This window comes from Saccoglossus kowalevskii, chromosome 18, assembly GCF_978046115.1.
Source record: "Saccoglossus kowalevskii chromosome 18, keSacKowa6.1, whole genome shotgun sequence".
Taxonomy (NCBI): Eukaryota; Metazoa; Hemichordata; class Enteropneusta; family Harrimaniidae; genus Saccoglossus; species Saccoglossus kowalevskii.
The window spans coordinates 7,531,925-7,676,103 of NC_140658.1; the positions used below are offsets into that span (position 1 = coordinate 7,531,925).

General features: G+C 35.5%; 5 protein-coding genes across 6 annotated transcripts; 2 read left to right on the top strand and 3 right to left on the bottom strand.

The window, feature by feature from the left end:
* The first annotated feature begins 19,674 nt into the window (after positions 1 to 19,674).
* LOC100367891 (uncharacterized) lies at positions 19,675 to 57,654 on the top strand. The gene is made up of 28 exons (XM_085493310.1): positions 19,675 to 19,684; positions 20,439 to 20,548; positions 23,291 to 23,380; positions 24,473 to 24,607; positions 25,649 to 25,829; positions 27,606 to 27,935; positions 35,724 to 36,053; positions 36,602 to 36,910; positions 38,277 to 38,582; positions 42,015 to 42,073; positions 43,665 to 43,844; positions 45,233 to 45,283; positions 45,952 to 46,060; positions 46,209 to 46,370; positions 47,260 to 47,335; positions 47,669 to 47,792; positions 48,352 to 48,467; positions 48,785 to 48,902; positions 49,296 to 49,399; positions 49,837 to 49,939; positions 51,012 to 51,232; positions 51,769 to 51,921; positions 52,697 to 52,865; positions 53,693 to 53,770; positions 54,151 to 54,280; positions 54,374 to 54,450; positions 55,700 to 55,759; positions 56,093 to 57,654. Exons 1-28 carry the CDS (start codon positions 19,675 to 19,677, stop codon positions 56,111 to 56,113), a joined length of 3,912 nt encoding a protein of 1,303 aa, XP_085349436.1. The 3' UTR covers positions 56,114 to 57,654.
* Positions 57,655 to 58,706: 1,052 nt separating this feature from the next.
* Positions 58,707 to 76,566, bottom strand: LOC100368042 (uncharacterized). Of its 2 annotated transcripts, none has more exons than XM_085492684.1 (14): positions 76,385 to 76,566; positions 74,884 to 74,977; positions 72,667 to 72,761; positions 71,643 to 71,776; positions 70,772 to 70,870; positions 68,165 to 68,317; positions 67,724 to 67,882; positions 67,197 to 67,310; positions 64,744 to 64,977; positions 63,439 to 63,597; positions 62,588 to 62,686; positions 60,693 to 61,188; positions 59,481 to 59,782; positions 58,707 to 59,059 (listed from the first exon to the last, which is right to left on the bottom strand). In XM_085492684.1, exons 1-14 carry the CDS (start codon positions 76,449 to 76,451, stop codon positions 58,904 to 58,906), a joined length of 2,361 nt encoding a protein of 786 aa, XP_085348810.1. In that variant the 5' UTR covers positions 76,452 to 76,566; the 3' UTR covers positions 58,707 to 58,903. The 2 variants fall into 2 exon arrangements, with proteins under 2 accessions (XP_085348810.1, XP_085348809.1); XM_085492683.1 differs by having other exon boundaries at positions 59,481 to 59,785.
* Positions 76,567 to 76,758: 192 nt separating this feature from the next.
* Positions 76,759 to 79,734, top strand: LOC100367737 (centromere protein W-like). The gene is made up of 3 exons (XM_002738532.4): positions 76,759 to 76,966; positions 77,660 to 77,773; positions 78,929 to 79,734. Exons 1-3 carry the CDS (start codon positions 76,853 to 76,855, stop codon positions 78,953 to 78,955), a joined length of 255 nt encoding a protein of 84 aa, XP_002738578.1. The 5' UTR covers positions 76,759 to 76,852; the 3' UTR covers positions 78,956 to 79,734.
* A 3,665-nt stretch (positions 79,735 to 83,399) lies between these two features.
* On the bottom strand, positions 83,400 to 94,177 carry LOC100368197 (peroxisomal biogenesis factor 3-like). The gene is made up of 13 exons (XM_085493084.1): positions 94,093 to 94,177; positions 92,743 to 92,927; positions 91,733 to 91,864; positions 91,444 to 91,525; positions 90,620 to 90,663; positions 89,561 to 89,679; positions 88,667 to 88,745; positions 88,187 to 88,241; positions 86,965 to 87,059; positions 85,942 to 86,050; positions 85,298 to 85,405; positions 84,424 to 84,520; positions 83,400 to 83,636 (listed from the first exon to the last, which is right to left on the bottom strand). Exons 2-13 carry the CDS (start codon positions 92,813 to 92,815, stop codon positions 83,547 to 83,549), a joined length of 1,083 nt encoding a protein of 360 aa, XP_085349210.1. The 5' UTR covers positions 92,816 to 92,927; positions 94,093 to 94,177; the 3' UTR covers positions 83,400 to 83,546.
* A 20,246-nt stretch (positions 94,178 to 114,423) lies between these two features.
* LOC146731514 (G protein-coupled receptor 52-like) lies at positions 114,424 to 115,467 on the bottom strand. The gene has a single exon (XM_085493311.1). The coding sequence runs from the start codon at positions 115,465 to 115,467 to the stop codon at positions 114,424 to 114,426; it is 1,044 nt and encodes a 347-aa protein (XP_085349437.1).
* Between the last annotated feature and the right edge of the window lie 28,712 nt (positions 115,468 to 144,179).

Consider the following 144,179-nt stretch of genomic DNA (forward strand, 5'->3'; position numbering starts at 1 on the left):
TGTCCAAATGTAGTGATCACCTTATCAGAATGTCGAAATGTACTCATCACCTTATCAGAATGTCGAAATGTACTGATCACCTTATCAGAATATCCAAATGTAGTGACCACCTTACCAGAATGTCCAAATGTACTGATCACCTTACCAGAATGTCCAAATGTAGTGATCACCTTTCCAGAATTTCCAAATGTAGTGATCACCTTACCAGAATGTCTAAATGTAGTGATCACCTTATCAGAATGTTTAAATGTACTGATCACCTTACCAGAATATCCAAATGTACTGATCACCTTACCAGAATGTCCAAATGTACTGATCACCTTACCAGAATGTCCAAATGTACTGATCACCTTATCAGAATGTCCAAATGTACTGATCACCTTATCAGAATATCCAAATGTAGTGATCACCTTACCGGAATGTCTAATTGTAGTGATCACCTTACCAGAATGTCCAAATGTAGTGATCACCTTACCAGAAGGTCCAAATGTAGTGATCACCTTACCAGAATGTCCAAATGTAGTGATCACCTTATCAGAATGTCCAAATGTACTGATCACCTTATCAGAATGTCCAAATGTAGTGATCACCTTACCAGAATGTTCAAATGTAGTGATCACCTTATCAGAATGTCCAAATGTAGTGATCACCTTATCAGAATGTCCAAATGTAGTGACCACCTTACCAGAATGTCCAAATGTACTGATCACCTTACCAGAATGTCCAAATGTAGTGATCACCTTTTCAGAAGGTCCAAATGTAGTGATCACCTTACCAGAATGTCTAAATGTAGTGATCACCTTATCAGAATGTCTAAATGTACTGATCAGCTTACCAGAATGTCCAAATGTACTGATCACCTTACCAGAATGTCCAAATGTACTAATCACCTGACCAGAATGTCCAAATGTACTGATCACCTCACCAGAATGTCCAAATGTACGGATCACCTTATCAGAATGTCCAAATGTACTGATCACCTTACCAGAATGTCAAAATGTAGTGATCACCTTACCAGAATGTTCAAATGTAGTGATCACCTTATCAGAATGTCCAAATGTAGTGATCACCTTATCAGAATGTCCAAATGTAGTGATCACCTTACCAGAATGTCCAAATGTAGTGATCACCTTATCAGAATGTCGAAATGTACTGATCACCTTATCAGAATATCCAAATGTAGTGACCACCTTACCAGAATGTCCAAATGTACTGATCACCTTACCAGAATGTCTAAATGTAGTGATCACCTTTCCAGAAGGTCCAAATGTAGTGATCACCTTACCAGAATGTCCAAATGTAGTGATCACCTTATCAGAATGTCCAAATGTAGTGACCACCTTACCAGAATGTCCAAATGTACTGATCACCTTACCAGAATGTCCAAATGTAGTGATCACCTTTTCAGAAGGTCCAAATGTACTGATCACCTCACCAGAATGTCCAAATGTACTGATCAGCTTACCAGAATGTCCAAATGTACTTATCACCTTACCAGAATGTCCAAATGTACTGATCGCCTTACCAGAATGTCCAAATGTACTGATCACCTCACCAGAATGTCCAAATGTACTGATCACCTTATCAGAATGTCCAAATGTACTGATCACCTTACCAGAATGTCAAAATGTAGTGATCACCTTACCAGAATGTTCAAATGTAGTGATCACCTTATCAGAATGTCCAAATGTAGTGATCACCTTACCAGAATGTCCAAATGTAGTGATCACCTTATCAGAATGTCGAAATGTACTGATCACCTTATCAGAATATCCAAATGTAGTTAGTGACCACCTTACCAGAATGTCCAAATGTACTGATCACCTTACCAGAATGTCTAAATGTAGTGATCACCTTTCCAGAAGGTCCAAATGTAGTGATCACCTTACCAGAATGTCTAAATGTACTGATCACCTTACCAGAATGTCCAAATGTACTGATCACCTTACCAGAATGTCCAAATGTAGTGATCACCTTATCAGAATGTCCAAATGTACTGATCACCTTATCAGAATGTCCAAATGTATTGATCACCTTATCTGAATATCCAAATGTAGTGATCACCTTACCAGAATGTTCAAATGTACTGATCACCTTACCAGAATGTCCAAATGTAGTGATCACCTTATCAGAATGTCCAAATGTAGTGACCACCTTACCAGAATGTCCAAATGTACTGATCACCTTACCAGAATGTCCAAATGTAGTGATCACCTTTTCAGAAGGTCCAAATGTAGTGATCACCTTACCAGAATGTCTAAATGTAGTGATCACCTTATCAGAATGTCTAAATGTACTGATCAGCTTACCAGAATGTCCAAATGTACTGATCACCTTACCAGAATGTCCAAATGTACTAATCACCTGACCAGAATGTCCAAATGTACTGATCACCTCACCAGAATGTCCAAATGTACGGATCACCTTATCAGAATGTCCAAATGTACTGATCACCTTACCAGAATGTCAAAATGTAGTGATCACCTTACCAGAATGTTCAAATGTAGTGATCACCTTATCAGAATGTCCAAATGTAGTGATCACCTTATCAGAATGTCCAAATGTAGTGATCACCTTACCAGAATGTCCAAATGTAGTGATCACCTTATCAGAATGTCGAAATGTACTGATCACCTTATCAGAATATCCAAATGTAGTGACCACCTTACCAGAATGTCCAAATGTACTGATCACCTTACCAGAATGTCTAAATGTAGTGATCACCTTTCCAGAAGGTCCAAATGTAGTGATCACCTTACCAGAATGTCCAAATGTAGTGATCACCTTATCGGAATGTCCAAATGTAGTGACCACCTTACCAGAATGTCCAAATGTACTGATCACCTTACCAGAATGTCCAAATGTAGTGATCACCTTTTCAGAAGGTCCAAATGTACTGATCACCTCACCAGAATGTCCAAATGTACTGATCAGCTTACCAGAATGTCCAAATGTACTTATCACCTTACCAGAATGTCCAAATGTACTGATCGCCTTACCAGAATGTCCAAATGTACTGATCACCTCACCAGAATGTCCAAATGTACTGATCACCTTATCAGAATGTCCAAATGTACTGATCACCTTACCAGAATGTCAAAATGTAGTGATCACCTTACCAGAATGTTCAAATGTAGTGATCACCTATCAGAATGTCCAAATGTAGTGATCACCTTACCAGAATGTCCAAATGTAGTGATCACCTTATCAGAATGTCGAAATGTACTGATCACCTTATCAGAATATCCAAATGTAGTGACCACCTTACCAGAATGTCCAAATGTACTGATCACCTTACCAGAATGTCTAAATGTAGTGATCACCTTTCCAGAAGGTCCAAATGTAGTGATCACCTTACCAGAATGTCTAAATGTACTGATCACCTTACCAGAATGTCCAAATGTACTAATCACCTGACCAGAATGTCCAAATGTACTGATCACCTCACCAGAATGTCCAAATGTACGGATCACCTTATCAGAATGTCCAAATGTACTGATCACCTTACCAGAATGTCAAAATGTAGTGATCACCTTACCAGAATGTTCAAATGTAGTGATCACCTTATCAGAATGTCCAAATGTAGTGATCACCTTATCAGAATGTCCAAATGTAGTGATCACCTTACCAGAATGTCCAAATGTAGTGATCACCTTATCAGAATGTCGAAATGTACTGATCACCTTATCAGAATATCCAAATGTAGTGACCACCTTACCAGAATGTCCAAATGTACTGATCACCTTACCAGAATGTCTAAATGTAGTGATCACCTTTCCAGAAGGTCCAAATGTAGTGATCACCTTACCAGAATGTCCAAATGTAGTGATCACCTTATCAGAATGTCCAAATGTAGTGACCACCTTACCAGAATGTCCAAATGTACTGATCACCTTACCAGAATGTCCAAATGTAGTGATCACCTTTTCAGAAGGTCCAAATGTACTGATCACCTCACCAGAATGTCCAAATGTACTGATCAGCTTACCAGAATGTCCAAATGTACTTATCACCTTACCAGAATGTCCAAATGTACTGATCGCCTTACCAGAATGTCCAAATGTACTGATCACCTCACCAGAATGTCCAAATGTACTGATCACCTTATCAGAATGTCCAAATGTACTGATCACCTTACCAGAATGTCAAAATGTAGTGATCACCTTACCAGAATGTTCAAATGTAGTGATCACCTATCAGAATGTCCAAATGTAGTGATCACCTTACCAGAATGTCCAAATGTAGTGATCACCTTATCAGAATGTCGAAATGTACTGATCACCTTATCAGAATATCCAAATGTAGTGACCACCTTACCAGAATGTCCAAATGTACTGATCACCTTACCAGAATGTCTAAATGTAGTGATCACCTTTCCAGAAGGTCCAAATGTAGTGATCACCTTACCAGAATGTCTAAATGTACTGATCACCTTACCAGAATGTCCAAATGTACTGATCACCTTACCAGAATGTCCAAATGTAGTGATCACCTTATCAGAATGTCCAAATGTACTGATCACCTTATCAGAATGTCCAAATGTATTGATCACCTTATCTGAATATCCAAATGTAGTGATCACCTTACCAGAATGTTCAAATGTACTGATCACCTTACCAGAATGTCCAAATGTAGTGATCACCTTATCAGAATGTCCAAATGTACTGATCACCTTATCAGAATGTCTAAATGTAGTGATCACCTTACCAGAATGTCCAAATGTACTGATCACCTTACCAGAATGTCCAAATGTAGTGATCACCTTATCAGAATGTCTAAATGTACTGATCACCTTACCAGAATGTCCAAATGTACTGATCACCTTACCAGAATGTCCAAATGTAGTGATCACCTTATCAGAATGTCCAAATGTACTGATCACCTTATCAGAATGTCCAAATGTATTGATCACCTTATCAGAATATCCAAATGTAGTGATCACCTTACCAGAATGTCCAAATGTAGTGATCACCTTACCAGAAGGTCCAAATGTAGTGATCACCTTACCAGAATGTTCAAATGTAGTGATCACCTTATCAGAATGTCCAAATGTAGTGATCATCTTACCAGAATGTTCAAATGTAGTGATCACCTTACCAGAATGTCTAAATGTACTGATCACCTTACCAGAAGGTCCAAATGTAGTGATCACCTTACCAGAATGTCCAAATGTAGTGATCAGCTTATCAGAATGTCCAAATGTACTGATCACCTTATCAGAATGTCCAAATGTAGTGATCACCTTACCAGAATGTCTAAATGTAGTGATCACCTTACCAGAATGTCAAAATGTACTGATCACCTTACCAGAATGTTCAAATGTAGTGATTACCTTACCAGCATGTCCAAATGTACTGATCACCTACCAGAATGTCAAAATGTAGTGATTATCTTATCAGAATGTCCAAATGTAGTGATCACCTTACCAGAATGTCCAAATGTAGCGATCAACTTACCTTCTGTGAATAAAAGTATACATTGTGCTCACTTGGACCCAGCTGAAAGGAACGTTAAACTATCAGACCATTGTGCTGTTCTAGTTTTCATGCATCTAACTGCTACTTTCTTTCAACTCAACTTGGAATACTTGAGGGCTTCACAGTGTAAATACACTTTAAAGCGGGAGGGTCGTCACCTGCGCATGCATCGAATGGCCATAGCGTGTCATCGTTAATAAACAAGCATCTCCCCATGAGCCTTTGCGTTTTTACCATGTGTTGTGTTGCTATCCCACAAAATTACTATCTGAGATTTGTACTTTTATATCCAAGGCGGTAAAAATTAAAAGTTACATGCCCGGTGGTCTGGTAAAAATTTTTTCTGGTCTGGTTCAATAACAAATTTGAAAATGTAATTTTACAAAATAATATAATTATTGGATAAAGTTGAACGTCCTCTGATGGCTGATACAAAAAATTGAAAATGGGAAATTCATGTTAATGTCTGCTCAGGGTCAAAAAAACGTTTCATTATCATAAATCATAATAATCTATAAGTGACAAAAATTTTAAAATGACACAAACATCCGTGACAATTGTGGCAAATTTTCTCCATTGATGTCCCCGCCTGTTTTCCCAATTATTATTAAAATCTTTGAAAAACTCTTTTTGATAACAAATTTACATAGAAATTAGGCACGAGTTAAATTACATCTGAAATATGATCATGACATTATTGTTGATACACCCAGTCTGACAGAAAAAGAGTTGAAATTATGAAGGCCAATTTCTTAATCTAAAAGTGAGACATAAATAAGAGCAGAAAACAGGTTTTTATTGCATTCAATTTTCTTCCCATTTTCAAGAATTTGTAATCCTGAATACCGGTACCTGTGGATAATTTGCATATAGATTGCAGCTTAACACTCCTTGATGGAATAGACCTTTTGAATTTTATTGTAACTACAAAAAAACAGATTTGATTGAAATGTAACAGCATCTTCGCAGACATCAACTTGTCACAGAAATTAATGTTGTATAAAGTATGAAATGCTGTCTTAAATTCAAATGCAGCAGTTTATTTTTGTTTACTACTGTAAAAGGATTAATTATTCACTGGGTTTTAATTTTGCTTATTTCGCTAACTGGAAAATGCGCTAAATTAAAACCCAGTGAATATGTAAAATTTAGCATAGAACACATTATCTAAATGATAAAACCGTGAATTTAAAACCCACTGAATATGCCTGAAATGATAAATCAGTAAAATTTAAACCCAGTGAAAATTAGTCATTTTACAGTATTTTTAGCACATTTTTCTTTTTTAATTTTGAAACAAATTGACTTTCTCTCAGTTTTAAAACACTTCAAAGTAAATACTGTATTTGTTCAGTTAATAGCAAATCTCCATGGAAATGAAAGTGCATATCAACCAACAGTCAAATGGGTTGTATTACTGAATCAATAAAATAAATATGGCCATCTTGACATAACTGTCATTTATGCTTGTGAAATGTGACAAAAATTGTTTTTTTTCATTCAGAAGGTTAATATTAAAAGCCCTTTAATGATAGACATTTTTCTCGCTATCAATTATGCGAATAAAAACACAGAGGCAGTAATGGAACAAAAATAGAATTTAAAAAAATTTTACTAACTGGTCACTTGTAGTATAGTGATTATTGCAGCGGACTAATGGTTGATACCAAACCCCCAAAAGAGGTTGACCCCTACGTACCCTGGGTGAGTATGCTACAGACTCAATTGAAAGGGCAAATCCACTGGCTAAGATTCATTCACTAACAAATCCGACTTTTGGGGAACTATGGTATAAGGTTAAACCCAGGATAGAGCATTTATAAATTCATTTATTTATTTGATAGAGAGATGACCACACAGCCCTGTCATTTGTTTCTAATTGAATATTTTTATTTTACTATATGAGCATGTACTTGACACTGCATATATACTTTGACACAATTGGGTGAGAATGAACGCACTTGATCTAATGGAGTATTTTCCGATGAATCTAAAACCCTATTTTCGATATAACAGTCTGATAGGGACCCCGATCATGTGATCAAAGCATTTAGTCAAATACAGTAACTGACACTGCAATTTTATTGGAAATGTACCTTGAAGTGTTAATTCTGTTTTTGAACAATTATCTTCACAACATTTGATCAATATCTATCAGTAAGAGTATCGATAAATCAGTGTTTCATTTTGGTTTGATTTGATTTGATCGTGGCAAAAAAAAACTCATTTTGAACACAATATAAATGAAATGATGAAATCTACATACCACTTATATGTACTCTTTATATTTTATTGAGTGCTATGAGAAATTAGGATTCTCATGTCTGTTGCCATGGAAATGTTTCTCGTATATGTGTTCATGTATTATAAAGGGAATATAAGTGTTTAGAAAGAAATTTACAAATAACAAACAGTTAAATGTTTTATTTAATTTAGCAATAATTTCAGGTTTATTATTTGAAGAAAAAAAAAGTTTAATTTTTTCGATATATATTTTTGTCGGAGATGATATTTTCTGGCACCCTGATTGGTGCTGACAATTAACAATTGTTATATTGCTGATCACCGTTACACATTTTCTGGCTTTCTCTACTTTTGTGAAATTAAAATGGTTTATACAATTTTGTAAATTTTTGGATATTGTCGTATATGACAGAAGTATGTTCAGAATAAGTCATATTTTCATACATAAGTAGAGGTGAAAACAAAATTGAAATTATCCTGCAAGCCCTATATACTTTTGCATTGACTTTACAAATTAAAAAACTATGATGAGGTGCCTTGGTCAAACACGGTCTAGGATTTCCTGCAGAACTAAAATTAAGGGCTGTGACCATGAAAATGATAGACTCTGAAATGGGGAGGCGGCAAAATAAAATATCCTAATAACTGTGTCATGTGACAGAAGGAGACATAGAAGGAAACTATGAATCATGGGTAAATAAAGAAATTGAGAGCCTCAGGTCAAAAGTGACTGTTAAACTAAACTGCATGAAGCACAGTGTAAAACAAAAATTGATTTGTAACTTCTCAAAACCTGCCTTAACATTTGGGGATACAATAAATGTATTTTACATGTATCGCTTGATGTGCTTCTATTGGAAATATATAATCAAGACAATTTGCTATTGATACTTTTAACGTTTTATGACAAAAATCGTTTTGATTTAATTTTATTAATTATCAATATAATTTTTCAATATAAGCCATGATGGTAAAATTGAATATAATTAAGTCAACATATGTTGCATTTATGAAAATCTTGAATTAAAAAAACATGTATGTATTTTGCAATATTAAAGCGTGGGAGTCGTTATCTACGCATGCGTCAGATGGCGATAGCGTGTCATTGTTTACAAACAAGCGTCTACCCATGAGCCATTGCGTTTTTAGCGTGTATTGTTATCGTCGCTTGGGACTCAATTCTTGCGTGAGCGCAGGTGACGAATTCTCCGCTTTAATATCATATCAAAGCCTAATATTGTATTAATTTTATTGAAAAAATATGAAACAAAAACTGTCAAAAATGCTCATGTTATTTTGAATGTGCTAAGCTATTCATTTATTTCCAGTAACCAACAAAAATAATTTTTTGTAGACATTGAAAGAAAGCAGGTTCTCACCAAAAAAAAATGAATATTATACTTTAGAATTAAACAATTTTCTACCATATTTGATCACAACTGCAGTGATTCCCCTCATGTGTTTTATTGTGTTAAATTGAAACAATTGCATAAAACAGGCTTATTATATCCATCTTTTTAATGTGTGTAAATACTGGGGTATATCAAATATTCCATTTTAGATAACATTGTCACTCAATTTTGAAATAATGTTATCAACACCTTAGCAGCTAGTCACATGACTTTTGTGTAATCTGTATATGTCAACTTTTATCTTGTTTTCTGTGTGATGATAATTTATGGAAACGTAGAACATACAGAGTATTTCATGATTTAGCATTCTATATTCCTACATTCAAACCTTACCTATTTTTTTTTGTTTTTACACAGTGCAAATAGACATGTACATGAAGCTTGATGGCTAGAATGACCAGAATTTAAAAGATATTTACAGAGCAGACCTTTAATGTTTATAATGCCTGTCATAATAATCACTACTAGTGATATTTTTTATACTGTGCATGATAGCAATCATATATTTAGCAAAGTTTTTTAATCCGTTGTTTTGACTATTAGTCAGTGTTACAATTACTTGCAGTGTATGGATAATAGTTTGATAGACAAATCATTACAATTCTACTTCTCACAATAGATTTATAATGGTACCCCATTTGGTTGCCTAGCAACACCAGGCATCATGGGAAGTATCAATATGCAAATTCAGGTTACTCCTCTTTGCACTGGACCAGCTTCAGCATATATAATTTAGTGAAATTGTGTTCGGTTATAAAAAACAGAACTTTACATAAACTTGACAACTGAATATTGGTTGCCAACTCAAAGATGGTGGACCACAAAGGATGATGGAAAATAAGCTACCCAAATTACAAATATAAGGGGTCTTTCCCTCTCTCATTTGGTGTCCACTGGTATAACAAAGAGATCAATGGACGGTCCTGGCCAGAGATGGAAGAGCATGGTGTTGATCCTTGCTGGTGAGATCTGCCGAACTATGCCATTGAAGCTGGTCTGAGTCCAAGAAAGTGTGTTGGATATCAACACATCAAAGGCTTGTCATTACAGACCATAACTTAATTGTCTGAATTACGTCCCGTTCCCGTCTTCCAGCCAGAATAGTATAAGCCCACCAGGCAGCAAAACATGATCCGTAATGAATGTATACAAATTTTGAAAATATTATATCACAGTTACAAAAAAATTATTTCAGATTTACAAAAACTTTCTTTCTTGCTTTTAAGTATTTGTGAAATTAAATTAGTTTTTGGTACTTTCTTTGAAAATCTGTTACATTTACTACATAGCAACAATACACAACTAATATGGTAAGACGTTCCTCAGATATTAACCTAATTCCAATAGTTATTTTCTCTCATAAAATTCCTTTTCCCCAGACTTACGTACACTGCGTTCCTGTAAGAAATGGAATTGAATTCCATTTTAAAAGTGCGCCATAGTGAAAGTATACATTAAAAAAAAGATTTGAATTCTATTCTCATCATGTAACTCACATTTAAGAGCTGATTATTTATTTAATTAAATTATTTAAGACTTCCATGTCAGGCATTTGTAGTAATATGTAATTCTATGGGTTTTTTTATCTGAAAATTAAATGCTGTCCCTGGACACAAGAATTGAATGAAAAAACTTACCATACGCCGACACAAGATTCACTAGGGCAGACTTGCTGAAATTGAAATCGAGTTTTGTCTGTATGTAATGGATAGTTCCTCTGAGAATATGGATTGTGAGATACATGTAGCTGTAAATCCATGCATTTTCCCACAATGCACTATTCATCAATTTTTCTACTGCTTCAAATTGTGCCCAAATCTCTTGATTTTGAAATTAAGAAGTGATTTCTCTTGATCATAATTGTTAGACAGCTGAATACATACTACATGCATGACTTGAAGATGCAAACATCCAGTGTTGAGTCTTCAATTTTCTATAATATGAGGTTATTACGAGGCTACGTCAAAATATGCACGAAGACAGTACGGCTGAAGAATCAACTGATGTGCAGCGGAGGTTGATGCAACAGTGTACTGTCTGAGTGCATACTTTGAGGTATCCTCATAATAACCATATTTTTATACATCTTTTCCTTTTAAGGATACATATCATGGGAATGTCGAAATCCAAAATTTAGAAAAGAGTCCGGTCAAACCCTGGTGGCAGCCATGTTTGTTTTTATTATTAGAGAACACTTACATGTGTAATCATTCCATATTTGGAGTTTGCATTTCCTAATATAGTAGATGAAAATACCCAGTGCAGTATTGCAAAATTACGGCACGCTGTAACTTATGGTGTTATGGTGATAGATGTATAATAATAGACATTATTAACTCCAAAATGATTGTCAAATCTTAAGTAAATTCAGGACAAGCAGCCTAAGCATTGCGGCTGATTACGTTATACATGGTATAGACACATGGAAGTACATTATATCACATGATCACAAAGTGATGTTTTTATGCATTAAATCTAGATGCAGTTACTATGGTTACTAAAATCACAATAATACAAAGATGCAGTTATGTGATTCACTAATCAAATATTCATGTAAAATTATGATCCTGGTTTTCCATTCTTAGATTTCCATCTTGTATATATTTTATTTCTGAACAAAATCATAAAAATAGTTAACATTTTGTTTTCTCTCTTCCTTATAAAATTTATAAAATCGATCATGATGAAATTTTCAATGTTGTTTTATGCTAATGATTACAACCACCGCTAGACAAATTTAATGTATTCTGATCTCAGTTTTAATTTCCCAAGAGACAATTTTTTTCACTGGCGCAGTGTTAAAATTTTGTACTATGATGTTTATTACGAGAATAACCAAAGTATATTGCACAAAGGCAGTATGACAATCATGTCGACTGACCATGGAGATTTATGCTATCCTGTACCGCCTGAGTGCATACTTTCCTTCTTGTAGTCATAATTTAGAGAGATATATCAGCTTGAAATGCCAGCAAAAATTATTTTTCTGTGAAATTGTTAGTGGTCATTCCCATGTTACATTGTTACATCCGATGTAAACAAAAAGAAAGTGTTGAAATGTGATGTAAATAATATATGTTACACATTTTCCAAATATCAGGAAGAATTGAAAGTCAATTGCAAGACTTTTGAATGCATTCATATGCAGTTTTTGAAAGGACGAATAGCATTGATCAAAATTACATTATTATTTCGTTATCATGGTCGATTTGGATGAACAGATAAGTAGTCAAACAATATTAAAGTGACAAACATAATTATAAGTGTAGTGGTATTGAAATAATGTTGCAATGTTCAACTACTAAACTTCCTTGCGAATCATAACAAAATCAATTAAAGCGGGGGAGTCGTCACCTGCGCATGCGTCAGATGGCCATAGTGTGTCACTGTTTATAAACAAGCGTCTACCCATGAGCCTTTGCATTTTTAGCGTGTATTGTTATCGTCGCTTGGGACTCAATTCCCACGCGTGCCCAGGTGACGATCCTCTCGCTTTAAAAGCCACACAAGGTTTTCTCAGTTGGGGCTGAAAAGACCTTTATCATCTGCACATGTTGTCCGTTTTTTATTCGTTACCTGCGTTAAACGACATCTATGTTCTATTTTTAGTAATATTTCGTGACCGTTTATGTTATCGTTTTATGCCTGACTAAAGAATTACAACTGACACTTAAAATTTGAGATGTTCTCATCATAAATAGCATAATTTAATTCTTTGTTGAAAAATTGAGATTTTATAATTTATGGTTTATGTCATTGACTGTGAATATTTCTACCAACTGTTGTCCAAAAAATGTGCTGCAGCTAAAAGTAAATCTTCATTCCCCTATAACACCACAAGATCTATTAATATGTGATAACAAATTTAGTGAGTGAAAAACATGTGATATTTCGGCATTTTACTCGACATGCTCAACATTTTAATGCACTGAAATAGCGAAATAACTCGTAAATATAACTTGATATTGAAGGGATTTTGGGGTGATAACTTCTAAGTAGTATTATAATGTTAATAGGTTCTCCATTAGATGCTACACGTTAAAAAATACAAACAGCATGGATCTTTTCACCTTGTAAGTGTCACTATGCATCTATAACTAGAAATATTGATTTAATTCTGTATCTATGAAGTACCGTTTTTATATTATGCAAACCACTAAATTGTTGGAATATGATGGTGTGTGTATGGATTAAATTTTACCAAACTCAATCTGTGTCTGAATTAATTTTGAAAAATTCAATGATGTTCGGTAAAAGTTATATATATGAGCCGGTTATATTCATTTAATTCAAGTTAATTCATGGAAGTAAAATAAATTACTTATTCTAACTATGTCTGTGGATTAGTTTTGGCACTTTTCAAAGACAATTAATGCTGAGGTAATGTGGTACGGGATAGTTATAATGTGATTTAAATCTCTCTGTGTATGTGTTCTCAACATTAGGCTTAGTAGGAAAAATATCATTTTCATTAGATTTTTGATTTTTATGTTAATTACAGGTACTCTCAATAATTGCAAAACAAGTGCGGCTTCAGGATCTGTAAACATTGTGCTTTATTCTCAGTAAATAACTGAAATTTATACCCATTGAGATAAAATAAATATTTTTTTTTGTGTGAAATAAACAAACAAGCTAAAATTAAAAAAAAATTTAAATAAATAAATAAATAAATAACATTGCATTGTGCCAAATAAATAAAAAATTTAGGTGTACTTCATTGTGAAATCATAGGGAAAAAAGCAGCTTACAAAAAAAAATAATATGGAAATTTTGTCCAACAGTTTTCCATTTACTAAATAAACACAGACAGGCAGGTTTCAGCATAAACACAGTCAAAGAAAGCTGTATGAACTATTGAAAAAGAGAGATTTGCGTTTAATAGAACAGTAAACGTGAATGGTGTATGTATTAAACTGAATATTATTAAATCTTATTTAATATTCTTGTCATGAATCTGAAAATCTCCTGCAAAGGTTTGTAATTATATCAAGTAATTATTTTTTTTATCTGTCTGTACTTCATAAAAAAAACAATTCTTGAATAACAATAGCTTTGTTACACTGTATTGGCTCACAGAATATGCTGTCATTAGTTTTTTATTTAGTTCATAACACAAAACCACAATTTTCTGTCAGATTACTTTTTTTGCAATGTATTCTTTATTTTCAATATCAGTTTTGTAGCAAACAGACACAAATATTGCTCAGAAATTTGTATCATTTATAAAAAAATGACTGAAATTGAAGAGTTTACACGATAAAGAATAACAGAGAGCTGAAAATCATAAAAATTATTATTGATCAATATTTTTAGATTTTCAGCCCTCATTCATAAGTGACTGTGATGTCAAAGTAAGCTTTGTTGTAGTTTAATACATAAACATATACCTGCATAATTTTTTCCATATTTTTTCTCAAAATTTTATATAAAAAATTAACAGAATAAATATAGAAAATGTGTGAAAACATTTTGCACTAAAATTTTGATGAGAAAAATAGCTTTCAAGTATTATCATATACCTTGTTTTGCTCACCCTTGTGACGCTATAAGAAACCAGATAAGTGAGCTGTGCAATAATTTTGCATATCATGCCCCCCTTGTTTGACCATATTTGGACATACATATTGCTTTTATAGATTCAGAGCATCTGGTTTTATAAAGTTATCGGTACATTGAGTTGCCGGAGAAGACTTGGTAGTTAGTCTGTATTGATCTTGAAAGTACAGAATTTTGTTGTTATGTTTTGGGACTTGCCTTTATAAAATATCACAGTGTCTCAACTATAGCCGCCAATATGGGAAGATCGTTTGGGCTGAAATATAACCACGTTCAAAGGATTACATGTTCTGGTTGGGATTCTAGCGACAGTTCTAGTTTCGTAGAGTTGTAAGTGTGACAAAATGTTAGAACACTCATGCGTCTTGTTGATGTTAATTGTTACGTCAGGCACAGAAATATCAATCCTCACTGTGAACGTTTGAATAAATGTTAAAAATATAATTAATAATCAAAATGAATGAAAAACCAATAATTCAAAACAATGACAGTTATTTTTAATGGGCCCTATGAGATATACGATATAAACTTTATGGATACGACTATTGCGGCTCTTGGTTATACGACTGTACCCTTGCAAGCTTGGGTGCTTCCGTCATACAACCTTGGGCCGAAAAAGCTGTATCCATTCTATATAGGATATTATATATCACTTTTAAAATTTATCGATAAAGTAAAATGTAAATTTGTCATGATGTTGGCAGATTTTACCATGACAAAATTTATTGAAGTAGATTGTGTATATATTTTATAATACGCATGTACTGGCTTCTCCGTTACTGCCAAATTGTAATGGCTACAAAAAAAAAACGGATCAAACATTTTTTCTATTTCCCGATCTGAAACTATGCTATAAAAAACCCACCTCATAATGTAGATTTCTTTCATCAGGGGATAGAGGGCGCTTTGTTTCAAAACCCTAATTGTATTATGGTAGTGCATAAACTGTTTTAATTATCTTTTTGTGAAACCCATAAACTGGTTCAAACGGATCATTAATGGAACAGCTGCTGCGGTTAATTTTATACAACATGAATGATGTCATCCCTTGGGAGTGCAAGATCTCATAATGTACCTACTTTGATGGCTATACTTTATGTACATATACCTTTAGGGAGCTAGTGATAAAATAATCAACTTTCTCAATATCCTGAGGAATAGTATGAATGAAAAGAATATATTTTAGTTTCTTATTCACAAACAAATTTTCATATAATTTGATGGAATTTTGTTGAAATATTTCATAGAATATGGAATTCAATTGCTTTCCTTGTAAATATGTGGAACACGGTAGACGTCTATTAAAACCCATAAAACTATTGTGGAATACTTTATTTCTGCTTGGAATTTATTTTCGCTGAAGGGATGATTCAGTGAAAATAAAATCCAGCGAATACACGTTTTTTTCCTATATTTCACATTCAACTCATCAAAAATCAGTTAAAATAAATTCCATACAAAACACCCAAAAAAGCTTTTCAGCGAAAATTAATTCCAGCGAAAATAAAGTATTCTACAGTATTTTATAGAAGCTAATATAATCCAAAATCTTGACTTGTTATGTAGGAACTGTGTCTTAAAACTGAGGCAATGTATGTTTTTCCGTTGCATATCCTTGGTGTACCAAGGAATGAGGATGTCTAGCTGCATCATGTGAAATCTAAGAGAGCACATTGTACACTGTATAGACAATCAAAGACAAACACTACACAGTTCTCTCACAGAATAACTTGCTGCATTAATCTACGAGTAGATAGTACTGTTTGGGTATAACTTTTTAAGCGTGCTCAAAGCTTGCATAGCTTATATTTAAAACTGCAATAATTGTGTAATCAACCTATGAATAAATTGTCTCATATTAGAAGCATATTAAGGAACAACGTCAAAAGATCGATGTCGAATAAAAAACTTAATTCCTTTAGTTTTTTTGAAAACTCCCCCACCCCCCACTGAAACTTAATTGATAAATATTGGTCATGGCATCAGACTACATTCACCATTAAATACAAATTGATAATCGGACAGTAGTATTGCATAGCAGTTGGTTGTCGGGTGGGTGTAAATAGACTTTACAAATGACGCACATATTTATACTCGGACCAAACCATTTTCTCGTCTTGGATGTGTTTTTTTTCATTTTCTGTTATTTCTGTCCATGATTGGATAGAAAAAAAACGAACTACAAATACTCCAATTTTTTTTGATTTCATTGAAAAATAAAATCATTTTCGTGGCATGGAATCTTTTTGACTATTTTGACAGACTATTGTCTGTGGGAATTACTGTAAACATGCATTCAGTTGACTAACTTTTTAAAACTGTCACCCGAATACCGTCTGTCATGTAATTTCACCTTTAATTTGACAGCGATTACTGTGAATGCTTTTCTAAAGAACACCACTGACCTTTCACGATTGTCTGTGACTTGTGCAATTCAGGAAAATGAGTCTCCCGCAAAACGAAACTCTGCATGCAGTTATTATCTGCATTGCTATTGGTTACAGCAAAATTTCACCAAATATTGCAATCTGGATTTTGTATTGAAAATTAATTCCGGTGTGTTTGTACAGCATCAACTTAACCATTGTAGTAAAACGACTGTAAATTGTTACTGGGAGGAAGTAGAAGATTCCTGGCTAAGAAGCCTGTATTCAGGAAACTGAAAACATAATCTCAGCATGAAAAATGAAACATACAAGCTTACAGTCATTGTCAAATGTTAGCACACCACAAATCGTTAATGTTCCTTGTTACCATGGTAACTATAAGTGCATCATTACCTCATGTGTTGTCATGGCAACTACTTATTCAAAATCACCAGTAATAAAGATGTGCGTTGAGTTAAATTTTTGTACCATTAATATTGAAGAGTTCATGAAAAGTGGACTACAAACTGTTAATGTTTTGTCATTAATGTTTTTGACAGTGCTTTACCAACATATTTTCACCGGTGCAGGGTACATTATTGTGCATTTTTTGATTTGCCATTTGTATAATTTTCTGTTTCTCATCCTTAATTAAAAAAACACCTCGCAGGTCTGATTACTTACTGACTATAACGAACACCGCACTGAAATCTCACCCGCTATTGTCCTTTAGACAGTCTGTTTAAATTAAGCGTTGCCTCAAGGGTTGTATTCTATTCGCTATAATGAGCTTTCCTTGTTGCTATGGTAACAACATACTCTATACTTAGAAAAGCTGAAAATTACTTTGAAGTCATTCGAATATTGGCTTGGTGTGAATATATTGTGTGGATTACTAATTTAAAGTTGTTGAAATGTTGACTTGCATGGTGAAACTGCCCCCTCTAGTGGTGGAATGTAGAATACTGCATAAATGTGGAGATAGTTCTCTTACAATCAAAAGACTAATATTTAATCTTGGTCCAGTTTCTCAACAACATTTTCAAGAAAGTGTGAACAGATTTTGTGGAATTTTATGAAACATCTACAGTATATTTATCTTTGAAGAGGAGGACTTTTGTGGTGCTTTCAAATTATTTGGTATAGAACCTAGCCTTTCGTAACATAAGCCATGAGTCTGTGTGTCTTTCCCTGCATGAGGAGTACATGCGACACCTTAAAGAAGAAGATTTTCCAAGCCAAAATAAAACATTTTTTTTTAATTGATTACTGTGGAATACTTTACTTTCGCTGGAATTAATTTTCACTGAAAAGGCTTTTTGGGCATTTTGTATGGAATTTATTTTCACTGATTTTTGATGAGTTTAATGTGAAATATAGGAAAAAAAGTATATTCGCTGGATTTTATTTTCACGGAATCATCCCTTCAGCGAAAATCACGAAAATAAATTCCAAGCGAAAATAAAATATTCTACAGTATTTATGGATGAGACAAAAGTGACAATCACTTTAAAAAATTTTAAAAAAAATAACAGACTGCACTGCTGTTGTAACTAAAGTAAACAAAGTAAAACTATTCATAGATTGTCAACTTGTCAACTTTTGGATTTTTAACTTCTTTTGAGACTTCAGTCTTTGATATTTTCAGGAAGGTAAATCTGGGGTGTTCTTTATTTATTTCATGATGATAAGAATCAGTACACTGGAAATCAATGTAAACTGTCAAATGATACGAAAAGAGTTCTCACATGTTGGTGAAGGAATTAACTTTAATATTGAAAAAAAAAAAATTGCAATCACTTTCAAGTATCATACCCGATTCAGTATTCTAAGTGGCAACCGAGTTGTTGAATGCTCAATTTAGAAATCACTGTCAGTAGAATGGCTGGAGGCAATAGAGAATGAAACTGTCATTTGGCTGCTCTGATAGTAAGGTTTTTAGTTTCCTTGAGATGAATATTGAATGCTTTACTGGACATGCCTCCAGAGATTCATTTAAAAGGTGTTGTAATGGGTTATCTTTGTGGCCGTACTCAATCAACCTGTCATCTTTGATCTCTGTGGAATAGATTGTGTGAATAGACTGATGTCAGCTTGTCCTCTCAATTAAAAACGATGGCACAACGATGTACATTGTTGACCTATTAGATACTCGAATAGAAGTGAGGTTGTTATATATATATATATATATATATATATATATAAATAACATTTTTGAGTGAGAAAACCAACATCATACTGAAAAGAAAAATTTAGTCTAATTAAAGGAAAAGTCAAGCCAAACAACATAATGCTCCCTAAAGTAAGAGCTCCACAAATGTAGAAGAATGCAATTTACAGTTTTTTTTATATCACTTTCCATTCTTTAGATATTTAACTTCAGTATTATTATTGATTATTGTGTAGTCCTCCATCTTGATTCTCCTGCAAAGGATTGTGGGTAAAGTGTGACATCATATCTACTGTTGTGAAAAATTGAGAAATTGCTTTGAAATGAATGAATGAACTTGAAATGATTGCCATATGGTGTTCTTTTTTCTTGTTATATAAACTTGTAATTAACGTTTTTTTATTTTTTCTGTTGCTTACTAGGTTTTGTCTTTTTTCCAAGCACGCATGACAGAAGGTAAGCTTTATGTCAAAAAATTAACATTGTACCCAAAATTAATTAAATTATCTGTAATGTGCTAACCGCTTTTTATAATCTTGTGAGACAACAATTTTTAGTCAGGAAAAGACGTGAAATGTTGTGCCTATTGCTTCCAATTTGTCAAAGTATTCCCTCCTAGCTTGAAAGAAAGTATTATGGTTGTGGAGTGAGGGTGTTTTTATGCTGTCAGTGAAGGTGTGTTTTTTCGACTGCTACATGAAATAAGTTTTTTAGCCAACAAGTGATAACACTCCTTTACCCCTCCCCCTTCACCAAAAAGTTTTTGCTTCTCTTCCCAGGTAAAATAAGGAAATTATCCAGGCATAATTTTTCATTCATATGAAGATGAACCTCAAAAACACGATCTAAGTTCAAGAATTATGAAATAAATATTTTTATTTACATATATTAAAGAAATAACTTTTATATCCCAATTGAGTTGACACAAGCATTGTCTGTAACTGGAAAACAAGGCATCCAAATATGCAATAAATAATCGCCCACTTCACCAACATTTGTATGCGGAATTCTTTATGTACACTATGATAAGAAGCAAATCCTTTTTTAATTTTTGCCTTTTTTCTTTTATTGGCAAAATTACAACATTTGTAGTGACAAAAATGTAATGGTTTTGATTGATTACCTACACATTATTCTTAGCTGTAATAACTTTTCAATTACATGAGCTCTATCATCGTACTTTTGTTATAATTTTGGTGTTGTCTTTCAGGTGTGGATTGCGGGGGAGCTCAGTTCCCGCTTGGAATGAGTAATCAGTTTATTATGGATTCACAAATCAGGGCATCCTCCACCTGTAACTGTACAACACATCCACCTGAGGTAAAAAGGATTACTGCCCTCAGTGGCACACTTTGAAATTGTTTTCATTTTTGTTAAAAGTTGTTACCTTCATAGCATCATCCATCCAACTTGTAAAATAAATGTGAATCTTAGTGGCTCTATTAGAAGAGTGTGAACAACAGTTAATTAATTAATTACTAAATTATTCACTTGGTTTCATTCTCGCTTATTCTCGGGGCAAATATCTGGGCATTTTCACCGCATGACAACCATCACGGTGAAAACAAAGGCCGAAAATCTCAGAAAACGGTACTTTGGGATGGTTGTTGAGACTCCCCTGAGCAGTGTAACAAGATTACCCCTACGTTGTTCAGGATTACTTCAAAGTTTAGTTCATGTTGTTTTCTTGAATTTTCACTGGCTCTTCGCTCAGCATTTCGTGTTCCACAGCAGCTCGCACAGAGCCTATAGAAATACATAATCAAGTGGTGCCTGGCAACCATTGCGGTGAAAACAAAAGCTAAAAACTAGCAGAAAACGGTCCTTTGGGATGGTTGTTGAGACTCCCCTGAACAGTGTAACAAGATTACCCCTGCATGTGTAACATATATGAATTTGCTTGTTCATGATTACTTCAAAGTTGAGTTCCTGTTATTTTCTCGATTTTCACCGGCTCTTCGCTCAGCGTTCTGCATTCCTCAGCAGCGTGCACAAAGCCCATAGAAATACATTGTACAGTGATGCGCGTCTTAGCAACGTGAAACGTCTTGTGACGTAGCTCCGCCCCCGAGGATTGCGTTGATAGCAAAATGTGCTAAACTGAACCAGAGAATAAATCAAATCTACAGTAAATATTTTCTCTTCTACATTACTTACAAAATATGATTGGTTTGGCCGAGGACATGTTCCTGTCATTCAAAGTGCTCCTATTTTTTAAATCATGACAGTTAGTAACAGCACCCTCTGTGTCATATGTTGCATATCTTTTGTTTTTGTCATGTGCTTGGTTATCTTCTTACATTGGTGATCCGCTCCTCTAGGATTGCCCTTATAATCACTTTTGTCGTTTTGTGTGTGTGTGTGTCTGTGTGTGTACATTTCCAGTGTTTTCACGTATGATTTCTTCTGTGATTTTTTTGGCTTGGCCGATTTCTTTCAAACTTGGCAGGTAGGTCACACCTTCACCCTAGTTATAAGGAAAAATCTGAAAAAATTTTTTGGCTCACCGTTGCCATAGCAACAGCCAAAAAACTGGTTTTTGCATAGCTTTGCGCCAAATGTATCTCTTCCTACAAATTTGGGATAAAACACTTCAGACATAGCTCATTCTACTCAGCTTGAGTGTGGGCACAAAGTTACCATTTGAATTTTTGATATCTGTTGGGGTAACTTTTCACCAGCAATGGCTCGGCTGGTTTTGTTCATACTTCACAGGTAGGTCGTGCCGTCACTAATTGTAAAAAAATCCTGGCCCACCACTGCCATTGCAACATCCAAAAACTGATTTTTGAATACTTTCGCCCCAAATGTATTACCTCCTACCAGTTTTGTACACAGTCAGCTGGCATCGGTGTCGCTGGGTGTATATGATAAAGGGAAGTTGTGCAACCAAATTTGCCGAGTTCGCAGTTTTTCGCCAATAAAAAAATAACTAAGGCAACAACCCACGGTTTTTCAGCATTTTTGTAATAAAGACATTATTCTCTATCAATAATCCGCCCAAAACAGGAACATTTCTACTAATTCTTGTGTTTTTTCGACGTTTTTCGAAAAACGTGCGATTAGGCTGCGAAAGTAGAACATTCCGGAGGGGGCGAAACGGAAGAGCCAAATTTAAGGCGTAAAAATAGAACGCGTATTTTGACCTCTATGCGGTCGTTGCCAAAGAGCCTCGCGTCCATCGCCTGGCGATGCTCTTCTGTTTCACCAGTTGCGTTTTTTTTTACTAAAATTTGGGCAGTACTGTCAGTCACGAAAATTGATGAATAAATTAATACACATAAAATATGAATCACGGGCTTATTCAATGGTCACCGAACACTCCACTCCTAAACAATCTGTGGCAAGATAGTAGCGTACTGTATATTTGACGCACATTTGACAAGCGTGGTACAGTTTTTTGCGCGTGTCCGTAATAACACGCACAAAGGATTGTGGGACAGAGTTCTTTATTTGCTGGCATTCTTGACTTTTGACTGCAGTTATTTTTTTAGATTTTAGAGTAAATGCTTCTGATATGTTTTTAGGTTGCTTAATATACGTCTGAAATTCTGGACTGTGGTCATATTTTTCGATTAGGAGTCGTATATTTAAATAACTCACTGTGACTAGTGTTTTGCATTATGAAGTATATTGTTATGAAGGTCAAAACACTGCAATTTAGGGAAATATTCACCATTTCGTTATTTCGCTTTCCAGCATTTACAGGAAACGCTTCATTCTAGAAAATGCTATCGCAAAACGGTTGGAAATAATAAATGTAACAGCAGAATACGTCCTAACACAGTCACTCGACTAGGAGAGTGATTGTGGTCCTAGTAATAAACTAAGTGACTTCTAAAGACTGAATGGTGTTTGCGAACTTCGTATTAGTTATAAACCGACGTTAGCTTCACGTTTATGTCACACAATGGAAACAGCCAAAAACATGTTGCTTGTTTTTGAGCGGAGCGGATCGCCAACCAGCCTACCGGCTTGTCAATATATGAGTCAATATGCATATTTATAATTAAAGACAACAATACTGAGTTGAAGCAATTTAAATATTAATTTTGTTATTAGGATGCTAGATATGGTCTTGATGGATCTTGGACTTCCGCAATAGCAGATGAAATGCAGTTTTTACAGATTGATTTAGAAATACCACATGTTGTAAGTATCATCTGTTCAAGAGAATAATTAATTTATTAATTAATTAATCAATTAATAGTGCTGTGATACAAATGATTACCGCTATGTCTAATTAGGAAATAGACATGTAATTTATTCCACTGAACTATTTACATGGTCCCTGTTACAACCTTCATTTTTACAGTTCAGAGAAATATTTAACTATCATCATTTTAGTAATATTTTGTAGACAAGGTAATTTTTGGACTAATGTGAGTCCCTGAATAATATAAAATCAAACCTGTGTTAGGGCCTACAGTTTTATAAAGACTACACGCCCATAGTGGTGATTATTAATTTAATCAAGACTTGGATAAAACGCATATTATTTATTTCCTCTCTTCAAATTTGACAAATTAAAAAACAGTTGTCCTATGTTGACTTACTAATTAATTATTCATTTTTTACCTTCTTCTGTCTATAAAGGACTATTTCTCTAAGTATCGTTTTCTCTGAGGAGAGGTTTGACTGTAATTTGAGTGGTCAGCTCACACAGGTTTGGCTGTACCTTGAGTGGTCACCTTACACAGGTTTGGCTGTACCTTGAAGGGTCACTTTACACAGGTTTGGCTGTACCTTGAGTGGTCACCTTACACAGGTTTGGCTGTACCTTGAGTGGTCACCTTACACAGGTTTGGCTGTACCTTGAAGGGTCACTTTACACAGGTTTGACTGCCTTGGGTGGTCACTTTACACAAGTTTGACTACCTTGAGTGGTCATTATACACAGGTGTGACTGTAACTTGAGTGGTCACTATACACAGGTTTAATTGTCTTGGGTGGTCACTTTACACATGTTTGACTGTACCTTAAGTGGTCACTATACACAGGTTTGACTGTACCTTGAGTGGTCATCTTACATAGGTTTGATTGTAATTTGAGTGGTCACCTTACACAGGTTTGGCTGTACCTTGAAGGGTCACTATATACAGGTTTGACAGCACTGTGGGTGTTCACTATACAAATATTTGACTACATGTACCTTAAGTGGTCGCTATACACAGGTGTAACTGTAACTTGAGTGGTCACTATACACAGGTTTGACTGCATATTGATGTTCAATCTATCTTATAGGTAACTAGTTTGAAAATTCAAGGTCGTCCTGATTACCCACAGTTTGTGCGATACTACAATTTGGAGTTCAGTAATGATGCGGATGGATATAATTTTGACTACGTTCCTGATGAAAACAATCCAAATATTGCCAAGGTATGATTCTCAACATTTTTTTATTTAATTCAGTGTATTATCAAAATGTCATTGCTCTATTTTAGAATGAATGAACACTTACTGCTCAACTTTCAGTCTTTGCACTAATAATTGTGAATAGGTCTTTCATGCAGATCTCTGTTTGTCTTTTATGACAACAAATAATAAACCATTTTTTGTTCCCTGTGAGGTCCCGAATTTATATGTGAAATTGAACATAAAAAATTAACAAACAAAGGTCATAGTGTCGTAGTGGCATCACGACATAGTGTGGGATTCAACAAAGGTGAAACTGTATCTATGGTTAATAATGTGCTGTACATATGTAATGATGGTAATTTTTGATGAAGTAAGGGTATCTCCACACCATATTTCACTTTGAAAGATCAGAATTTTGACATTGAATGAACAAAAACTCGTAGTCGAATCATTAAATTTTTACGACAGACACACACAGCATCTCACAGTGAATGAAAAAACAATCAAATAATAGATTTACGCAGTCTAGAATAAAAATGAATATTAAAATACAAAATACTGATTGTGATAATAACAATATGAATTGTTGACTTCACTGGGGTTTTTTGACCTCAGATTTTCTACATATTACATTTTTCCAAAGCTTTCAGGAAATTCAAACTTAATTAAAGATTATATGCCCCCTTCTTCATGCTTTCATTATTGTGAGTAAACAATAACCACTAAGATTACAAAAATGAAAATAAAGTTGGGGTCCCCAGACCATTATTTCGAATTTTTGTATTCAAAATTCCATGGAAAAATTGCAAAAATTCATGCACTGGTGTCTATAATGAAATTATTTCATATCCCAAACTTGACAAGTGATGAACAAGTTGTATTTTATTTTTATGAATTATAATATTGTGAAAACATTTTTCCATTTATACCAATATTCAATAGAATGTTTTCTCCCATGATTCATTGCATATATGTGTGCAGTTATGGTATATGGGGCACAAAGTTATTACAACTTTACAGTTTTAATTCAAATTTTTTAAAGATAGGGATTTTATTCCGCAGGATATTCCTGGTATCACTTTGGATGATGATATAGATTACGCTACGTATGTGGCTTCACATAGCAATGAAGAACATGAAGAAACCGTTAATATTGGACCTCTACGTTTTGTTCGAATCTACCCAACCAATTGGACACATCATATTGCAATGAGAGTCGAGTTGTTTGGTTGTGCTGATGTAGGTGAGTAATGTGAGTTGAGTTGTATGGTTGCTCTGATAAGGTGAGTTATGTGAGTTGAGTTGTATGGCTGCTCTGATAAGGTGAGTAATGTGAGTTGAGTTGTATGATTGCTCTGATGCAGGTGAGTAATGTGAGTTGAGTTGTATGATTGCTTTGATATAGGTGAGTAATGTGAGTTGAGTTGTATGGTTGCTCTGATAAGGTGAGTAATGTGAGTTGAGTTATATTGTTGCTCCGATAAGGTGAGTAATGTGAGTTGAGTTGTATGATTGCTCTGATGCAGGTGAGTAATGTGAGTTGAGTTGTATGGTTGCTCTGATATGGTGAGTAAAGTGAGTTGCGTTTTATGATTGCTCTGATAAGGTGAATAATGTGAGTTGAGTTGAGTTGAGTTGTATGATTGCTCTGATGCAGGTGAGTAATGTGAGTTGAGTTGTATGATTGCTCTGATGAAGGTGAGTAATGTGAGTTGAGTTGTATGATTGCTCTGATGCAGGTGAGTAATGTGAGTTGAGTTTTATCATTGCTCTGATAAGTTGAGTAATGTGAGTTGAGTTGTATGATTGCTCTGATGCAGGTGAGTAATGTGAGTTGAGTTTTATCATTGCTCTGATAAGTTGAGTAATGCGAGTTGAGTTATATGATTGCTTAGATGCAGGTGAGTAATGTGAGTTGAGTTGTATGGTTGCTCTGATATAGGTGAGTAATAAGAGTTGAGTTGTATGATTGCTCTGATATAGGTGAGTAATGTGAGTTGAGTTGTATGATTGCTCGGATGTAGGTGAGCACCGGTAATGTGAGTTGAGTTTATGATTGCTCTGATAAGGTGAGTAATGTGAGTTGAATTATATATGGTTGGTCTGATATAGGTGAGTAATGTGAGTTGAGTTGTATGATTGATCTGATGCAGGTGAGTAATGTGAGTTGAGTTTTATGATTGCTCTGATAAGGTGAGTAATGTGAGTTGTGTTGTATGATTGCTCTGATGCAGGTGAGTAATGTGAGTCAAGCTGTATGGTTTCCCTGATATGGTGAATAATGTGAGTTGAGTTACATGGTTGCTTAGATGTAGGTGAGTGATGTGAGTTGAGTTACATGGTTGCTTAGATGTAGGTGAATAATGTGAGTTGAGTTACATGGTTGCTTAGATGTAGGTGAGTGATGTGAGTTGAGTTATATGGTTGCTTAGATGTAGGTGAGTAATGTGAGTTGAGTTATATGGTTGCTTAGATGTAGGTGAGTAATGTGAGTTGAGTTATATGGTTGCTTGGATGTGGGTGAATAATGTGAGTTGAGTTACATGGTTGCTTAGATGTAGGTGAGTGATGTGAGTTGAGTTATATGGTTGCTGAGATGTAGGTGAGTAATGTGAGTTGAGTTATATGGTTGCTTAGATGTAGGTGAGTAATGTGAGTTGAGTTATATGTTTGCTTATATGTAGGTGAATAATGTGAGTTGAGTTACATGGTTGCTTAGATGTAGGTGAGTGATGTGAGTTGAGTTATATGGTTGCTTAGATGTAGGTGAGTGATGTGAGTTGAGTTATATGATTGCTTAGATGTAGGTGAGTAATGTGAGTTGAGTTATATGGTTGCTTGGATGTGGGTGAGTGATGTGAGTTGAGTTCAGTAATGTCACGAAGGTTTGTTTTCCGAAAGATAACAAAATTGAATTTTGTGGTCATAAGGCAGAGTTGCATATTATCCTGTTGAGAAATATTGAGATCTCTATCTGTCATATACTTTACAACTGATCTGAAAATTTGATTTTTTTTAGATACAACCCTTGTTGTTGATCCAGTCACAGAACTAACCCCATCACCTGCTACATATGGAGAAACTGTTCAACTGAGGTGTGTTGCCCATGGTTACAGGGCTCCCACCATCACATGGGAACACGTCTCCTCTGCATCTCAAATAACAAACTCCCCCAGGATTCAAATTACACAAGACGATCCAGTGGACTTCATGCATGTGACTTCAACGTTAACAATTAATTACTATCAAGAACATGATAATTCTGATTATAAATGCACAGCGTCACATGACCAGTATTTGACTAATGCCCTGATAAGTGCTGAAGATACTATATCTAGACCAGATTCAGGTGAGTGTTAGATGACCCTCTATATAGTTCAGCTTATTTAATAATGGGCTTATTTTTGCTAGGATATCAAAATCAACCTCTACAACCAAAGTGTCTTCTTATATATGTCTTCTTAAATCTCTTCTTTTGGCTTAAAAAAACAGACAGACATTCACATATTAACAAAGGATTTTCATTTTGCTTTTTCAGGACTTTTGATCATGAAGTTCTGGTACACTGTAACTTCATACCAAAACTACTTTATCCCAAGTCACCCCCATCCTATGTTACTATATTCCAAGTCACCCCCATCCTATGTCACTTTATCCCAAGTCTTCCCCATCCTACGTCCTTTTATCTCAAGTCAAACCCATCCTATGTCACTTTATCCCAAGTTATCCCCATCCTACGTCACTTTATCTCAAGTCACTCCCATCCTATGTCACTTTATTTCAAGTCACTCTCATCTTATGTCACTTTGTACCAAGTCACCCCATCCTATGTCACTTTGTACCAAGTCACTCCCATCCTATGTCACTTTGTACCAAGTCACCTCCATCCTATGTCACTTTGTACCAAGTCACCCCATCCTATGTCACTTTGTACCAAGTCACCCCATCCTATGTCACTTTGTACCAAGTCACCTCCATCCTATGTCACTTTGTACCAAGTCACCTCCATCCTATGTCACTTTGTACCAAGTCACTCCCATCCTATGTCACTTTGTACCAAGTCACTCCCATCTTATGTCACTTTGTACCAAGTCACCTCCATCCTATGTCACTTTGTACCAAGTCACTCCCATCCTATGTCACTTTGTACCAAATCACCTCTATCCTATGTCACTTTGTACCAAATCACCTCTATCCTATGTCACTTTGTACCAAGTCACCCCATCCTATGTCACTTTATCTCAAGTCACTCTCATCTTATGTCACTTTGTACCAAGTCACCTCCATCCTATGTCACTTTGTACCAAGTCACTCCCATCCTATGTCACTTTGTACCAAGTCACCCCATCCTATGTCACTTTGTACCAAGTCACCTCCATCCTATGTCACTTTGTACCAAGTCACCTCCATCCTATGTCACTTTGTACCAAGTCACCTCCATCCTATGTCACTTTGTACCAAGTCACTCCCATCCTATGTCACTTTGTACCAAGTCACCCCATCCTATGTCACTTTGTACCAAGTCACCTCCATCCTATGTCACTTTGTACCAAGTCACCTCCATCCTATGTCACTTTGTACCAAGTCACCTCCATCCTATGTCACTTTGTACCATGTCACCTCTATCCTATGTCACTTTGTACCAAGTCACTCCCATCCTATGTCACTTTGTACCAAGTCACTCCCATCTTATGTCACTTTGTACCAAGTCACCTCCATCCTATGTCACTTTGTACCAAGTCACTCCCATCCTATGTCACTTTGTACCAAATCACCTCTATCCTATGTCACTTTGTACCAAATCACCTCTATCCTATGTCACTTTGTACCAAGTCACCCCATCCTATGTCACTTTATCTCAAGTCACTCTCATCTTATGTCACTTTGTACCAAGTCACCTCCATCCTATGTCACTTTGTACCAAGTCACTCCCATCCTATGTCACTTTGTACCAAGTCACCCCATCCTATGTCACTTTGTACCAAGTCACCTCCATCCTATGTCACTTTGTACCAAGTCACCTCCATCCTATGTCACTTTGTACCAAGTCACCTCCATCCTATGTCACTTTGTACCAAGTCACCCCATCCTATGTCACTTTGTACCAAGTCACTCCCATCCTATGTCACTTTATCTCAAGTCACTCTCATCTTATGTCACTTTGTACCAAGTCACCTCCATCCTATGTCACTTTGTACCAAGTCACTCCCATCCTATGTCACTTTGTACCAAGTCACTCCCATCCTATGTCACTTTGTACCAAGTCACCCCATCCTGTGTCACTTTGTACCAAGTCACCTCCATCCTATGTCACTTTGTACCAAGTCACCTCCATCCTATGTCACTTTGTACCAAGTCACCTCCATCCTATGTCACTTTGTACCAAGTCACTCCCATCCTATGTCACTTTGTACCAAGTCACTCCCATCCTATGTCACTTTATCTCAAGTCACTCTCATCTTATGTCACTTTGTACCAAGTCACCTCCATCCTATGTCACTTTGTACCAAGTCACTCCCATCCTATGTCACTTTGTACCAAGTCACCTCCATCCTATGTCAATTTGTACCAAGTCACCTCCATCCTATGTCACTTTGTACCAAGTCACTCCCATCCTATGTCACTTTGTACCAAGTCACTCCCATCCTATGTCACTTTATCTCAAGTCACTCTCATCTTATGTCACTTTGTACCAAGTCACCTCCATCCTATGTCACTTTGTACCAAGTCACTCCCATCCTATGTCACTTTGTACCAAGTCACCTCCATCCTATGTCAATTTGTACCAAGTCACCTCCATCCTATGTCACTTTGTACCAAGTCACCTCCATCCTATGTCACTTTGTACCAAGTCACCCCATCCTATGTCACTTTGTACCAAGTCACTCCCATCCTATGTCACTTTATCTCAAGTCACTCTCATCTTATGCCACTTTGTACCAATCACCCCATCCTATGTCACTTTGTACCAAGTCACCCCATCCTATGTCACTTTGTACCAAGTCACTCCCATCCTATGTCACTTTGTACCAAGTCACACCCATCCTATGTCACTTTATCTCAAGTCACTCTTATCTTATGTCACTTTGTACCAAGTCACCCCATCTTATGTCACTTTGTACCAAGTCACCCCATCTTATGTCACTTTGTACCAAGTCACCCCATCCTATGTCACTTTGTACCAAGTCACCTCCATCCTATGTCACTTTGTACCAAGTCACCCCATCCTATGTCACTTTGTACCAAGTCACCTCCATCCTATGTCACTTTGTACCAAGTCACCTCCATCCTATGTCACTTTGTACCAAGTCACTCCCATCCTATGTCACTTTGTACCAAGTCACCCCATCCTATGTCACTTTGTACCAAGTCACCTCCATCATATGTCACTTTGTACCAAGTCACCCCATCCTATGTCACTTTGTACCAAGTCACCTCCATCATATGTCACTTTGTACCAAGTCACCCCATCCTATGTCACTTTGTACCAAGTCACTCCCATTCTATGTCACTTTGTACCAAGTCACTCCCATCCTATGTCACTTTATCTCAAGTCACTCTCATCTTATGTCACTTTGTACCAAGTCACCCCATCCTATGTCACTTTGTACCAAGTCACCCCATCCTATGTCACTTTGTACCAAGCCACTCCCATCCTATGTCACTTTGTACCAAGTCACCCCATCCTATGTCACTTTGTACCAAGTCACCTCCATCCTATGTCACTTTGTACCAAGTCACCCCATCCTATGTCACTTTGTACCAAGTCACCTCCATCCTATGTCACTTTGTACCAAGTCACCTCCATCCTATGTCACTTTGTACCAAGTCACTCCCATCCTATGTCACTTTGTACCAAGTCACCCCATCCTATGTCACTTTGTACCAAGTCACCTCCATCATATGTCACTTTGTACCAAGTCACCCCATCCTATGTCACTTTGTACCAAGTCACTCCCATTCTATGTCACTTTGTACCAAGTCACTCCCATCCTATGTCACTTTATCTCAAGTCACTCTCATCTTATGTCACTTTGTACCAAGTCACCCCATCCTATGTCACTTTGTACCAAGTCACCCCATCCTATGTCACTTTGTACCAAGTCACTCCCATCCTATGTCACTTTGTACCAAGTCACTCCCATCCTATGTCACTTTATCTCAAGTCACTCTCATCTTATGTCACTTTGTACCAAGTCACCCATCCTATGTCACTTTGTACCAAGTCACTCCCATTCTATGTCACTTTATCTCAAGTCACTCTTATCTTATGTCACTTTGTACCAAGTCACTCCCATTCTATGTCACTTTGTACCAAGTCACTCCCATCCTATGTCACTTTATCTCAAGTCACTCTCATCTTATGTCACTTTGTACCAAGTCACCCCATCCTATGTCACTTTGTACCAAGTCACCCCATCCTATGTCACTTTGTACCAAGTCACTCCCATCCTATGTCACTTTGTACCAAGTCACTCCCATCCTATGTCACTTTATCTCAAGTCACTCTCATCTTATGTCACTTTGTACCAAGTCACCCATCCTATGTCACTTTGTACCAAGTCACTCCCATTCTATGTCACTTTATCTCAAGTCACTCTTATCTTATGTCACTTTGTACCAAGTCACCCCATCCTATGTCACTTTGTACCAAGTCACTCCCATTCTATGTCACTTTATCTCAAGTCACTCTTATCTTATGTCACTTTGTACCAAGTCACCCCATCCTATGTCACTTTGTACCAAGTCACCCCATCTTATGTCACTTTGTACCAAGTCACCCCATCCTATGTCACTTTGTACCAAGTCACCTCCATCCTATGTCACTTTGTACCAAGTCACCCCATCCTATGTCACTTTGTACCAAGTCACCCCATCCTATGTCACTTTGTACCAAGTCACCTCCATCCTATGTCATTTTGTACCAAGTCACCCCATCCTATGTCACTTTGTACCAAGTCACCTCCATCCTATGTCACTTTGTACCAAGTCACCTCCATCCTATGTCACTTTGTACCAAGTCACTCCCATCCTATGTCACTTTGTACCAAGTCACTCCCATCCTATGTCACTTTATCTCAAGTCACTCTCATCTTATGTCACTTTGTACCAAGTCACCCCATCCTATGTCACTTTGTACCAAGTCACCTCCATCCTATGTCACTTTGTACCATGTCACCCCATCCTATGTAACTTTGTACCAAGTCACTCCCATCCTATGTCACTTTATCTCAAGTCACTCTCATCTTATGTCACTTTGTACCAAGTCACCCCATCCTATGTCACTTTGTACCAAGTCACCCCATCCTATGTCACTTTGTACCAAGTCACTCCCATCCTATGTCACTTTATCTCAAGTCACTCTCATCTTATGTCACTTTGTACCAAGTCACCTCCATCCTATGTCACTTTGTACCAAGTCACTCCCATCCTATGTCACTTTGTACCAAGTCACCTCCATCCTATGTCAATTTGTACCAAGTCACCTCCATCCTATGTCACTTTGTACCAAGTCACTCCCATCCTATGTCACTTTGTACCAAGTCACTCCCATCCTATGTCACTTTATCTCAAGTCACTCTCATCTTATGTCACTTTGTACCAAGTCACCTCCATCCTATGTCACTTTGTACCAAGTCACTCCCATCCTATGTCACTTTGTACCAAGTCACCTCCATCCTATGTCAATTTGTACCAAGTCACCTCCGTCCTATGTCACTTTGTACCAAGTCACCTCCATCCTATGTCACTTTGTACCAAGTCACCCCATCCTATGTCACTTTGTACCAAGTCACTCCCATCCTATGTCACTTTATCTCAAGTCACTCTCATCTTATGTCACTTTGTACCAATCACCCCATCCTATGTCACTTTGTACCAAGTCACCCCATCCTATGTCACTTTGTACCAAGTCACTCCCATCCTATGTCACTTTGTACCAAGTCACACCCATCCTATGTCACTTTATCTCAAGTCACTCTTATCTTATGTCACTTTGTACCAAGTCACCCCATCCTATGTCACTTTGTACCAAGTCACCCCATCCCATGTCACTTTGTACCAAGTCACTCCCATTCTATGTCACTTTGTACCAAGTCACTCCCATCCTATGTCACTTTATCTCAAGTCACTCTCATCTTATGTCACTTTGTACCAAGTCACCCATCCTATGTCACTTTGTACCAAGTCACTCCCATTCTATGTCACTTTATCTCAAGTCACTCTCATCTTATGTCACTTTGTACCAAGTCACCTCCATCCTATGTCACTTTGTACCAAGTCGCTCCCATCCTATGTCACTTTGTACCAAGTCACCCCATTCTATGTCACTTTGTACCAAGTCACCTCCATCCTATGTCACTTTGTACCAAGTCACCTCCATCCTATGTCACTTTGTACCAAGTCACCTCCATCCTATGTCACTTTGTACCAAGTCACTCCCATCCTATGTCACTTTGTACCAAGTCACTCCCATCCTATGTCACTTTATCTCAAGTCACTCTCATCTTATGTCACTTTGTACCAAGTCACCTCCATCCTATGTCACTTTGTACCAAGTCACTCCCATCCTATGCCACTTTGTACCAAGTCACCTCCATCCTATGTCACTTTGTACCAAGTCACCTCCATCCTATGTCACTTTGTACCAAGTCACCTCCATCCTATGTCACTTTGTACCAAGTCACCCCATCCTATGTCACTTTGTACCAAGTCACTCCCATCCTATGTCACTTTATCTCAAGTCACTCTCATCTTATGTCACTTTGTACCAAGTCACCCCATCCTATGTCACTTTGTACCAAGTCACCCCATCCTATGTCACTTTGTACCAAGTCACCTCCATCCTATGTCACTATGTACCAAGTCACCTCCATCCTATGTCACTTTGTACCAAGTCACTCCCATCCTATGTCACTTTGTACCAAGTCACCCCATCCTATGTCACTTTGTACCAAGTCACCTCCATCATATGTCACTTTGTACCAAGTCACCCCATCCTATGTCACTTTGTACCAAGTCACCTCCATCCTATGTCACTTTGTACCAAGTCACCTCCATCCTATGTCACTTTGTACCAAGTCACTCCCATCCTATGTCACTTTGTACCAAGTCACCTCCATCGTATGTCACTTTGTACCAAGTCACCTCCATCCTATGTCACTTTGTACCAAGTCACCCCATCCTATGTCACTTTGTACCAAGTTACTCCCATCTTATGTCACTTTGTACCAAGTCACCCCATCCTATCTCACTTTGTACCAAGTCACTCCCATCTTATGTCACTTTGTACCAAGTCACCTCCATCCTATGTCACTTTGTACCAAGTCACTCCCATCCTATGTCACTTTGTACCAAGTCACCTCCATCCTATGTCACTTTGTACCAAGTCACCTCCATCCTATGTCACTTTGTACCAAGTCACCTCCATCCTATGTCACTTTGTACCAAGTCACCCCATCTTATGTCACTTTGTACCAAGTCACCTCCATCCTATGTCACTTTGTACCAAGTCACCTCCATCCTATGTCACTTTGTACCAAGTCACCCCATCATATGTCACTTTGTACCAAGTCACTCCCATCCTATGTCACTTTGTACCAAGTCACCTTCATCCTATGTCACTTTGTACCACGTCACTCCCATCCTATGTCACTTTGTACCAAGTCACCTCCATCCTATGTCACTTTGTACCAAGTCACCCCATCCTATGTCACTTTGTACCATATCACTCCCATCCTACATGTATGTCACTTTGTACCAAGTCACCCCATCCTATGTCACTTTGTACCAAGTCACTCCCATCTTATGTCACTTTGTACCAAGTCACCTCCATCCTATGTCACTTTGTACCAAGTCACTCCCATCCTATGTCACTTTGTACCAAGTCACTCCCATCCTATGTCACTTTGTACCAAGTCACCTCCATCCTATGTCACTTTGTACCAAGTTAGTTCACACTACACAGTCACTTCACACATGCATATACCCGTCCCAGTTCTTTATTTCACAAAGTCAATTCCTGTCCCAGGTCACTTCATACCTCATCCTAGGTCATGTGACATGATTAATGTCATGAGGTAAACCTGCAAATAAACCTTAGGAACAAGTATTTTTATTTTTTGACATTTTGTTACAGGTGCTCTTCCTACATTAACTGGTGTGACTGGTGATGTCAAATTTTTTGGAAACTATTTTTATGAATTCAGTACTGGGACAGCAGATCTTGCTACTGCTCGGCAACACTGTATCGACAATGATGGATATCTTGCTCCTGCTAATACCGTGGAAGAACGCAAATTTATTCATGCATTTATCACTAATCCTGACGTGGATCCAATTGTCAAATACTGGGTAGAGACCAGCACTAGTTCGAATGCCGTTCATGGGCTATATAGTGGTAGTGACCTTACCTTTTCGTCTGTTACCGACACTGATCTACTGAGATACGTGTGCAAGTATGGAGAAAGTGAGTATAAAAATTTACCCTGTGTACATTGTTCACAGATCCCAGATATAAAAAAAATTATGGTTTAGTTAAAATCTACTAAAAACAAAAATGAACCAAACATCTCCAAAAAAGTTTCTGGAAACATACGTTTTTTAAAACATGTTGAATGATCTACATGCAATCTAAGCCACTTTACTTAAATGCATAAATTAACAAAATGTTAATTTACCTAGAGTGCTAATATTCTCACTATGAAAATATGCTTTATTTAAAGTCTTGAATTAGCAAAATTACCGACTAGCTAAATTAGCTAAAATAGCTAAAAAGACAATCATATTTTAAAGTAGCAGGGTGAGGGTAGGGTAATAAGGGTAGTATGGTACATTTTGTATGTCATGAAATTTTTATTTTAATTTTAAATGATGTAATAATGCCTTAGAATGGATTTAATGAGAAATATCCGACATACTCTCTTTAAAAAATATTTTTTACTGGATGAAAAACATCATTGAAGATTTGAGTCCATATGGAAGTGACTGATAGTTTTTTTGTTCTTTATTTCTAAGTTGTCGTAACACACGTTGAGTTAGATGCTTTTCCGCTATGGTCGGAATTGTCATTTTCCCTGCTCTGCACGGTATCTGGGAATCCCACTCCAGAAGTTAAGTGGTATAAGAATGATATTGAGATGACTTGGGACAATGCCAACCCTCCGGCAACGTTATTGTCAGATCATCGATTTGAGTGGGAGGTCAACGGTAAAGACCACACTCTTGTTATCAACTCTCCTTATCAGCTGGATGATTTAACAACTTATAAATGCCAGGCTGATAATGGATATTTCATCGATTTCAAGGAGTTTATTCTACCACAAGGTAAAGTATTTTCTTGCACATATTTTTATTTTTTTTTTCTCATAACCTATTGTATAGTTTTTTTCATATGTTTGTGAATATTTTAATCTCTTGACAAAAATTTAAGAATGAAAATTACGAAATTCTCATGTTAATTAATCATATCTTGACCTTTTTTGTGTACTTTCATGTGTCTCAATTTAGCAGAAGAAAAACAATTTAATACTCAGTAATCATCGTCCGCCTGCACGGTGTTGCTCCGTTCGAACATTCCTCCCTCCACAACACCGTGCGGTAATTCTATTCATAACCGTGTATGTCACGTAGTTGCGCGATATAAAGTTTACCGACCAATAGAAAGCTTTGTTACAATGACTACCAAAAAGCGCTTGGGGCTTTGCATTTCTGATGTCTTCATCTTCGGCTTCATTTCTGTCAATATATGTTGCAGTGACACCATGAGCTTTGAGGTATAACACCTACTCTTCTATAATACTCAACAGTGGCTCAACACTATTACCACGCTCGATGGTCGCAAGGCTGGTAAAGCATAATAACATAATGATTTACCATTTCCACTGCTACTAAAAACGAACACATCAGACTCGGAACTAAGTACCCTGAACGGCTTTTGTCCGAATATTGTATTGCCTCGACATCCACTGCAAGCCAACACAGCTTCCACTGTGCGAGCATTTTCTCTGCCTGGCAACCATCATGGTGAAAACAAAGGCCAAAAACTCTCCGAAAACAATACTTAGGGATGGTTGTTGACACCCCCTGAACCGTGTGACAAGATTACCCTGCATATGCAACATATTTAAATTTGGTTGTTTAGGATTTCTTTAAAGTTAAGTTTGTGCTGTTCGACCGGCGTTCCACAGCAGCTCGCGCAGAGCCCATAAAAATACATGGTAGAGTGGTGCGCGTCTTTAAAGCGTCTTGTGACTTAGCTCCGGCCGACAATGTTGATAGCTTGGCCAGGCGCGTTGACGAAAGAAGCAATATGATTGGCTGTTGGAAAACTGATTCCAAACTGTGAGGGCATTGTCACATACACATATTCCTAATGAAATACTTCAAGGTGCTCAGTAATATGCCCTTTAAGTTTCAAGATGTTATTATTAAAATATTGAGGTAATCCTATGTGTTAGTTTTATAATGTAGTAAAAATCATATCTTTCACCAAACAAGTACTTTTCTCACTAAAATCATTCAGATTTATTAAAACTTTTTATGATAATGAAACTTTTGCATATGGTTCTTACCAAACCATAGTTGTTCAATGCCCCAGAAGAAAAATTTAAGATTGATCAATTTTGGAAAACTAAAATTAATAATAATAATTTAGTTATTGAATTTTATAACATTTTTTTTTTTTTGGTAGGAGCTCTGCCTCATCTCTATATTCGACATTCTGGTGTCTTTGAGTTCAGTGCTGGCAGAGATGTGGTGCTAGAATGTGAAGCCGAGTGCTATCCGCATCCACAGCTGGCATGGAGGAAAGGAGGTGTAGACTTAGTCGATGACTTACCACATATACAGATAGTGGAGACAATGGAGAATGCCACTTCTAATGTCATCATCAATTATTTGAAAATCTTTGATTTGGTTCCCGAGGATGTTGGCAACTACTCATGCTATGTAGTCAACCAGCTTGGTCAAAGCGCGATAGGATTTGAGATTCCAGAAGGTAAAACTTGCATTTGTGATTTATAAAATCTTCTTCATGCATTGTGTATTTTAAGAGTCAATCCATCTCATAAAAAAATTAAGTTTCTGGTCATTGTATTTGCCCTTGTTTGGACAGAATGAACTGAATGTCAACCATTTTTTTTTAAATTCAAGTATTTTTGCCATTCTAGAACTATATCATGTTTAGATGGATTATGTTCACTCTAAGTACATACATGAGACATTTTTTATCTTTCTCACATCTCCCACAAAAAGTATAAAGATTAATAAACAAGTAATAATAATTAAAAAAAAATAATGTTGAAATTGCCAAATAATATATTCCCACACAACAGTTCAATAAGTTATCTAATTGATCAATTCCAATAAAAAACAAACAAAATGTCAGTGCCAGTACCAACTGGCTATTTTGTTTTAACAAACTTTTCCTGAGCCATATCTCATGACATGTTTTAACCATTCATATTCAAACTTTGAATATAAATTTTTGGCATTTATTTTTAATGTTTTTTTTGACTCCCATGTGCGAAGCACAAAATGGGAGTCTTTGCGGTTTAATAGTGTGTCTCTATGTGCGTGTGTGTGTGTGCGTGTGTGTGTGTGTGTGTGTGTGTGTGTCCGTTCGTCTGTTCCACTGATATCTCAAAAACCATACATCAGTTTTTGATGAAACTTGGTGCATAGATGCTCTGGGCCAATGCGCAGATTTGGTTAGGTTTTGGTAATTACCTAATTTGCATGATAATAAGCTAATTTTTAGCTGTTCCATGACTGTTCCACTGATATCTAAACAACCACTCATTGGATTTTGATGAAACTTGGTACATGGATGCTCTGAACTAATGCTAGGTTTTGATTAGTTTTTGGTAAAAATTACCTAATTACTAAATACCTAATTTGCATAATGATTAGTCAATTTTCCGTTTTTCCACTGATATCTCAAGTACTAATCATCACATTTCAATGAGCTTGGTACATAGATGTCATAGGACACTGCACAGACCTGATAGTTTTTATGGTAATATCAGTGCATATTAATTACCTAATTTGCATAATTAAATAATTTTCAGCTTTTGATGTTTCAAGTAGTAAACATTACATTTCAATAAAACTTGGTACTGATCCAGAGACCTGATTAGTTTTAGGGTAAATAATTGTGCATATTAATTACCTAATTTGCATAATTAAATTTTCAGCTTTCACACTGATTTCTCAAGTACTAATCATCACATTTCAATGAAACTTTGTACATGGATGCTGAAGGACAATAGACAGACCTGGATAATTGTGGGTTAAAATCTGTACGTATTAATTACTAATTTACATAATTAACCACTTTTAAGCTATCACACTGATATCTGAAGTACTAATTATTCCATCTAATGAAACTTAGTACAAAGATGCTCTAGGACAATGTACAAACCTGATTAGTTTGGGGTTAAAATCTGTTTATATTAATTCCCTAACTAGCATAATAATTCATAATTTGTTTTGGTTCCAATGACATTTCAATAAAACTTGCTACATAGATGGTCTGTTACATTGCACAGACCTCATTAGTTTTCCATTAAAATCTGTTCATATTAATTTTTGACTCCCGTGTGCGAAGCACAAAAGGGAGTCTTTGCAGTTACCCTGTCTGTATGTCTGTATGTATGTATGTATGTATGTCACTTTTTTTGTTCCACCGTTATCTCAAGAACCACTAATCACATTTTGGTGAAACTTGGTACATAGATGCTCTGGGATAATGCGCAGAGTTGATTAGGTTTTGGTAAAAACCTATGAATATTAATTACCTAATTTGCATGATACTTTGCTGATTTTTAGCTGTTCCAAGACTGTTCCACTGATATCTGAAGAACCACTCATTGGATTTTGATGAAATGTGGCACATGGATGCTCTGAACTAGTGCGCAGATTTGATTAGTTTTGGGTAAAATTTATGAATATTAATTACCTAATTTGCATGATAATTAACTGATTTTAAGCTGTTCTATGACTGTTCCACTGATTTTTGAAGAACCACTCATTGGATTTCAATGAAACTTGGCACATGGATGCTCTGAACGAATGCGCAGATTTGATTAGTTTTGGGTAAAAATCTGTTAATATTATTAATTACCTAATTTACATAATGATTAATCAATTTTCGGCTTTTCCACTGATATATCAAGTACTAATCATAACATTTCAATAAAACTTAGTACATAGGTGTCATATGACACTGCACAGACCTGATAGTTTTTAGGGTAATATCAGTACATATTAATTACCTAATTTGCATAATTAATTAATTTTCAGCTTTTGATATTTCGAGTAGTAATGATCATGTTTCAATGAAACTTGGTACATAGTTATTTGAGGACTGTGCAGAGACCTAATTAGTTTTTGGGTAAATATTTGTGCATATTAATCATCTTATTAGCATAATTAGTTGATTTTCAGCTTTTCACCTGATATCTCAAGTACTAATCATCACATTTCAATGAGACTTGCGACATAGATATTCTAGGACTATGCAGAGACCTGATTAATTTTGGGATAAATAATTGTGCCTATTAATTACCTACTTTGCATAATTAGTTATTTTTTTTGCTGTTCTATGGCTGTTGCACTGATGTCTAAAAACCACTCATTGGATTTCAATGAAACTTTTAAAGAGTACCCATCACATTTCAATGAACCTAAGACTATGCACCATATTAGTTTTTGGTAAATATTTATGCTTCTTAATCACCTAATTAACATAATTAATTAATACTGATATATCAAGTATTGATCATCACATTTGAATAAAACTTGGTCCATAAATGCTCTAGGACATTTGACAGCCTGATTAATTTTGGGTTAAAATCTGTTCATATTCTCTAATTAGCATAATAACTAATATTCTTTTGGTTCTAATCACATTTCAATAAAACTTGGTACATTGTGCAGACCTTATTAGTTTTACACTTAAGTCTGTTCATATTAGTTACCTTATTTGCATAATTAGTTTTCAGCTATTCCATCAATATCTCAAGTATAAGTAATTTTGAATTAATTTTTAATGTGTCTCCAAAACTCTCAGCACACGGGAGTTCTTTCTAAGCTTTCTTTGATCTGATTTGCATAATTAGTTTTCAGCTATTCCATCAATATCTCAAGTATAAGTAATTTTGAATTAATTTTTAATGTGTCTCCAAAACTCTCAGCACACGGGAGTTCTTTCTAAGCTTTCTTTGATCTGATTTGCATTATTAGTTTTCAGCTATCCCATCACTATCTCAATCAAGTACAAGTAATTTTGAATTATATTTAATGTGTCTCCAAAACTCTCAGCACATGGGAGTTCTTTCTAAGCTTTCTTTGATTTAATTAAGACTTGTGAATCAAATAATTATATTATATATTTAGTATTTTAATTTATTAAAATATTTCTTTTAAGATGGTGATGTGAGTGATGACAGAGACCTGACTCAAGATTGGTACTCCTTGGATAAACTGGTGAGATTATCACTTCCCCTTCCTGCTCCTTCTCATCCATCACCTATTACTCCTCTCACTTATCTTTCTCTCTTCCTAGCCTCCTCTCCCCCTCCTCTGTTTTCTGTTCTCTGTTCTCTGTCTAATTATTCTATGGCTGCTTAAATTTCTCATCATATCTCGCTCTGTTCCTTCTCTTTACAGCTGAAAATGTATATAATGTATAGTCTACTCTATTTTGAAACAACTTTTCACAAGGAATGGCGTCCAGGTTATATTTCAAACTTTTTAGACAGTCACTAGCACTATTTAATATTAGGTTAAAACTATTGACTATAATAGTCAAATATGGGTTAATTATCTGCTCCTGACCCAGGAATTTGACCTGGGGTACCCTGTGTGACCTTGTGGTGCAGTGCATGATGGGTAAATCATCAGGGGATATTCGATTTCTCAAATTCTCATCTGGACAAGAGGTGAAGTTGATGCTAGTTAAGAAGAGCCTTGTCAGGCACTTTTGTATCACTTCATTCATTGGTTTACTGAACTGTAACTGTAGAACTGTAAATCGTTTAGCACTAACGTAGTGTGATTTCAAGGTGTCTTGTGCTATCAGGTATGGTAGGCATCCTGATCTGTTTGGTTCTTATACAGCCACACAAAGCCAAACAAAATCATGTAATTTTCCATGCGACTTGTCAACAGAAACCTTCCACGTATAACTGTTCCCACTGCCTCTATCAAATTTCTATTGACTTATGCTTACAGGTATGCACAGCTCAGTAGCCATATTTGCATTCTCAGTCAAAGAATGCAGACATCGCATTTCTCTTTTTTGTACATCACACCTATAATAATAGCAGTATCATTTAGTTGATTGCCTCAGGGACCTGACAAATGTGAGAACAATTCACCTGGAGATAGCATATTTGCTACTCAAGGGAACAATATGTACTTTCGTCCAGTCTCTGGTCCACAGGTGTTTATGCAGGTGTGCATGGCACTTGTCAACTACATTGTACATGTGCAATATGTGTACATAGGTTCCTCTACAATGCATCAATAGGTAAAGCCCTGTTGAGGGAAAACACTTCCTCTAGTTGCCTAATTGCAGTCAGATAGTTGATGCATCCAGTTGCAGGCACTTACACTTACATGTTTTAGCTCATGTGTCCTGTATGTACACTCTGCCACTATCACGGATGCGTGCACGACCTGGGGGGGACAGTCTTCAGTTTCCATTTGTCATGCTAAACGTAGACACACTCCAGTTGCACAACACTCTCAAGGTGCATCTTTGAGATGATTTGATATGCATATTCTAATACAAATGTATACCAGTAAAGATATGTATACTACTTCTTGTTGTTGAAGGGGAGGGTATGGCTTATGTGAACTCATAGAATAATTTATTTAATGAATATTCTACCACTTAATTGAATAAGTACTATATATATTCTTAACAAGAACTAAACTTCTTTCTTTATGGGTGCGCTGTATTTTGTTTCAAGAGATGCATAGCCTAATCCAGAAACAAACTTAAAATCTCAATGAAAATGTTCTATGGGAGTACGACATACTTATAAAGTGAGTTATCTACTGTATTCTATAGGATGTCATTGTTGATAACCAGAACGCAGTTTTGGAACAAGCTAGTATCACCATGGATATAGATGAAGAAAGATCCTTGACAGATGATGAGATAACAGTGGGAGAAGACTTTTTGCATAAAGTGGAATCATTTCCTGCAGTGACTGGAAGTGACAGTGAGGTTTTACATTTGAACCTAAGAGTAAGTAATATAAATAGACAAGTTTTGAGTTTTCTGGTTGCTAATGTTGCTAGGTGTGTCTGCAGTGTTTATTCAATGACAGAAGGGGGGGGGTAATTGTTTGTGAGTCTGTTTGCTGCATTTCCAGGTCCTAGTTTCAGAACACAAAGGGAGGTTAATATTGTACTGATGTGTGGATGAATAGATCTACAAGTACCAGTACGCCAGGCCTGACTAGATTTTAGGATAAATCTGTACATATGAATTAGCTAATTTGCATACTAATTACTGTAAAATGCTTTATTTTCATTTGGAATTAATTTTCGCTATTTTCGCTGAAGGAATGTTTCAGCGAAAATTAATTCCAGCTAAAATAAAATAATTCACAGTAACTACTTTTAGCATGTTGAGTTGATAGCCCAAATAGTTTGCTCAAACACGTTAACCTTTTCACCTCCAGTTCTCTCTTTTCATCACAAATTTACAAAATAGTCCCGTTTATAGTCTCCATTTTCCTTCAGAAATTGGGACAAAAATGACCAAGATTTTTGAATAAAAACTGAAAATTAACTCAAATTTGATCTGTTGGCTCCAAAATTAGGGTTCATTTCCAGAAGAAAAAAGTACAGAAAATTTGGGCGAGAAAATCTCATGGATGTCATTTTATAGTTGACAGTATAATAATACATAATTCTGTAAAATATGTTGAAATAGCTACATTTTAGCAAATTTGACTCCATACATTAATTTCATTGTGAGAATGTACTTACCGGTAATTCTAAATTAGCGACATCTAGAAATAGCAAAATTACTGATTAGCTAACATAAGATGCTAGCCATAAAGACATGTTTTACAGTCTTTAATCTGCCTATTTTAACTAGCTAACTTCTTTCAGTATGTTTTGTTGATATCCAGTCTGCCAAATGAGTTAAAATGTGGTATATGCACACTGTTTTTGTAGTTGGTAATGGTAATTAGCTTATTTGCAATTAACTAGATTTGAACCGGTCTAATGGCTGGCAATAATGGATATTAAATTCACACAACTTGGCACCAATGTTCTAGCATCTGTTTACTAGTTTTTCTCTGACAGTTTAAATTCCCATCAGAGATACATACCTTGTGATCTAGGGATAGATACAAAGACACTGATTATCACAATGAATTTGACAATGAATTGCATTTGTTCTGTTTTGTCGCCTGGGTTTATAATAGCAATGACTAAAATCAAGCTTGTTAAATAATGTATTTTGATTTGCTTAGAATCTTTGTTGAGTTTATGTCTTGAGTTTATCAAAGTTATTTGAAATCCCTCAATTTGTCCAATCAGATTTCACATAAACAAGATTAATTACTTTTATATGCATTTAGCTAATTGATATTTTTTGAATTCTATTTATTTTTACAGAATGTTCTGAATTTTGCCAGAGGTCTTATTGGAAACCATCAGGAGCTGCAGGTGAGGTGATGATATCAGCGAAAAAAATATTTGTGTTTTGGTCATCATACCCCTCAAAATATGCGCTTCAGATTTTTAGCATCCATTTAGGCATAGTCCAAAAACCGAGGACTTTAAGTTTTGAACTCTCTGCATCCATGTATGCATTTGCATCTTGGACTAGCCTAGACTGATTACGTTCACACTTAACGTAATGCATCCAGAGATACAGCATGTCTATTTGTTTGGATATCTGTGTCAAGATGGCTGAATGGTGGCCATTTTTGTGCTGAAAATTCATCAAAATGCTTTTTTATGTATTTTGTAGAATTTTTGTTTTGTCAGTTTATTTTGAACTTGATTTTTTTATTTTTATAGTTTATAATGTTTAAATACTTTCTTTCAACAAAAATTGATGCTCATCAAATATACTTTAAAAACACTTCCAGCTTTTTTCCAATTTGATGCAATGTTTTGACACCAGTATGACACTATGACCCTTATTTCACCTGTTTTTATGTTTGATTTCATGCGTCTACCATGTAAAAATCAACATATTATTGTGTAGTTGCATTTGTCTTTTGTTTAATCAATCTGCGTTTGAAAAGAATTCATTGAATTCTCTAGGCAGTAAATCAATCTATTTCCTACCGGGTACTTACTCTTTTGAGTTTTGATTATACTGCTAGACTCAGCCACGGTGTATAGATATCATTGGCCAAGTTGAGAATATATACATGAAAGCTTCCGTTGCCATGGAAATTGAGAGCGGCGTCAATATTCATCTCCCCACAGCTGGTATGTATTTATTCCCATATCATGCACACATGACATGTACTGTGAATTCACCTTTTCACCACCTAGATAAAATGCTACTTGCAACATTTGGTCAAATATGGTAAATATATACTTTTTATAACTTTTAAAAAAAAACTCTTGATTACAGATGCTAAGATCATATCAACCGTTGTGAATGAAGATACTGAGTTAGTAGCAGAGTTTGAAAACTACTCAACCATGGACAATGAATCAGAAGGGGATCAGACGTTGAGCTACGCAGATGGCAGACTTAACAAGATAGCTGCTAAGGGTGTGGGGCACTACTTAGGTAAAATCTTATTTTGGGTTTTTATACTGATGATTAGCCAGTCAAAACTTTGGTGCAGTATTTTGTACTGTTCAGCTACATGTATGTTGTCATCGAAGATGACTGAGTTGAGCTGTCACATAGGTATAATTGTCCCTCATCTGTTTCCGTGTCCTGCATTTGCTTCATGAGGTAAAAAATATCAATAACAAAAACTCAATGAAATTCAAAATAAATTTTTTTTACTTCAACCATGTCAGTGCTTATCACTTTAGTAAAGCATGTGATCATTATGGAAAAATACAATGAAAGTGATTTTCAAACTATCGCCAAAGAATCAACATTTAAAAGTGAAATGAGCGAGGTGACGTCTTTAATATTTTAGAATGCTCTGTGGCAACAATTTTGTTAGATATTCTATTTTCTCTTGTAGATATTTTATGTTATGTGCATATTCAAAAATTACACAGTACTCTTCAAAATTTACAAAATATATAACATTTGCACATTTGATTTTGATTCAGTAATTTGTTGATCCAACTCATGATGTTCAACAGTAATCCCCTCATCAAATATTAGTGTATTCCACAATATTAGCGATAATACCTGAAATATGCACACAGCCTTCCTCCTTGCTGCAGTTTAGCAGCTCTTATTGGCCGCTTAAGCTATTTTGATATTACGTTGCAGCCATAGATGGTCGCCCTGCAACGTATACCACGACCAAGAGAGCTGCATAAACTGCAGCAACCTTCCTCCACTCAGCGGCATCAACATGCTCATGGTCAGTTTTGAAGACTTTTTTTGTTGGTAATACAGTATGATGAAGTCATTAATGTTATATTAATAATTGCTTGAATCTGTATTGGTATATTTTCAACTATATCTTGAACTTGATTTCACATTCCAGGTCGAAAAGTAACATTTTCTGCGATATTCTTTGCTGAGTTACGAGTTGCTATGATTACAAACAGAAGACGAAGAAGGTAGGTATATATGTAAAAATTACAGAAAACTAAAATTCAAATGATCTTACAATATGGTATTTTAAAGCGAGAGGGTCGCCACCTGCTCACACGCTGAGTTCCAAGTGACGATAACAACACACGCTAAAAATGCAAAGGCTCATGGATAGACGCTTGTTTGTAAACAATTACGTGCTATGGCCATCTGACGCATGCACAGGCGACGTCACCCCAGTTTTAACACTACATTAGGACGCTGTCACACAAGGGAGGTCTTTTTTTTTAAAAGGACTTTACATGAACTGTCCTGTTATATAAATGTTCATTTGTTGCTTTGATATATTTGGTATGCAGTACGTCTGTAGTGGAGCCAACGGTGTCAACAGAATTAAATACTGGTGTGATGTCATGTGTGATGACATCTGAAGGTGACAGGATATCAGATTTGCCGGTGGAATACAGTCTGGCTAACAATGAGGTAAGCATGGTTAACTACACACACATGTCACTGGATTTCAAAATGTTTTTTACCTCATCTCAATAGATTGTTAATATCTCACAATAATATACAGTGAATTTCATGAAGGCATGAATTTGTTCATAGAAATTTATAAAATATTTATAAAATAGTTACCGTGGAAGACATTCAAGTTGCATTCAGATCAAAAATCCATGATTTCTTTGGTTGCATGGTAACATCCATTACCCATATGAGTCTTTTCAAGTTCCCTTCAATCATTGGCTGTTTTATATCTGTTAATGCATGGTGATTGGTCAAATTGTCTTCAACCATCATTTGAATTTTATAGAATATTTGTATTATATAAAAAACATTCATGCCTCATGTTTTGCCATTCACCTGATTTCTGCGTGGAATGTTTTTATAAATATATACTCCATGTTCATATGGGTCTCATAGTGACGTATTTAATGCATGTAAAATACATTTTTTTGTTTATACAAAAATACTAATACTCGCTGCGCAATGATCACTGCCTGCCACAGAACCAATACCAATAATTTGTTATCTTTTCCAGGATGTCATTGCTGAAGATATTGAACTGACACAAGATGTTGGTAAGCGATTAATACACACCAATAAGATCACTACATCTAAGGAGGCAATGTGTAGATACTGGAATTATGTTGATGTGTAAGTTTTATTATTAGTACTTAAACTAGTCTGTTGTAAACACATTTTCTTCAACAAGTTTACAAAAACAAGTATTATTATTAAACTACTGAAAAATCGGACATACAACAGTTGTGGAATTATGTAACTCTAGAATGATGAAAAGTTTAAAATCTCTTAAAATTTTGTTCAGTATTCAAATCAAATTCAAAGATACTTGATATTTGCATGTCTGGGTATATCTTATTTTATTTTATTGGGTCATCCTTGTTACAAACGATTTTTTTATCTGGTGTTTGGCTTGCTAAATCTTTGATATGATTGTTTGTTTCCTCCAGTGACTGGGACCATCATGGTCTATCTTTAGTAGAAGAGGAAACTACAGAACTGATTACAACATGTTACTCAACACATACCACTAACTTTGCTGTTCTAATGCAAGTCACAGAAATAGAGGTAACAATTTCTACAAATTAAACTTCACTTGCCCGTACATAAATTGATATTTTGAATACCAATAAAAAAAAATTTTTGTGTCAGACAGCAAACATTTTTAGACATTACAGTCAATGTTTTCTGTCATGACAATTTGTAATTGCAAGTACATGTATGCACCTGTCTCCCAAATCAAATACCACCTGTTTGGAAAGCATGGCAGCAACAGGAATTGCAGCCACTACCTTCCTCCGCGATGTGAGATAAACACCAAAACCACTGTACCATTTCACTATGAAATTCATGCTGCATTGTTGCTACATTTGTTCCTTCAAACCTAAGAGAAATGAGCTGGATGTTTTCTTGTTTTAGGGGGAGGATTCATAATGTGAATCTTTTTTTTTTATTTTTCAGATCTCATCAACCAATACCAAAGCTTTGGAAATCATCAGCTACATTGGATGTGGTATTTCCATAGCAACACTGCTCTTCACCATCATTCTCTTCCAGTGGTTGGAGTAAGTTCTTTTGAACTTTGTTAGGTTAAATATTCATTTTTAATTTTGTCACTAGTATCTTTGTTTTTATGAGCCAGTTTTGTTTTTATCACTAATACTTTAATTTGTTTTTCATGAATGTTTATTTTACGTGCCAGTTCGTTTGTGTTTATAAGTCATTACTTTTGTTTTTATCAAATACATTTGTTTTCACGGGCCAGTTCTTTTGTTTTTATTACTAATACATGGATTTTGCAGATCAGTTCTTTTGTTTTTATTCATTTTGAATAAAATGTTCTAATTATGTCTGTATTTTTTATTTTTATTGTAAAATTATGTAATTATGTTTAATTATGTCTGTATTTTTTATTTTTGTTGTAAAATTATGTAATCTTTGTTTCCACATTTTCATTTGCATAGTTATGTCAAACTTCTAAACCTGTATTTATTTTTCTCAGCACGTTGAGATCAGAACGAACCACAATTCATAAAAATCTCATCGTTGCTATTATCATGGCACAGATTGTCTTCCTCGCAGGCATCAACGCCACACACAACTGGGTGAGTGCAAACCTTATATGGTAATTTGAACTTTGACCCTATATTCTACCCATCTATATGTTGATACACATTTTAGTTTTTGAAATAACATTAACTTAATCATATATCTACTTGTTTATAACATATGGTGGTAAAGAAATCTCCAAAAATTTGTTTTAGAAATAAACTTTTGGTGAATTTAAATTAATAATAGATAAAACAGTAAGATGATTTATCAAATACATTTACATGGGAGTAACTTTTTTAATAATATGAGGTTATTACAAATATACCAAGGTTGATGCAACGGCGTACTGTCTGAGTGCATATATTGCGGTATCCTCGTAATAAATTATTATTATACACCTTTTCTTCCCAATAATACATCATGGAAATGCCAAAATCCAAAAAGTTTAGAACAGAATCAGCGAACTTCTTTGTGTGGAGTCTAGTCAAACTCTGGGGGCTGCTATATTTGTTTTTTATTATTAGAGGATGTTTACTTGTGTAATCGCTCCATATTTGGAATTTACATTTCTTAATATTGTAGGATGAAAATAACCAGTACAATACCACAAAATTCTGGCACGCCTTAACTTGTAGTGTTACGGTGATAGATTTATAATAATAACTATTAAATACAACACTTAAACTTGATGCCTATTGTTGGTTTAAACAATGCCACAGTTTTAACACATGATGAGAATATTAGTTTTTGTTAGCTGTCTAATGAATAAATAGCATTTATCCAGTGCTTATCTAAGGTAGGCGATGAGATAATGTAATCTGGTAAAGAGTTACAATTATTAAAGGGCGGTGGTCGTCCCACAATGTGTGTTCGAATTTCATGTAAACAAACAATGTATTTTACACTCATTATGTAGTCCCATATCAAATATGGTGTGGCGCACTGACCACTGCTCTTTAACAATTCAGAAGGTGAAGCAGGGTCGCTTAAGTTTATTTCTTTAACTTTAAACTACAGTATGTCCTCTAATGGCTTATGGAAATCAAGCTGTGACCAATAGTGTTAGATATAAATGAAATCTTTCATATTTATTGACTTGTATACATATGTATTATGTTTCTACAGGGTGCCTGTATGTGCGTTGCTATATTGCTTCACTTCTGCTATCTGGCTGTGTTTGCATGGATGCTGGTAGAAGGGATTCATCTCTACAGCAAGGTCGTTCAGGTGTTCGGTAGTGAGTCAAGCAAATTGAAATATTACTTCCTGATAGGCTGGGGGTTGCCATTCATCATTGTTGGCATATCAGCCGCAGCCAATCACAACGGATATGGAACAGAGAAACAGTGAGTATCATATGACCAATAAGTTCATGGTGCATCACTGAATTGATGAAATAAAGTCAAAATTACAGATCTCATAGGAGCCTTGATTTTTTATACTAGAACTTTTCAAGTGTTTCGCATGAAATGGCTGCCATGTCAACTGTAGACTTATTAATTTTTATTATTTATTTATTATTTATTAAACTTTATGTAATGAGGGTAGCCTGGTAAGCTTCAACAAAGATGCTTATCTACCCCAGGGCCCTCTAAATACCAAATCGATAATACAATAGACATGTTAATTAAAGGCTGTGGAGGAAACATCACATGACATACATTACCAACATACATGCTAGCTGCACCTCTAATATAGGAGTCGACTGTCAACAGTTATCTCACATTGGTGAATTAAGGTTTGAAACATGACAGAATTACATAACTTTCGAATGATCTCTTACATAAGGTACACGAGTGCATAGGCATAGGCTAGGCAAGCCAACTGTCAATGGGGGATGGGACAATGGAAAAATATCACCATTATTGTTTCTGTATTACAGTTGTTGGTTGGACATTGCTAGTGGGCAGATTTGGGCTTTTGTTGGGCCAGCATTACTGATCATTTTGATTAATCTGGTTGTGCTTGGTATGGTGGTCAGGATTGTTATCAACTCAGCAAAGATGCAGAAAGAAAAAGAATATGATCACATCAAGTAAGAAGTGTATTCTTGTTTGAAGCACAAACACTGAAAAGATGCAAGGATTTTTTTTGTGAACATAATTTCGAAGATAGCATATCATCTATGAACGCTTGCAAATAGTCATATTGTTTGACAACTTTTTCCAGAAACAAATTTACATAAGTACATATGCTGATATGTAACCATTGCTGGCAGTCTTAATCATTATTCAGGAACTGACCAAGTAATAATGTATATCATTATTCAGGAACTGACCAAGTAATAATGTATATCATTATTCAGGACCTGACCAAGTAATAATGTATATCATTTAATCACTGAATTAAATTCAATTAATCAAGAAAATCTGTTTTGCAATTTGTGTGAAGACAATGTGTATAATGACTTCCTAAAGTGTCATGTAGAGCTTACAATGAAGCTTCTTTCAAGTCCAGCTGTAAATAACACACTTTAGTTCAAATTGTTTTCTGTATGTGTGGAGATTTCATCCAAAAAAGGTCAGGTCACCTGACATAGGTCATCTTCTCACCTGATACAGCATGTTCATCATGTATGGCTTACATTTTACCCTTTAACAGGGTTAACTTTGTAGCAATCTTGAGTCAAAATAAAATACCAAAAATAAAGTTTGGTCAGCTTAGTGATTGCTGGGGAAAGTGGTATTCGATAACAAATGTTGCTTTGGGGAGCACATTTATAAAATATGAATATAAGTTTTTTTTAAGATAATACTATATCAATGTATGATTTACAATTGTATAGATAACACACTTTATTATTTTTCTAGGGCTGGTGTTAAAGGTGCCTTGGTTTTGTTACCATTGCTTGGTCTCACATGGGTGTTTGGATTATTTGCCGTGGATGAAGGCTCCTTAGTTTTCCAGTATCTGTTTGCCATCTTCAATTCTCTGCAAGGATTTTTCATTTTCCTTTTCCAGTGTGCTTTCAACTCTGAGGTATGAATTCATCTATGCCATTAAGCATAACTCCAGAACATAGGTTTTACACATGCCATCCGCTTGGGAAAAGAACTCCATCCTGCCCCCCATTACAGGGTTCGACGGCCATCTGCATGGCCACCTCCCTACATTTCGACCGTGGCAGTGTGTCCTTGACCCCAACTTTGACAGTGATCTGATCAAAGGGGCCCCTTGCCCAATTTTTATTTTAGGTACTTATTGTTTATATTTACAAGCCTTATTTTGACTTGTTTTCAATTTTGTAGTTAATTAATAGATTGATTTTACAGAGTGGTTTATTTTACATGTATTTGTATTTATTATTTGTTTTTTCATTTATTTGATCTCAATAAATTGCTTGTTTTTTATCCCTTATCTTGGTTGTGATGTGCATTTACGATCACATTTATATTGCACATATTATAAATTTTTATAAACGATTTAAGTTTTTGATCAACGACACAAACACTTCAAATTACAGTTTAAAATACTTTACAAGAAAAACAACAAATAACATGACATGAAACAGTAGGATACACACAAAGTGAACTAAATATCTAACTGAAATTACAGCATTAAAAAAAAATACTACCGGTATACTTGGTATATAATTGTTAATGATTCCCGCTTTTAGAATATTACTGTATGTAAATGTTGAGATTCAAAAGTAGTGTTAGCATTTGTTAACTTTGAGACTTGATAGACTCATGCATCTTGAATAAAGCACAGATTATTTATGGTCAGTTTTAAATAGTATTATGGTATTAATACCATAGGCAAAATATCCAGCAAAATTAATGATATTTTGTCAATATTGACCTCAGGTACGTGCAGCATATCAGAGAAAGAAGGAGAAGAGAGCATTAGCAAGAGGAGAATTTGTCACTTCTACATCAGGAACTGTAAGTTTGTTTTTACAAAAATTGGAATGGGTCAAAGGTCATCAGCAAGAGAGGTCAACTGTGAGATGCATCACAGGTCATTGGCAGAATGGGTTATATGTCACTAGATAATTTACCAGTGGGACAGCAAGATAGGTCACCATTAGGTTGGGTCACAGGTCACGAGGAGGCTGAATTACAGGTTTATGTGCAATGAATTAATGTTAGGCTGTGTGCATGTACCAGGAAAAGATTGGCTATAATAAAAAAGACTGACAACATATGATTTTGAAAGTATACAAAGTGAATTAAGTCTGCAAAATAATATACATTGAGATAGAAAAGTATACTCTGATTTTGGAATACTGAATCATCTTTGACCACAATGTTGTATTTTTCAGCACGGTGGCTATGAGACTGCTAATAGAACAACAAAGACCGCACTGACGACTTTCAGCTCATCAGATACTTCGGATTACGGCCGTGGATCACCAGCTGGTTTGGCACTTAGTCGTAAGAGTAGTCAATCTTGTAAGTTCTATTATTATGTTATATACAAACCGATTATTCAAACAAAAATATTAATTATATGTATATAAATTACATTATTTTGTTTTATTTCAGCAGCTGAAACATTAATAAAAGATGATGATAGCGTGATCAGTACGTCAAAAGTGAAGCTAAAGGACAAGCACATGGATGTAAGTCACATTCCATCACTGTAGAAGAAATTTTGACTTGTGGTTTTTGCTACTTTGTATGTCGTCCTAACCACCATGTGTCAGTTTGTCATATTCAAGTGTTCAACCTTGGAGGAGAATCCAATACCCCTCAACACAAGTGGAGCCGATTATGCAACAGATTAACTCGAGTGCCATAATATTTACCGCCAAATTGTTGGTCTCCCCATTTGGAAAAAGTCACAGAATTAGGATTCACCAGTGTATGTGTGCATGCTTGATTCCAAATCGTTTGCATGGAAACATAACTTACTTTTATACATACCTGGACATACATGCACATCCAATTCAAGATGGCTGAATAGAGGTCATTTTAAAGTAAAAATGTATAAAATTCAAGCATGTCTATCTGCCATTCCGTAACCAAATATCAGTTGTGCATAGATAGATTTACTAATATGTGGGATTAATGCACATCATCTTAATTTTCATATCACATTCAAAATGGCCGGCCGATTGGCAGCCATCTTGTTTTAATGGAAGGTTGTCCCAGAACCATATCCCTGATTTGCCTTGACTGATTGCAGTTATACACATACATTGTACATAATGTCACACATGCATTCATTTGAATGTCTGACTCGTATTACACTGTTTTGTGAAACTAGATTTCAGGCTTCCATGGGCTGATTTGGTTCAAATATGGTACATATAACGGTACTTTAAGACTTGCCAGATCTACACTTGAATTACTGCATTCAGCTCTTGTTAATATGTACACATGGGACATGTATGTACTCCTACATGTATAAGATCTTTAAAAAAAAGAACAGAGACTGTATCATGACATGCAACTCTTGATGAGGAAATTATGTAGATTTCTGTTGTGAAGGATGAAAAGTTGCATCTTACTGATGTCTTTATTGAAATACAGCGAACCATTGCTGAATTGCAGGTGTCAGATCCAAGCAAAAAAAATAACTTATCAAGTGTGGCACAATTCTTTGATAATTAAATACAAGATGCAATGAATTGTTCAGACTAGAATTTTTTTGGAGCCATTCAATTACCCCAGACTTAGCTGATAATGAGGCATCACTGTATTTACACAGTGGTGGGTGGGGTCACACCTAAACATATGTACTTGAAGTCTCGACTCAAATTCAGTAACTGGTATGTGTATACAAGTACATGCAAACTGTTTTTATTAGAAGAACCAAGTGTCCACACTTTTATGACGGACTTTTAACCACCTCTGTTTTGTTTTCAGACTGCTTCCTATAAAGCTCCGTCTTCACCTCTGCCTGGAACTGTTGAGGAAGATGACGATGTAAGTGCTAACACTAGAGGGCGCTGTATATGTACTGCCAAATTTTTGCAAGTCAATGAACATTTTACTCGAACCCTGCAAATAAATCATGAAATTGTTAACAGTAATTGAAACAAAATTTCATTTTCCTCTCAAACTTGGTATAAAATCTGTTTAAATTTCTATCTACCACGTACAAAGATGGAATCCGTCTGACTTTGCATCTACTTCGTAAGACAAAGCACCATAGTATTCATGGCACATACAATGTATTTCACATGGTACCAATATTGAAAATAGAGTGTTGCTTTATCTCTAACAGGATTGCTTTTATATGTTTTTGTTTCATTTCAGGTTGAGATTGTACATTGTTGAATTCACATCATTGATATGTATCGTCTACAGCAAAGAAGAACGTTCATATTGCGATATATCAGATGTTCGTTTCCTAGTTGCACCAAAATGCATTCCATTGAAAACAATGTGTTGCCAAACTAGACAGACTTATCAGATTACTGCATATTTTAAACAAAAATAGCAACCTCATTTGTTTGAATTTTGTCTAGATCCAATTCACAGCTGTTATAAATTTAGGAGGATAAATAATATATGTTTACTGTTTCCGGCTTACACAAGGTTCAGTTTAACTGTACCTATCTTTGAACATATTATATTTCTATGTATTCTTTTCACAGAGTGGTAGGACTCAATTAGTCCAAATTATTAATTATGTTCAGAGAAATTATTGCAGACTGTGAAATATTTGTGCATGTGCAGAGCATTTGTATCAGTAGCGGTTTCAGACCCTTGTTTTTAATTTACCCTTGGTATCAGTCATTGTAAGAATTGAAATTTTTTGAATCATTTTACAATTACCAATTCCTGTTTTATCCTAAATATATTTAATTATTACTACTTATGAGCTAAATATTTGTTAATTATTAACTCAAGATATTTACATACACTTCACACTGACATAAGGCTGACAGTCAGGTGACTAATCACATGACCAACTCATCTGCTCTTGAAAGACATCCAGATTATTCCAAACATTTTTTGAAAGTAAATTATAATTCTATTAAATACTAAAAGTTGTTGGTGGAAAAATGCCTGTCAATAAGATTAAAATTCTCCACATGCATTTTAAGAAAGTTTATTCACACTTGTTTGTGATTTTGGGTATAAAATTGATGAAAATAAAACACATTTGATATTAAAAGTTGAGTCAGTTTTGTTGCGATTGCTGTCAGCCTCAACACAAAGTGCACTACAGTACATGTAATGTTATTATTGTAACATTTTAGTGAAACTTTGTCGTTAATGTTTTGAAATTTTAATATGTACAGCATTTTTAGGTTATTTTCACAACTAAATTGGTTCAAAAACCGTTTGTAAATAGAATTGTATCAATAAATCTTCTCACACATGTCTGCCTAAATCTGAATTTTCCGTCCATATCTTTGATTCGTCACAAATCTACTTTATATTGTGCACCTAGAGGATGCCATGTTGAGGCTATGCTTCATTTGCATATTCATAAATAACATCTCGCATGCGATTTTAATTTGCATGCCACACTATAAAAGTAGCTTTCAATTTTGTCATCCAGTAAAGAACCTTCTGTTTTAGTATCGCTATGGATACCGTCCATTTTACCTGATTAACAGAAGCAGAGTTGTCTTTCTTCAAATAATAGCATGATAATCTGTTGATTGGACTTTACAGCACCAGTGTCATTGCAATATGTCAAAATATGGTTCAGTGCCACACCACCATCTTGTTTTAATCAGGGTGCCGTCCAACGAGTGCAGTTATATTGCCAAATTTTATTTTTAGTTAATTAATGAAGTTGATCTCTGTAATTAGAAATTTTAATATTATGTCAAATAAAGTTTGTGGACTGTTGTATTAGGTAATGAATGTGTCGTGTTATTTCTTTCAATATTTTATCAATATCTTCTTTTTGAATCCAATTAGAGAAGGTTGCATACAATACTAACAAGTTGATGACATAGCAAACAAAACTATGCTGTGTGTGGAAGTTACATATTCAGTTATGTATTGGAAGAATTTTGACATTATAGTGGGCTCAAATAGGATACGCTTGAGTAACTTGCAACTTCCATGGGAATGTCAGTATCAATAACTCGCCAACTTCCCCCGAATGGATGAAGCGACCACAAATAAGATTCATATGGATAAATTCTGTCAATGCAGATTTGGTTACGCAATGACAAAAACGTATGTATGTTTTTAGCACAAGAATGGCCACAATTCGGTCATTTTGAATCAGATCATGAAATAAAAATATATGTATAGCATGATGTACATTTGAAGTTTGACCAGATTAAACATGTCCGATATATATTAGACCTGCAGAGGTGAATCTGAAAGTCACTGTCTTATGAATTCATCCCAACAGGCAACTAGTTAATATTATTGACCAATATTTTCATTAAAAAAAACTTGAATTGACAAAATGTTTTCAAAGGAAGGGGTTCCCCAAATCCCCCACCGAATTACAAGTAAGACACAGGTAACTGGGCAGGTTCAAGTGGGCCGGCATTCAAGCCCTGGATTCACATGACTAGATGACAATTTTGAAATATTCTAAGTTCCTTTCTATGTAAACCAGTCTTTAATACTGCAACATCTTTGTTCATTCATTCTGCCTGCTTGGACTTCATACTTGAGATAGTTCTATCCTTTTTTGCTATTTTGCAAATATGCAAAGTTATAACAAAGGAAACCTCTGCTTACCAGATAGAACAAGCATAAGCACTGACTTCAGGTAACCAAGGAAACAAAAATGAGGATGTTGATGGACAAATCAGAATGCCATAACCATAACTAGTTACCAGCCTCTTGCTGCTTGGTGAGGAGGGAACCAGCCAAAAGAAAATAAAGCTAGATCAATTCAAACACTACCATACACAAAGATAATCATAAACACTTCAAATGAGGAAAATTGCATTGATACAAATAAATTTATTAGTGTTATTTATTTTGGTAACTTTCCATTTGGAAATGTTGTTTGCAGTTTGACTTTCACACACTTCTATGATGGTGATATGGTATTTTCAACTTTCCACAAAGTTGTTAATATTCTAAAATAAATGATAACATTGTTCATTTCATGTTCATTGTCTTTAAAATAATATTATTCTAATTTCTAGAGCTGCCTTTCCTCTTTTTTGACTTGGTGTGTTTTTCTGAAGTTGTTCCACGTTTGGGGTAATTTTTATTTTTCACATTTACAGTGTCATAGTATCGTGATCCAGTTTTCTGTCTCATTCTCTTTTTATGCTCTCGTCTTAATTCCTACAGAAAGAAACACAAAGTGAATACTTGGTTAGTACAAGTTTGAAATAAAGTACAGACACACCTCTGTTGTTTACATATATCTAATCCATTTTTCAATCAGAGTTCAAAAAACTCTTCCCTTGTTGAATGTTGCCAAAATCAAAATCATGGGCAGAAATAAGCGCTGCCATTTTGTGAGCCACAGAAATGTATGACAAGGAATCTACATGAGGCTCTGAAGGAGTATTTTACAAAGCAAAATGGGATGGGAAATATAGAAGATTCAGAGAAATGATGATAAAGCAGACTAAAGACAATTCCAAAATTCTCTAGCAGAATTTTGACAGTACAAAAGTTCCATGGTTTTCTGCAGAAATTGTTACTGACACAAATCTTTATCTTTTTTCTACTTGTAACTTTTTGAAATTGAAAATCCCACCTTTTTAGACGGCCTTTCTTCCTCCTCTTCTTCCTGATAACACCGTTTTCTTTTCTTTGATCCTTTCTTAACAGGCATGTGTTTCTGTTTAGGAGATGGCATCATCTCTACCATGGTAACATACTCTGTATCTTTTATCTGTACCCCACCATCATTATTATCATCATCATCATCATCATCATCACTTTCCTCAAGTTGTGGATTGTCTTCATCAGCATCATTTAAAAGTTCCTCATTTTCAGATTCATCCTCATAGATAACATCTATTATTTTTCCTGTTTCTATTTTCTCATTATCTTCCTCTGCTATAAAATACAGAATTATGATGAATATTTATTCATTGAGGTTGCTTATGGGACTCCCTAACTAATTTCTAAAATTCTTCCCAAATCAGAAGCCAAAATCTGGGAGTTCAAGACAACCACAGACTAATAATCAGGGTTATTTTTCAAAAGTTGGGTTAAACACAAATACATTTTTTGGCAACTACAAATTTATGTGGACAACCAGTTTCCAGAGTGGTTGTCTTGTCTTGGTTGACTTCTGCAAATGAAAAACAACTGACAATGGTGATTTCATATTATTATAATTTAGTTGCCTGGGTGGTAATTTTTTGCTGTGGTGGAAAACAATAAAATGTTTTTTTAGACATACGTTTGTATTATATTTAGGGAATAAAGGACAATGCACTGTCCATCACTGCAAGATAACAAGGCATAGACTGGGTTGTGTGCATAAATAGGGGGGACCATAGTCAAGCAAACATCTCCATCAAAGCCCAGTTATCACGCAATAGTTCTTTATTTCAATTAGGCCAAATCAAGATTGAAATCAAATATACAATAGGTAGGTATGAATAACTTGTTATTTTATCAAAACTTTTTAGTTTATAATATGAAAATTAATTTATTATTCTAATGAGAGTATTTTTCAATAATACACCAAGTCTTTCATGTACATTTGGCCTTGTAATACCATTGACTGTTGAAAAATGTACCTGAGGTGTTAACTTGATCAGAAAACAAAAAACAGTGTTGGTTTGCATGTTGTGGACATTTTGTGAGCAGACAACATATGCACGTAGGTAAATTTTCAGATGAAAATGACCAGGGCTGTATGTGGTACTGATTGTCTAATGAGATTTTGGTGTTTTAATAATGGGCAGCGCACAATATTATAACTTACTTGTATCATACCATGTCAATAACTCACCATTTGAACTCTGAATATTATCAGACTGTTTTTGTTCTGTTATTTCATTCCTGGTCTTCTTGAATTTTTGTTGTTTGATTTTAAATCCTGCAAGTTTCTGCTGATTTGTTTTTTTCCCCCCAAGAAAGGTCAATGCACTTTTCAAAACACCACTGTCTTTGTTTATAACTAGTCCAGATTCCTCTTTTCCATCTTCCTGGTTTCTATGGCGACTAGTATCATCTTCTTTTTCTTCCTCCTCTTCATCATCATCATCACTGATTGCATCATCATCAACAGTAGTTTCCATAGGAACAATATCCTGAATATCCTCTCCAACAAATTCTGGTTCAACGCTGATTTTAGTAAGATCCTGAGAAACAGCAAACTGGACTTCATCTGTTGTTGACTCAATTTCTTTTTCATTGGATGACTCCATCTTTTCATCATTCGCTGTTTTTGCTTCAGCCATCTTCTCTTTCTCTTTCTTTTCATTATGTATCCTCTCTCTTACTTCCTGCAAAAAAACAAAACAAAACAAGCCATGCATGGCACAGTCCCAGTTAGTTATCAAATTCAAGGTACATAGTTTTGTTTATAGTAATATAGCTGGAATATAACCATGTCAGGAATATGATTATGATTGTTTAACATTAAAATGATTGACATTTGTATCTGATCAAGTACTTGTCCACATGTTAGAGATATGGCTCTAGAAGCAAATTCATTAAAACACAAGTTTGAACGAAATCCATCCATAAATGCTTGATATTTGATGATTTTTTAGCACAAAAATGGCCACCATATGGCCATTTTGAATAGGATCGTCAAACCAATATATCTGTCTATCTATGACATGATGTATAATGAATATTTAAAATTTGAACATAATCAGTGAAAGCAAGTCAGAGATAAGGCACGAGAACCACATTCATTAAAACAAAATGGCCGCCAGTCAGCCATTTTTAATCTTATCTGAAAAACAAAATTATTTGCATCAAGGTCCCATAATGTCTAATGTATATACCAAGTTTGAACAAAATCCATCTGTAAACAGCCGAGAAATGGTTGATTTTTAGAATTTTTTAGCACAAAAATGGCCGCCTTTTGGCCATCTTGAATCAGATCGTAAAACAAAATGATGTGCATCAAGGTCCTACAATGTCTAATGTATATACCAAGTTTGAACAAAATCCATCTGTAAACAGCCGAGAAATGCTTGATTTTGATGATTTTTAGCACAAAAATGAATGCCATTCGGCCATCTTGAATCAGATTGTAAAACAAAATGATGTGCATCAAGGTCCTATAATGTCTAATGTATATACCAAGTTTGAACAAAATCCATCTGTAAACAGTCGAGAAATGCTTGATTTTGATGATTTTTAGCACAAAAATGACCGCCATTCGGCCATCTTGAATCAGATCAAGAAACAAGTTGACGTGCATATGTATAATATCATGTATGATGTATGTGTGAAGTTTGATTGTGATTTGTCCAGGCATTTCTAAGATAAAGGTCCGAACGCATGCACAGACGCACGCACGCATGGACACACAAAGGTCAAAACATAAGTCCCCGTTTTCGAACTGCGTCCGAAAGGGGACTAATTAAAGTAGAATAATCCAATCTTGACCAAAGCTGTAATTGTATTAATTATACTTTTTTTTTTGACAAGTAAACTCTGACATGTTTCACACAACATTGGATGAAATGATCATTTACAGTGTGCAGACAATTTAAACATGTGTTCGATGGGGGGGGGGGGGTGATTTCAATTACTGTTCAGAATTGTTACATTTATTACATTTATTTCACACTTGCAAAATTTCATTTACTGAAGGGAGGAGAGGAGGAGGGTGAATTTTAACAAAGTGATTACATTTGCATATGTGAAATATCCACAGTCACTTACCTGGTCTGTTTCTGGTGGCTTAACAAAGTAGGGGACTTTTCCTCTCTGCCAATCATTCAGAACCATCTTGGCTACAGTATTTATAGCAGGCTCTCCACCCTAATAAAATAAACAATTATTAAATATATATCACATTTGTATTGTGATAGAACTTGAATGTGTGTTATGAAGACACAGAACAAAATTCTCACTGCTCCCTTATTATTTATTATTTTCTTATTTATTCCTGAACTCCACAATGTTTTCAATCACATTTTTGATGCTACATTTTGCACATTTTAATGTTCATAATTTCTTTTGTTAGTTTTGAACTAGATGAAAATAATTTACCACTGACTGAATATTGTTGAAAAATTGTGGTGATTTATATTGTGTTCAAATACATTTTAGTGAATAAGAATACAACCAATGTTACCATTGTCTCTGCTATGTTTTATTCATAGTTGTGTAGATGTTATATGAATTTCAACAGAAATCACATATTTGAGACTCCTGTATATGGCTTAATTATTTTCGTTATTTTTACTTATATCATTGACAATGACTTTTTGTCTTATTTCTGCCACAGTCGTGTTGTTAATTAAATTGAGTTGGTTTGTATTGTTTCATGACGTGTCTGTTTCAGTACACCCACAGCTATTTGGACTGTTGAGAAGATAGAACCTTTCTTTCAACACTGTTTAGCAGTTAAAATTATTGAATGGTCAACTTTGAATAATAGTCACTGACACCCTGAACAGTGCCAGTTTTTTTCATATAAATGGATAACTGGTGTGCCCAAGATAAAAACGCTATTAAAACAATCCATTTGTCAAGCAATGAAAAGAACAAGATGACGTTAGTTCAATTACCTTCAATAATTTTCCAGTTTTCCTCGCCATCTGTTCTAAGAAATCTTCATCATCCTTCCACTGTGCAATATTATACGTTCTCTGAATGTATTCCGGTTTGACTCGCTCCAGTACGGCACCAACATAGTCCTCTGGGTTCTTCACGTTCTCAACCCTTACCTGATATGCATGAAAGAACTATTAATTGAAGTCTATCTATCTTTTACTTCACGTTCTGGAAACATTGTGCCTTTATACTAGTCTAAGATTAATATTAACATAAACTACGGCCACCAGTCGGCTATTTTGAGTGGGCTCAAATAGTATTCATGTACGCCATCAAGGTATGATTTTGTGCCAATTTTTAATGAAATAAGTAAAGTAGGTTTGAGTCTGGAAATAATCTTCTCAGATGTTATCCAAGTGGACCTTCACATTCACATTGTTTAACCTTTTCACCACCAGACTTTCTCACTCAAATTTTTTGGTACTTTTTTTCTTATACATGCATTCTTCAATATTTCTGGAAATGAACCCTAATTTTGGAGCCAACAGACAAAATTTGAGTCGATTTTCAGTTTTTACTCAAAAAATTTGGCTATTTTTGTCACCATCTTCTGAAGTACTAAAAACAGAACTACGGTATTTTGTGAATTTGTGCTGAAAAGTGGGAACTGGTAGTGAAAAGGATATTATTAATATTTAATTCATTCAAACTGTCCTACTGTTTTAGATGCAGTAGTATTTTGCGGTATTCAATCCATACCACACAATATCTTTTAAACCAGTGTTAATTTTTTACTTGGATGTTATTATTTTTGGTCAAAAAATAACAACCAAACACAGAGAGCAACTACAAACGCACATACATGTACAATGTTCCTGCAATCTTTACCAGTGTTAACTACATTGTAGTAACACACATGATTATTATCAACAATGACAATGTTTCAGCTTTTCCACAAAAATAACACAACAAGTACATGTCTTGAATCATGCACACTGTGCTTATCACCACTGTCACAGGTCGCAACTCTATACCTTTCTAGATTGTCTACATTAGTGATTTGCTTGCTTGCTCATATAGTTATATTTTATAATAAAGAGGTCAAATGTGACAAATATCAGAGACATGTGGTTTTACGCAACACAGTATTGCCTTTTTTCTTTTGTGCTACAAGCTAAAAAACATATCACCACTGCCTTCCTACAATATCAAGCTTTATCTCTGATATTATCCGTGAATCTATAAATATCTTTTTATGTTATTTTCTTCTCAGTGAATGTAAATATGTATTATAAATACACATGTACACAAAAACTCACCACGCCTTTCAAAACAAGCTCGGTCTCCGTCTCCCCTGTTGGGTACACCACACCGGGACAATCTATTAAAAATATTCGTCTCATCAAGGTAATATACTGCCAGACTTTGGTCTCTCCAGCAATGGGGGCTACTTTGCAGACTTTCTTTGCACGCAATGTATTAATGACGGAACTCTTACCGACATTTGGATAACCAATGAAACCAACACTGATCTGTTTCTTGTCCAGATGTAGCTGTGAGAAAATTAATTGGAATCATGGGATATGTAATCTCTAATCTAGCTGGATTATTAATTCATCCAATGAATGATGTACTATGAGATGACATTATTTATTGTTGGCACATTCCATTTAGCAATCAGTATAGGGGTGTACCCCCTCTCCCCCACCCAAAGTAGAATGTACTGTAAAACATGTTGAAACAGCTCAATCTTAGCAAATTTTCTGTAATATGTGAATTATCAGAATCTTAAAATGAAAACAATCTTATTGACTACTGTATAAAGGCCATTTATTTTTACTGGCATTTATTTTCACTGTTTTGATGTTTTGAGTAATATTACTGGGTTTTAAGTTCAAGAACTTGTCAGGGAAACAATGAGTTCTATTGTTATTCTATATGATCACATAGATTTAATTTAGCAGATATTCCCTTATAGACAAAATACCGAAATTAAAAAGTCATTGTCAATGACACGTCCCCGTTCCGTTCATATTTGAGTGACATATACATTCAAAGCAGATCATGACCGAAATGCACCTGCATATGTACAACACATTGTGCTAAATCTGAACAAAATCCATCCATGCATGACTGAGATCCGGTTCTGGAATTGTGAAAATACGTGATTTTGATGCATTTTCGGCCTTAAAATGGCCATCATTTCGCTATTGTTAAGCAGATCATGAAACAAAGGCACATATCTATTTGTGACATGATGTACCATGTGTGTGTGAAGTTTGAACTTGATCAATCCAGACATGTCTTGGATACGGATCCAGAACTGAATTCTTTAACAAAATGGCCGCCAGTCGGCCATTTCAAACTTGATCCGAAAAAAAAATGACGTGCATCAAGGTCCTATTATGTTTAATGTATGTACCAAATTTGAACAAAATCCATCCATGCATAACTGAGATACGGGTCCGGAATGGTGAAAATGTGCGATTTCAATGCATTTTCGGCCTTAAAGCGGCCTCCATTTGGCTATCGTTAATGAGATCATGAAACAAATGCACATACATATTTGTGACATGATGTACCTTGTGTGTGTGAAGTTTGAACTCGATCAATCCAAGCATGTCTCGGATACGGATCCAGAACTGAATTCTTTAAAACAAAATGGCCGCCAGTCGGCTATTTCGAACTTGATCCGGAAAAAAAAATGACGTGCATCAAGGTCCTATTATGTTTAATGTATGTACCAAATTTGAATGAAATCCATCCATGCATAACTGAGATCCGTGTCCGGAATGGTGAAAATGTGCGATTTCAATGCATTTTCGGCCTTAAAGTGGCCGCCATTTGGCTATAGTTAATGAGATCATGAAACAAATGCACATACATATTTGTGACATGATGTACCTTGTGTGTGTGAAGTTTGAACTTGATCAATCCAGACATGTCTCGGATACGGATCCAGAACTGAATTCTTTAAAACAAAATGGCCGCCAGTCGGCCATTTCGAACTTGATCCGAAAAAAAAGATTACGTGCATCAAGGTCCTATTATGTTTAATGTATGTACCAAACTTGAATGAAATCTGTCCATGCATAACTGAGATCCGGGTCCGGAATGGTGAAAATGTGCGATTTCAATGCATTTTCGACCTTAAAGCGGCCGCCATTTGGCTATCGTTAATGAGATCATGAAACAAATGCACATACATATTTGTGACATGATGTACCTTGTGTGTGTGAAGTTTGAACTCGATCAATCCAAGCATGTCTCAGATACGGATCCAGAACTGAATTCTTTAAAACAAAATGGCCGCCAGTCGGCTATTTCGAACCCGATCCCAAAAAAAAAAGACGTGCATCAAGGTCCTATTATGTTTAATGTATGTACCAAATTTAAACAAAATCTGTCCATGCATAACTGAGATCCGGGTCCGGAATGGTGAAAATGTGCGATTTTGATGCATTTTCGGCCTTAAAATGGCCGCTATTCGGCTATCGTTAATCGGATCATGAAAAAAATGCATGTGCATATGTCCCATATAATGTGTGATGTATGAGTGAAGTTTGAACTTAATCGGTCCATGCATGTTCGAGATACAGGTGATCACGGACGGACGGACGCACGGACGGACGGACGCACACAGGGCAAACCATAAGTCCCCGTTTTCGGACTACGTCCGAACGGGGACTAAAAACCAGTGAGCAATTAATACAGTATCCTTAATTTAAAATTAACGACATCTTTAAAAAGATAAGACACACAAAAAACTTACTTTTGCAAACTGCCTGAGTAGCTGTATTAGTGCTCCTTTACCAAAAGGATTATTGACGCTAGCATGAAACGCTAAAGTAGGATAGTCATGTGATAAGATGGCCACCCATTTTTGCTGCAAGAAATATGTAAATAATAATGTTATTAGTTTTTTAATGAAAACTTTGATAATGAATCTAATAACAAAATCCCGACCATCCTTTGCATGATTATCAAATGAGTTATTTTATTGTAATTATTTTTCATGTTATGTAACATACATTTGCTTTTCACGTCATAGACTACTGTATTTACTCTAATACATATACATGTAGTAGCTCTGGTGTAAATTACAGATGTGTTTTTATGGTAAAGATAAGTTCCCGGTAGTATTTCGCATAATTTTATCCGACTTCAAAACAGATACAAATTTACATCATTTTCAGTTTTCAATTAAAATTATTGATAAGGAAAACAAGATATAAACAGAATCGTTCAGTGGTATTTGACACCGACACAAAATGACAAAGAACGAGATGATCAACTTACCGTGACCCATGTAGGAACTAAGTCTACTTTGTTGAGTATGAATATAAGATGTTTATACTGTTTTTCCCTTTTAAGATAGTTTTCAATGTGTTTAGATCTAGTACCTTGTGGGTCCCTGGCATCCAGTACTTGTACTACTACATCAGATGAGTCAATCACCTAAATAGAAGGGAATATTAAATGAAGAAGGTTTAATTTTATAAATGGGGATAAACGTTTAAAAGTTAAAGATCTAAAAGCAATGCATTCTAGTCATTTTTGTTATACATTACCTGGAATGACAAAATTCATAGAGGCAGATTTCATTTCGTTACAAAACACAAATGTCACAAAAGTTACCAGACAATACAATATGGCACCCTGACATCATGTAAAATAATTAAAAATAATGCTGTACTGTTAACTTTTGATACAGACATTCTAGTAATCATTTTATCTCACCTTATACAGCTCTCCCCAAATCCTAGTAGATGTTCCCTTGCTAAAAATCGGTTCTCTGGCTTCTTTGCGCATACCATCGTCATCACGCACTAAATCTCGGTCCTTCTCACTATCATACTTTTCAACCAAATCATCTGCACTTTTTACCAAACTCTGCAAAATAAGTCATTGTTAATGACATAGTCCCTGTTTGTAATATAGATGCAAGAGATATGACCTAATGTGTGGTGTATTCACATTGTTATATAAGTTTGAACTTGATCGGTCCAGACACTTGGGAAAATGTATTTCTTACACATTTAGAAATAATGTTTAAGCCCCGTTATTTAATTATAAAATACTCATGTTAAAATAATACATGTAACATCTGCAAACAATTGAATTAATATGTACTATATGTAAGTACAACTCATCATAAAGTGATTTCCCTTAATCTGATAACTGAAAACTTTCATTGACCCGGGTCCAAAATCTCAGAGTACACAAGTGCAACCAAACTATGTCTCGTACATGCTCAAGAAACTGCATTCATAAATCTGAGTAAACCTTGATGTACTTTTAATAACAAATTGACTTCTTTGTTAATTCAGGTCTTTGTATATTACCAGGACCTGGGTTTGTTTCAGTATCACACTATAAAATCAAAATGTAGCCCTGACACCCCTCTACTGTTTCCACTGAGATTGGTAATGGTAAGACCCATCTGTCACTGCAGGGTTCTCCACAAGGGGTTTTTACAGGGCGCCGCGCCCTGTTATCTGAAATTGGCGCCCTGTTTAAATTGTCAGCGCCCTGTTATATTTCCTGTGCGCCCTGCATGGTCCCAGACAAAGAATTGTTTACAAAACAGGCCAACACTCATTGTCTTTCGAAGATGATTCATCGTGCTCAGGGTAACTGGTTCATTGTTTTAAGGTGCAACTGTGAAAATTCCGGTTTGTTATCGTAGCAGGTCACCGTGAGGTGATAACACCTCCATGCACCACCAAACAAAAAGTTACAAGTTTTTTCAACACGATTAAAAATGAACATGTGTCCCAGAAAAGTGCATTACCGTACCCATATTTTTACTACCAGGGTGACGTCAAATATATAAAATCGTTATCGGTAAAACCATTCGTTAAACATAAGGTCTATGGTTAAAACCAAGTTCACGCCGTGACTAGGTAGCGGCAACATCGTCACCGCCGAGTGGAACAAAGGCAGCAACCAGGCAGCTATGCACTTGCAGGATCGGTAAACGACCAGCGCAGCCGACGTACCATCACAGACATTGCTGATCACCAAGAAGTCCACACGAATGCTTGCTTGAACATGTAAATGTTTACATTTAAATGTCACTATTTAAAAAGTTGAATTTTCTTTAAATCACGATTTAAAAACCCCGATAAAACGGCCATGCTTCATAAGTGGAGGAAATAAATTTACTTGTGTTCTTTTGGAACAAATATTCTGATTGGTTGTTTTTCGCGTCAATGCGTGGCTTTGGCCAATCAAAAGCATCGTTACATAGTATCAGGGAACTCACAGTAAAATGAACTGCTTCCGGGTCATAGCTGTTTTCAACGAAGCAGACATCAACAAACTTTCGATTTGAATGAAAGTTATTCTTTTAAGTATGTATTTTGTTTTTTTATACCTAATTCTATTATTTTTGATAGTAACTGCAGATTGAAAATCTTCTATTGTGTACATTTTATTTCGTTTGATCACCTTGGTTTTTGGTGCCATTCATGCAAGTTTTTTAATGAACCAATTACGAACGTTTGTGCGACATATATTTTATTTTGCTTCGTCCAAATAAATATAAATCATAAATATAAATTTTTGCTAAAAATTAAATAAAGCATGTATGTATCTATTTGGGAAAATAATTTAACAAACTTGTTATGTCTTTTTCTGGACACGATCATTACTTGTAAACAACTGATGTCGCCGCTTGAGGAATCGTGCAGCTAAAATCAGCTGATTGTACGTGTTGACGTTTACTTAATAATAGCTCTTCAAAATTCCTATTCATTTTGTAATAATAAATATATATTATGCATATGTAATAATATGTAGATTAATAGATTTTTTGGTTTCCATTTTTCAACATCCATGCCAATGATGCACGTTACAAATGTGCCACGCTCACTTCACATTGGCGCGCCCTGTTTAATTTTCAAACCGTGGAGAACCCTGCACTGATTCAGATCAAGGTCATGACCAGGTCAGACAGCACTGAAAACCCTAGCATTACAATATAAGCTAATTATTTATTCTGAACATGCTCAATTGTTCCATCAGTGGTGTTGGGAGATGTAGTTTTAGATGAAAATCATGACCCATTTATGATTTTCAGATCTGTAAAAAAAAATTTACATGCATATTTGGCAGAGACTTGTTCATCAACTAGCCAAATGTTGGAGACGTCACAGACAGAAATTGAAAATAAGAAGTAATAGTCCGCCTTTCGGGCTGCGTCTGAAACGGGGACTAATTAATTGTGGCTTTAGCCATCCTCCAGAAACAAAAAATGGGAGGGGGGTGGGGTGTTGTTAATCTTTTATCTAATCAGACTCTGAATAGAAAAATTAGAGGGGATTGATAGTTCTATTTTCTTACCTCCACATCTGCTGCTTTCAATGTCGGTCTCTTTCTCTGTTTCTTCTTACCAAATGTACTTTCAAAACTTTCAGTTTCCAAAACATGCACCCTGGCATGCTGTGATAAAAAAAAAAAAATGATATCATTCAAAATTGGCATGTAAACCTGACATATGACATTTGTTATGCAAGGCGACTGTGCCCGACACTGAGGTTCACTTTGATTTGTCTCTCGATATACATGTACGTGCTATACATAGGGTATTTTATCACAAACTGTATCAATATTTGAGACTACATACATGTACCATCTGTCTATCAAATGGCGATATCTTGCCATGTTTCAACTAGACCTGCTAGAATTAAAGCACCTGCAGACCTTATCAGAGGTTTCACCAATTCAATCTGATTAAAATAAGATCTAGTTTGGGTTTTGTTTTTTTTAATATAATATAATACCATTCATATTTTTTTCCATATATTTTATTTATTTTTTTTCAATTTATTTGCTGGTATTTTCTCTAAGTAATCGCAAAAGCCCACAAAAAATAACATATAAAAATATATATTAATAAAAAAAAAAAAAAAAAAAAAAAAAAAAAAAAAAAAAAAAAAAAAAGCCCAAACAAGGATCTTATTTTAATCAGATTGTCACCAATGCAGCATTCAAATAAATCTCACCCAATGAGACAATCAATTTGTTGTGAATGATTTGAACATACACTTTGCTAAAGGTATTCAGACAATGTACTTCATTTAATTTTAGGTGACCCCCCTCCCGACTATTGGCAAATTCATTTAAATTCCCATCTGCACATTTTTGTTTCTCTCAACTCAAATCATGTCCATTTCACATCATCATACAATCACAAATTCAATTTAACACTCACCTTTGCCCTTTCCTGTAACAATGTGATTGGTAGTTTAGATTGCCTCATCACGACTTGGTACGGATCTCGTATAACTTTACCAAGTTCATTTTGAAATGTCTGTAGCGAGGACTGACTAACAACGCGAGTGTTACCTGAAAAATTAAGATGACTGAGTTTAGGAAACCTTTACTTAATTGTGTCTTTTAGAAATCGTTTATATTTGAACAAGAACAAATATTTCTTTCTGAGTCTGTAGTGTTTAAGGCATGTGACTTATTATATAAATTTTTTGAATTTTTAAGAATATGTGGTATAGTGTAAAATACTTTATTTTTGCATGGAATTAATTTTCACTATTTTCGCTGAAGGAATGATTCAGTGAAAATAACATTCCGCAAATATACCTTTTTTCCTACATTTTACATTCAACTTCTCAAAAATCAGTGAAAATAAATTGTATACAAAACACTTAAGTCTTTTGAGCGAAAATTAATTCTAGCTAAAATAAAGTATTTTATACTATTATGTACATTTTTTAAAACATGTGGTAAATTCTGTTGCTGTTTGCAGATTCACATCAGTTTAGTCAAAATCAAAACTAAGAATGACTCAATGGCAATTAACTGGGATTGAAAAAGGAAGTATTACCAGCATACAGAATAAATATTTAATGCAAGTATTTAATGGCCCTACAGTAAATCACAAACTTGTGTCAATAATTTGAAAAAAACACACAAAAAAAACCCAGAATTAATCAGTGAAAACCTTATTAACCTTACATCTTTCTTCTAAAAAAATATGCATCCACTCATATATAGTGCACTGAATCATTAAAATATGACTTATTTTGAACATCTTTGTAACTCACATAAGTGCACACACTACTAATAGAGCAAATATGGTACTATGTAATCTGATAATTTTATTCTATGTCTGGAAACAATTCAAGACAATTTTGTAGTTTAATAATGGTGCATGTACAGTTTGAATATGACACATATTCCAGATCTCTCCCACGAGATGTGTTGAGAATATCACTCACCAAACCATCTTCTGTTGGGTTCTACCCTTGCCACTGTTCCTAAAGGAAGCCAGTCTTGAAATGGAGCGGCTTTGACTATTTTGCCTTCTTTATTTCTGAAAAATGTAGTTTAGAAATACATGTACATGAGCAGTCACCAAAATGCTGTAAATTATCCAATTGTCACCACCACTAATATTTACCATCTGTTGCCTTCTCAGAATCATCATTTTTTCCTGCCAACATTTTGCTAATTTTTATGTATATTTTTACAATTATTTTGATAATTTTCAAAACAAATAGACATAATATCCTATTGGCTACAGGTTTTGATCACCAAAAAAAATGTGAAAAAATAATGCAAATTTTATCTTATCAAATTTTATCAAATTTTAACAAAAGTACACTTTGGTGCTAAAGCAATTTAATAACTTGAAGGCAGTGAAATCTTCAAATTCTTCACTGTGCATGTCATTTAAAAATATTTTGATACAGTACAGTGAACATACATAACATGATGGGGTGACACGACAGAATTCCTTATGACTGTGAGACAGAATTCCTTATGACAGTGAGACAGAATTCCTTATGACAGTGAGACAGAATTCCTTATGACAGTGAGACAGAATTCCTTATGACTGTAAGACAGAATTCCTTATGACAGTGAGACAGAATTCCTTATGACAGTGAGACAGAATTCCTTATGACAGTGAGACAGAATTCCTTATGACAGTGAGACAGAATTCCTTATGACTGTGAGACAGAATTCCTTATGACAGTGAGACAGAATTCCTTATGACAGTGAGACAGAATTCCTTATGACAGTGAGACAGAATTCCTTATGACAGTGAGACAGAATTCCTTATGACAGTGAGACAGAATTCCTTATGACAGTGAGACAGAATTCCTTATGACAGTGAGACAGAATTCCTTATGACAGTGAGACAGAATTCCTTATGACAGTGAGACAGAATTCCTTATGACAGTGAGACAGAATTCCTTATGACAGTGAGACAGAATTCCTTATGACAGTGAGACAGAATTCCTTATGACAGTGAGACAGAATTCCTTATGACAGTGAGACAGAATTCCTTATGACAGTGAGACAGAATTCCTTATGACAGTGAGACAGAATTCCTTATGACAGTGAGACAGAATTCCTTATGACAGTGAGACAGAATTCCTTATGACAGTGAGATAGAATTCCTTATGACTGTGAGACAGAATTCCTTATGACAGTGAGATAGAATTCCTTATGACAGTGAGACAGAATTCCTTATGACAGTGAGACAGAATTCCTTATGACAGTGAGACAGAATTCCTTATGACAGTGAGACAGAATTCCTTATGACTGTGAGACAGAATTCCTTATGACAGTGAGACAGAATTCCTTATGACAGTGAGACAGAATTCCTTATGACAGTGAGACAGAATTCCTTATGACTGTGAGACAGAACTCCTTATGACTGTGAGACAGAATTCCTTATGACAGTGAGACAGAATTCCTTATGACAGTGAGACAGAATTCCTTATGACAGTGAGATAGAATTCCTTATGACAGTGAGACAGAATTCCTTATGACAGTGAGACAGAATTCCTTATGACAGTGAGACAGAATTCCTTATGACAGTGAGACAGAATTCCTTATGACAGTGAGATAGAATTCCTTATGACTGTGAGACAGAATTCCTTATGACAGTGAGATAGAATTCCTTATGACAGTGAGACAGAATTCCTTATGACAGTGAGATAGAATTCCTTATGACAGTGAGACAGAATTCCTTATGACAGTGAGACAGAATTCCTTATGACAGTGAGACAGAATTCCTTATGACTGTGAGACAGAATTCCTTATGACAGTCAGACAGAATTCCTTATGACAGTGAGACAGAATTCCTTATGACTGTGAGACAGAATTCCTTATGACTGTGAGACAGAATTCCTTATGACTGTGAGACAGAATTCCTTATGACAGTGAGACAGAATTCCTTATGACAGTGAGACAGAATTCCTTATGACAGTGAGACAGAATTCCTTATGACAGTGAGACAGAATTCCTTATGACTGTGAGACAGAATTCCTTATGACTGCGAGACAGAATTCCTTATGACAGTGAGACAGAATTCCTTATGACAGTGAGACAGAATTCCTTATGACAGTGAAGAAATAATGTAGAAAATAACAATTTACACTTCTAATTCTAAGGAAAACATTGCAGTAGAAGATACATGTACAAACCTGATTGGTTTACCCCCTTTATACATCTTGATTCTTTTGACCGTGGCTTTGTCCCTCATGTTGTTGCCCGTTCCTTTTTCAGTTTTTGGTCGATCTGAGATTTAAAAACATAATTAATCAATAAGGCAATATTAAATTTTACATTTTGACCTACACTTATTCAGAGCAGACTCTGGCTCCATCTCAACCCAAATTTTTCATAAAGAAAAGCTTATGTGAATGAAATTATACCAAGTTGTTAATAGCTTCAAAATTATTACATTGCGACTGCATTTTTCTTTTCAAAGAAAATTTTTGTTGATTGAGAAATTTGTTTTATTTACAGCTCCAGGTAGCCAACTGTTTATTCCATATTTACAACAATAACAACAGTAACCCAGTTTTGTACCAAGTGTACATTTGTTGTTAACTGCATGACCTGCAGATCTGGCTATGTTTTCTGTGTTACTTGAAAGTAGTTTGATATCCCTGCGTTTCATGTTTTTCATCATGCTTACTGAATATATTTTATATGCATCAAGCATGATTGTCTTGTTACCAAGGTATAAAGAAAGTTTCCCTGCACTAGGTCGTAAGGCTAACCACAGGGAGCCCAGGAACTATAATCAACTGTCTGCAGTCTCAATGAGCTGGGGGCGGGGGTTACGAACCACTGCGAGTTTACAACACAGTTGGCTTCGCTCAACCAGTTTTGTGATTGGATACATTCTGAATAGGCCACACCTCCAACTGTGTTGAGCCTTCTGTTCATTAGAATATTCGTAAATGTACTCAATTTGTGTAGTTTTCTTGATTTATTCTGCAGATACCAGTAAATTATAGGTAAGGCTTTGGCGAAATTTGTAAGAGCAATTAATATTCTTCAATATAATATAATATTCTTTATTTTTCATTTTTTTCGTCTGTTTTTTCCAGTTTAAAAAATGTGAGCTGGCTGGAGCCTCCATCCCTAGTCTATTTTCTTACACTGGATACCAGCCAATAACCCAGCTCATTGAGACTGCGTATAGTTGATTATAGTTCCTGGGCTCCCTGTGACTATACACTAAGCTCGATCTGCTGACATAGGCGATGGGATGTTGTTCAATAAAGAAAACATACTATAAAATAAACCCATGGTGCATATATGTGCTTTTTATCTATTTTCAATAAGCCACCTCGGTAAGTCGCGACCCCCAATAAGTCACGGTTTTTGCTTGGATCCCGACAACCGCAACTCAGTTTAGAGATTCAGCTCAAGATACAGGAATGCTACAATGATGTTCTGAGTGGTGACAGTAAATTTAAATACAGTGGACATCAGTTCATCTAGCCCTGAGTACAGTCCTGCAGGTTGGCCTTCTTCCGCTGATCATTCGGCCCCATGATCACCCGAATGATCAGCGGAAGGAGGCCAACTTACAGGACTGTACTCAGGGCTACAGTTCATCATGATCATGGGTGCATGGGACCATGCAGTCTGTGCACTACTACCGGTATTGTAGTCATACCGGGTACTTACCTGCGTTCAAACTATGTTTCCCCTTGCTTATCCGACTCATACGAGCGGGTCCCTTTGGCTTGACCATGGTGGAAGATCACAATAACACAAAATGAAGCAATAATCAGTAGTATCTGCTGGATAGTTCCCCCAATTAATTCAACTTCCTATATCCATGCACGTCCATGTGATTGCAACATCAATCTCCCTTATTAGTAGATTATAGGTTCGATAATTTTAGTATATTGAATCAAACAATACAAATGTTACTCAAAATAACACCGACATATTCAAATACACCTTTGTTAATTGGCCTTTAAAACGAAGTATCTTCTTAACGTAGATTAGTAAAATCATTTTCTGAATTGTGAGCTGCAAATACAATAATAGTTTCTACTCCCATATTGCTTTGCTGCTTCCGCTGTTGACGTCGGGCTCGAAAATCAAATTGTATTTTTCTTCGCTCAGTAATTGTACGAAAGAAGTGTTATGAAAACCCTGAAAAGAAAGTTTCCACGAACGACAGTCAGGACGTCCATGCGTAAAATGATGTCAGAGAAAGCCGGCGCTCCCATACATTTGAACAAGAATGTTGAATTATTGGTAAGGACAGTGCCGTTTAGAAGAACGTAAATTATAAACAACGTTCCGATAGTGTCGAATCCCCGGTCTATGCGACTTCTCAGGACTGTGGGGGCCGAATGATCAACGGAAGGAGGCCAACCTACAGGACTGTACTCAGGGCTAGGTAGTGGCAAAATCTATACGCATATTTATACCAAAGTACCATTTCATCACTGTTTATTCCAAATAAAACAGTTACCGTATTTGCTCTATTAGAAGAGCATCTCCAGTAGAAGCACATGTAAGCCAATTCACTGATGAATGTACACCCTCTTCTATTCTGTGTTAAATCTTTGTTTAAATGTTGATTGCCTTGTTTAATTGCCAGGCTGATATATGTATGGATCTGACTGTGGTGGAGATATTCGCTCATAAGTATACCAAATCGGAAAAATATTACCGATATTTATACCTATCTTGACCAGAAATAAGACAATACTTATACCTAAAACCCAAAAAACGAGACCCATTTCAGGGGCACATCCCCATTAGGCAAGTTCTATGAAAATTCATTGTCTATTCTTGTTTGTGATTGATCCTGGGGATCGTGACGTAGCTCTGTCTTTTGGAATAGGTTGTACTTAGGTTGTAGTGAGAATTGCATCTTATGACATCAGTTTACAGTATAGGTACAGGTATTTAGAAGCTAACCTGACAAAATATTTCTCCTAGACATACCTCATGTACATGAAATTTATACAGAGGCTGGCAGAAAAGACAGACGAGGTTGCGCGTGAGAATAAAGAGACTGTTATTACAGAAGAACATGTGAACAAAGTCATGAAGGTATGTATGCATAACAGTTTCAGTGGATTATTTGTGGGAAAGTGTAAAGATATTGAATTAGATGTTCTTGACTTGATTACCCCTGTTTCCCTTCTACTGAAAATAGACTACAGTGCATTTGGTATAGGATTTCTGTTCCACCCACTATAAATTTGGCATAAATCGACCTTTATTTTTTGACAAATAACCAATCATGTAAGACATGATGTTAGTCACTTGAATAATTGATAAATTACATGCCCATATTTGTCTATTGAATGATTCAAACGCCATAGAATCATGTAGGCATTTGGTCTTGTTGTTACATTTTCTAAGTCGCAGTGAATAAATATACAATTACTGTAGCTGTGTTGAGATTGTTGTCAGTAGATACGGTAGATAAAACTCTTTTAAACCAGAATCTTGTGAGTAAATATTATTCATTGGCTCCTTATCAGTGATAGGATGTTTTCTAATCAGCAGACGAATGAACTTCCCCCAGATGGCAAAACATACATTTCTAGAATACCCGACAGACATTCAAAATGAAAACGAACTTTCCACCCTGCTAATATTAAACTTTCCGCTCATTGTGTGGTACATGTATGTATATATGCGTTTGAATGAGTGACGTAAATATATAATTTACTCTTGAAAAATGTGACCAATCAACGTGCCATGTTCAATTTCACAGCACAGATTAATCATATACTAGAGTCTATTTCCAGTAGCGAAGCAGAAAAAAGTAGAGGAAGCTGGTGTATGACTTGATGTTCAATGACAAGGAATTACAAATTTATATATACAATGTAGTAAAATCTGTGTGTGTGTGATGTGTTGACTCAGGAACACACAAAACATCAAAGAAACAAGAGAGCTTTCAAGTTTAACTTCTTGTTTATTCCGCCATTCTCAGTTACACCAACGACGCACTTTTTACATATCAACACACTTGATCAGGTGATCAGGTGACATATCACACCATTACAAAAGTATGTATTCTGACGCATGCAATAAAGTAGTCCCAAAAATGTCAGTGTGTTTACCAAGGTAATGAATTGTCCCACATAGAACTGTATGTGGACATGAATTCTTTCAAGTACTCTAAAATCATTTATTTTCACTGAATTTCAGTGAAATTAAAAACTATTGAATAATTGTTCTTTATCCTCACAGGGAGTCCTGAAGAGTTGTCAAGGATGAGTGACACATGAGACAGGCTGTCAGGAATCCAACAGAACATTGTACATATGGGTCAGGCTGTCAAGAATCCAACAGAACATTGTACATATGGACTTTTCCAAAACAATTCAAGATGTAAAACAATAAGCCACACTCTCTACTGCCTTTGTTGTGGTTGAAGGATTATATTTTTTCATTTACAGTTTTAAACTTTACTTCTTTGAGTACTGAACATAAAGATTTGTTTTTATTAAGTTTTATCATTCAGTGATGTAGATTTGTTTTCACGGAACTGGAAAAAATGGAAATGTAGGTGATCCCTTAAAAGTACCCAGTATTCTTAGTAGGTGGTTGTTTTGACTAGCTACCAACTCTTTTTAACATCATTGAGCATAGCAAACACTAAAATAATACTGTAAATCTTTTATGTCATTGATTTGAATACCTTGTGACTCTTGTGTCTTTAAAGTGTGGTGGTCGTCGCGCCGCACCGCGCATATATGACATTTGTGTTGATAAACATTGATTTTCTCGTGATTCAATGATTCTTGTAATGAAAACTTGACCCAAGTGTAACATGCACTAATTAGCACCTGTGACTTCTTCGATACCATCCATTCACCAAAGAAATTACCTAGTTAAAGCATGTTAATGTCTCAGTTTTTACTCGTTGGTCTGCACTAGTCGAAATCTCCGTCTTTGTTCATGTGAGTACCATATCTCAAGCATGCGTGGTGCCTTTTAAGTTCCCTGTAGAATATTCATTTACATGAAATTAAAGCAATTTACCATAATTGAAATATTGTCTTTCTTAGTATAATACTTCATTTTCCCCATTCATGTGATTTTAAAAACATAAGTACCGGTAGAATATTCATTAAATGCAGAAAATTGGAGATTATCTCACAAAATGCAAAAAACTGAGTGAGACAGCCATTTTAGCGATATTTTGGTAAACGTATGTGACCAATTTAAAATGTTATGGTGCTTGATCAATGTTTTTAGAGAATTGTTGATTTACATTGCAGCACGTTTATAGAGTTTTATCAAAGGGGAGTGGCTGAGAAGTATGTATACGACTTCATGCCCCTGTCGATACCTCAAGTCAGACCGAAAAAACACAATAGAATTTTTGGGAGCTATCCAACAACCTGTGACTGTACCATGGTTACATATTTAAGTTGGGAGAGAAAAACAGAGAAATGTTGACAGCGTTTTGCATCTCTGGTTTACTTCCCGCTATCTGACATTGCTGGGTCCTTGTGCAATTTACTTAATTATGACCAAAAGTGTATTTATATTCAGCAATTGGTTATGTTGCCAATGCACAGTGCTGAAAGAAAGTTCATAAATACAAAAGATGTAATTTACACTTCATAATTTGCTCATGAATAATTTAATGCTTAACATTGATACTTCCCCCCCCCCAGAAACCTCCATCATAATACAATAGCCCACTCGATAAAGGCTCAAGCTGCTGTGGTAATGGGAGTCTTTGCAGTTACCCTGCCTGTATGTATGTGTGTGTCCTCCGTTCCACTGATATCTCAAGAACCGTATTTTGGTTTTTAATGAAACTTGGTGTATACCGTAGATGCTCTGGGCTAATGCGCAGATTTGATTAGGTTTTGGTTGAATTCCATGCATATTAATTACCTGATTTGCATGATAATTAGCTAATCTTTAGCTGTTCCTTGACTCTTCCACTGATATCTAAAGAGCAATTCATTAGATTTTGATGAAACTTTGCACACAGATGCTCCAAACTAATGCGCAGATTTGATTAGTTTTGGGTAAAAATCCATGCTTATAATTAACCTAATTTGCATAATTAATAAATTTTCAGCTTTTGATATTTCAAGTACTATTACTTTTCAATGAAACTTGTTACATAGATGCTCTGGAACAATCCAAAGACCTGATTAATTTTAAGTAAAAATGTATATTAATCAACTAATTTGCATAATTAGTTAATTTTTGGCGTTTACACTGATATCGCAAGTACTAATTATCCCATTTCAATGAATCTTGGTACATAGATTTTCTAGGACTATACACAGACCTGATTAGTTTTGGGTTAAAATCAGTGCATATTAATTACCTAATTTGCATAATTAACCAATTTTCAGCTTTTATACTAATATCACATGTACCGGTACTAATTATTCCATTTCAATGAAACTTGGTACATTGATGTCCCAGAACAATGCACAGACCTACTCAGTTTTGATTTATAATCAGATCATATTAATTACCTAATTTGCATAATAAATCATAATTTTGGTTATCACATTTAAATGAAACTTCGTACATGATCTAATTAGTTTTAGGTTTATATACATCTATAATAATTACCTAATAATTTATTTTCCACTAATTTAATCATCACATTATAATGAAACTTTGTAAATGTGCACCCTGAAACAATATAAATCTATGCATAGTAATTGCTTAATTTGTATAATAATTCATTTGGTTCATTGAGGTAATCCAGACATGATTAGTTTAATGTTTATAAACATGCATATTGATTATCTATTATTAGCCCATTTAAAAAAAATCAGATTTAAATTGAATTCATCACAGAGGTGCTCTGGAATAAATTATACTAAAGACCATGGATGAAAAATCAAATGTATTTACTGTATGTATTATAAATCTTGATAATGGAATCACATTTTTCTCATGTTATGCATCTCAAATAGCAGACAAAAATTAGTTGCCAAGCTTCTCGTTTGAAAAGCAAATCTTAAATTTTGAATTAATTTGAATGCGTCTCCAATATTAATATTCTCAGCACACGGGAGTTCTTTCTAGGCTTTCTTTGATTTTAATATATGGAGAAGAACTCTATCTTTTCAACTCCAAATGTTTTGTAACGAAAGCTGCTCAGTCCAAACCAAGATGCAAGGTCTGATTTACATTAGTGATTAACAGTTACAGTGACCCCTCGCTAATTCACAGGTGTCGGGATCCAAGCAAAAACTGCAACTCACCTGGGGTCAAGACTTACGGAGGGACATCGTGAAATGGGATTCAATAGAGAAAAAGCACATTTACACACATGGGTTTATTTATAGTATGTTTTCTTCATGAAAACATCACAGCTTTATTGATGTCATTATTGTCAGATTTTACACAGTTTCTGTTCAATCTCCTCTTGGTCAACTTCGAAAAATAAATTTTCTCAGCTATTCATTCTTTACCCATGAATAGTGGACTCTCCAATTGCTAGATCACCTGTAACCCTTGACTTGCTTTTATTTTTTGTGACAGTCAAATGCTGCGAGTTTTTATTGTACGAACAGACTCGGTAGTTTTCTCAATGCTGCTCAGTTGACAACTAGAGATCAGAGTGATGATTCATCTTGATGTAGCGAGCTATATGGAGCTATATCAAGGGGGGGGGGGGGTATGCAAATATGTTCCTGTTGACTCATTCACTCAGGCCGCTGTCACCCTTTGTATCTTAGTAATTGATGGACAGTAGGTGTTAAGTTGGCCTCCAGCCCTTTAATGGCCGAATAAATACACGATGCAATGAAACATTAGTTATTTCACTTTGAACCTGTCAGCAATTTATTTGGGAGCCATTCAACTACCCGCAACTTTGCTGAAACAATGTAGATAAGACAATGTCGGTTTAAAAAATATATGTCAGTTATCTGAAGCAATTGCACTTGGCGTATGAATACACTGTGGCCAGTTTGCAATTAGCGTAAAAACAAAAATAAACTAATAGCAAGAACAATAAGTCACATGATCAAATGTGGTATAAATATTTATGGACAAGACAACGTATAATTTTTAGTTTGGAAATCCCAGACAAAGTTACCAATTCTCGCCAGATGGCATCAACATTCATTTGAGAGAATTACTCTGAATGCTTTTTCTCATCACAATTCGATGTTAATTGAAATTGCAACATAATAAAATGGCAGCCATTTCTACAAAGAACTTTGTTATGAAAATGTATAAACTCAGAAAGTAAAAGTAAGTTTGTATTTATTCCTTAAATACATGTACAAACAATCTCTGGTATCTCAAATAGTGTCTACGTTTTGCTGGAAAAGAAGGGTTGCAAAAATACAGAAAAGATGATGAGGCAAAGTATAAGTATAACCATTTTTCTGTCAACTCGCCAAATTATGAAAATAAATTTGCCCAATTGACACCAGTGTACCCGGTTATTATATTAATTTGCATAATTATATAATTGTCTATAGTTCAGTTAAAAGTCAATACATTACAAACGACTGAAAACATTTTTTCAAATATACATATTTGTAGTGTAGCCTCCCTGTGCAATCAAATTCACCGATGGTAATCAACAATAACCCCCCCCCCCCCAAAAAAAAACTGCTTTTGTTGCAATGATGCATGTACATTTTTTGTGAAAGGTGACATAAGGCTCAAAGGATTTATCTTCAATTGTTTTATGAAGAACAATCCAATTCTTGACACTAAGCTTGGTTGTTTAAGCTGATAAATCTCTCTATGAATATTACAGTTTAGTAATCTATATGTATACCAATACATAGTTACCTAAAAAAAATACACTGGAGTAGGTCACATGACCAAGAATAATTTTAAAAACAAAATGTGATGGTTTTTATGGGGCTATTGATGCAGACGCTGATTGGCTGAATGCTTCGTAGATATTAGCAGCAAAGTCTTTCACTGGCTGTAGCAGCAAGAGTTCCTGAAAAAAAAAAAATGTTCTGAAGTGATTCATGGTTATGGGATTTAAATTAAAATATTGTAAAATACGCTGCTGAAAGAAATTTTTGGGTGTTTTGTATGGAATTTATTTTCACTGATTTTTGATGAGTTGAATGTAAAATATAGAAAAAAAAGGTATATTCGCTGGATTTTATTTTCACTGAATCATCCCTTCAACAAAAATAAAGTATTTTACAGTACATGATTATTACATATGATCTGTAAATGTTTTATCATGTTCATGATATTATTGAACACCAAGCTATACGTCTGTCTGCAAGACTCAAAATTGAGACAGGCCATGAAGGCTAGTAGATGCCCCAGCTAGTGCTCTTAAAAACAGACATTTCAGTCACAATGACAGTTTTAAAATTTTTATCATGACATTTTTTGATCATGAAATTTATTGTGTGTGTTCTGAACACTAAAAGTTCAAGCCCAGCTGTGCTTGTTTACAATGCACTGGTTAATATTCAACATGTTAAATGTAACGAATCTCATGGTTGGTCAAGACTATGTAACACATCTTGTATTTACCGGTAGTCAAAAATCATAGATGGCGCCCTCTGTGACATATGTATGTTATACTATTTGTTTTTCACCAGAAGTACAAATATTACTAATGATTTACTGTTTGAGGTGCAAACAATATTATTTGTTTGCTGGAATTTTATGCATACTAACTCATACTGTGGTTTATTAATGCTAATTATTTTACGTGAGAAAAAAAGGTTTTATTAAGTTGTTGACGCCAACAGTATCCTTACCTGTACAAAATGGTTTGGTGTGTCACTGCATATGGAATGTATCTGTCCATTCATCACTGGAATTATTTTAGCTAACGGTATATTCAAGTATTGGAGGCTGAATAGAGAAAAAAGATGCATTTATCTTTTTCATTCTATGAATATTTGAAGGATTGTGGTCTTTGTGCTATGCATATGCAAGATTTATCTTACAATTCAATGCACTCTCACAGTGGCAAACATGGATGTGAATATTGATCAGAACACAACATGCACTGAATACAGACTTTGGCATCCTAGAGACTTTTGCTGCTTTCCAAGTTAAAACTTAGTAGTCTGACCTCGTCTTTTGAAAATAGCCTGGAAGCTAAATATGACTTGAACGCATTAGCGTCAGTGATTAGGTAAAATTGTATGGATTGGGAGAGTGATAGCTCTTCTAGGTCATGATTTGGGTGAGTGATAGGTGAGTGGTGTGATCACTGTTTTTAGAATGTAAGATCTGGGTAGTGTCTCATTTTTTGTATCTATTAATCTGCATAACAATTGAGCATGCACAGCGTGATGACCACTGCCCTCACAGTCTAAAGTATGTCAATCAAGATACTGCAAATGCAAAAGTGGGTGTTAATTAAAATTAGTTCTCAGTGTAATTTAATATGATCTTATTGTTGACATGATCTATATCCACTATGAGCACATGGAAAAAACACCCCATTTTGAAAACTTTGCTTTTACAACCCAGTAAACAAGTCTATGATTGGCTGGCTAGTTAGCTGTCAAGCATGGGTAACCAATCAGGAATGATCTTCTTTCTAGCCATTTTCTGCTTATTGCTTTTTCTACACAGATATGACATGTGACTTATAACTCGTATTTTAATCAAAACACTAACTTATTTTCATTTGTTACATCCACTGGATTATAAAACTGTTGAATGTTGTCTTCAAGTCGGTTAAACCCAGTTTTCAAGCACAGGTTGATAATATTGGAACAATCATCACTAGAAATGAGAAAAAAATATTGTAAAATCAACTGCGTATCAAATAATTTGTGCTGAAAATAGATTTCTGTAAAATAATATAACATAATACACACTTTACAAATATATGTAAGGACACTAGCAAATACAATCAAGATGAACACAAATATATTTTTTCATTACCAGACTTTCTCTCCCAAATTTGTCTGCATTTTGTTCTTATATTCTTCAATATTTGTAAAGAAATGAACTCTAATTTTGGAGCCAACAGACAAAATTTTGGCTTTTTTTCCCGCAATTTTCTGAAGGAAAGGTAGGACTATAAATGGGACTACCGGTATTGTGTGAATTTGTGATGACAAGAGGGAACTGGTGGTGAAAAGATCATAGGCTGAAATTGCAAGATAGAATCTGCATCACATATCACGACAGTCATATCCACATCTTATAAATGATTGGTTATAGCCATCAACATTTCTGTTTCAGTGTGAGGGAAATTTGAGCATGTGATAGATGTTTAGTGATAGAGAAATTTCTGTATCGTCAAGGAAACACACCTTTCTAACATATCCTTTGTTTCTATCATTAACTGGTGAATGATTCCATTTTCTTGCATCACAGTGGCCTCACTGGGTAACATATATTTACAAAGACTGTGTGCACTATCTATATAAAATAAATTACAATTAAAATCCATAAATCTACAGCAATGCAACAGATTCATAAATACAAAAAGACTAAAAAGAATATGACCAATATAGATTATATTGTATATTTAATGGTCATCGTCATTGGCAACTGTTAATTTCTTTTTCAAATTTATGCACACCTGTTGCTATATGTCTGCCCAATAATGCATAGCTACAATGCTAGTAATATCCTATCCTATTCAACTATTGACTTGATTTGATTGGTTGAAGGAAATTACCATTTATGTCTAGGTACATTGCTAGTAATATCTCATCACATTCAGTGGAGAAATGTCTAGTGAGTGAACACTGCATAGATTATAGGCATTACTGTAATGTATAGTTAGTGGAATGCTAAAGATTCTAGGCATTATAGTAGCAGGAGTCAGTAGAGTAGCATATAGTGAGTGGAACACTGCATAAAATCTAGAATAGTCAATCATTAACTGCAACTGAGAAGTATATACCATATTTGCTCTATTAAAATCACACATCTAATAGAAGCGCAGGCAAAGCCAAAATACTGTTTTGTTTTTTGTTTGGAAAACACCACTCACAAAATTAACAAGAAATTATAGCATAATTAACATAGTATTTACATAAGCGCACAAGTTTCTAATAGAGAAATTATCACATAATATTTGTCTCACTACGTAAATTCAGTAAAGCACTTTTATTTTGAGAGAGATAAATGTATCCACACCACCTCAGGGCATATCTCATCAGCAAAGAAAATCACAGAAGTCATAGTGACTTCCAGAAAATGCAGTTGCTGTGAAAAAGTCAAGAGATCACAAACATATAGACTTTTTAATATTTTACAATGAACAAGAAGTTAGAAAGTATTATAATTTTTTTGTTGTTTAAAAAAACACATTGATATCTACTTACCAAACTGCTCAGTTTTCTCTGTTTCAATAAGACTACGTACTTTATTTATCATTGCTGTAACTTCGTGAGTTGATATACAGTGCTTCAATGATACACTGAAAACACAAAATAGAAAAGTTACAAAAGCAGGCAATACAGTTGGTGTATTGCGTAAATATTCGACAATCTACACAACAAGTTTTGTAAAATGCAATATGGTTACCATTTGAAAAACGAAAATGCTATCATACTGCAACACAGATTATTCTGCAACACAGTCATTTGCACGCGACCCCATTTTTCTAGTCTCTTTATTGTGATTAGACATGCCAAGTTGACAGACAGCGGATTAAAAGTCCAAATTGTGTGCGACAACATCAATGAACTTCAGGACGAAGCTGCAAGGATTTTTATTATTTCTGGTTTATTTGTCACATTATAAGCAATAAATTATTTTTGTTTTACTTCTAATGTTGCATATTGTTCATTTATTTCCGTTGCACATTTTCATTCATCCATTCTATTCTCTGCAGCAGTTTGATCTGCGTGTTGTCAATTTTCGCGAATTTTTTGTGTTTTTTTCGCAGGGAGTTTTCAGGCATACGCCGACCCTTATTTGTTGGCAATTGTCAATGTTAAGGACCCTGGGCGCTTACCTGGACAACTACGGTATATCCAATATAAAGATTTTTAAAATTTGTATGTGTTAACAGATCATCAAGTTTAAATAAAGTTTATTATTATACATTTGTCACCGTAACGCTACAGCGTGTCAAAATTTTGCGGTATATTACGGGGTATTTTCATACTACCATATTAGGAAATGCGACTTCTCAATATGGAATGATTATGCGCGTAAGGGTCCTCTAATAGTAAAAACAAACATGGCTGCCACCAGGGTTTGACCGGACTCCACACAAAAAAGTTCGCTGATTCTGTTCTAAACACTTTGGATTTCAGCATTCCCATGATGTATCTTTGGAAGGAAAAGATGTATAATAAAAAGGTTATTACGAGGATACTTCAAAGTATGCACTCAGACAGTACATCACTGTCGTTGTGTGTCGGTCGATAATCCTGCTGTACTGTCTTCATGCATACTTTGAGGTATCCTCATAATAACTTCATATTATTATTATTATTATTAATACTTGCAATTCAGATACCATTCAATATTGAAGGTTATTCTGTGTATTCTATGTTGGTAATGTTACAAACACAAGTTATTATATCAGCTACTTACCATGTCAACACCGCTTCTACAGCTGATCTCACACTGGTGATGAAATCTTTAAGACCTTTAAATCATAAAAATAAATGCATATAGTGTGTAATAGCAAAAATGTTTTTGAACAATTATTTTTTTCAAAAATGATCTCATGTTTTTCTTTTTTTTCTCTTGTAGAAAGGACGAATGACAACTATATTTTCTAATAAACAATAATTAAATTATTTTTTATTTACTGAGTTCAATTGGAAAATGCTGCAGTACTTTCATCTGTAACTTTGTTACGTATTAAAACATATTTATCATTTCTGCCATAGAGGGTATACTTTTATTGAATTTAATTGCAAATTGGGGGTTGGTGTTAAGGTTGGTGTATGACTTAGCCGACACATGCAATCACCAAATCATAATATTTGTATACTGTGGTGGGCCTCTGAAAAAATAAATAAATGAACTAACATGTTGACTTGCATGATTAATTATACATGAGCTTACCTTGCTCTAATAAATATTGAATGGTTGCCAGGTAACGCTGTTGTATTTCTGGTGGTAGCTTCTGGTCTGTTGACTGAAACTGTATAGAAAGGAAAGCTATTGTAACAGACACTATCAGTTTCTAACAGTACTCATATTTAAAACAAAAAGTACAACACTCAAATAATTTCCACAATAATATTGATGGTTAGTTAGAAATGAAATGAATGTAAAACTGATGATTTTCAACCCAAAGTATTATTGTTTTATTGCACAGTTAGTAGTGAGCACGGTTTCCAGTTAATCACAGCGAATTTCAATGCCCAAACATTATAAATACTTCTGTTGCAATTCTAGTTCTTGAATCGAATGACAAGGTGGTGATGCAACTCAAATAATGTCACAAATACTCCTAATGAGGTGGTATTGATGTATCTCAAACAAAGGTCGATGACAAAACGATGTCACTGGCTAGGAATACTGTGGAATACTTTATTTTCGCTGGAATTAATTTTCGCTGAAAAGGCTTTTTGGGCGTTTTGTGTGAAATTTATTTTCACTGATTTTTGATGAGTTTAATGTGAAATATAGGAAAAAAGTATATTCGCTGGATTTTATTTTCACGGAAACATCCCTTCAGCGAAAATAGCGAAAATAAATTTCAAGCGAAAATAAGTATTCTACAGTGCCTTAGATGAATTAACAGCAGTCAAATAATACCCGGTACATACAAAGCCATGGTGTGCTTCCTTGAAAAATCATTGTAACCAGAGTAATGTTGTATTATAGTAATTACCAGCATAACACAAAGTTTATAGTACAGCAGACATCCAGGGTATTCACACTAATGTTAATCAAGTCTTTCTACTGTAATCATGCATGTTATGTGATGTTATTTTATTGAAGAATACCTACCATGTCTTGTGAGCTCATGCCATCTAGATACATGTATCCACCGATGATATTTAATTGTATTCTCAGTAAAACTACTAGCATACAGCTGCTGTACACAGCTACAATGGTTCTTGTGAAACCTACAAAAATAGCATAATTAATAGTGCAGCGCCCTCTTGTGGTGGGTATAGCGCCCTCATACTGCTATTTTGAACATATTAATTTTAAATGTTTTTGAGTTAATATATTCATCTACTAATGAAATTTGGAGTTTAATTGTGCAGAAATTATATCAATGTCAAAGCGTTAAAGATGCATTCATGTACATCTCAATCAGTGTTCAGTTTCTAATCCAGAATAATAAATTATTACAGGGGTCCAATAACAAAAAACAAAATTCAAGCATTGACTTTGATGCCAATCAAGACCTTGATGAGTGGCATTACTTGTAGTTACCATACATCTATGAGGCAGCTAACAGTAGTTAACAGTCTGTTTAAAATCTCAGTTGTAGCACATTTACTAGTACAGAAAACAGCCAAGTGCAATTGCAGAACACTCAATAGAACATTTGATACAGTTACTGTAAAATGACTAATTTTCACTGGGTTTAAATTTCACTGATTTACCATTTCAGGCATATTCAGTGGGTTTTAAATTCACGGTTTCGTCATTTAGATAATGTGTTCTATGCTAAATTTTACATATTTACTGTGTTTTAATTTAGCGCATTTTTCCAGTCAGCGAAATAAGCTAAATTAAAACCCAGTGAATAATTACCCCCTTTACAGTAATTGTTTGAACCTAATTCCGATGGGTAATACATGATACATGGAGGGGGTGGGTGCTTCGAGACTAAATATAACAATTTTGCAAAATTGGGGGGGGGGGGGTGATCAAACATGTACACCACCACAGTTTAACATGGTACAAAAGCTACCTCTATAATTTCAATTATGTTCAAGTTCACATGCACTTAAGTCCACACCCCTTGAATCATTCTATTTTAGTTGATAGACGGGTGATATATGTGGGATATATTAATGATACATGGAAGACAAATAATACGTATAGACTTACTGATAATCTTCAATTCCTCCCAAATTTCCACTCTGTTTGTGGGTCTGAGAAAAGAAATTATCAAGTTACAATATATTGCAGTAATCAGTAAAATCCAAGCACAACAACTGCTAGCTCTGAGTACAGTCCTGTAAGGTTGGTCTCCTTTCGCTGATTATTCGACCCCCAACGATCCTGAGAAGTCGTATAAACACCCGGCTACAAATTTATGGCAGCAAGCTTTTCATGTCGTTTTCATGATTGTAATCAGCCAAAACGTAGATCGATCAATCAAAAGGATCATAAATACCCTTCTTATGGCCAAAAAAATTAACCTACAGCACTGGAACGATGATGAAACCTAGTTTTAGGCAACAAAACATTGTTTTGTTTATACAATGTAAATACACCAAAAACAAGATATATATTTTCTGTTGACATTGTGAAATGTTGATAATCAGGGCTGAACAACTGCTATAAACTGCTTTAATTACACACGAGACAAATCTTTGCAAATTTGTAAAGCAAAAATAATTTGTAAATGTTCTATGCTGCTGAGAAGTGCACTTCTGCACCGAGTATTTGTATGAGCTCTGCGCAAACTGCTGGGGAATGGTGGTCGAAGAAACGACTGACGTTGAGGAAACGAACTATGAGACAATCCTGACACTCAAATTTCAATTGGCCATGTAAGAATAATCTTGATATCTTGTTCACGAGAGTCAACAACTAGCCCAAAGTACAGTTTTTTGAGAGTTTTCAATAATTTTTTTTACCTGATGTGGTTGCCAGGCAATGAAAATACCTAGATGTTCGCCCACAAGATTACACAGAAAAATACTTACTTGTTTTTCAACTGAGCTGTCAAATTTTCTGAATCTAATAACTGCATTAAAATTTCTTTCAAATTTGGAATCATTGAGAGTACTGGGAGGGAAATAGAAAAACAGTTAGTTTTAATAAACAATAAACAAAGAATTCTCGCTCTTTTTATATGTGCACCTTGAAAAATACTGCAAAAAAGCTGGGAAAATGCTCTATATTGTGGGGAGATGAATATAATTTTTGTCTTGCGTGATTTCATTGAAAAATGTCACATGTCTCTGAGCCTTTACCTCATTCACCCTCACCTACCTGTCATGTTGCAGGTTCTTTGGTTGCTGTCAAAATGATGTTGTCTTCTCGTCAAAGACAAATATTCGACTGCTTCTTGTTCGCGGAGTTCATTCAATTTCCAACTGGCATATTTACCCAATAGTACAGCACCTGACAAAATAAATACATTTATTTTACACCTGACGCTGAAAACAATAGAATTTACCCGCCCATAAAATGCTGTAAGAATGTCTTTTAAGTGTTACAGACACGTCTTCCTTCCTTCAAACACTTCCCTTTGTTTACTTCAGATGCAGCATAACGAAAATAAGAACTCATTGAATACAAAAGTTCGTACAGAACAAAATGTTCTTTGTTGCTATTTTTGATTACACGTTAGTCGATACGAACACCACACTGCTTTCACACATACTTTGGCTATGAGGTTATTACGAGGATACTGCAAAGTATGCACAAAGACAGTACAGTGAGAATATCGATCGGTGCGCAGAGGTCTGAGTGCATACTGTGCAGTATCCTCGTAATAAATTTATTATTACACAGCTTTCCCTCCCAGGAATACATGGGAATGCCAAAATCCAAAACATTTTTAACAGATTTAGCGAACTTCTTTGTGTATCAAGCCATGGTAGCCATGTTTGTTTTTTATTATTAGAGGAGGCTTATGCGCATAATCATTCCATATTTGGAATTTGCATTTGTCTATATGGTAGGTTGAAAATACCTCGTAAAATACCGCAAAATTACGTCACGCTGTAACTTATGACGTTACGGTGACACAGTGAGTTACAAACAAACCAACTTGAAAGTCAATAATCATAGCCACTGTACCATGATGCCAGCTTGACAGAGCAGTGGAATACATTTGTTGTATTTAACTGTGAACAATGTTATCATCAAATTCAATGTGGGTCCCATGCAATGTATATAACGCATGTTAAATACAATTATTTGTTATAATAATAATTTAAAAACATGCTGCAAGACCACCAACCCACAACACATAATAATAGCATAGACATATTTACCTCCAATTACAGCTCCAGTCACAAATAATTTTGTCCGATGTCTGTGCCAGAATCTTCTGATCCATCCAAACATTGTTATTGTTACGTATGTTTTTCACACAATAGAACAATAGTTTTTTTGCATTGTTCATAAATAAAACAATAGGTATTTATGCATAAATGTAGTTGAACAGCCAATAGAAAATCTGCAAAGAGATATGCATAAGAAAGTTTTTTAAGAAAGTGAAATATTTACTGTATTTTTAAGTTTTTAAAGTTTTATTAATTTTAAGGTCTTACTATGTCAAATTGTTGGAAATATTTAATTATTCCTGGGAGTGGAATTCACTCAAGTTTAATTAATGCCGACTGCAATAAATCGAAATGGACGTAAATCTTTGTCATTCCAGATGCATTTAAATACTATTCATTTTTGTTGCAAGACTGGACTGGACACAATCTTATTGTATTTTGTCATTTTTTTTCAATTAAAATAACATCATATCATATTTTTGGTAGTCGCTAAAATCTTTATGAATAATGATGTTTGGCATTGGCACACAAGGGAACTCATGAACTGCTTTAGAAACATTGTACCATTTAGAAAATATTGACCTTGAATTTGGATGACCTCCTCAGCATACAGAGGACCATGCTCTGTTGCACACTAGCTGATTCATAATATATTACATTAAGTTATATATACATAACAGCAAATCTACATTACCGGGTTTATAATAAAACTGTTTAATTTATTATTTATTCATATTTTAATAATTTGTACATGCAATATTCTAAAGTAGTTTGAGATATCCATTTATTATCAAGAGATATTCACAATTAACTTAAGAACCATAGAGCTAAAAAAAGGAATATTTTATTTTAGCTCCATGCTAGATGTCAATCTTCGAGAAGACCCAAATATAACATTTATTTCAGGAATATACTACTATAAATATTCGGAGTGGGGTCTTATATTACTGACACCATGAATACACAGACTCATTTGCTAACAGTCATATACATAGAGCCATGATATACCGGTATACAAGTACAGATCAACAAGCGATCATCAGTAGAACCACAGGTAGACAATAACCGTTGTCCATATCAAATTTCGAATGGCTCTGTGCTCGGATACCACGATCACTACGCAACGGACGAAATAACCCTACCGGCAATAGAACACGGACTGGAAAACACACAAATCAAGCAGCGTCACACTCACACTCACAGGCCACGGTACTGCAACTTGCAAGGAAGGTTTTCAAAACGGTATGGGTAGTGCACAGTTTGTCGATGCCACGGCAACTACAATTGCTGAAATACCTTGAATTAATACTCATCAATTCAAATAATCGCAATATTTACCTGATTTTGTCGATCTAGCCTCGTGGTTTTAATATAAACAGGTCTCCTCTGCATCATCGTACACGGTACTGACCTTTGCCCTAAATGAAAGTTCACTGACCCCTCCCACAAATAAATCGTTTGTTTGTAACTTGATTCCACAGACGTAATTCCTGATAGTAATAATAATAATTTTAATAATAATTTTATTAACACTTACACATTCCCCGGAGGGATTGGCAATGGTTACAAAAGTTTAAGAAGGAATAAAAGGTTACAAAACAGTAAATAGAAAAAAAAAAAAAAAAAAAAAAAGCTAAGCTAATACATTACAGATAATAGCAAGTATAAAATTATGATAGTAATGAATCTCTGCGTCTACACAGTGATTCAGATATCTGGCAGTGATTTCAACAGACGCTAATAATGTGTACCATTACGTGGATCTAAAAATAGTTTTTATAATTCCGTATGTATATACGTAGGCTATCAAAGCTGGGGCATGTTTATTTTTTCGCGTCGGTTCTCACGCCCTCCTGCGACGGCTGCTAACTACACTGTCTTTTGTCCTCCGGAAAAAGAAAACTGGCTCTCAAGAATGGATTTTTATTGCAAGCAATGGAATGGAACGTGCTTTGTTCATAACATCTTATATATTATGATTATTTTATTAGAAAGTTAGAAATTAAAATATGTATTAGGCACTGAAATTGACAACCCTTGCCGCCCATGCATATTTTATTTTTTATCACGTAAAACTCGGATATTCTGTACTTTGTTAGAAATCAACAACACTCTGTACTTTGTTAGAAATCAACAACACTCTGTACTTTGTTAGAAATCAACAACACTCTGTACTTTGTTAGAAATCAACAACACTCTGTACTTTGTTAGAAATCAACAACACTCTGTACTTTGTTAGAAATCAACAACACTCTGTACTTTGTTAGAAATCAACAACACTCTGTACTTTGTTAGAAATCAACAACACTCTGTACTTTGTTAGAAATCAACAACACTCTGTACTTTGTTAGAAATCAACAACACTCTGTACTTTGTTAGAAATCAACAACACTCTGTACTTTGTTAGAAATCAACAACACTCTGTACTTTGTTAGAAATCAACAACACTCTGTACTTTGTTAGAAATCAACAACACTCTGTACTTTGTTAGAAATCAACAACACTCTGTACTTTGTTAGAAATCAACAACACTCTGTACTTTGTTAGAAATCAACAACACTCTGTACTTTGTTAGAAATCAACAACACTCTGTACTTTGTTAGAAATCAACAACACTCTGTACTTTGTTAGAAATCAACAACACTCTGTACTTTGTTAGAAATCAACAACACTCTGTACTTTGTTAGAAATCAACAACACTCTGTACTTTGTTAGAAATCAACAACACTCTGTACTTTGTTAGAAATCAACAACACTCTGTACTTTGTTAGAAATCAACAACACTGTACTTTGTTAGAAATCAACAACACTCTGTACTTTGTTAGAAATCAACAACACTCTGTACTTTGTTAGAAATCAACAACACTCTGTACTTTGTTAGAAATCAACAACACTCTGTACTTTGTTAGAAATCAACAACACTCTGTACTTTGTTAGAAATCAACAACACTCTGTACTTTCTTAGAAATCAACAACACTCTGTACTTTGTTAGAAATCAACAACACTCTGTACTTTGTTAGAAATCAACAACACTCTGTACTTTGTTAGAAATCAACAACACTCTGTACTTTGTTAGAAATCAACAACACTCTGTACTTTGTTAGAAATCAACAACACTCTGTACTTTGTTAGAAATCAACAACACTCTGTACTTTGTTAGAAATCAACAACACTCTGTACTTTGTTAGAAATCAACAACACTCTGTACTTTGTTAGAAATCAACAACACTCTGTACTTTGTTAGAAATCAACAACACTCTGTACTTTGTTAGAAATCAACAACACTCTGTACTTTGTTAGAAATCAACAACACTCTGTACTTTGTTAGAAATCAACAACACTCTGTACTTTGTTAGAAATCAACAACACTCTGTACTTTGTTAGAAATCAACAACACTCTGTACTTTGTTAGAAATCAACAACACTCTGTACTTTGTTAGAAAATGACACAACGCTTACAAATGCGTCAATGAAACCGCCCGTGCATCGTTCAGGATTTTACACCGTGAGATGCCTCAGGCAGTCTGTACTTTGTTAAAAAATGACAAAGCACTTGCTGCATCACTGAAATCAACAACTCGAAATCACAAACCCATTAACACGTAACTTGGACGAGTTCTACCACGACGGTCACCGTATCAGGACACCTTTGCTCGAAATGAAAGTTAGAAGTTTAAATCTGTATTAGCTACTAAGTATATTTGAAAATGTCCAAAAATTTGGAGGAGGGCGAGGGTTCAACATCGCACGCGTTCGATCTGTAATAATACCTCACGCATTGTAAAAAGCTTCCCAAATAATAGTGTAGTAATATAACAAAATGACAAAAATAACCAGGTTTGAAAAAGACGAGAAGCTTGTCACTTTTTTCATTAATACTCATAGCAGCATTATAATTCGGAAATCAAATATTTACTAACACTTATTTATATGTCTAAAAATGTTTTAATTATTTCAGTGAAATTTTGTTACAGATCTTGAAAATTACATTTGTTAGTTACACAATAATTGAACTTGACTGGCATTTCATGGCGAATGATGATGGGATTCACAATTTTGAAGATAATCAGATGAAAATGTATGAGTTGTTGTAAACACAAGATGAAGGCAATTTCAGGTGAAATGTAATGAATATCTTGAAAAATATATATATACGTAGAACGTACCATGATCGACCTTGTCCGAGATCCTTTGTTAATACATGTATAATATCCCAGTTTGAAAAAAATATAAACTGTTTGAATTATTGTAACCACAGCGACGACAACTATAACAGTAAAAACAACGAGGACAGATATTTATGGGGGGTATACATCTAAAATGATACGAACAATGTAGACATATACAGAAGTTCCTTTCCAGTGATTGGGTCACGGTTTCCAGTTATGAGTCATCAGTTCTCATAGTGATTGGTCGAATCTCAATTAATATATAATTGAAGTGAGGTGCTCCCTAAATAGACATATTGTTCAACTAACCACATTGATAAGTGATAATAAATGAGAATTATTTCTGTGTCTTTAGTGGTATTTTACTCGAGCAGCTGGAATAGCCAAGGCGAAATTACAGTTTTGTGAAAATTCTAAAAGTACATTTGCTCTGTATTGAATTTTCGACATCAATATTTCAACAGAAAATTCTTCATCTCACTGCCCCGCTTCATTTGTACACTAATCACACATTGCTTCAGTTATATCTTTGCGTAATTAAAACGTTAAAAATCACATAAAGTAACTTCAAATGTATTGGTGAAGATGGTGCGCTGCTACTGCTAATAAGCTACGTGGTTTCTTCATTCTCTTCTGTTGCTGCTGTGCGTTTATTGTAGATATACGTGCGTGTCAGATGATGACAAATTTTGTCCACTCTATACATATATTTTTAAATAAATATTGGCAACTGTTGTCTCTACTATTTAAGTCAAGTTACACGATAGACGACCAAACGACCCGGAACAATTGTTAAAATACAGAAAACAGAAGAGTAAGGCGGGTATGCACGAGATACTACAAATAGCCTGAATGTGTGTGTGTGTGTGACGTGACGGACGAGAATTATCAGGCCTAGTGTATTTTATTCCCGAATGCTCTCTGAATACAGTTCGTTATCGTGATAATTAGCATGGTTTGGACGTTTTTGTTTCAATGACGCACGTGGGATAGGAGGTATTTCGTATACAATATTCATATTTATTTACTTATTGACTCTTACACAATCCCCGGAGGGAAAGAAAATGGTCACAAAGTACAAGGAGAAATATATATATATAAAAAACAAAACAAAAACACAATATACTAAAAAACAAATAACAAATACAATCACTAAATTACTAAATAAAACAAAATCTCTAAAATACAATCTAATATAAAATTACAAAATTGACAGCAGGCATTAAGATGTCAAGTAAGACCCTGCTTCCTGACTTCAAAGCTTTTACTTATGAACTGTGCTACTGGTATAATAATGTTTTCATTCTGTAACAATTCCATGAATTTTTTCTCTGCAGGTTTATTTTCAAATGCTGGGATCATATCCTTAGCTTTATTGAACAGTTTGGCACGCAACTCATTATATTTGTTGCATTCCAGCAGAAAATGCATTTCATCCTCAATTAGACCTTTGTTACACATGTCACAAACCCTGTTGTTTAGTGGGATTTTTTTATGACGACCCATTTCAATTTTGAGACTATGGTCACTAAGACGGAATTTGGTAAGCACACTACGCAGTTCAAAGTTTTTTAGCTTGACTAAATATGGCTCAAGTTTTAAATCTGATTTGATTAGCCGATATGTTCTTAGTTTGTTTTTCTCATTTGCTTTGGTGCGGTTATCATTATAGACCTCACCTTTCCATCTTGTTAGAAATAAATCCTTGATGCCTAAATCAATTTGTTTCATTTGTGCCGAGGTTAGTTTATCACCGTTGTTAACTGAATGATATAGTTGGATATTGTTTAATAATGATGTCACTTCTAGATACCATTTACTTTTAATGCTTTGGTTAACCACAAAAGCTTCCTTGAGTAACGCATTATTAGAATTCATGGCCCGACTGTAATATTTAATTATTTGTTTTTTTATAAATACGTCTAGGGGGTATCTGCCTATTCAACTTGGATTCATAGGAAGACCTTCGTTCTTTAGTTAAACTGGTATCTTCGTTATCTTGTCGATTCCATTTTCTGTAAATATAAAACGAATTAAAAATTAATACGTAACAATTTTGAAAATAGGAATCCGATAAATGTTGGCGATTTACATCAACACATATATGAACATGATCATATTATATATCACATGACATGACGTCACATATCATACATGATTTTCGACTGAATGTGAAATACTGTTACAGTATGTGTTCTAATTCTGTTTATGTATAAGCCCGGCGGAAGCAGTGTTATCATGGTGCTTTTAAAGCGGGGGAGTCGTCACCTGCGCATGTGTCAGATGGCCATGGCGTGTCACTGTTTGCAAACAAGCGTCTACAAATGAGCCTTTCCGTTTTAGCGTGTGTTGTTATCGTCGATTGGGAAATCGGGAATTTAGGGCAGAGTGCTACTCCGTTCACGTGTTTTCAACTTTACCTTCTTCGGCAGAGAAGTATCACGAGAATCACGATTAACAACAGAATAAGTACAGATAGACCAATTACCACTGCATTCGGTAATGCTGAAAATTAAAAAAAAAATACGGCATGTTGCTGGATCAACTTATTATTTGCAATTTCCAAATTGTTACATATATGCGCTCACCAATAAGAGAAAACAACAGCAACACTGTAGGTATTACTGCACATGCCTGTGGCCAGCCGAGGGTGGTTCGGATCACCCCCCCCCCCGCGCGCGCGCTCGAAGGTCCGTTTTTTTAAAGCACAATAATTTTTAAAAGGCGGACTCATTTCTATCACCAGCGGAGTTGGAAGTCCTAGAAAAATTGCTCACTTTGTCATAGTATTTACAGTTAGTTTTTCCCGAGTCCGCATTATACTGGTAAAGGCGAGAACGAGGACGGGCACGCCTGGCGGTTGCTATGGTAATCGACGCCCGCTAATGTTTATTGGTTTTCTGAGTATAAAGCCTGCCGCTGGACATGATGGAGTTTCACCCATTTCTGAGAGGGAAACATTTCAAACACAAGAGCATTGTAAAACATCAAGTTTTCCTGTCGGTGGTCGGATACAAATTGAATTTGGTACGATCAAAGCCAGTAAAACGTTCGTAAAAGGGTGTTAGGTCAAGTTAAAGGGCGGTAGTCGTCGCGCCACGCATGCGCAAGGTTATGGGTCTCGTATAAACTTTGACTGTTGCGCAGATCAACGAGTAGAGACTGAGACGTTACCAAGCTTTAATTAGGATTTTTTCATGTGATTGGAAGGTATCGAAGGAATCACCGGCTGTAATTTGTGCGCCCAGGTCAAACCTCATACTTATGATTTACATTAGAAGAGCGCATTGGATTGTGGGTGAATCAATATTTATCAACACAAATGTCGCACATGCGCAGCGCAACGACCACCGCACTTTAATCCGCTCAAGGCTATTGGGTTAGAACATGATTATATATGCTTTATATCACAGACTAGGACGCCTTAGGAAGCCTTCAGCTACGGGCATGGTGCAGATACAGGTTAACAGTTGATTTAAACACAGAGCTGTATGGAAAAGATACGAGCCCCCACCCCTTCAACGCCCTCTATAGTTCAATTTTCTATCCTACAATCCTTTGTAAAATCCAACATGGAGTTAACACATTTCTTCCCAATATGATATTTGTTTTTTATTTTAGAAATAGCGAAAACATCGCCGATCAACTCATATAACTTGAATGTACTGAATCATACTTGTATCACCATCCCCTGATCCGAATTTGGCTGCTATTAAAAACTATGGCATATAAATGTAATAAACCTACCATTCGATGTTTCCACTGTTGAACTGACTGAGGCGCCATTGTAGATAGTTGTTGTAGATATTGATTCATCTGTTGTGGTGTCATATTGTGTTGACATTTGTTGTGAAGTCATTGGATCAATTGGTGTTGACTCATCTGTTGTGGTGTCATACTGTGTTGACATTTGTTGAGAAGTCATCGAATCAATTGGTGTTGACTCATCTGTTGTGGTGTCATACTGTGTTGACATTTGTTGAGAAGTCATCGGATCAATTGGTGTTGACTCATCTGTTGTGGTGTCATACTGTGTTGACATTTGTTGAGAAGTCATCGGATCAATTGGTGTTGACTCATCTGTTGTGGTGTCATACTGTGTTGACATTTGTTGAGAAGTCATCGGATCAATTGGTGTTGACTCATCTGTTGTGGTGTCATACTGTGTTGACATTTGTTGAGAAGTCATAGGATCAAATGGTGTTGACTCATCTGTTGTGGTGTCATACTTCGTTGACATTTGTTGAGAAGTCATCGGATCAATGGGTGTCGACCCATCTGTTGTGGTGTCATACTGTGTTGACATTTGTTGAGAAGTCATCGGATCAATTGGTGTTGACTCATCTGTTGTGGTGTCATACTGTGTTGACATTTGTTGAGAAGTCATCGGATCAATTGGTGTCGACTCATCTGTTGTGGTGTCATACTGTGTTGACATTTGTTGAGAAGTCATCGGATCAATTGGTGTCGACTCATCTGTTGTGGTGTCATACTGTGTTGACATTTGTTGAGAAGTCATCGGATCAATTGGTGTCGACTCATCTGTTGTGGTGTCATACTGTGTTGACATTTGTTGAGAAGTCATCGGATCAATTGGTGTCGACTCATCTGTTGTGGTGTCATACTGTGTTGACATTTGTTGAGAAGTCATCGGATCAATTGGTGTCGACTCATCTGTTGTGGTGTCATACTGTGTTGACATTTGTTGAGAAGTCATCGGATCAATTGGTGTTGACTCATCTGTTGTGGTGTCATACTGTGTTGACATTTGTTGAGAAGTCATCGGATCAGTTGGTGTTGACTCATCTGTTGTGGTGTCATACTGTGTTGACATTTGTTGAGAAGTCATCGAATCAATTGGTGTTGACTCATCTGTTGTGGTGTCATACTGTGTTGACATTTGTTGAGAAGTCATCGGATCAATTGGTGTTGACTCATCTGTTGTGGTGTCATACTGTGTTGACATTTGTTGAGAAGTCATCGGATCAATTGGTGTTGACTCATCTGTTGTGGTGTCATACTGTGTTGACATTTGTTGAGAAGTCATCGGATCAATTGGTGTTGACTCATCTGTTGTGGTGTCATACTGTGTTGACATTTGTTGAGAAGTCATAGGATCAAATGGTGTTGACTCATCTGTTGTGGTGTCATACTTCGTTGACATTTGTTGAGAAGTCATCGGATCAATGGGTGTCGACCCATCTGTTGTGGTGTCATACTGTGTTGACATTTGTTGAGAAGTCATCGGATCAATTGGTGTTGACTCATCTGTTGTGGTGTCATACTGTGTTGACATTTGTTGAGAAGTCATCGGATCAATTGGTGTTGACTCATCTGTTGTGGTTTCATACTGTGTTGACATTTGTTGAGAAGTCATCGGATCAATTGGTGTTGACTCATCTGTTGTGGTGTCATACTGTGTTGACATTTGTTGAGAAGTCATCGGATCAATTGGTGTTGACTCATCTGTTGTGGTGTCATACTGTGTTGACATTTGTTGAGAAGTCATCGGATCAATTGGTGTTGACTCATCTGTTGTGGTGTCATACTGTGTTAACATTTGTTGAGAAGTCGTCGGATCAATTGGTGTTGACTCATCTGTTGTGGTGCCATACTGTGTTGACATTTGTAGAGAAGTCATCGGATCAATTGGTGTCGACCCATCTGTTGTGGTGTTATACTGTGTTGACATTTGTTGAGAAGTCATCGGATCAATTGGTGTCGACCCATCTGTTGTGGTGTCATACTGTGTTGACATTTGTTGAGAAGTCATCGGATCAATTGGTGTTGACTCATCTGTTGTGGTGTCATACTGTGTTGACATTTGTTGAGAAGTCATCGGATCAATTGGTGTTGACTCATATGTTGTGGTGCCATACTGTGTTGACATTTGTAGAGAAGTCATCGGATCAATTGGTGTTGACTCATATGTTGTGGTGCCATACTGTGTTGACATTTGTAAAGAAGTCATCGGATCAATTGGTGTTGACTCATCTGTTGTGGTGTCATACTGTGTTGACATTTGTTGAGAAGTCATCGGATCAATTGGTGTCGACCCATCTGTTGTGGTGTCATACTGTGTTGACATTTGTTGAGAAGTCATCGGATCAATTGGTGTGGAAGGCGATTCTTGCGTACTTGTTGTTTTATATGTTGTTGATGGTGTCGAATATACAACCAGAGATAAGTCTGCCACAAAAAAGGCGTGATAACTGTTAGTATCGTGGTTAGAATCCCATCATATTGATGGAAACTTGTATTAGATTTAGTGCGTATTATAATATTTAAAACTTACTAAATTCACAAATAAATGAATGATGATCTAAATAATTCCAATCATACCATGCCCATGTATCAACACTATTTGTTTCATCCATAACCATGGCAACGTATTGACCTGCGTCCGCTTCACTGGGTTTCGGTTCACCGTGGTCCCATACTGTAAATGATATGACATCGCCTTGACTACCATCATCTACCATTGAAATGAAAACCAATTTTATACTTCAACTCTAATTAGTGTTTATTCACAGACAAGTCAGTTGTTTATACGAAATACAAACGCCCTTCACCACAATTGTGGCGCTTTGAAGCTGAATACCCATTTTACAATATACATATCAAAAGTAGTTATCGCGCCCTCACATTTCCACGCATTTCATTTTGAAATTACTGAGAGTTCTTATCCCTTTACACAAAAATACCTACAATGTAGCTGACATTCAAGCCTCATTACTCAGTTAATGTCTATTGTGTTACAAATCTAGTTAATTGAAGGGGTCACTCAAATTCATATTGTGCATTTGTTGGTGTAGACATTGGTCAGGGGATAATACAAGACATATTTGCAAAAGGAGAATGCATCTATGAAATAAAATGGATAAATGACGTATTGATAATGAACCAAATTAAATATTTTCAATCTTTCCCGACAGTGTCTCAATAATCATCGCAACAAATTTTTCCAGAGTCGCGGTGATTGGACCTAAATATAAGACATTCAAATATGTCCTACCTTCTATCCAATACCAATTACAATCATAATCACATTCCCCAGCACTAATATTTCCATAACAACATCCTCCGGTCCATATTGGACTGTCATGTTCAGATATATTCATATTTATATATTCATATACACTGTCCCACTCTGTTGGAGTTTCAAACCTTACAAGACTACCGTTACGAATATAGCACCAATCTACAGCCTCGTTCCAGGACAGTTGGTTACCATAGAGCTGAAATGAGTAGCATCTATCTCCGATAAGAATAGTAGAGTATGCATCTCCGTTGTTGTGCTGTACATCAGAACATCCAGATTCCCCAATAGCTGTAACATGAATTAATAAATATTTCGACACTTAAGAGTTCTAAGAATGTTATTAAATCCTTAGAATGAACATGCCACGAAAATATCAAGGCACGACACCAGAAACTAATTTAATAAAGACAAATGTTTCTAGAAGACGCGACCTTTATAAATAGCTTATTACAAAAACAAAAAAGGACAAGCAGGATTTCATTATAACATTATAAGCACTTACCAAATTCACAAATAAATGAATGATGATCTAAATAATTCCAATCATACCACGCCCATGTATCAACACTATTTGTTTCATCCATCACCATGGCAACGTATTGACCTGCGTTCGCTTCACTGGGATTCGGCTCACCGTGGTCCCATACTGTAAATGATATGACATCGCCTTGACTACCATCATCTACCATTGAAACGAAAACAAATCTTATACTTCAACTCTGATATAAATTAGTGTTTATTCACAGACAAGTCAGTTGAGTACGAAGATGAAAGATGTATTATTATTAATAATTCTTGCTTCGGGTAGTATCACGCTTTATCTTAATTTTACCCATAAACAGGAATCTGATTTATACTTAAAGGGTCGCCTTCTATTCAATATGGGTCCCATATGACGTATGACTTTCATTTTTTACAATGGGATTTGGTTCACTGTAAACAATGTCCCATGCTGTAAACATCATGAAATCGTCGTTAGCTACCACAGACACAGAAACGAACAATAACATTAACCTCAATTAGTATGCGTAAAACTAATATTCCTTTATGAATAAATGGCGTTACATGTTCATTGACACTCGAAGTTCCTGAAAATTATATTTATTTTCGAAAAAAAACATGTTTTTTTTTTCACTTATTAAGTATAGCTTTTCACAATGAATTATTTATTTTTGTCCCTGAAAGCTCAATTGTTTTCATTTCTATTTAATATCTGTTGGTATTAGAGATTTTGTTTAATAAGCATGCGAGAAAATTTTAGAAATATCGGTTAAGGCAATGCTGACTTAAATTATTTTGAACTTTTTTAATTAATGGAGGTCAGAATGGTCAGAATATGCTGTTTTACATAACCAATCTGTTTATGTAATATATTACATTGTGTGTTCAAATGACAATAAAAACAATTATGTGATTTAATATCTTGTGAATAGTTATATGAATGTACAAACTGGTGTGAGGACGTTTCATTGCATTGCAAATTTAGTGGATGACATCAATGATTATGCAAATTGTATGTAAATGCGTAAATAAGGTCATCCATGAAGGTAAAAAGAGACCTCCATGGGTCATCAAAACAATAACAATTTCTCATTTTCGGGGGATTTGGATCCAATTTTTCACATGCTCCAAATGAAATAGGATTTCAAAATTCGTACCCCCGGTAAGACAATAAAGAAAACTTTATGTAGATTCGGAAAATTACAAAATCTAAATGTTTGATCAAAAACGAACTCGGGTCACATTCCTAACAATAAAGCAATAAACGTGATACACTCTGTAACAACTCAAGATTGGGTGAAGTAGGGTAATCCCCGCACTTTGGTCTTCTAATCGAAAAACAAACAAACTGTCACAGCATAAGATTTCCTATCGGTCTGTATATTTATTCAGCAAAGAGTGCCGCCCATGGTATCATATGTTAAGTGGATGGGAACAATTGTTTATTTGCGTGACCTGTGTGACCTGTCTAAGTTCAAGTAATACTTCTTGTATTGCGGTGAAGTAGTTAGGGTATTCGCCTCAAGGAAGGTGTTTCTTTGATCTCCGTTAGTAGTCCAATGCTTAGCAGACTGAATACAAATATGATAAGAGTAGGAGGTACCAAAACCTGATTGTTTTACGGAATAGATCAGAACGTTCTTTGCTCAACAAAGTAAAGGTTTTCCGCGGACGACAGAATTCTTTTTCTCGTCTCGTACCCTTGTAATTGGAAGTTCACATCTCAGTAATTTGGCTCTGTCTGTGTATCAGATAGGTCTTCTTCTACAATGGAGGTGTACATATGGTATTATTGAATTGATACTCTTTTGAGAATTTGCTAGGCTGTGAAACATGAATAAATTAACATGCCACATCACTTGAAGTTGAATTATCGGCAAAATTTCGTTTGAAGCCATTGACCAGTTAAGTGTGCTATAATAACTGCAACGACTAAGGTATTTACGGGATACGGTGTTGGCATTGCAAATAACCGAATATCACTGTGCAGTTTAGCTGTGAATGAGTTTTCAGCATCTAAGGATGTCATCAAGTCAACGAATTTCACGCGGGATTCCCTGTTTGGCTATCACGGATAAACATTTTTACAAAATCAATATTCGATGTAGAGCATTTCCCATTAAGAATAGTTTTAGATATACATAGAATTTTGAGTAATTTTCGATATCTACGGGGCGGACATCCGGGTATTTTCACCGCCTAGCAACCATGACGGTGAAAGGCCGATATAACTCTAAAAAATGTACTTTGGAATAGTTGTTGAGACTTTCCTGAACAGTGTAACAAGATTACCCTTAAATTTGGTTGCTCAGGACTACTTCAAAGTTAAGTTTGTTCTGTTTCCTTGACTTTGGAGCGTTTTGCGACGTAGCTCCGCTATAATGCTGATAACCATTATTTATAATACAATTATTTCATAGCCATTATTTATAATACAATTATTTCATGCATATATTACCATTGCATCTTAGTGAACCTCGAACAATGTCCTACCTTCTATCCAATACCAATTATAATCACAATCACATTCTCCAGCACTAATATTTCCATAACAACCTCCTCCCGTCCATATTGGACTGTCATGTTCAGATATATTCATATTTATATATTCATATACACTGTCCCACTCTGTTGGAGTTTCAAACCTTACAAGACTACCGTTACGAATATAGCACCAATCTACAGCCTCGTTCCAGGACAGTTGGTTACCATACAGCTGAAATGAGTAGCATCTATCTTTTATGTGAACAGTAGGCGATATATCGCCGTTGTTGTCCGTTACACTGGAACATCCGAGTTGTTCAGTTGGTGTGGTGTACGTTGTAGTATGGTGTGTTGAAGTACTTATCGTACGTTGTGTATTTGTTGTAACATCAATGGCGTCTGTAGGATATAGATACATACATTGTTACAGTAATTTTTAATAATATGTGTGTGATGTCTACGTATCTATTGAATCTGACTACTTACAGACTAGAATTTTTTTTTAATTGTTTTTATTATGTAAGAAATTTGTTTCTTGGTTAAGTTACTCTAATATATTTGTGATATGTTTGTTCATACTATTCCAGACACACCTTTCACAGGTAAATGATATTACAAGCTTTTCGAACATAAAATACACATGTTCGAATGTTATTTAATTTCAAAACTAACTGGCTAAGATTCGCTAGCTTGTTACATTCAATAGACGGTTAGACTGATCAAATTATATTAGATGTTATTATTGTCATTGTCATAACTGTGTTATGATATAATGATTAGCGATACATCTTTGAAAGGCTTCAGAAAAATGAACGAACCACAGCATAACATTATTTAGATTGTCTATCCCATATTGGCATTACTTAAATTGAAAGATTAGTACAATTATACAATCTAGGTCATATACACCTAGAGAAATGCAATTCACCAACTAACATTTAGTTGTGAATATAATGATATGTGGTTTGTTTTTATATTTGGTTAGTATTTAATTAATTCAATCAACAATGGGGAAAAATGTTGAAATGTATTACATTCACATTCAATTATAACATATTCTGATAGATTCATGAAATGTGTGTTACAAATATTAAAACAAGTGTACTCACCAAATTCACATATGTAGTTGGTTTTCTTATCATAGTTCTCATCGTACCATTGCCAAATGTCAGAAACTCGTTTCAGGACCATATTATAGCCTTTGCCATTGCCACCTTTTAATGGGTTCGGTTCCTGGGGCGCCCAGTTTTTATGTTCCATTATATCACCTGTTTTACCTGGGCGGCTTTCTGGTATAGAATAATGTCAGTCAAAATAGCTTTGTCACCAGAATGCATGCATGAATGAATGAATGAATGAATGAATGAATGAATGAATGAATGAATGAATGAATGAATGAATGAATGAATGAATGAATGAATGAAAAAAATATATTCCATCAATATTTATCAACACTCCTTCCGTGTTGTATTTTGATAATTTATGTATTATACACGAGTTTTGTTTGTTAAAATAAACCCTTATTTCAGGTTGCATTGGATAAGTCCTTAGTAGTTTACCACAATAATACCAAACATGGTACACTTACCTATAGCCCAGTACCAATTGTCATTATTATCACAGTCTCCTTTAGTAACGTCCCCTGTGCACTCGCCAGCCGTCCAGAAATCTTCGGTCTTTGTATAATTCTGAATGTTGATATGCTCAATGACGTCACTCTCTTCCTGCAGTGTTTCAAACTTAACGAGGTAACCGTTTTGTGATATGCACCAATCGACAGCCTCGTTCCATTGCCTGTTATGACTACCCTCTGCTTGGAACCAGTAGCACTTGTCTCCGAGTGGTGTCGTGGCGACAACATCTCCGATATTATCGTTGATGGTTGGACACACAGTGACACCAATTGCGCCTGAAATAAATGTAATAAAATCATTTATGACGTCACTGAAATGTCGTCGTTCAGCGTGAAAATGATTCCTAAGTTGCTGGCAAAACATTATATTTCAGAGATGTTGTGAATGATGACCAAAGCTGCAGAGAGCTGCCCTTGTGAAAACAAACATACATTTTTACTGTAAACGTTTGCCCGGTTCCACTAGCTACATGTGAATATGTTATTATTAACGTGTTTGTAAAAGTACCAAAGTGGAGATGTAGTCCGTTTCCTATCATTTATAATATATATGTTTTGTATGTAAATGTTATGAATTGGATTATGAGTAATGTCACTCTCAATATGCATGTATATTTCCCGTGGTTTGTGTCTTCATATGAAATTGTTGATAACGATTGAACAGTCATATGATTCTCTATAATTGGAGATTGGGGCACTCGTATGGTGTTCACGAGCAAAGTGCATTCGAATTTCGATAATATTGCACGTGCTGCATATGTTACATGGACACATCAACCACGGAGCGTCGTGGCAAACACTCCTTTTATATGATATTGTCATCCTAATATTTCAGCAGTTATACGAAATAAGTGATAATACGAACATCATAACGATGTAAATACAAAATTACACATTGAAAGAATAAATAAACCAATTCATAGCCACCTTGTATGTTGATGAGTGTGGCCAGCAAAATAATCACAGCAATATAATCCCTACCATCCTTACTGCTGACAATTTCTGGGGGAACCATCTTCAAATCGAGTAAATGTGATGTGATGCTGCACGTACAATCAGTACGAATTATCTTGCCGGCGACACTTGTAGACACAGCATGGGTTAAATACTTGAATACGAAGATACGATCGTCTGATATGTTATCGTATGAACTTCACAATATCGATGACCAGGTCGATATTATGGTTGTGTTGCCTGAATACAAAGGACGCTGTAATAATTGTGTTGGAAAGTTCTGTGGTAAAAATAATCATCGGCAAATTGTTATAAAATCCAGTCCTAAGATGGAAGCTTTTGTTTTGTAGATGAGGGATGAAAAAGCCGGCTTTAACCTAGAGAGTTTCATTTTGGTGTGAGGGATGCGAAATTGTTAAAATGTTGTTGTTGACACGCACCATCTTTTATTGGGATTATTTATTGCTTTATATATCCACAATCTTAGATATGATATGAACGACAGTTATAATAACTAGGGTCACCGAGTCCATCTTGAAGAGATACCACAGTTTCCATTATCAGTAGTACAAATGTACTGGTGTTTGAAAGGCATACGCACGTGTTTGATCACTGAATGTTATGAAAGATCCCAAGTGGATTGGGGAGTGGGTTAGAGAGTGGTGTTTTCCGCGACTGCGTATACCGCCTATATATTAATTATAATTATATATAATAATTATCGTTCATTTACTAGATGGAAAACATCTGAATATTGACAGAGGCGGCGGCAGCGTTTTTTGACTGTAGGGCGAAGATTGTATGTGAATGTCAACAAATCGAGCGCCGAAGGCATGCTCCACCGGGAAAATTTTGAAATCTAGACGCTCTGAAACGCTGCTTCCTGCATTTTGGGTGTGCATTTCTACCGACATCATGATTTGCGGTTGATTTTAGTGACAAATATAGATGAGTGTTTATCTTATTTTATTGTGTGGGCGAAGCCCTCACGACCTTTTTTTCCGTAGGAGCGACCGCCCCCACTGCCCCCACTGTGCCGCCCCCACTGCCCCCACTGTGCCGCCCCCACTGCCCCCACTGTGCCGCCCCCACTGCCGCCACTGTGCCGCCGCCACTGCCCCCACTGTGCCGCCCCCACTGCCCCCACTGTGCCGCCCCCACTGCCCCCACTGTGCCGCCGTCACTGATTGATATTAAAGTTGTATAGTCTCCAAAATATAATAGAAATGTATTGATTTGTTTAGTTCAATTACCTATGTTAAAATCCCACTTAAGTTGAAAGCGTGAAAATGTCGTTTTATTTCTCTCGCCTTCTGCCGAAAATTCCACATGCAGCAGCTTAGGGGGCTTCATTATACAGTTAAAACAAATTAACATGTTTCCCAGACGTTTACGCTATGGCTTTATTTTATACTGTTGTCCACGAACCCAGGTACAATATATAGTCACCAAACTACTATTCGCACAAAACACAGGCCTAAGATCCATGAGTATGACAATTTCTGGACTATTTCCCATTGTTTCTATGTTCTCATTCAAAATTTTTGCTTTGTTCAAGTTGTTTACAATAACAAAAAATAAAAATCTGACGGAACAGTAGGCTGGAAGCAATTTAATAATTTCAATGTATTTATTTAAAATTTACTTATTTTAATTTGATTAAATAAATAAATAAATAAATAAATAATAAATAAATAAATAAATAAATAAATAAATAAATAAATAAATAAATAAATAAATAAATAAATAAATAAATAAATAAATAAATAGAATACTGGATACAAGTTTCAGATTATTATACTGAAATACTGGACACCGAGTAGGAATCATTTTCCCGACTCTCCTTGCTGACTAGTTGCACGCCAACGGCTGGATTTGGTGGAGTTGGCTCGGCTGTTTTGGAGAGCGATGTACGGCTGGCAGGGGCGTCGATCCATTCTGAAATATGAGGGGGACACTTTTGTGTCCGCGTAAGCGGCCAATGTCCGCGCTTGCGCGAACAGGGAGGTGTCTGAGAAGGGGGACTGCCCTATGTTCCGACATCTCTATGTTCCGACACCACTATGTTCCGACACCCTTATGTTCCGACACACAGTATACTTGTGTCAAACTTAATCTGACTAGCCGTGCGTGACCTTTTACTACCTTGATATAACCAGGATGTCCTGTGGGTTAATACTGGAAATCCAACTGTAGTGTAGTCCGGCCATGATGCTCGAAAGTCAGTGAAGGCGGGATCTTGCATAATGTTATCGGATAATTATCAGAGAATTATCAAACAATGTTGCCCATTGTATCATTCTAATACTTCGACAATTATTTGACAATATCCGTGTCTGTTAGATATGGTTCCAACCTTAAATCCTCCGATTGCCTAACTATCGAAGTTTTAGATCGATAATTATCGGAGAATTATTTTACCTTTTTTATAAAAGTTGTACTTCGATATCCATCAGTCGCGGAATTGCAAAGTTGCCGTTTACATCCGGTAGCACCTTTCCAAGTTTATCTACATATTATTTAAAATAATTTATTTATTTATTATGCGAGAGATGAATAGGCACTGCATTTAGCGTTCCGTAGTGTTTGCATAAGTTTTTGAGATTGCCAAAAAATACAAAGGTTTCACACTATCTCTTTCCATTCCTATATTGTGTGTTTTCGGCCAACATTCCTTGTTTACCTCCACACGTTATACGTTTTCCTATCAATCTAAGACATTGATAGGTCTCAGAGAATTCCATGTTTAAATAAATTAAACCACCACCCAGCTGTAGACCCTGTGTAATATCAATCTAAAACATCGAGAATTTTCAGATATTTATCCGATAATTCAAATGTACAATAGGCCGGCTTCCTCTAATGCGAGGATATTGCACAAGTTTATACTACCTGCAAATTTGATGCATAAATCATCGTTCATTATTATGGTCCATATTAGACAGATTTCCTTAAGGAAGTCAGAAAGCACTATTCTATTCTATTCTTTGTTGTTCCATTGCATGGTTCTGATATTCCTCTTTATTCTGAAAATATTTCCATATGTTACACTCATAAATTACAGTTGGTATAATAAACAATTTAAATACTTATCCTTATATCTGCCAAAACATGTATATCCCGTATGTATACTTCACATTATTTCTTTGTCAATATCCTTCATGTTCTGCAGATGTATTTGAAACTGCCTATTCGCTCCATTGTGCAGTCGTCGATTTTGTATATTACGTTTGTGTAAATTACCCAAACTTCTTTGCTATATATGTTTAATTTACTTATGTAAATCTTAGGTCAGGCAACGTCTCGCCATCTATTTGAATTCCATTTTTATCTATATGTAATTTCTTGGCAGTGAAATAGCGTTCGTTCTCTTAAATAAATAACTAAATAAATAAATAAATAAGTAAATAAAATATTGAGAAAGCATAAAAAGACTTATTTTCAAATACATGAATATGTCATGACCAATTCATTATATCATAGACATGATTTGCCCAGAAAATGCCATTTGATGATTTTGAATATAATAAAGTTAATGAATTTATAATATCAATAAGTAATGGATTATACGATGTGATATCCAACATAATACTTGTACGCTACACCAATATAGCTTTGATTTGATATATAACATATGTGACAGGCTATTACGTAATTAAATCATTGTATAAGGTTGATCCTATAAAATTCCCTTTTTATTTGACGCTGTGTATAATTTTTAAAGCTAACATATTTACCCTGATTTTCGGGGGCAAAACGGCTCAGATTCTACAGCCAAAATTGACCAAATAAATTCCCGTGTTTCTGTCTATTTTATGGCATGTAAATTTGACAGCCTTGTCTGGAACTAGACTGATCGCGTTGAACAGAGAACAAACATGTTGATTTGTTCTACCATGGGAGGGGTATTTATCCAATTTTGGCTTCCCACCACTAGCGTACATATTTCCATTGAAAATATGGCACATTCTGGCCGGCTCAGAATTTATTGGATGATCGTCGAACATAAAAGTACTAAGCAATGTAATTTAGGTCTCCCGAGTACAAGTTGTCAGGGGCCCACATGAAGACTGTCAGGTACATAGTTTATTGTTGATCTGAACGTTTGGCAATAATTAACAAAATAAATATTTTGCGTCTGAAGCTTGATAGGATACATCGCGTCTGAGAATATTGCGGACGATGATCACAAAAACACCTCCATGAAAGCCCATGGCCAGAAGAGTGACAAGTATTATAATCCGGCATAGTTGTTTTTTAATGTAAAGAAATGTAACATTGTGTTACAAAAGGTGAGCGTAGAATAATATTTGAAGAAGAATAATGATATTTTTTCTTATAATAAAGAGATAAAAACGCAGTGAAATGTCAAAAACGTTTCTAAAATTTCGTAGGTGTCAGACCCTATTAGCATCTCAACATATGGTTGTCGGAATATAGGAATGTCGAAACATAGGGGTGTCGGAATATAGGGATGTCGGAACATAGGGGTGTCGGAATATAGGTGTGTAACCCCGAGGAGGGATGTGTCCCCCTCAGAAGGTAGAAATATTTGAAAAATGCAACCAAAATGAAGTCATTTGGTGCATACTTGGGGATTTTCATTCTTGATCATTAAGAATACAGTACATGTACACAGAACCAAAGGCCTTACACAAACGCAGGCTTTGATATAAGCCTATTATTGATATTTGGGTAAGTCAGGAAAGTGGAGGGGACAGTTGATATTGTGTCCCCCGCCCTTCAGAAAGTGGGGGGGGGACGTGTCCCCCCTGTCCCCCCATGATCGACGCTCCTGACGGCTGGATGTAGCTGCCGTCACACGACACTTTGAGGTAGCTTCACTTATTGAACTGTCGATGTTAGTAGCATTCCCCCCACTGCTTCAGCAGAATGCTTTCCGGTATAATTTTCTGACATCAGCTTGAAAAGCACTGTTCGACAGACTATATATTATGCAGTTAAGAAAGCTGTTCGAGAAGGCCAACCACATGGAGAAAAAATGTAATTCCGGGATATGTGGGTGTTCTCCATTTTCCTGTTCTTCACCGTCGTTCGCAGCGAAGACGGCACTTTCTTGAATTTGAAGTGCTAGCCAGGGACTCCAGCACACAAAGAAACCTAACACTATTAAAAATGATTTCATGGCGTTCTTTCTCCTATTTGTACCTAATGTGGAATTGGGTCCAAGAAAGCGTTGTTCTTCTGATTCAATTTGTCGGGCGGCTTTATAAGAGATGCGAAATATGTGGTAGTACGTGAATGCTATGGTGACAAAGGCAGGTATCGCGACTATACTGATCATGACGAAAGAATAGACTAATTCAGTCTCCCAGGAAACGTTGCAGACCATTAGATCGGCGTAATAGATAGTCTTGACGAGTTGTAAAGGAGTGGCGCTACAGAGGCAGATGCCCGCGATCCAAGTCATGATTACGATGTTCCGTGCAGTCTCAGGCGGCATCAATGCGTGGTATCTGAGGGGTTTTACAACGGCAATGTAGCGATCAACTCCTATAAGCGCCAATGAACAGACAGAAATACACGAAAAAAGTTCGGTGAAAAAAGAAGCCATAATACATACAGTGTGTCCATATGGCCAGTCGTTGAGAACAGCGGTGTAAATGGAAAAAGGCGTAACTATAACGCCGATGCCAAGATCTGCGCACGCCAGAGATGCCGTGAATCGTCCGCTTGCATTAGACAGTGATTTCCCGAAGAACACAACAGCCAAGACCAAACTATTGCCGCAAATAATGAAAATTGTAACAATTACGATAACAATTGGAGTCATATAGTACGTGTTTTTGAAATAAGCATTCTCACGGCCGAAGATGCCTATGCCGCCTCCATCAGCAGCAAGAGTGACCGTGTCGTCACGCTGGTGGTCTATCCACGATTCGTCAAGTGTCGTGTTCTGCCAATGCATTTTAGTTTGAAATGCGTTCTCCGAGTTCGCTTAACATGCAACTGAGACACCTGTACTAACAGATCAAAGAACATAGTCGATACCAGCCTATTGTGTAACTCTTGGTTTATGAAAAATGACGTCAATACACATTGCGCAATGTAATTAATTATGCATAACGTTCGACAAACAAATGATTTAATTGCGACTAACATGTTTATAACTGTTATAGCGAAATTATTCCCCAAAAATTTTAGCCTAGGCTAAGACAATAAATGTCATTGTGATTCACAAGAAACACCGAAAAAGCCACAGCGAAGTCATGAATTTGGCGTTGAAATGTCTCTATCGTCTGCGCACGGTTGTCCACATTTCACGCGCTGTACCGCGTTTCAAAATTACGTCAGTGGCAAACGCTATACATGACTTTGTATTAAGTATCGTCATATGGACGATTAGCTCGTCTTTCAATTACTGCCAATTGTGTCGAGATATTACTGGTTGTACGTCATACGTATTGTAAACGTTGTTAAAATTACACCTTGAATGATACGACAAAAACAGACGGACGTGAATTGAAAATTTTAATAAACTATTACGAAACATTATATCTTCCTGGTGATAAATAGGCGTATTAATACAATAGATAATATTGGTTTACTAGATTTATTTTGTATTTATACCTTTTTTTAGTCGCATACAAAAACAAAAAAGCAAAAAAAAAAAAAACCTTAAAATTAACGAGGGCCAAATGATATAGATCTGTTTCAATGAGCGCGCTGGGATTTTTTTTTGAAGCAAAGAAATAAAGAGAACAAATGTGCCTGTCGTTGGCGGCCCAGTATCTTGTTTATGCATGTGTAGATCGACTTTTTTTATGTTACATTTGAAAAATCGCACCACACATGTTTTGTTTGTTTTTAAAGAAAAAACAAACAAATCTATTTTGTCTCAGCATGTCAAGATTCTTCGTGTTATGATATCATGTCAAAACACATTGATATCTCGCTAACGACGCTTTGACTTATTTTGATTTTTGATGTTGACGTTTTTACCTAATATCGTTTTTCACTGCAAAAGATTTTACTCTCGACAATCGGTATATACGATATAGGGCATGTAACTGATACTAGTAATATCCGCCTGTTTCGATTATCAGTTCCAAAGGGGCGCATTAATTGACAATGTCAAGAGTTCTATGAAAAGTCGCAACACGATGCACACACTTTGATGGTTCCTCGTTTTTTGTTACAATACACGTTGTTAGACAAAATTAGTGACCGTGTTTGGAAAACAGTACAATATTTGATTTGGGGTTCTGTTTTTTTTTTATTAATTTCAGAAAGAATGAAAGTAACCACTACAAAATGTTTGAGGCCTGAAATGAAATAATATACAAACACCGCGGGTAGCACTGAAGGGCTGCCACGAGGGTTGAATACAAGCCTTTCAAATAATAACAAATATTGACATTTTATGAGGAAAGATTCAAAAGGTCACTGATCTCCCCCATTTTTGATAATGAATGGATTCTATCGTCAATCAGTGCCACGAGGCATATAATTGCAAATAATTAACACTTATGAGAACATATATAACACTCAAATAAAAACATCCCTCAGTATACGATGAGTGCTTACAGACTGATTAGTCAATGTTACGTTTTCACATGGCCACTGATTTTACCCCCCCCCCCCCCGGGGGGGGGCAACCACAGAGATATGCATAGCTTTCTACGTTGTCATGGTGAATGCATCCGTATATACTTCGGTCGTAAAGAAGATGTCATGGCAATTGTGTACACTAATATGTACATTAGTATTACATTATTACGATATGGAAAATTATATATCGTATATGAATAAATATACGAAAAAAAAAATGTTCGTAGTCTATTATTTTATCGTGTATTGCTAAACACTACTGATAAAATGAAATTAGTTATTTGTCACATGGAAGTTTCAATGTCGACTTAAAAACATTACACTTTGATCTCTAAGCTTGACCTTTCGGACTCGTTCCAAATGTTAATTGATTTCGGCTTTCATACTTATTCATTTTTGTATTTGACCCGCAGCACTCCTCAATAAATTCACATTTGTACTGTTTCATCAAACATCCAACAAACCCGAGGGCTAACAGCACATCACTAGTGTTTCCCGAGAGTAAATTTAACATTAAAGTGACGGTCACTTGTGGAAAACATTGAAGATATAACAGATGAATTAAGTATGGCCACAATAAGGATGTAATTCATGTTGAATGGCGTCGAACGCCTTGGAAGTGTTAGATGTGTTGCCATGGAACCATATCCATGATTGTATTGAAAGCAAATAATGCTGCAAGCTCTCCAAAAACTGTCCGCGCCTCAGTTAAACTATATAAAATGTTTCCATGGCACCAGTTTCCCGTGACAACAGTGCCCAGGAGCATTGGCTCTTCATTTTTGAAGCGTTAAAATTAAAACAAACGCCGCCAGCGATGTTACTGGAAATATTACATAATTGCAAGTGTAATCAGTTTTAATCGTTGACTGTTGCGACATTTGTACTCCGCGCACAAAAAAATTATTTTGTCGAATAAATGATGGACATAGATGACACGCGCGGATTTGGGGGGAGGCGCCCCCTTCAGCCGGCAACAAAATAATGAGAAATCAATTGACAAACCCAGCCCACGTCAATAGGAGCGCCCCTACCGAATTTCTGGATCAGTGGATGAAATCATATAAAAACCTCGCATTTGTACATTGTCAAAGTACTAGTCAGAACTCACCGTTTAAAGAGCGTTGGTCGTCGCGCCACCCATGCGCGAGATATCGGTCTCAAATACGAACAAATATGGCGACTATGAGTACTGCGCAGATCGACGATTTCAAAGAGAGACGTAATCAACTAGTTATTCCTGAGCGCGCGGCAAATTAGCGAAATAACGAACTAGCGAGATTCCTAGTGGAATGTGTGCACCTTGTAAACGTAAATATTGGTTTATTTAGTTTTATAGCAGTGTATACCTGTGGTGAGAGTGGCCCAGAGTGTGTGTACAGCTGGCGGCGTCTGTGCAACCCCAACCGTGTATGCGACAGCACTGCCACTGCACAGCGGTCCGACTTTCTGGATTCCAGTTGAAATTTGTGATCGCTGATATCGCTGGCGATTGAGAAGCTAACAAACGAATGTAGTTTATATATGTTTATTGCCAAAATATTATTAAAATGTACTGAAACTCACATTCAACATCACCTAATTTATTTAACGTGTAAGTCTCGGCAACAACATGCCGCCCCCAATCGAAGCAGCTCCACAAATACAGGAGAATGTTTGATATCACATTTCATTTTCTATATACATGTATTCAACTTTTCATCAGTACATGTAACCCACCGTCTTGATTCTCCAGCAAGGGATTATGGGTAAAGTATGACACTGTTATAAAAAATGATTTCCTCTTTAACTTTTATATATACTGGAGTGTAAATTTTCATCCATTTCATGAAGTATACTTTTAGTCAACTTATAACAATCAGGTTTGTTTAGATTCTTCGAATAACAAAAGCTGGGAAAATCAATGTTTATCAACACAACTCTCGTACATGCATGTATGGCGCAACGACCACAGTCCTCTAAGATTTTAAAACACAGTAACCTCCCAAGAAAATCACAGACAGACATTTTTAATTTGGATTTATACAGTTCTAACTAAAAATGAAACGGTTAAATTTGAAAGCCAGTTTACACGAGGTAAAACATAAAAACATCAAGCATCCTTTATTGAAGTATTGTTTTTCTTGTTTTGAAATTTTGTAACATGTGTTAACTTACAAAGCATGTGATATACAGATAAACCTGAAAACCAGACAGAAGAAATGAACCAAGAGTTTCGAGTCTGCAACTACATTTTTTTCATTCTGATTTTGTGTACCCACTGGCAGTTTTCTCAGACTTGGTCGATTGTCAAGTTTGTTTCTCGATTAAAAGCACGTGCTATTCAGCATGATAAAACACGAAGACAATGTCAAATTTGAAAATACAATCTGACTTACAAACCAGCGTTTGAGATTCGTAATTATAGTCTCAGAATATAGTAGTTTTGTCTTAGGTACGTTCTATCAGTGGGGAATCTGCCGTATTATTATGCAATGCCCCAACCGGGCGAGGGCGTATTTTATACTGGAGCCCTAAAATATTACTACATTTGAGATTTGCACTTTTTTTTAAATACATTGAAACTTCTGTCCTGTGTATATTGGGCAGATCTTCTAGATTTTGTAATAAGTTCATTTTACAGTTTTAAGGAGCTGGAGTGATTCCATATGGCGTCTTCAGGTGACAATATCGTCTACGGGTTTCAGAATATAATGAACCGATTAAGATTCACCGTCCAGTTCAATCTGTTATTCAGACAAGCTTTACTGAAACCTTTAGCAATCACAAAACATGTTTTATCACTAAAAGTGAAGACTGGCTGTCCTGCCAGTGCTTTATTAAAGGACGGCAGTCGTCGTGCCGCGTCCTGTTCGATATGGGACTCATAGCGACGTATACAACGCGTGTAAAATACATTGTTTATTTACATGAAATTCGAACACGCGCTGCGCGACGACCACCGCGCTTTAAGGTTCAATTTGGAGTCCGTACAAAGTCGAACTGATTCATTACACTACTTTGGAATGATTATGCGCGACTAATACAGTTTATTCACAAGAAATCACACCACTGTTGGTGATTTGTGTAGAACTAATCCCCATGCCAGAACAACTTGTGATGCATACAAACTATTCAGATGAGATAATTTTTGCATTCATTTTTGGTTTGTATGTTTTTGGCACATTTTATCTTTTGTCTCATGAGTTTGCGTCATTCGATGATACAGTGAGTCTATGTTTCTTACATTTGATGTGGTCATGTGTGATTGATAGCCATGTACTTCTGCTCAACTAAGCTCGTGATGCTATTATACAAATATTGGTCTGAAAATGACGTCAATAATTATCATCTCGCTGTTGTTGGCCAAAACCGTATTGCGTTATTGTGTTATTACGTATAATCAAGTGTGAATGGCTAGATACATTATAGTAATTATGTATATGAAAGCCAGTAAATGCACGTGATGTATACGCTAAAATGTGGAACACAGTGGTTCCATTGAAAGCCCTACTATCAGAAAAAACAAAAAACACACAAAACAATCGGAATGTGCAACTTACCATATGTATCGTTTCATTACACGCGCCTCTATCGACATGTTTGTGCTATGTGTAAAATAATAGTTGTTTCCGAAACGCTGTACATGATTATTAAAAATAAAAGTAATATTTGTATTGTAATCTGTAAAAGCAAATGTGAATGAATTGTTGAAAGCTTTGACTGTTGTTGGGAGACGTATGTTCTGTGGAGTATCTGTCTTGTATTTGTTTAGTTTTCAGTGTTATTCCATTCTTATTTGAACGATTTAATATTTGAGAAGTAAATTCCTCAAAATGGTGTTTGTATTGTGCTTTTAAAACGCATGGTCGTATTGACGCAATACAAAATTGCTTCTGTGGAAGTTGCTGATTCTGTGCGATTTGTTTTGGTCCAATAACAAAGCATATTTTTGTTTACATATTTTTCATTATTATAGCAATATTAATAAGAATAATATAACTCTCACGTGACATATTTGATTTAGCTATGTAACCATGTATCATACAAACATACACGTCAACATGTTTCTTTTTTCGTACGAACGACAGAGGTACAAAAGCCGTGACATACACATTTCTAGAATCACAGTCAACGTGTTTTTCTCCAACATATATTTGATGCAGATAAAGTTACGTTTACCCAGTGCGGTGATTCATAAACACGCTTTCTGCATACTGGGTCTAGAGAACTCAATTGAAACGACCAGTGTGTGTAAACTTTGGACATTGAAATGACGTAATTGTGCTAGGAAAATGTTTGCCACAGCGACAACTTAGTTATATAATCCAAATACAACGAATCTCTCAAAAATGTCATTTCTTTCATTGAAGTTCGACCTCAGGTTCATTCACCTGTGCCATAGAAATGCGTCTTCCAGGGGGCGTGATTTAGCGGAAGATCGTGGGGTATTAGGTAAAGCAAACATTGACAAGAACAAGGGTCACTTTTTAAACACATACGACAAGTATTACACAGTTTATTTATATGCGTTATAGAACCTGTTTGCAACATAAACTCAGTAACGCCTGGCATTCAATGTGTATACATTTAATTACGCATGTCATTATTGCTCTCCCAGTGTAACCTGTTACACCTCCTCTATAAAAACGCCTATATGACATTTCACTCAAAACACCATTGCCAGCAACATATCACAAATGGCACAATCGACTCCACCTCATTGAGCCAAATAACTCTATTAAGTGTTCCATATCTTCTCCAGTCCTTTATATTTTACATGTGATTAAATTTAGTTCATCTTGCAATATTAGTAACAGAAACAAAATAATTTTATATTTGTCGTAGGGATTCACTCTGGTACGAGGATACGGACTTTCAATATCGCATTCATTCATTTATGATTATGATTAATGTATTTGGAAATTCGACGAACAGACACAAATAAGGGGTCAGATTTATGTTATACAGACGCAGACGCTAGCAGAATGCCTGGAAGAGATATTTTGATCTTGGTTATTTTGAACTATATCGTCACAGGTAAGTATTTGAATTTGTTGTTACCGTCCGTAATGATACGACGCGATGTCAATACGTGTATTTATTTGTGTGCTGGAAGTATAAGTGTATATATTGTTTCCAAAGCCTAGGCTCATTCATCAACAAGTTTGCAGATAACATCGAAGCAAGGTTTAATTGTGTAAAATTGGCAAAATAACATGTGCAATAAGAGATTTTCATTATATAAACCGCCCCGTTTCTGCACAATACACAAGTACTGTCAGTTTCAGATTTCGAAGATAACCTGTGTATGTATTGCGACATGGGCACGATGTAGGCTCGTTACATGTAAACATAGTATCGACAATGGAGCATATAATCTATGCCATATAGTTGCTGAATTCATATCATGACAGCGTTTGTTTCAGATGATGGTTTTCATAGACCACTAAAACATAATACATTTTATTTGGGATTTTAATTAAACTAATATCAGTTTTTGATAGTTCAGACTTCGTTCATACCCGAGTGAAATACAAGGAAGTGTTTAATAATTTTGTATTTCCGTTTCCCCGTTATACACTGTGACAACAAATCTCTAAAATTACAATTAATAGAATGTGAGTCATCGGGATAAGGCCAACTATTCGGAATCCCATCGTATCATTATTCTTAAATGGCATGATTGCGTCCAGCAATCCTTAGGGACATACGTCGAAAATATTGAAGCAATTAATCTGTCTTCATTCTCGTACAGGGACTATATATTGTCGTTGTTTATTAATTGCCCACTAGCACTGTTCAGAATCACATCGTATCACCACCCAGGCATGTAACGTATGCGGAATTGTTTCTTTGTCTTCAGTAAGTACAACGCCGGAAACTAGTTCATCCATACCACCTTACTCATCAACAGTTACCATGCCTACTAATGAGTCAGGATCTACATCCAAACAACCAGCAACAAAATCACCAAGTAGCAAAGGTACGCAATATCCCATAGTTCAGATACCTTATGATAAAATTGTGTTAACAGTATTAAATATGTCCAACTCATTTTCTCCCATAGAACCAACGACAACTAAATCCATGCACGAGATGACGTCAGAGGTCAGTGATTCATCGACAGTTACTAAACTGACTACTGAGAGTAACACAGGTAAATAAAACACCATTTTATTTAAATGCACGATTCGTGTACGCCTCACTGCCATCCAGTCCATAAACGACAACACCGGAAAACAATAATATCTGTTCTCTTAAATGGGAAATAAAGAAATTATTTTGGCAGTGTATTATATCCTACTGATAATTTTAAAGAATTGTTTGTTTACATTTTTTAATTCTTTGACATTTAATGACACCCATCAGTAAATTAACAACAACATTTGAGATACAGACACAAACAAACGTGTTTGGTGCATTTATCTCAAACATCCCAGAAATTCAATTCAACGGGTTATCTAAATTGAAACTGAGTTAACACAGTCGTATTATTACTTTTTAAATATGCAATTTGTATGTATCTAACTTACTCAACTATCAATAATTTTTCATTGTGACTAATGTAATTCCATTATAATTGTAGGTTCTCATCTGCAATGCCCCACGATAATGGACGAAGAAAATAACACAGGGACGACTATTGCCATTGGTGGAGGTTGTTATTGGTTTGGAAAAAATAAATCATCGTGGAATATTTCTAGTGAGTGGTGTGAACATGAAACACGTGGTGGACATCTTGTAAAGTTTGACAATGAAGACGAAGAGCGTGCGATCTATGAGTATATAAACAATAAGAACCTGAATAATGTATACTGGACAAGTGGTATCTGCTCACAATTAAACAAAACATATAATTACGATTGTAGTAGAAAAGAAAACTGGGTTTGGTACACTGGTGATAGTAGTAAGTAATATTCCCAGTGTTCATCTTCACTTACATGCTGCTTGTGTGAGATTGAAAACAATAGCTTGCATAAGCCCGTCTGTCATGTACTGACCACAACTGGTGAGATTATATTATCCAATACATGGAACAAGTGGAATAATACAATGTTCATAGTAAGGGTCTACGTATCGTGCAAGTAGGATAAAATTATCTCACCGTTGATGACCGGTTCATGGAGATAATATTATCCCTGAGTGGTCTCAACAACAAGGGAGATAATATTATCCCTGGCTTGTCTAAAAAAAACGAGATAATATTATCTTTGAGTGGTTCCAACAACAAGGGAGATAATATTATTCTTGAGTGGTCTCAACAACAAGGGAGATAATATTATCCCTGGCTTGTCCCAACAAAAAGCGAGATAATATTATCCCTGAGTTGTTCCAACAACAAGGGAGATAATATTATTCTTGAGTGGTCTCAACAACAAGGGAGATAATATTATCTTTGAGTGGTCTCAACAACAAGGGAGATAATATTATCCCTGGCTTGTCCCAACAAAAAACGAGATAATATTATCCCTGAGTGGTTCCAACAACAAGGGAGATAATATTATCTTTGAGTGGTTTCAACAACAAGGGAGATAATATTATCCCTGAGTGGTTCCAACAACAAGGGTGATAATATTATCTTTGAGTGGTTCCAACAACAAGGCAGATAATATTGTCCTTGAGTGGTTCCAACAACAAGGGTGATAATATTATCTTTGAGTGGTCCCAACAACATGGGAGATAATATTATCCCTGAGTGGTTCCAACAACAAGGGAGATTATATTATCCTTGAGTGGTTCCAACAACAAGGGAGATAATATTATCCCTGAGTGGTCCCAACAACATGGGAGATAATATTATCCCTGAGTGGTTCCAACAACAAGGGTGATAATATTATCCCTGAGTGGTTCCAACAACAAAGGAGATAATATTGTCCTTGAGTGGTCCCAACAACAAAGGAGATAATATTATCCTTGAGTGGTTCCAACAACAAAGGAGATAATATTATCCCTGAGTGGTTCCAACAACAAGGGGGATAATATTATCCCTGAGTGGTTCCAACAACAAGGGGGATAATATTATTCCTGAGTGGTTCCAACAACAAGGGTGATAATATTATCCCTGAGTGGTTCCAACAACAAGGGTGATAATATTATCCCTGAGTGGTTCCAACAACAAGGGTGATAATATTATCCCTAAGTGGTTCCAACAACAAGGGTGATAATATTATCCCTGAGTGGTTCCAACAACAAGGGTGATAATATTATCCCTGAGTGGTTCCAACAACAAGGGTGATAATATTATGCTTGAGTGGTTCCAACAACAAGGGTGATAATATTATCCTTGAGTGGTTCCAACAACAAGGGTGATAATATTATCCTTGAGTGGTTCCAACAACAAGGGTGATAATATTATCCCTGAGTGGTTCCAACAACAAGGATGATAATATTATCCTTGAGTGGTTCCAACAACAAGGGTGATAATATTATCCTTGAGTGGTTTCAACAACAAGGGGGATAATATTATCCCTGAGTGGTTCCAACAACAAGGATGATAATATTATCCCTGAGGGGTCCCTACAACAAGGGTGATAATATTATCCTTGAGTGGTTCCAACAACAAGGGTGATAATATTATCCTTGAGTGGTTCCAACAACAAGGGTGATAATATTATCCCTGAGTGGTTCCAACAACAAGGGTTCCAAGAACAAGGGTGATAATATTATCCTTGAGTGGTTCCAACAACAAGGGTGATAATATTATCCTTGAGTGGTTCCAACAACAACGGAGATAATATTATCCCTGAGTGGTTCCAACAACAACGGAGATAATATTATCCCTGAGTGGTTCCAACAACAAGAACGATAATATTATCCCTGGCTTTCCCCAATAAAATCGAGATAATACTATCCCTGAGTGGTCCCAGCAACAAGGGAGATAATATTATCCCGGAATGGTCCCAACAACAAGTGAGATAATATAATTTATGATTGGACCCAGCAAGTGAGATAATATTATATTCCAACAGAGATAACAATACGTAGTTATATAGTGATTTTCAAAATATTCATAATTTTGAATTAAATTGCGCTTTTTGATTAATATTGCATTCCGTGTTCCTAGAAAACACTGTTATAGGCTTAAACTATGTTGTATAGTCTTTATATAACATTTGAGAGAACGTTTCTATTTTACACACACAGGTTCATTGATGTCATACGATAATTGGTCAGCTGAAGAGCCTTCAAGTTCTTATGAAAAGATGTGTATGGTTTCCACAGATGGTCCTGATTCTACTGAATGGAAGTGGTTCTCAGAGGAATGCAGCGTTTCGTATTTATATATATATGTGAATTCGGTAAGACTGATACGTGTAATTTTCTCCTAGTTTTTTATATTGAAAATTCCCTATTGTACTCTGTTTATATTTCACACAATTGCTTCACAAAAGAATAACTACATAAGGCAAAGTTGTATGAACTTGTCTCCTTACACCAATAGCGTTCTGCAATCATAAAAAAAAAACTTTATATTATAACACATTGCACTCGACTACAGTTTGGCGCATACATTTAATCAATTTATGCATATTCATGTTTTGAAGATGTTAGGGAATAATGAGTACTTAAACAATAAATTCCCTATCCCGTAATGGAGTTTTCTAGATTATACATTCGTGAACAAATTGAAAACAATAAATAAGAACAGCATAATACTAACATATCTGACGTAGTGTAACCTAGTAACATTTTTCATGTGAGGTTTTACATGGTGGTACTGAATTCGAATTCATCTGGCATATGTTCTCTTCCTTTCATGTCAATGTTATATGTAATGAATGAAACAAAACTAGTCACAATTTGTGCATTGCAGAGAAAATCACTCCAAACGTTCCAACAACAACGACAACAACAGTACGTACACTGTTTACAATATCGTCTGAAGATCCCACGAACAGTACTTTGTTCCACCCAACAAGTGGCATAGCAGATACAGGTGAATACAAGTGAAGAAAGCACAAAAACATATATTAAGGTGTTACGGTACAAGTTTACGTGGAAGCAGTGGCGGCCTGAGAAATGTGGGAAATGGCATAAGACTTGGGTGAAACAAGCTTGCATGCGCTGATAGTTTGAGGGTGGCGGAGTTACAATCGGTTTCACATGTAAATGTGGGTTTATAACACAACCATAATATCTATTTCTAAAATATTTTATTGCTCATTGTCTCAGTAAATGCACAATATCAGATTATCGTACACTCATATGCACATTGTCTAAGGAAATATTGCCTATAAGGCAAACACTTAACTATGTTTTTCGTTTCAGATAACTTCATTTGGGCCATTGCATCGACGTCCATTGCCATTATGCTGCTGTTGCTCTGTGTATTGTTTCTAATCCTGTTCCTATGTAGAAGGTATTAATAAACTTATTTCAATGTATATAAATATGTTAAGATGTGTCATGTTGTGCTGATAACCAATATTCAATATTCAACATTTTCTATTTAGGCGGAAAAAACACGACAAATATCCACAAGAAGTTGGCGAAACATTCCACATGCAAGAAAACAATATCTATGAAAGTTCATTGGAACCAATGCCATTGCATTACGAAGATATCAATCAGATGATGGGAGATATAACAAATACCTTTCGAAAAAACTACCCTCAAATGAAAAATGAGTATAGCAATGATAGGGTCAGTGGATTGATCAATCGGAGTAGCAAACCATCTCTCCCTCAAAGAAATAATGTCTTGTTGACTCCATATGAGAAGGAAAACTCTTCCATAAATGATAAAATCAATTCTATTTATGAAAGCCCAATAGATGCACTTGGTATCGACACTGATGGACACAATGGAGGCCGATTTGCAGACAGAAACATTAATGAGAATGGGAAAGTACCAAATAAACATACATACGAAACCATTGAGAACGATTTCGCAGTGGAAATACCCCCCGATGACGTAGTGGATTCTACTGGACAAGGCAACATGAGGCACTATGAAGATGCATTTAACGCAATCTCATCTCAAGAACAGAGATCGGTTGATGAATCGCAAGTTAGTTACCATACACTTAGTACTGAACTAGCAAGTTATGAAAGTTTAAACCCTTTCGATGCATCCACCCTGTATACGAAGCCAAATAAAGTCATCATCCTGGGAACATTTGAACCTCGAGATGAGACGATTTAAGATCATACTAAATGTATGTGCCATAATTTACAATAAAGATGTGACAACTTTATAGCGTTATTTGAGAAGAACAAAGTACGTTAGAAACAAGGTGTTAAACTCTAACATAAATTATTCAGAGAAACCAGTGCGTGTGGGTTTGATTTTATTGATATTTTTTGAATTTGTGGGTTTGACAATTTATCAAGCAAAGACATTGAGTATGTTTGTTTTTATATTTATATCTTATTCTGAAAACAGCGATATTGTCTCAATATTATACAGTATTATGTTACTCATAAATATTTGTTTTGAGGTTAATTATTTTATTGCTCATCAAACTCCAGGGTAGATAGGGTATTTTAGTATTGCAATCATTATTGTAAATATATAATACGATTTCACAAATTCCTAGTTCTGTTTTATAACATGGCGCATAACTATTCCTTTCAAATTTGCCACTGATATACCTTTACATTTTAAAAAAGTGTTTATTTCATGTTTTCTTTCTTAAAATTAGGATAATTGATTATTGGATTATTGATTTGCTGCCTTTGTTTGATAATAATAAATTATGAATATATGACGATTATTAAGTTTGACATTCATGATGTGGGAGTGCGTGGAAAAAAATTATGGTGTTTGGTGCAAATTTTCTTATTGTAAAAACGGTCAAGATCATTTCAAGAGCACCGGGCATCCCCCCAAAAAAGGATGCTTAATAACCGAGGTTATTACGTGCAGAGAACATAAAACCCGTCCACGCGATCCGCACACAGCATGGCCAGAATGCGGCAAAGGCCTTCAGATCTGGCTGTAGTAGGATGGTGAAAGTAATGGTACAGCATTATAACAGTGAATAAGTACTGAGAAAAATTTTTAAACTCATAGTTGCTGTTGACATAGGAAGTAAAGTAAGCAAATAACACCGAAAACGGCAAGGTAAATACTACGTCAAATTATAGTGAACACGTACTGCGTGCGTGACTCGAACCGGCGCTCGCGTACGGTACCAAATCGCCTAGCTTCACGTCACTACACGTCTTCCCCGCGCGCCACTCTGTATGGCACGGATCGCGTGGACGGGTTTCATGTTCTCTGCATGTAATAAGCTCGGTTATTAAGCATCCTTTTTATATCCTAATATATTTGATAAGGTCTTGACACGGGTTCAAGTAGGGTAGGAAGTAGTGACAGTGAATATGTCATTTAGTATGTTGGGCAGTCCTGAGTTACAGGCAGAGCATTTATTGATGGATTTCAGTTCAAGTTCGAAATCATGCGTGAATCGAAAAAGTTTAGTATATTTTATTGATTAATAATTCGATATTTCGGCATGCATAACGGTAGATTGTAAAATCAAGCTTTAAACACACATTATATGTATAATTTGTCTACCTATCTATGATTAACTGGTCACGTTATTGGAGCACACCCTTATACCTGTATCGTGTAAACAATGATTAGCGGTATATAATATGGCATTGTAAATATAGGACTCTATGGTTTGACCATTCAGTAGCTGTAGTTTGTAAATATTTCAGTTCCTCTGACTGGATAGAAATAAAACAGCATACACATGTAAAGCCATGTTTGTTTAGTTACTTCAGTTGATGAATCGTGTATGTAAAGATGGTAGAAATGAATGTTTGGTAGTTTAAAGTGACATTAAAACTTTAGTAAAAACGGTTTGTGCAAGTACTAGTACTTTTACCCTGGGACCTAGGGTAACACTCTGGTATCTTAGTATTTCTATAGAAATAATACAGTTTATTCACAAGAAATCACACCACTGTTGGTGATTTGTGTAGAACTAATCCCCATGCCAGAAAACTTGTGATGCATACTAACTATTCAGATGAGATAATTTTTGCATTCATTTTTGGTTTGTATGTTTTTGGCACATTTTATCTTTTGTCTCATGAGTTTGCGTCATTCGATGATACAGTGAGTCTATGTTTCTTACATTTGATGTGGTCATGTGTGATTGATAGCCATGTACTGCCGCTCAAATAAGCTCGTTATATGATGCTATTATACAAATATTGTTCTGAAAATGACGTCAATAATTATCATCTCGCTGTTGTTGGCCAAAACCGTATTGCGTTATTGTTTTATTACGTATAATCAAGTGTGAATGGCTAGACACATTATAATAATTATGTATGTGAAAGTCCAGTAAATGCACGTGATGTATACGCTAAAATGTGGAACACACTGGTTCCATTGAAAGCCCTACTATCAGAAAAAAACAAAAAAACACACAAAACAATCGGAATGTGCAACTTACCATATGCATCGATATATTACACGCGCCTCTATCGACATGTTTGTGCTAAGTGAAAAATGATAGTTGTTTCCGAATAATACAACGAATCTCTCAAAAATGTCATTTCTTTCATTAAAGTTTGACCTCAGATTCATTCATCTGTGTCATAGAAATACGTCTTCGAGGGGGCGTGATTTAGCGGAAGATCGTGGGGTATTAGGTAAAGCAAACATTGACAAGAACAAGGGTCACTTTTTAAACACACACAAGTATTACACAGTTTATTTATATGCGTTATAGAACCTGTTTGCAACATAAACTCAGTAACGCCTGGCATTCAATGTGTATACAATTAATTACGCATGTCATTATTGCTCTCCTAGTGTAACCTGTTACACCCCCTCTACAAAAACGCCTATACGACATTTCACTCAAAACACCTTTGCCAGCAACATATCACAAATGGCACAATCGACTCCAGCTCATTGAGGCAAATAACTCTATTAAGTGTTCCATATCTTCTCCTGTCCTTTATATTTTACATGTGATTAAATTTAGTTTATCTTGCAATATTAGTAACAGAAACAAAATAATTGTATATTTGTCGTAGGGATTCACTCTGGTACGAGGATACGGACTTTCAATATCGCATTCATTTATGATTATGATTAATGTGGTTGGAAATTCGACGAACAGACACAAATAAGGGGTCAGATTTATGTTATAAAGACGCAGACGCTAGCAGAATGTCTGGAAGAGATATTTTGATCTTGGTTATTTTGAACTATATCGTCACAGGTAAGTATTTGAATTTGTTGTTACCGTCCGTAATGATACGACACGATATCAATACGTGTATTTATTTGTGTGCTGGAAGTATAAGTGTATATATTGTTTCAAAAGGCTAGGCTCATTTATCAACAAGTTTGCAGATAACATCGAAGTAAGGTTTATTTGTGTCTCACTAAATATTTAGTTAAAATTCGCGAGAAGTAGAATACGAGATTTCCATTATGTAAACCGCCCCGTTTCTGCAATACTCAAGTACTGTCGGGTTCAGATTTCGAAGATAACCTGTGTATGTAATCCGACATGGGCACGATATAGGCTCTTTACATGTAAACATGGTATCGACAATGGAGCATATAATCTATGCCATATAGTTGCTGAATTCATATCATGACAGCGTTTGTTTCAGATGATGGTTTTCATAGACCATTAAAACATAATACATTTTATTTGAGATTTTAATTAAACTAATATCAGTTTTTAGATAGTTCAGGCTTCGTTCATACCCGAGTGAAATACAAGGAAGTGTTTAATAATTTTGTATTTCCGTTTCCCCGTTATACACTGTGACAACAAATCTCTAAAAATACGTTTAATAGAATGTGAGTCATCGGGATAAGGCCAACTATTCGGAATCACATCGTATCATTATTCTTAAATGGCATGTAAAGACGTGCGTCCATCAATCCTTAGGGATATACGTCGAAAATATTAAAACAATTACAGGGACTATATATTGTCGTTGTTTATTAATTGCACAACTGTTCAGAATCACATCGTATCACCCCCCCCCCCCAGGCATGTAACGTATGCGTAATTGTTTCTTTGTCTTCAGTAATTACAACGCCGGAAACTAGTTCATCCATACCACCTTACTCATCAACAGTTACCATGCCTACTAATGAGTCAGGATCTACATCCAAACAACCAGCATCGAAGTCACCAAGTAGCAAAGGTACGCAATATTCCATAGTTCAGATACCTTATGATAAAATTGTGTTAACAGTATTAAATATGTCCAACTCATTTTCTCCCATAGAACCAACGACAACTAAATCCATGCACGAGATGACGTCAGAGGTCAGTGATTCATCGACAGTTACTAAACTGATTACTGAGAGTAACACAGGTAAATAAAACACAATTTTATTTAAATGCACGATTCGTGTAAGCCTGACTACCATCCAGTCAATATACTAATCGACAACATCGGAAAACAATAATATCTGTTCTCTTAAATGGGAAATAAAAAGATTATTTCGGCAGTGTATTATATCCCACTGGTAAATTTAAAGAATTGTTTGTTTACATTTTTAACTATTCGACATTTAATGATACCAATCGGTACATTAACAACAACATTTGCTGGAAGTATAAGTGTATATATTGTTTCAAAAGGCTGGGCTTATATATTAGCAAGTTTGCAGATAACGTCGAAACAAGGTTTATTTGTGTCTCACTAAATATTTAGTTTAAAATTGGCAAAATAACATTACAATAACATGTGCAATACGAGATTTTCATTATATAAACCGCCCCATTTCACAATACACAAGTACTGTCGGGTTCAGATTTCGAAGATAACCTGTGTATGTAATGCGACATGGGCACGATACATGTAAACATGGTATCGACAATGGAGCATATAATCTATGCCAAATAGTTGCTGAATTCATATCATGACAGCGTTTTGTTTCAGACGATGTTTTTCATATACTACAAGAACTTAATATTTTGGATTTTTAATTAAACTAATATCTGTTTTGGCAGTTCAGGCTTCGTCCATACCCGAGTTAAATACAAGGAAGTGTTTAATAAGTTTGTATTTCCGTTTCCTTGTTTTTATTACGAGCCGATTTGGTGACTCTCATCTACGTTATTTTACGAGATAATACACAGTAAATCTCTAAAATTACGTTTAATAGAATGTGAGTCATCGGGATAAGGCCAACTATTCAGAATCACATCGTATAATTATTCTTAAATGGCATGTAATGACGTGCGTCCAGCAATCCTTAGGGATATACGTCGAAAATATTAAAGCAATTAATCTGTCTTCATTCGCGTACAGGGACTATATATTGTCGTTGTTTATTAATTGCCCAACTCACGGTTTAGTAACCGTGCCCAAATGTTCAGAATCACATCGTATCACCGCCAAGGCATGTAACGTATGCGTAATTGTTTCTTTGTCTTCAGTAAGTACAGCGCCGGAAACTAGTTCATCCATACCACCTTACTCATCAACAGTTACCATGCCTACTAATGAGTCTAAATCGACTACATCTAAACAACCAGCATCAAAGTCACCAAGTAGCAAAGGTACGCAATATTCCATAGTTCAGATACCTTATGATAAAATTGTATTAACAGTAATGAATATATTACAATGTCCAACTCATTTTCTCCCGTAGAACCAACGACAACTAAATCCAAGCACGAGATGACGTCAGAGGTCAGTGATTCATCGACAGTTACTAAACTGATTACTGAGAGTAACACAGGTAAATAAAACACCATTTTATTTAAATGCACGATTCGTGTACGCCTCTCTACCATCCAGTCAATAAACGACAACACCGGAAAACAATAATATCTGTTCTATTGAAAGGGAAATAAAGAAATTATTTTGGCAGTGTATTATATCCTACTGATAATTTTAAAGAATTGTTTGTTTACATTTTTTAATTCTTTGACATTTAATGACACCCATCAGTAAATTAACAACAACATTTAAGATACAGACACAAACTAGCTTGTTTAATGCATTCATCTCAAACATCCCGGCAATTCAATTCAACGGGTTATCTAAATTGAAACTGAGTTAACACAGTCGTATTATTACTTTTTAAATATGCAATTTGTGTGTATCTAACTTACTCAACTATCAGTATTTTTTCATTGTGACTAATGTAATTCAACTTTAATTATAGGTTCTCATCTGCAATGCCCCACGATAATGAACGACAACAATAATGCAATCGAGACTATTGGCATTGGTGGACGTTGTTATTGGTTTGGAAAAAATAAATCAACATGGAATATTGCTAGTGAGTGGTGTGAACATGAAACACGTGGTGGACATCTTGTAAAGTTTGACAATGAAGACGAAGAGCGTGAGATTTACGAGTATATAAACATTAAGACTCTATACTGGACAAGTGGTATCTGCACACCATTAAACAAAACATATTACGATTGTAGTAAAAAAGAAAACTGGGTTTGGTACACTGGTGATAGTAGTAAGTAATATTCCCAGTGTTCATCTTCACTTACATGCTGCTTGTGTGAAATTGAAAACAATAGCTAGTATAAGCCCGTCTGTCATGTACTGACCACAACTGGTGAGATTATATTATCAAATACATGGAACAAGTGGAATAATATAATGTCCATAACAAGAGTTATAGAAATGTATGGTGCAAGTAGAATAACATTATCTCTCCGTTGATGACCGGTTCATGGAGATAATATTATCCCTGAGTGGTCTCAACAACAAGCTTAAGGGAGTAAATATTATCCCTGGCTTGTCCCAACAAAAAAACGAGATAATACTATCCCTGAGTGGTCCCAGCACCAAGGGAGATAATATTATATTCCAATAACAGATTCATAGTTATATAGTGATTTTCAAAATATTTATAATTTTGGATTAAATTGCGCTTTTTGATTAATATTGCATTCCATGTTCCTAGAAAACACTGTTATAAGCTTAAATATGTTGTATAGTCTTTATCCATTTTTAGAGAAAACGTTTCTATTTTACACACACAGGTTCATTGATGTCATACGATAATTGGTCAGATGAAGAGCCTTCAAGTTCTAATGAAAAGATGTGTATGGTTTCCACAGGTGGTCCTCATACTACTGAAAGGAAGTGGTGCTCAGAAGAATGCAGCGTTGCGTTAGCATTTATATGTGAATTCGGTAAGATTGATACGTGCAATTTTCTCCTGGTTTTTCATGTTGAAAATTCCCGATTGTACCCTTTTTATATTTCACATAATTTCTTCACAAAGAAGATCTACATAAGGCAAAGTAGTATGAACTAGTCTCCTTACACCAATAGCGTTTTCCGATCATAAAAAACACTTTATATTATAACACATTACACTCGACTACAGTTTGGCGCATACATTTAATCAATTTATGCATATTCATGTTTTGAAGATGTTAGGGAATAATGAGTACTTAAACAATAAATTCCATATCCCGTAATGGAGTTTTCTAGATTATACATTCGTGAACAAATTGAAAACAATAAATAAGAACAACATAATACTAACATATCTGAATATCTGACGTAGTGTAACCTAGTAACATTTTTCATGTGAGGTTTTACATGGTGGTACTGAATTCGAATTCATCTGGCATATGTTCTCTTCCTTTCATGTCGATGTTATATGTAATGAATGAAACAAAACTAGTCACAATTTGTGCATTGCAGAGAAAACCACTCCAAACGTTTCATCATCAACAACAACAACAACAACAACAGTACGTACACTGTTTACAATATCGTCTGAAGATCCCACGAACAGTACTTTGTTCCATCCAACAAGTGGCATAGCAGATACAGGTGAATACAAGTGAAGAAAGCACAAAAACATATATTAAGGTGTTACGGTACAAGTTTACATGGAAGCAGTGGCGGCCTGAGAAATGTGGGAGATGGCATAAGACTTGGGTGAAACAAGCTTGCATGCGCTGATAGTTTGAGGGTGGCGGAGTTACAATCGGTTTCACATATAAATGTGGGTTTATAACACAACCATAATATCTATTTCTAAAATATTTTATTGCTCATTGTCTCAGTAAATGCACAATATCAGATTATCGTACACTCATATGCACATTGTCTAAGGAAATATTGCCTATAAGGCAAACACTTAACTATGTTTTTCGTTTCAGATAACTTCATTTGGGCCATTGCATCGACGTCCATTGCCATTATGCTACTGTTGCTCTGTGTATTGTTTCTAATCCTGTTCCTATGTAGAAGGTATTAATAAACTTATTTCAATGTATATAAATATGTTAAGATGTGTCATGTTGTGCTGATAACTAATATTCAATATTCAACATTTTCTATTTAGGCGGAAAAAACACGACAAATATCCACAAGAAGTTGGCGAAACATTCCACATGCAAGAAAACAATATCTATGAAAGCTCATTGGAACCAATGCCATTGCATTACGAAGATATCAATCAGATGATGGGAGATATAACAAATACCTTTCGAAAAAACTACCCTCAAATGAAAAATGAGTATAGCAATGATAGGGTCAGTGGATTGATCAATCGGAGTAGCAAACCATCTCTCCCTCAAAGAAATAATGTCTTGTTGACTCCGTATGAGAAGGAAAACTCTTCCATAAATGATAAAATCAATTCTATTTATGAAAGCCCAATAGATGCACTTGGTATCGACACTGATGGACACAATGGAGGCCGATTTGCAGACAGAAACATTAATGAGAATGGGAAAGTACCAAATAAACATACATACGAAACCATTGAGAACGATTTCGCAGTGGAAATACTCCCCGATGACGTAGTGGATTCTACTGGACAAGGCAACATGAGGCACTATGAAGATGCATTTAACGCAATCTCATCTCAAGAACAGAGATCGGTTGATGAATCGCAAGTTAGTTACCATACACGTAGTACTGAACTAGCAATTTATGAAAGTTTAAACCCTTTCGATGCATCCACCCTGTACACGAAGCCAAATAATGTCATCACCCCTGCTCGTGTAGTTATTCCATCGCATAGCATCATCCTGGGAACATTTGAACCTCGAGATGAGACGATTTAAGATCATACTAAATGTATGCGCCATAATTTACAATAAAGATGTGACAACTTTATAGCGTTATTTAAAAAGAACAAAGTACGTTAGAAACAAGGTGTTAAACTCTAACATAAATTATTCAGAGAAACCAGTGCGTGTGGGTTTGATTTTATTGATATTTTTTGAATTTGTGGGTTTGACAATTTATCAAGCAAAGACATTGAGTATGTTTGTTTTTATATTTATATCTTATTATGAAAACAGCGATATTGTCTCAATATTATACAGTATTATGTTACTCATAAATATTTGTTTTGAGGTTAATTATTCTATTGCTCATCAAACTCCAGGGTAGATAGGGTATTTTAGTATTGCAATCATTATTGTAAATATATAATACGATTTCACAAATTCCTAGTTCTGTTTTAAAACATGGCGCATAACTATTCCTTTCAAATTTGCCACTGATATACCTTTACATTTTAAAAAGTGTTTATTTCATGTTTTCTTTCTTAAAATTAGGATAATTGATTATTGGATTATTGATTTGCTGCCTTTGTTTGATAATAATAAATTATGAATATATGAAGTTTGACATTCATGATGTGGGAGTGCGTGGAAAAAAATATGGTGTTTGGTGCAAATTTTCTCATTGTAAAAACGGTCAAGATCATTTCAAGAGCACCGGGCATCCCCCAAAAAAGGATGCTTAATAACGAGCTTATTACGTGCAGAGAACATAAAACCCGTCCACGCGATCCGCGCACAGCATGGCCAGAATGCGGCAAAGGCCTTCAGATCTGGCTGTAGTAGGATGGTGAAAGTAATGGTACAGCATTATAACAGTGAATAAGTACTGAGAAAAAATTTTAAACTCATAGTTGCTGTTGACATAGGAAGTAAAGTAAGCAAATAACACCGAAAACGGCAAGGTAAATACTACGTCAAATTATAGTAAACACGTACTGCGTGCGTGACTCGAACCGGCGCTCGCGTACGGCACCAAATCGCCTAGCTTCACGTCACTACACGTCTTCCCCTCGGGCCACGCTGTATGGCGCGGATCGCGTAGACGGGTTTCATGTTCTCTGCACGTAACAAGCTCGGTTATTAAGCATCCTTTTTATATCCTAATATATTTGATAACGTCTTGACACGGGTTCAAGCATTCATGGAGAAGGAAGTAGTGACAGTGAATATGTCATTTAGTATGTTGGGCAGTCCCGAGTTACAGGCAGAGCATTTATTGACGGATTTTAGTTCAAGTTCGAAATCATTCGTGAGTCGAGGAAGTTTGCTATGTGTTATTGATTAATAATTCGATATTTCGGCATGCATAACGGTAGATTGTAAAATCAAGCTTTAAACACACATTATATGTATAATTTGTCTACCTATCTATGATTAACTGGTCACGTTATTGGAGCACACCCTTATACCTGTATCGTGTAAACAATGATTAGCGGTATATAATATGGCATTGTAAATATAGGACTCTATGGTTTGACCATTCAGTAGCTGTAGTTTGTAAATATTTCAGTTCCTCTGACTGGATAGAAATAAAACAGCATACACATGTAAAGCCATGTTTGTTTAGTTACTTCAGTTGATGAATTGTGTATGTAAAGATGGTAGAAATGAATGTTTGGTAGTTGAAAGTGACATTAAAACTTTAGTAAAAACGGTTTGTGCAAGTAATAATACTCTCACCCTGGGACCTAGGGTAACACTCTGGTATCTTAGTATTTCTATAGAAATAATACAGTTTATTCATATGAAATCACACCACTGTTGGTGATTTGTGTAGAACTAATCCCCATGCCAGAAAACTTGTGATGCATACAAACTATTCAGATGAGATAATTTTTGTATTCATTTTTGGTTTGTATGTTTTTGGTACATTTTATCTGTTGTCTCCTGAGTTTGCGTCATTCGATGATACAGTGAGTCTATGTTTATGTTTCTTACATTTGATGTGGTCATGTGTGATTGATAGCCACGTACTGCCGCTCAACTAAGCTCGTGATGCTATTATACAAATATTGGTCTGAAAATGACGTCAATAATTATCATCTCGCTGTTGTTGGCCAAAACCGTATTGCGTTATTACGTATAATCAAGTGTGAATGGCTAGATACATTATAATAATTATGTATATGAAAGCCAGTAAATGCACGTGATGTATACGCTAAAATGTGGAACACACTGGTTCCATTGAAAGCCCTACTATCAGAAAAAAACAAAAAACACACAAAACAATCGGAATGTGCAACTTACCATATGTATCGATGCATTACACGCGCCTCTATCGACATGTTTGTGCTATGTGTAAAATAATAGTTGTTTCCGAAACGCTGTACATGATTATTAAAAATAAAAGTAATATTTGTATTGTAATCTGTAAAAGCAAATGTGAATGAATTGTTGAAAGCTTTGACTGTTGTTGGGAGACGTATGTTCTGTGGAGTATCTGTCTTGTATTTGTTTAGTTTTCAGTGTTATTCCATTCTTATTTGAACGATTTAATATTTGAGAAGTAAATTCCTCAAAATAGTGTTTGTATTGTGCTTTTAAAACGCATGGTCGTATTGACGCAATACAAAATTGCTTCTGTGGAAGTTGCTGATTCTGTGCGATTTGTTTTGGTCCAATAACAAAGCATATTTTTGTTTACATATTTTTCATTATTATAGCAATATTAATAAGAATAATGTAACTCTCACGTGACATATTTGATTTAGCTATGTAACCATGTAGCATACAAACATACACGTCAACATGTTTCTTTTTTCGTATGAACGACAGAGGTACAAAAGCCGTGACATACACATTTCTAGAATCACAGTCAACGTGTTTTTCTCCAACATATATTTGATGCAGATAAAGTTACGTTTACCCAGTGCGGTGATTCATAAACACGCTTTCTGCATACTGGGTCTAGAGAACTCAATTGAAACGACCAGTGTGTGTAAATTTTGGACATTGAAATGACGTAATTGTGCTAGGAAAATGTTTGCCACAGCGACAACTTAGTTATATATTCCAAATACAACGAATCTCTCAAAAATGTCATTTCTTTCATTGAAGTTCGACCTCAGGTTCATTCACCTGTGCCATAGAAATGCGTCTTCCAGGGGGCGTGATTTAGCGGAAGATCGTGGGGTATTAGGTAAAGCAAACATTGACAAGAACAAGGGTCACTTTTTAAACACATACGACAAGTATTACACAGTTTATTTATATGCGTTATAGAACCTGTTTGCAACATTAACTCAGTAACGCCTGGCATTCAATGTGTATACATTTAATTACGCATGTCATTATTGCTCTCCCAGTGTAACCTGTTACACCTCCTCTATAAAAACGCCTATACGACATTTCACTAAAAACACCATTGCCAGCAACATATCACAAATGGCACAATCGACTCCACCTCATTGAGCCAAATAACTCTATTAAGTGTTCCATATCTTCTCCAGTCCTTTATATTTTACATGTGATTAAATTTAGTTCATCTTGCAATATTAGTAACAGAAACAAAATAATTTTATATTTGTCGTAGGGATTCACTCTGGTACGAGGATACGGACTTTCAATATCGCATTCATTCATTTATGATTATGATTAATGTGGTTGGAAATTCGACGAACAGACACAAATAAGGGGTCAGATTTATGTTATAAAGACGCAGACGCTAGCAGAATGTCTGGAAGAGATATTTTGATCTTGGGTATTTTGAACTATATCGTCACAGGTAAGTATTTGAATTTGTTGTTACCGTCCGTAATGATACGACGCGATGTCAATACGTGTATTTATTTGTGTGTTGGAAGTATAAGTGTATATATTGTTTCCAAAGGCTAGGCTCATTCATCAACAAGTTTGCAGATAACATCGAAGCAAGGTTTAATTGTGTAAAAATGGCAAAATAACATGTGCAATAAGAGATTTCCATTATATAAACCGCCCCGTTTCTGCACAATACACAAGTACTGTCGGGTTCAGATTTCGAAGATAACCTGTGTATGTAATGCGACATGGGCACGATATAGGCTCTTTACATGTAAACATGGTATCGACAATGGAGCATATGATCTATGCCATTTAGTTGCTGAATTCATACCATGACAGCGTTTTGTTTCAGACGATGTTTTTCATATACTACTAGAACTTAATATTTTGGATTTTTAATTAAACTAATATCTGTTTTTGGCAGTTCAGGCTTCGTCCATGCCCGAGTTAAATACAAGGAAGTGTTTAATAAGTTTGTATTTCCGTTTCGTTGTTTTTATTACGAGCCGGTTTGGTGACTCTCATCTACGTTGATTTACGAGATAATACACAGTAAATCTCTAAAATTACGTTTAATAGAATGTGAGTCATCGGGATAAGGCCAACTATTCGGAATCATATCGTATCATTATTTTTAAATGGCATGTAAAGACGTGCGTGCAGCAATCCTTAGGGACATACGTCGAAAATATTAAAGCAATTAATCTGTCTTCATTCGCGTACAGGGACTATATATTGTCGTTGTTTATTAATTGTCCAACTCACGGTTTAGTAACCGTGCCCAAATGTTCAGAATCACATCGTATCACCGCCAAGGCATGTAACGTATGCGTAATTGTTTCTTTGTCTTCAGTAAGTACAGCACCGGAAACTAGTTCATCCATACCACCTTACTCATCAACGTTTACCATGCCTACTAATGAGTCTAAATCGACTACATCTAAACAACCAGCATCAAAGTCACCAAGTAGCAAAGGTACGCAATATTCCATAGTTCAGATACCTTGTGATAAAATTGTATTAACAGTAATGAATATATTACAATGTCCAACTCATTTTCTCCATTAGAACCAACGACAACTAAATCCATGCACGAGATGACGTCAGAGGTCGGTGATTCATCGACAGTTACTAAACTGACTACTGAGAGTAACACAGGTAAATAAAACACAATTTTATTTAAATGCACGATTCGTGTAAGCCTGACTACCACCCAGTCAATAAACTAACCGACAACATCGGAAAACAATAATATCTGTTCTATTGAATGAGAAATAAAAAGATTATTTTGGCAGTGTATTATATCCTACTGATAATTTTAAAGAATTGTTTTTTTACATTTTTTAATTATTTGACATTTAATGACACCCATCAGTAAATTAACAACAACATTTAAGATACAGACACAAACTAGCTTGTTTAATGCATTCATCTCAAACATCCCGGCAATTCAATTCAACGGGTTATCTAAATTGAAACTGAGTTAACACAGTCGTATTATTACTTTTTAAATATGCAATTTGTGTGTATCTAACTTACTCAACTATCAGTATTTTTTCATTGTGACTAATGTAATTCAACTTTAATTATAGGTTCTCATCTGCAATGCCCCACGATAATGAACGACAACAATAATGCAATCGAGACTATTGGCATTGGTGGACGTTGTTATTGGTTTGGAAAAAATAAATCAACATGGAATATTGCTAGTGAGTGGTGTGAACATGAAACACGTGGTGGACATCTTGTAAAGTTTGACAATGAAGACGAAGAGCGTGCGATCTATGAGTATATAAACAATAAGAATCTGAATAATGTATACTGGACAAGTGGTATCTGCACACCATTAAACAAAACATATTACGATTGTAGTAAAAAAGAAAACTGGGTTTGGTACACTGGTGATAGTAGTAAGTAATATTCCCAGTGTTCATCTTCATTTACATGCTGATTGTGTGAAATTGAAAACAATAGCTAGTATAAGCCCGTCTGTCATGTACTGACCACAACTGGTGAGATTATATTATCAAATACATGGAACAAGTGGAATAATATAATGTCTATAACAAGAGTCATAGAAATGTATCGTGCAAGTAGAATAACATTATCTCTCCGTTGATGACCGGTTCATGGAGATAATATTATCCCTGAGTGGTCTCAACAACAAGGGAGTAAATATTATCCCTGGCTTGTCCCAACAAAAAAACGAGATAATACTATCCCTGAGTGGTCCCAGCACCAAGGGAGATAATATTATATTCCAATAACAGATTCGTAGTTATATAGTGATTTTCAAAATATTTATAATTTTGGATTAAATTGCGCTTTTTGATTAATATTGCATTCCATGTTCCTAGAAAACACTGTTATAAGCTTAAATATGTTGTATAGTCTTTATCCATTTTTAGAGAAAACGTTTCTATTTTACACACACAGGTTCATTGATGTCATACGATAATTGGTCAGATGAAGAGCCTTCAAGTTCTAATGAAAAGATGTGTATGGTTTCCACAGGTGGTCCTCATACTACTGAAAGGAAGTGGTGCTCAAAAGAATGCAGCGTTGCGTTAGCATTTATATGTGAATTCGGTAAGACTGATACGTGTATTTTTCTCCTGGTTTTTCATGTTGAAAATTCCCGATTGTACCCTTTTTATATTTCACACAATTTCTTCACAAAGAAGATCTACATAAGGCAAAGTAGTATGAACTAGTCTCCTTACACCTATAGCGTTTTCCGATCATAAAAAACACTTTATATTATAACACATTAAACTCGACTACAGTTTGGCGAATACATTTAATCAATTTATGCATATTCATGTTTTGAAGATGTTAGGGAATAATGAGTACTTAAACAATAAATTCCATATCCCGTAATGGAGTTTTCTAGATTATACATTCGTGAACAAATTAAAAACAATAAATAAGAACAACATAATACTAACATATCTGAATATCTGACGTAGTGTAACCTAGTAGCATTTTTCATGTGAGGTTTTACATGGTGGTACTGAATTCGAATTCATCTGGCATATGTTCTCTTCCTTTCATGTCGATGTTATATGTAATGAATGAAACAAAACTAGTCACAATTTGTGCATTGCAGAGAAAACCACTCCAAACGTTTCATCATCAACAACAACAACAACAACAACAACAGTACGTACACTGTTTACAATATCGTCTGAAGATCCCATGAACAGTACAACAAGTGGTATAGCAGATACAGGTGAATACAACTGAAGAAAGTACAAAAACATATATTAAGGTGATACGGTACAAGTTTACGTGGAAGCAGTGGCGGCCTGAGA

Coding starts and splice junctions, on each gene's coding strand:
- LOC100367891 (XM_085493310.1), top strand. Junction 36,054..36,601: donor CGTGTGCAAGTATGGAGAAA/GTGAGTATAAAA, acceptor TTTATTTCTAAG/TTGTCGTAACACACGTTGAG. Junction 55,760..56,092: donor CTGTTGAGGAAGATGACGAT/GTAAGTGCTAAC, acceptor GTTTCATTTCAG/GTTGAGATTGTACATTGTTG.
- LOC100368042 (XM_085492683.1), bottom strand. CDS start 76,451: ATGGTCAAGCCAAAGGGACCCGCTCGTATGAGTCGGATAAGCAAGGGG. Junction 62,687..63,438: donor AAACTGGAAAATTATTGAAG/GTAATTGAACTA, acceptor TTATTTTATTAG/GGTGGAGAGCCTGCTATAAA. Junction 59,060..59,480: donor AAGAAAGGCCGTCTAAAAAG/GTGGGATTTTCA, acceptor TTCTTTCTGTAG/GAATTAAGACGAGAGCATAA.
- LOC100367737 (XM_002738532.4), top strand. CDS start 76,853: ATGAAAACCCTGAAAAGAAAGTTTCCACGAACGACAGTCAGGACGTCC. Junction 76,967..77,659: donor ACAAGAATGTTGAATTATTG/GTAAGGACAGTG, acceptor TATTTCTCCTAG/ACATACCTCATGTACATGAA. Junction 77,774..78,928: donor ATGTGAACAAAGTCATGAAG/GTATGTATGCAT, acceptor TTATCCTCACAG/GGAGTCCTGAAGAGTTGTCA.
- LOC100368197 (XM_085493084.1), bottom strand. CDS start 92,815: ATGTTTGGATGGATCAGAAGATTCTGGCACAGACATCGGACAAAATTA. Junction 89,680..90,619: donor GGAGGAATTGAAGATTATCA/GTAAGTCTATAC, acceptor CTATTTTTGTAG/GTTTCACAAGAACCATTGTA. Junction 88,242..88,666: donor TCAATATTTATTAGAGCAAG/GTAAGCTCATGT, acceptor TATGATTTAAAG/GTCTTAAAGATTTCATCACC.
- LOC146731514 (XM_085493311.1), bottom strand. CDS start 115,467: ATGCATTGGCAGAACACGACACTTGACGAATCGTGGATAGACCACCAG.